The 144,179-nt window shown below is 44.3% G+C and overlaps 1 pseudogene; it reads right to left on the bottom strand.

Annotated features, from left to right (window-relative positions):
• Positions 1-25,332: 25,332 nt before the first annotated feature.
• On the bottom strand, positions 25,333-25,450 carry LOC148519814 (5S ribosomal RNA; annotated as a pseudogene).
• Between the last annotated feature and the right edge of the window lie 118,729 nt (positions 25,451-144,179).

Below are 144,179 nucleotides of genomic sequence, written 5' to 3'. Positions count from 1 at the left end.
CTTGCTTCTCTTCGTTTTTTTATTTTTGTTTTAAAAAACAAACAAAACATATTTGAGTGCGTTACTAAATCTAGTTTCCAATCCATCTCAATGTCCAGGTGATTCAGGATATGGGTGTTAAAGTTGGCTCATGACACCTCTGGGTAGACCACGAGGCACACCACAGCACCAGTTCAACCATGCACACAAGGTCACCCGCAGTGTGATTGAGCGGACGTTTGGGGTATTAAAGAGTCGGTTCTGCTGTTTGGACCGGTCAGCTGGGATCCTGCTTTATGATGCCGGTAAAGTAGGTGACATAGTTAACACCTGCTGCATGTTACATAACATTGCCCTTGGGCAAGGGCATGCTGACCTAGAAGACATTGCAGCAGAGGTGGATGTGCCTGATCCTTTACCATCACAGGATGTGGTTAACTCAGTGGCTGGGAATTAGGTTCGGCAGCCGATAATTCAGCGCTATTTCTCATGTAAGTTTTTTTTGTTTGTTTTTTAAAGAGACAGCTGTGACATTTTTCAATCTGTTTTTTTAAGATAATTTTCAGAGTGAAAAAAAAACATATATTGGCTTGTTTTTTGGTGTTATTTTTATTGGACAATGCACCTATATATATGGTAAGTGTATTTCTTTTCGGTAACACTCAAATTTAATTTTAACCAAGTATTCTCTTTAGAACAAAAATGAGTTAACCACAAACTCAGTCTCCAGGCGCTATTAAATTAATCTGATGATGTTAGATTGTTAATAATATCATAATCTATAGTACGCTGCTCCCCAATAAAGTAGATCTGTTACTACTTATAGGTTAGAGATTATATATATACACAAGAGGAATAGAAAAAACTATTCCACTTGAGGGTGCGCAATATCAAACACTCCTGGCTGGCTCCGGTGTTTAATCTTTTTAGTCCCCCTCTATTACAGACCTTCTGAAGAAACTGCCATTTGAATCAGGCAGAGAAACGCGTCAAGGACATTTATAGGGACATTGTTTGGACCAGTCCTGACCCCTGGCATATCTGAGGATACTTACCGGATGGTATTCGTGGAGACTCGGATGCTGGATTCCCTTAAGTGATTCCCTTTATACACGCTATACGCTAAAAAGATTAAACACCGGAGCCAGCCAGGAGTGTTTGATGCAAGACTGTGAGTACGCCCATTATTATTCCATATGGGGCGATACATGACTTATGAATGATAGTAAATATCCATTACTCCTTGGCAAAATATGGCAGGTGTTGCGCTAACAGCGGTGAAGACTGATGTCGGATTGAAAACGGGATACGGCCAGTGAGAGCTCTATTACATCGGAGTAGTTGATACCATTATACCCAACTGCTTTTTGTTTTTTTCCACAAGAAGAAGCCACTTAAGAGGTTCTATTCCTCATTTGATAAAGGACCTTTCATATTTTCTCCATAAATGAATAAGAGATCATCAATTGATATTGGATAGGATATATGAACAATCCTTGCAGCATTGTAGCATTGCTACCTAGAGTGAGATTGTGAAAGAATATGATCGGCTGCTTGCTCTAGTGGTTTCTAGGCACGTTATTGTTTATCAATAGTTAAGTGGGGATATATCAGGATATTGTTCCATTATAATTATATATATATATGTATTATTGGAATTGTGTGGTGTATGGTTTTATGCAAGCCTAGCCAAGAACTAGGTACTTTTATATTATATTATTAAATATTAATGATTTTTTACATCTGTGTCTTAGTTAATCTATGATATCGCGCACCCTCAAGTGGAATAGTTTTTTCTATTCCTCTTGTATATATATAAGTATTCTATTTGTAGTGTCACACCAATCTGATCCACAATTTTATGTTGACCAAAATTTATCAAATATAAATTAAGTTTTTGCAACATTGAATATAGATTTTACAGTGGTGTTGTTTCTTCTGCAGGTATAAGTGTATACACTGTTGTAGTTTTGCCAAGCTTCATCTGTATGTTCTAATGTGCCTGTTGGTCTTGAACTTGATGGTGTCAGTTCCATGTTTTACATTTTTTGGTGGTCCAATCCATTATATGCACTGTCCTTAATAATGTTATTTTCCAAATCACGCATGCATGTGTTACACATAACCATGGTTCAGAACTTCTTTTTCTTTGTTTGTTGGACCATCATGTGACCTCACCCAACCTATTACATTGTTTATGGGTGTTATTGTGTATTTGAAGTTATGTTTTTTTTCCATGTAACAATTAAATACATAAAAAAATTACCTTTTTATCTCACAGATCAAGTTCCAGTTGGATGCATGGACGTGTCTTCTTTCATGGATCCTGCTTTCAGCAACTTAATGACTTTCAATTGTTTTCCAAGAAATATGTTTCCATTATACTTTTGCCATCCAAAACAACAAACAATTTCATTTTAAATGTTCATTTACATTTGTAAGCAGTACAGTTAAAACCTTACATTTTTATGGGTCGGGTTTATGTTATCCAAAACTAATGTGTCTTACGATTTGGGGTACCATTGTGAGATGTACAAGTATGCCAGGACAAATGTTCAATTTTGATATGTATGTGCGTCTTCAAATGTGTAAGACCCCTATTATTGAGTTATGCTCAATATATATTTCCACTTCCCTTCTGTTCAGGCCTATACCAATGCAAGTTTAAATACACATTTAAAGTTCAAAATTACTCACCATCAACATATGTGTGTTTATTTCTAATTTTGGGTTACAAATTTGACATTACTTGATATTATACACAAAATGGTATGTAATTGGGCTAATTGTAATTTTCAAATATACTTTTCAAACAATTTTTTGGCCAACAAAACATATTTGCCCAATAATCAAATACAACATTTTAGAGATGTTAGGTGCCCAATTGGGTAACTTTGGAAAATATATGAACAATTTAACCGCAAATATTTCTTCATACCCAAAACAAACAAAATTCAAAAATCGGACCCTCCAATGAAATGCTCAATGTCCCAAATAACATAAAAACATTACTTTGAATCAAAAGTACCTTGGCCCCCTCCCTAACCTTTTGGCTGCACCTCCACACACACATGCACTGCATCGAGGTGGAGAGAGTGGGGATGCAGTTTGGGGGCTGGTGGGTTGGGAACTTAGGCTGGAGATTGTTGTCACCTCAACATCTTGCCTTGGAGGTGTCAAGTCCCTTTGTTGGGAAAGGAAGGTCTGTGCCAACTCCCGTAAGGCCATGGTTTGCTCCCATATGGCTTCAAACATTCGTACATTACTGTCACTCGCCATACGGGTGCATGTTCCCTGGGCCACTACGGAGTTTCTATTCAACTTTCTGAGTTTACATTCAATTGTTGAGTGTCACGGACTCTGAGGAGATTTCCCCTGTTAGTGGGGTGAAAGTTGAGGTCCCGGATTGAGGGAGGAACCGGAGGCATGGGGCCTGAATATAAGATCTCCTCATCCATGGATGTCAGACGTTGACAAGACCAGTACAAAGGTGCGGAGTCTAACCAGCCAGGAGGTGTTCACCAGTGACCCCCTCCAAGCGGGATATGGGCTGGTCTCGGTCCTTTGCACTGGTATCCAATACTGTGGGAATAGAGTCAAATAAACAATGGCCCTGTAAATATACTTCAAGAAGAAGTAACAAAGAGGGTTGTACCTAGGTCTGGAATGCTGGAGGCGCAGGTATAATAAAGGATAGGTCCTTGTAAGTGAGTAGGAACCTGACTTGCACACAGGCTGGATGTTAATACACTGTTGCAGAAAGAGGCTGGAACTTGTCTTGCACACAGGCTGGATGTTAATACACTGTTGCAGAAAGAGGCTGGAACTTGATCACCAAGTAAACATGAGAGGACCTGGAACGAGGTAGCAGCAGGAATACACTAGTAGCGACAACATTGCACAGGCAACTTCCTGTGATCCGGAGTCTGGCTTTAGCCCCAGTAGTAGCAGATCATTGGTGGACAGCATCAGCTGACCAGCACCATGCTACCATTGGGTATGGAGTCATCAGGTGATGCAAACTGTCATGGCTGCGTCCATGACGTCAACCGCAGAAACTAGGCACGGAGCAGTCCAAAGCAGTTCACATGGCACTAGGCAGAATACTCAGCATGTACCCACCACTGCAACCGACGTCTGACCCCACGGGAGATCAGTGGAAGCCGGCACAAAGGTGAGTAATGGCCGATCCTGACATTTGAGTTTGCATCCCCATAAATTCCATCTGTGATTCTCGGAAGTTGTGTAGTGAATGGGTCATTTCATCTACATTTGGTAAGGTTGATTCAGTTCTTGCCTGTGTGGGTTGTGGTTGTTGGGCTACAGGACTGGTGGGTGTTGGCTCAATGGAGTGAGTATAATGGTGGTGTCCTCTGCGTCCTCCACATCCGAGTAATCCACCAGGTCCAAAGGTCTTGCTGGGACATCTGATGCTGGTGTTAGTCCAATTGGTTAGTAAAATTATCTTGTGGAAGGTCCTAAATTGTTTGGGTAAAAAAAAAAAAAAAGTGTATGTTAATTTTACATCAACCTCAAACAATGCGTTAACTAGTTTTAGATACCCATAAATTAATTTAGTTCTGTAATCCTGCCTAAAACTAAGGTTCATATGTTAATACAACAATGAAATTAGACCCATAATACCATAAAAAAATTAAAAGTGTAGTAATATTATGGTCTGCATTACACATGTGTATAAGCTGCACTGTGTGTGCACGCCGAATTTGCACTGCTTAACTGACACACAAAGGAAACAAATGCAGGGTGAATGACATGTTTGTAGTATTTGGGGACATTGACAAGGAGGGGTCACTGTAACAGAGGTGTGTGTTGTTTTTAGTCATTACATGGCCGTTAATTACTGAAACACATTACAAACATACACAGGTGTGCATGGTTCAATAGGGCACAAGGCTGAAACATGTCACAGCTGTAGAAATAGCAAGATGACTGCTGGTGTTAAAGCTGGCCACACATCTAAAGATTATCTGTCCAACCAGCCAAGTAGTTTACTGGTTAGAATGAAAAACTGGTAACGTATGGGATGGGGCCAGACAGTGGCGTAACTACTGCCCCCGCAGCCCCCGCGGTGGCTTTGTAGGCACTGGGTAGCTTGGGGGTGATGGGGGCAGTAGTAGTAACTACGGAGGGTGCAGGGGGTGCGGTCGCACCCCCTCCACCCTCCATCTGTCGGGCACCCGCTGAGTGTGTTACCAGCGGGCGCCCGGCTCCTGTTCAAACCCCCGGCGGCAGCCGGAGGACGGAGCTCCCTCCATCTTCCGGGTCCCACAGGGCACTATGGGAGTGACGTAATGACGTCACTCCCATAGTGCCGAGGAGCCGACGCCCAAGACGGAGCTCAGGAGTGAGCTCTGTCTTCCGGGTCCTGCAGAGCACTATGGGAGTGACATAATGACGTCACTCCCATAGTGCCGAGGAGCGGACGCCGGGGTATGGATGGCAGCAGCACTGGAGCGGGGATAAAGGTAAGTGTTTGTGTTTTTTTCTTTTGTGTGTGTGTGTTTGTTTGTGTGCACGCGGAGGGGGGGAGCAACTACAGGCGGCTAACTACAGGGGGCTAACTACAGGCGGCTAACTACTAGAAGGGGCACTACAGGGGGCTAACTACTAGAAGCGGCACTAAAGGGGGCCCTGCATAATGGGCACTACTACAGGGGCACTACTTTAATGGGCACTACTACAGGGGGCCCTGTATAATGGGCACTACTACAGGGGGCATTGCATAAGGGGCACTACTACAGGGGGCATTGCATAATGGGCACTACTACAGGGGGCATTGCATAAGGGGCACTAGTATAGGGGGCATTGCATTTTGGGGCACAACTACAGGGGGCACTGTATAAGGGGCACTAATTTGATACACAGTTTACAGGTTATAAACTATATTCCCAATAATCTGGTTCTACACGGACATAAAAACTGTGCAACCTGTCTTGAGCTGAGGTGACGGACTGGCAGGAGCAGAAAGCAGGGTTAGTGAAGCAGATCTGTCAGGGTGGGATGTAATGGGCATTACTGTTTGGCATAATGTGTATTTGGCATTACTGTGTGCACAATGTGCTATTAGGGGCATTACTGTGTGGCATAATGTGTAAGGGGCATTACTGTGTGGCATAATGTGTTGTATGTGGCATAATCTGTTGTATGTGGCATTACAGTGTGGCATAATGTGAAATAGGGGCATTACAGCATGGCATAAATTTGTTATAAGAGCTTTACTGTATGTCATTATGTGTTATATGTGGCATTATTGTGTGGGATGTGTAAGGGGCATTGCTGTGTGGCATAATGTGTTGTAAGGGGCACTCCAGTGTGGCACACTGTGTTATAAGTGGCATTACTTAGTGTGTCATAATGTGTAAGGCACGTTGCTGTATCATGTAATCACACACCTTAAGCGTAGTCTTTGGGTGTGTTTGATCTTTGGGTGGGGGGGGGGGGCGCCTGAAACTTTTTTGGCATGGGGGAGCAAAATTTATAGTTATGCCACTGGGGCCAGATGTACTAAGCTCTGAAATTTGATAAACTGGAGAGTGGTAAATGACCAGCCACTCAGCTCCCAACTGTCATGTTACAGGCTGTGGTTCAAAAATGACAGTTGAGAGCTGATTGGTTGGTGGTTTATAACTCTGCACTTTATCACTTTTCAGAGCTTAGTACATCTGGCCCTAAATGTTGTTCAGCAATTTTGTCCTAAATGCCTGTAAACAGATGAAAATGGATATTCAGACAAGTTTGTTAAATGTTTGATCTTAACAATTTGTAGCAAAAACAGTCTTTGTCCTTCTTCCGGCATTTGTAAGCAAATTGCAGACTGTCATTTGCTTTCATACCTTAACAGATTTTCATTCCAACCAATCAACTAGTTGGCTGGTTGGACAGATAATCTTTAGATGTGTGGCCAGCTTTAGGCAATGTTTGTCTTATTTTCTCCAGTATGCATTGATGCACACAGGTAAGAAAGAAGCAGTGGATTTGTTGATGCTTGTCTGTATTTAACTTTGTCATATGTTTATAGTAGGTTCACAAGATAACTCACCCGCCTCTTCATCAGACAGTTGAGAGCGTGCCCTTTTAGTGTTTTTTTTCCTCTTCAAAGCTAGTTAGTTAAAGTAACAGGGAATGATTCTTAATTAATTAATAACTAAACTAATACTGATTAAACAGAGGCAACATAATAAATTTACATTCATTTTGTGGTTATGCAATTTGCACATTTTTGTTTTTTGTTTCCCAAAATTAACATGGTTTTTTGTTTTAGATGCAAAAAGTCGTTTTGGGCGAAAAATTTTCGCCTATGACGTCATTTCGCCAGGAGAAAACGTATCCCTGCATTCAAATGCAGACTTTTCGTGTACAGGAAAAATCAATACATTGGAATAGGGAAAAAAGAATCCCCTATGATAAGTGCTGAATTTTGGATTTGGGGTGCAGAAACCACTCTGCACCCTTTGGACAGCCCCCCAAACAATAACAGCGTAAAAAAAAATAAATATAAAGGACCACCCCAAAAAATTAATTAGAATATGCGGTTTAAAAAATACAAAGTGGGGGTACAAACATAAAAACTAGCTATATATACTGTTAGGGGCTCTGCATGTACTGTATGGGGGAGGTTTATTTTCAATTGCAAGTGCTTGCTGTAGGTGCATTTTTTGCATCACTTAAAAATACACTTTTGGGTTTTTAAACCATGCTTGCACCCAGTTTCGTGTACCCCAAATTTGCTGTGACTACTTATTTTAGCCAAAAAAGGGCCAAAGTCAATTAGAATCGAAAAGTCAGTTTCAGCGATACTTTTTCGCCGATGACGTCATTTTCGCCGGTTTCAAATTATCCCCGTAATTGTCCAACTTTTCGCCGGTGCAAAAAGTTTGCACCTTGTAACCAGCAGGAAAAGTTTTGCCAATGGATACCCGCAGAAAAAAGTGCAGAATCAGGGTTTTGGGGTGCAAAATTGCAGAATGCCCCTAAACCCTTTTTACACCCATCTTGACGCTAATTGCATCAAAAAACGCTAAAAAAAACTCCACAAAAGACACCCAAAAAAAGCACTTTGAAAAAGTGGGCAAAAGAAATCAAAGTGGGGGTACAAAATAAAAAAAAAACTAGCAAAATAGCCTTTGGGTGGACATTCATGACTCACCATGACGCCTTGGAGCAGGAGGCCAATCCATATCCTCTATATGTTTGCCTGGGAGTACTTCTGGAGGCAAAACCTGCTTCAACTCCTCCTCAAAGCTTCTATACATTTTCCGGACACGTGGTCCTCCACCGGTTTTGCGCGGTTCACGTATTTCAACTGCCTATTTGCCCTTTACACCCCGCTTAACATAATTATATAATTTTTTGATATTTTTAACATCACGGGGGCAGAAACCAACAGCAGTAACGGCATCCAAAACACTTTGCCACATAGCTTTTTTATGGGCTAATGGGTGTCTTATGTGCATCTTCACCCAGGAGGCGACTATTAAATGGCACTATTTCATGGACTAAGGCACAATTCTCCGCATGCGTAAAATACACATTGCATCCTGTCTACGTTTTGCCAGGGCGTGGACCGGCATCCTCCTCAACATCCTCCTCACTACTCTCCTCCTATGTAGCATCAATACTCGCCTCCTCCTTCTCAGTAAATGTCTGTCTGACTGTGACATCCTCCTCCTCCTCCTGCCTTTCCTCACCCCTTCTGTGTCTGAAAGACATGGTAGTCTAATCACTATTAGCAGCAAAAAAACTTTAAGCTCTAACCTTCACAATCTCTTTCACAAACCTATCAAAGGACAAAATGGATGAACAGGGGTTTATATAGGGTGTGCATTGATCAGCAGTTGTTGGTGTGCCAATTGTTGCCTTTGTTTTAAACTGATTTAGTAAGCTTTTGAAACTCGCGTTTTGGTTGGTCCAAAAATCGTAATTTTTTATGGAGTGTAATCTCGCGGGAACTTGCATGTCACAATCATCAGTGCTTCAAAACTGACAGAAAATACAAATAAGGTACCTGCGCTAATCACTATATAAAAAACATAGGCTGTGAAAATTGTAAATATATTTTTATTTTATTGACCATATGAAAAAATTAACTGCAGTACAACTCTAAAAACATATATAAACATTAAATGAACAAAGAAATTAAAATGTTGCATTAATAATCTGAACACATACTGTTTCCAATATATCATAGGAAAAAAAGATAGATGTTTTATACTCTATGTAGAGCTTTGATTGTAATCAGCATATGTTGCTATTGGCAACCAGAATGATATCAATCTGTAAAGTAGGTATAGTCACTCTGTTGAAACCTGATATAGGGTATATTGACTCCCTAAATACTAGAACCGTGGAGCTAACAAAATCTTGGTATGGTGAATATAATAGCAGGGGGTCTCCAGACCAAAACCCGCAGTTCAGTATCTCACCTGTCCCAGTGGACTCAAAGCTTCAATGATTCCCTAAGAACCTGCGACTCCCAGACAAATAGAAACAAGTAGGTGTGATGTTTGTCCCTGTGACCAGCGTCGCTCCGGAGGATAACTGCGGGACTGTGCATAGCTCCAATGGCTCACAGGCAGGGAAGTCGTGCAGGATGGTGAGCCGTTCGCGCCTCAGCGACTTCCACTCAGGACACAGGTGGTGAAGGCTGGACAGTCTACCTCTGTGGGCAGGGGCGCCGAGAGGGGGGGGGGAGCGGGTGCAGATTACCCGGGCCCGGGCTTTCTGAGGGGCCCTGTGGGGGCCTGGGTCCGGCGCCGCCCCCCCAGCGTGTGCTGAGCTGCAGTTGGGGACTGCTCGTGGCTGCTGAGCAGCAGCCACAGCAGTCTCCTATGCCTGTGCGGGGGAGCGATCACACTGATCGCGCCCCCCCTGGCTTTGCGCCGGGCTGAGGGGGCTCAGAGCGACCCCCCTCCCCAGCGCACATCTGTTTTTTTTTCTATCGGCAAGGGGGCGTGGCCACGTCTCCTGCTATTAGGCCACGCCCCTATTACCGGGGCCCGGTGGAGGCAACAGATAGCAGAAATGATGGTCCGCACAAACAGGCTCAGAAATGTCCATCAGTGTGTCCCAGCAACACTGGTGGGTAATTAATATGCAGGTAGTGCAAATCACCAAACAATGGTTCCACAGATGGAATACAGCAGTGTAGTTGGTCAAGAGTTGGAAAAGCAGTCCAGAGAACACCTTGACATGTTTCTCCCCTCTTGCAGGGTTTTTTTCAAAAGGTAATAAAGTCACATTCCACTATGAGGACAGCCTATTTATCCTGCACCTCATTCATTAATTAAAAAGCATCTGTGTAGCTACCAATTAGCAGTCTGATTAACCCAGCCTTTGGAATGCAATATCATGCACAAAAAAAGAAAACATTTTACATTCAATATATACATTGACACAGCCTTTGAGATACATTATAATGCAAACAGAAAAGGAGACAAGACTAATAAATTAAAACTAAACAATATATCACTAAAAATAAATATATGAATGAATATTAAATAGCATTGATGTTTATATATAAAAAACCACTACAGCTAGATCTTTCTAGCCCACAGGTTCTCAAACTCGGTCCTCAGGACCCCAAACAGTGCATGTTTTGCAGGTCTTCTCACAGAGTCAGTGAAATAATTAGCTCCACCTGTGGATCTTTTATAATGTGTCAGTGAGTAATGAATACACCTGTGCACATTCTGAGTGACCTGGAAAATGTGACCTGTGTGGGGTCCTGAGAACTGAGTTTGAGAACCACTGTTCTAGCCTATAGGAAAGAGTGCAATACACACATAAGAGGAGACAGAGCTAATAAATAAATAATGTACAGATAACACTATAAAGTAGAAATATACCAATAGATAATGTTTATAGGTAAGCTGATCCAGTAGGATCTATGTGGCTAAAAAGGACCAATAAATTAACCCATGCATATATCACAGATATTAACTTTCACTATGAAGACTTAACAAGTTTATAGGTACAACATAAATTCCTGCAGAAAAAAAGAGGGGGGGCAGCCATAAAGGGGGAAGGGGGGAGAGAGGGAGGAGAGAGAAAGGGGAGAAAAGGAATAGGGGAAATGGAATAAAGAAGAACCCCCTTAATCAAAATCCATTTCTATGATCTCATTAAGGCCATTTTTTTATATAGTGATTAGCGCAGACGACTTATTTGTATTTTCTGTTTTTTTTTTAGGGTGATTTGCAGTTATCCCTGGTGCCAGCAGCAAGACTCTATATAAGACAACACCTGAGTGATTAGCGCACCAGTTTTTCTTTCCCTTCAAAACGGACACCCTATTGAATTTGTGAGTTTCAGTACAAACTCGCACCTTTTAAAAGTGTGAGAAAGTGCGAGTTTGTACTGTAACTAAAACAGGCACCCTATTACATTTGGCCCGTAGAGTCTGATTGGTTGCTATGGGAAAGATCTCCACTTCTAAAAACCCACACTTCGTAAATATACCCCTAAATGTCAAATTACTATAGCTGATGTGTTTTCAAGTCAAAATTGGGCCTGTTTTGGTGATACATATGTGAAGATCAGTCATTCCTGCAGGTGTTGTGTAACACAGTTTATATATCCTCAAACTATAATTATTTCTTAAAAAAACACCAAACCCTACCGACTGTAACAATGCGTTATTTTGTAGATACAGACCCCTGTTTCTGTGAGTCAGCCAGTGGAGATGAGATTACATAATCCTTGGAGCCATCCTTGATGTGTGCAGAAAATGTACGATATTTGAAACCTCCTATCTTGGCAAAAATAAGAAAGTGTACACATTGCGGTTCACAGTGGAACAGTCTGTCCTCAGAAGTAATTCATTTGATCAATATACAGCAATTCTGTGTCATAATTCTAAAAATGTTTTGACAGTAGATATTTAGGTCTGCTGGTATTAAGGGGTATATTTACTAAGACTCCACATACCGTTGAGTTAATGCCACTCCTGCTACCTCTGCGAAGCAGGAGCTGGCTACCGCAGGTATTACTAATAACAGATCCGCTGAGGAGGGTGTAAGCAGCTTAGTAAAGAGACATAGGACTCATCATCACCAGGTCTCCGGAGTCCCGTGCAGCAGGAAGCAGAGAGGAGTTTTTTTCCCACAAACTTTATTAACAAACATCCAAACTGACACAGCTCAAGTCCTGTTTCTCCAGTGAGGAGAAGCAGCTACCAGCAGCTAATGGAAGTGTCAGCACTGAAGAAGACACCCGACAGTAAGTGTCCTCTCCCCTTAGTGATACCTGGGACACTTAGTGTTGCCATAGGTGTCTATGGGGTCTATTTTTGTCGAAGCCGGATAATTAGCTGAGACAGAGTCTGTTAACATTAAAATCTTCACAATGCCATTTTGCGAAGGGCAACAAGACGCCATTTTGCGAATGGCCGCCCAACACCATTTTAGCAAATCTTACACAATATCAGGACATACGGCGATGTTATTATTTAGCGTCGTGCGATTCCAATGCAATAGAACAATGTTAAAAGTCCTCATTATATAAATACATACATTTACTAAAACATGTAATATGAACAACCCTGCAAAACATATACCACGGTGTACTTCACAAACACGTAGACGCACAACACTAACTAGCATCTTTTCTTAATATCCCTACACTTACACATTGCACACTTACATAGAAAGGTTCCCTAGCATTAAGGTTAATATTCAAGGTTATATTCATTATTAATTATGTTATGAATTGACTGTATTTAAGATCTAAGGTTTAGTACATGATAAGCAGACTGTGTTTGGTGCTATTCTGAACCACTGTTTATTTGCAGACTTCCGGTTCCATCGGCAAGGAAATCGCAACATGCGTCTGTGAATTATGGATCATAGAGAGATAGGCATTGAAATGTACTCTGTAATGTAATGTTTATTAGCCAGTTTAGACTTGTTCTTCGGCGGGAAAACACACAAAGAGCTGTTGGAGGCTGAACTATTACAATACAAACTCACCTATGAACTGTATAGTAACATAAACCAATGGGATTATGCCAACTTGTTCTATTATATTGCCTATCTCTGTAAGGGTACATAAGCAAGCACTCTGAATCTGATAGTCATCTTTCTTTTCTGTTGACGGAGGTTTCATAGTTGATGCCGGGAAATCTGGATCCAAAAGCGCATGCGTATGTATTCGACTGTACCTAGTGATTGTATAATTTGTTTGCACTAATTGTATTTAGATAACAGCGAGTAACTATATGCTTTTTGGTGAATAATATCTTATTGTGTTTTGGAACCACAATCAAAGTCTGGAAAGCAATTATTTCTTGTGCGTTTTATAACGCTATATATTGATATTTAGGGTGTATAGATCATTAGGTATTCATAGTTGGGGGCTCGTAGAGTGAGATCACGCTACCAATTTACATGGTAACACACAGTTATTGATCTCTCAGCAAAGGGTGGAGGCACCATACGCAGGAAAGAATGCATTGTGCCTTCGAAAACATGCTACCACTTGATGCTGAGAGACCGCTATCTGTTATTGTGTGAATTCAAGGAGCGTTTATTAGAATCCAGGGACAAGGAAGGAAAAAGTTTGTTTTCCTTCATTGATAAAGGTTAGTGTACGCATATTTCCTGTATTGCTGCCACTTGTTCAACGGTCATTGTATGTATAGCGTGATTGCTTGTTAAAACCTCTGAATTATACTTCTATATTAAGGGAAACAGGTTTTTATTTTCTGTACAGAAAAGGAGTGTATAACTGAAACGTGTGATTGCAAAGTGGAGGCTACTGTCTATTAAGCCTAAGTGTAAGTGGAGATTACAGTCTGTTAAACCTCAGTATAAACTCGGTAGGTGCCCGACGGGGCAGCACAAACTACTGGGCCATTGTACAAAGCAGGTACATTGTGGTTTAGGTTATCGAGAAACAAAGGGGTTTCTTGGTCCGGCATCCATTAATCGCAAAGTCCATTGATCAGTTAGGTTCTTTGGGTAATGCGATCGGACCGCATGGTTATATAATTTGTGATTGTGAAGTGGGTGTCGTGGGAGTGAAACTGCTGGGAAGGGTAGGGGTTATTGAAACTTCTAGATGCTACCAGTGGGAGTAAACTCAAAGTAGAAAGCTAGTGGTGAAGCTTGGAGTTAAATTCACTACAAATAAAATAATTCGCTAGGCGGTTACTTTACTCCTCATGTATACACACGGATCATAACGTAGTGGTGAAGTGGGGCATAGCGGGAAGGAGCGAGCGGCTGAAGCTTGGTTTAATATGGCCGCAAGTAGAATAATTTACAATAGGTGGTTAGTCTGCTCCTCATTGTGCAAGCCAACTATAATGCCAGGAGGGTCTGCTGTGTATAACAGGAGGGAGTGAGTGAACATTGCTCTTTGAAAATTGTTCACCAATTGAAATTCTCTAGAAATTGCTAAGTGTTTTCCCAGATGGGTGCAAAGTCATCTCTAGTAATGGTCAATGATGCACTGCAGATGGAAGGGCCATTAGGATCAGCCAAGTATATTATGTGTAAAAAATATGGTGTGTACGCTACAGCGTACTGCGACATATGGGTCAAAATTACCAAGAAATGTAGAACACCTTTTCCTAAGATTGGTAGCTTTGATTCAGAGGTTCTGAACAATCTCAGAGACAGTATATGTTTACTGAAGTTTCTGAAGAAAAGGGTAATGTTTAATGATTGCTTGAAGTTGTGGCAGCATGAGAGGGATATGTGGCTTGGCGGTGTACACGCAATGCAAACTAACGTCTCGGGCATGACGCAAGGGAGCACGCAGGCAAATAGCATTGCGTGCGCACCGCAAAGTAGCGCACATGCACAGCAAGGTAGCATTGCAGAAGGAAATGTCAGTAGTACACGCGCACCACCACCGCCCTATGCAGATGGGGGTGTAGGTACAGTCGATCTAAAAACTCATAAAAAAAACTTGTACCCTCTTCTAAGTAACTATAAGGAACATGTTTATTATACAGATGATGAATTTGTTGTGATGTCCGCTCTTTCCCATGTTGCAAAAATGTTAAATGTACCACCACAGCAAGCACAGGTAGCTTCCCTGTTTGTACCAGAAATGGAGTAGCCCCACCAGTACAGGAAGTATTAACACCCGCTTTAACAGTAGCAGAGATTACTAATACCATACGTAGTAGTAGTAGGCTGAACCCTCAACTAGGTAATCAGGCCAAAGGTAGCATTATGGCAGGCATCCATCCCGTCCGGACAATAACTGTTCCCAATGGGAATCTGGATGCGCATGGTGTAGTGGCCACAAGGGATGTAGCAATGCATTGTCCATGGACAAGAGCAGAACTACATTCTATAATGACAGATTTCCCCAACCCTAGGAAAGAACTAGCAAAGTGCCAGAGATTTGTAAAGGATTTAGGTAATGCTCATGAGCCAACCAATAAAAATTGGCGAGTGGTATTACGGGCATGTCTTCCACACAATACCGATGTGAAAAAGTTTATCACAGCTTGTGTATTGGATGGAGATAGTCCCATAACTGATACAGGTAATCAGGACAATATAACCCACATTGTCAACCAATTGGCTGTATTTTTCCCATTAATTGTTAACTGGAGTAAAATCTTCATGATTAATCAGAAAGAAAGTGAGTCTGCAGCAGATTATTTTACCAGAGCGCTGCAGACTATTACCCAGTACACAGGTACAGAGGATATAAAAGACAACACCCATCACAGGGAAATGACAATTACAATGCTTATGGATGGTCTTAAGGACACTCTAAAAGCCAGGGTTCAGACCTCACTGCCTGGGTGGAGGGGAGTTACAGTAGACACACTCAGGGAATCTACAATTGAACATGATAAAAACATCTTTAGGAAAAGAGAAATGCTGAGCGAGAAACTAATGGCTGTTAGTATCCAAGCTCTGGAAGGAAATCAAATAACACCGCAGCACTCTTACCACACTCAGCCACAATATACCCATCCCATACAACCTCCAAACCCCAATTCACACAACAACAACCTTTTACAACACGTCAACTATGAAGGTGTTATAGATGTAACCAGGAGGGCCACATAAGTAAGTTATGTAAGGCTAAGAAATGGGAAACGTCAAACCATGGAACACCAACATACCCACAGAAGGGGCACCCACCACAGAAAGGACAATTCCAGCCATTATCTGCTCATGTCGCAGCAGTGAATGCTTTGCTGGAAGAAGATAGTCAGCTCTAGGGGTCAGGTCACACCTGTAGTCTACAGTCAGTCAGGTTAACTGGGGATGTTAGAGAAGAACCTGTAATGTTAATCGACGTAGCTGGTACTAAGCAATCTTTTCTTGTAGACACAGGGGCGATCAGATCAGTGATAAAATCTCCATCTAATTTACAGGTGACCAGTGAAACAGTACCAGCAATGGGTGTAACGGGTCAAGTTCAACATTATCCTTTAACCAAATCTGCAGAGATTACTATCGGTCCATTGCATACCAGGCATGCCTTTCTCCTGGCAGCAGCGGCCCCTACTAACCTACTGGGAGGGATTTCTTATGTAAAATGGGATGTGTCATTTATTGTACCCCTGATGGTATATTTCTAGATATCCCAGAGAGAGTTGCGCACGAGGTGAGGGATATACTGGACACTCCCCAAAGGTTAATGTTTCACTCTACTGTTTCAGATAAAAATCCATCTCAAGTAGAACAAATGTTATCTCAGATACCGGGGTCCCTCTGGACCAAAGATGGACAGGACACTGGACTGATGGCAAATGTAGCTCCCGTAATGGTAAATCTAAAAAGCAGTAGGCAAGATCCAAAAATTCCCCAGTACCTGTTAAAACAGGAGGTAGAGATAGTGGTTTATCCCACAATTGAGCGGTTATTACAACAGGGAATTTTAGTCCGTACAGCGAGTGTAGCCAACAGTCCCATCTTTCCTGTGAAAGAGTGGTGGGAGGGGTTATAGGCTGGTACAAGACCTTAGAGGGGTTAATAAGGTAGTAAAAAGACAATTTCCCGTAGTGCCGAATCCAGCAGATCTCACCAAATGCAACCCATTTTACTGTCATTGACCTCTGTTCTGCTTTCTTCTCTGTCCCTCTTCATCCTGACTGTCAGTACCTATTTGCATTTACATACAGGGGGGTACAATACACATGGACACGATTGCCCCAGGGCTTCATAGACAGCCCCAGTATTTTCTCTCAGGCCTTACATGACTGTTTACAATCTTTTCAACCCGCCAATGGATCTGTTCTAATACAATATCTGGATGATTCATTGTTGTGTTCTGATTCATTTATGTCATGTTTAAGTGATACTAAACTTTTATTGCTTCATCTCTCACAAACAGGACACAAGGTTGTTAAGGACAAACTACAGCCATGCCAGTCCAGGGTTAAATACTTGGGACATTGCCTAACCCAGGGGTTATGACATCTGACCACAGACAGAATCCAGGCTATACAGACCATGACACTGCCGCAGAACCAACAGCAAATCCGTACCTTCTTGTAAATGTGTGGATACTGCAGAATGTGGATCCCAGGTTTTTCTATTTTGGCTTTACCATTACAGGACTTAGGACCTCATTCAGAGTCGGTCGTTGCGGCCGCACAGTCGTAAGGGAAAAGGGGCCAGGTATGCAAATGATGCACTAGCAAGTTGTGTCCTTAAGATCGGATCGTTAGCTGGCCAACCATGGGGAGAATGAGGCTGTAAGACAAAAAATACGCCCCCTTCTCGTACGCATTACACGTCATCTCCGGCCATATAAGGATTAATCTAGACCATCGGTAACCATCGGAACTGGTCATAGAGCTTAAGGTTGACCATACCCTCTCTTAAGCACTACGATCAGATCAGTGTACAAACCACCCATGTCACGTGTGCCATGACACTACTTTGTTAATTATGCACTCCCATAAAACACCATTCGCATAATTAGGCATGCCTGCGTTCGGATCTCCACTCCCCCATTTTCAAGCACCTTCCCCTGTTACCACCCACAAATGCCTAATTCTGTCACTCAAACTACTGACCTGGCTGTGTTCAAGGAGAGAGAAATTTCTGATCGTAGCAGCTAGTTTGCGCACATGCATTGCGAACAACTTTACGCATGCGCAGTTTAGCGAACAACGGTGGTGTACGACCGTGCGGCCGCAACGACCGACTCTGAATGAGGTCCTTAGTCTCTTCCTCAAAGCCCAATCGTGTCGTACACACAGAGGAAACAGAGCAGGCCTTCCTTAACCTTAAGGATAGTCTGACAAGAGCACCTGCATTGGGAATACCTAATTATGAAAAACCTTTTGATTTGTATTGTACGGAAGCTGACGGTTGCGCAGCAGGTGTCCTCACACAAAAACATGGTGATGCCAGTAGACCCGTAGCATACTACAGTGCACAATTGGACACTGTGGCAAGATCACTCCCAACATGTTTAAGAATTGTAGCAGCAACTGCTCTATTGGTCAGTAAAAGTGAGGATGTAGTATTAGGCCATGATATCATTGTTTATACACCACATCAGGGTTGGACTGGCCCACAGGGGTACAGGGGAAATCCCCGGTGGGCCTCACTGCCTGAGGGCCCACCCTCCTACTCTAGGTGTCAAATTCCAGACCTCAAATCATACATTCTTACTCAATGATATAGTCAGTTACCTGGTAGAGTAGGACCACTGATCAACATGGGTGCTTGGCTCCTTTCTATAGAAACTACAACCAGATTTGCCTATTGGCGGACTGGCCATACCCTCTCTTGGGTCTGGCCACACCCTTTAAGCGTGGGCCTCTACCACAACATTCCGCCGGGGGCCCTTTATGCCCCAGTCCGACCCTGCACCACATGCTGTATCTGCTTTGCTGAATTCTGCCCAAACCAGACATGTCTCCTTAGCTAGGTTCACAAAATGGGAACTAGCTCTAATAGCACCTGCAAACATCACCATTAAACGGTGCAGTACATTAAACCCAGCAACGTATTTACCATATGTGCCTCAGGATGCACAAAGGGTGGGGAGAGGTGAGTCGCTGGCAGAAGGTGAGTTTTTCAGGTATACTGATGCACATGGTTCTATGGAATATTTAAATCAGACCTTTACTGCAAGACCTGACATACGTGATACACCTTTAGAAAATGTAGATGCGACATATTACACGGATGGGAGTTGTCATAGACAGACTGACACTGGAGAGTTATGTACAGGTTATGCTGTTGTAAATGATGAAGACATCATAGTAGCCGAACCCCTTGGTGAATTAGCAAAAGGCAAATCTGCTAATATCTACACTGACTCTAGGTACGCCTTTGGGGTAGTACATGATTTTGGTGCTCTATGGAGTCTAAGAAATTTTATGCCAGCAGCAGGCACACCAGTCGCACATTCCAGACATATAAAAGGACTACTGACAGTGATCCAATTGCCTAAGGCAGTGGCCATAATTAAGTGTAAAGCCCATACATGTGAGGACGATCCGGTGTCACTGGGCAATAACAGGGCAGACGAAGCTGCCAAATGGGCAGCAGGTTTAAAAGTGAACATGCCAATTAACCAAATGATGTTTCAAACAATTGAAATGCAGAAATTAATTGAGATGCAAAATTTGTGTTCCATTCAGGAAAAGGCAGTCTGGAGGTCCAAGGGATGTGGGAAAGAGTCCTCTGGACTCTGGAGAGATGGACAAGGTAAGCTAGTGGCTCCCAAGGCGTACTACCCAAGCCTGGCTGAGGCAGCGCATGGTCTGACTCACTTGGGAAAACAAGGTATGTGCAAATTGGTGAGAGCATGCTGGTGTGCACCAGGTTTTTCTTCCCAAGCGAAAAAGAGAGCTATGTCCTGTTTGACCTGCTTGAGGAAAAACATTGGGAAAACAGTCCCTACTGAGCCATCCCACATTCCTCCGACCAATGGACCTTTTCAGATAATACAAGTTGATTTAATCCAATTACCACCCTGCAGGAATCTCAAGTATGTATTAGTGTGCACTGATGTGTTTTCTAATTGGGTTGAGGTATACCCAGCTGCCACTAATACTGCAGTGTTTACAGCTAAGAAAATAGTTGAGGAGTTTGTATGCAGATACGGTATCCCTAGAATTATTGAGAGTGATAGGGGTACTCATTTCACAGGTGATGTCTTCCAAAACATGTGTAAGTTGATAGGTATTAATAGTAGACTTCACACCCCCTACCGACCGCAAGCCAGTGCCAAGGTGGAGAGGATGAACGGTACTATTAAAAATAAATTAAGTAAGATCATGGCAGAAACTGGACTGGGGTGGCCAGAAGCACTACCACTTGTCCTTCATAGCATCAGGACAAATCCTAGACCTCCTCTCAATCTATTCCCCTTGAAATACTGTTTGGAAGACAATCTCATTTGATTATAAGTCCGCAGGAAGATTTGAAAGGTAGCAACAAGGTTACTGTAAGGTATCTTATAACAATGAGTAAACAGTTAAAGCAGCAAGAGCAGAAACTGAAATTGTTGTCACATGATATGCCTGAAACAAACTGTCATGATGTTGAACCTGGAGAATTTGTTCAGGTTGTTTGACAGATCAGTGGGAAGATCCATATCAGTTGTTGCTGAGAAGTACAACTTCCTTGAAAGTGGCAGAGAGAGATACCTGGGTCCATTCCACTCACTGTAAGAAGGTCAACCAACCGGTGGAGAGACAAGGCGGAATCGAGGCAGATAACGTGGACCTGTCAATTGCGAGTCTGTTCCAGGAGGGTTAAAGGTTACAGTGAGATACCTGAGCTAAAGAAATTTGTAAATCATTGTTTTCAGCAATGGAGTGGTCTGCTGTGGTTATCTTTGTGTTTTCTCCCAGAGTTCTCATCATCCTGGGTTGTTTCAGGATCTCTGGTTTCGGTGACGGAGGACAGAGGACGCAGAGGAGAGTTGATGGTGATATTGATGGAGTGGAGTTGGGAGAAGGAGCAATACTTTCATAAGGGTGGTATCTGACCAAACCCAGTACAGTAATAGTTAAGAGATCTGTTATTTTGGAAACTCGGAGACAGTGTGAAGGTCTATTGTCTGAGAATTATTGTATGTGTGAGAGATGCATCCAGCGGTGTCAACTGAAGTATAACCAATATTGGGGTGGGTATCCTTTAGAGGATTATCATACCATGGTGGGGAAAATTTTTAACCAAACTGACTGTTGGGTGTGCTCTCACGTGCCTCAAGGACAGCATAATGTAGGGTTAGTGCCATTTCCATTAAATGTCTCTGAGGTTTTAGAATTGCAAAGAGGGGATGCACTGGATGTAAAATTTCTTAAGTTCAAACCACCTCGTTTTAAACTCCACCAGTACCAAGTAGATAGATCACTTTTATGTATGAACCTCAGCAACTTCAATAAACCTGGAATTTGGGAGGTGACTGGGAATAACCAGACGATGACCTTCTCACTAAGAGCTGATAGTGAACTTATAAATTTTGAACTTTTACACACAAATAGAACAGGTGGAAGACACTTCCGGTATAAATATACACTAAGGGGGTTATTCAGACCTGCTCGCGAGTGCAGGACGCTCGCAAGCGGGTCGATGTTACCCCAATGCGCATGCGCACGATGAGGGAGCTCCGTTGTGCACATGCGTGAGACCCGGACAGCGACAGCCAAGCTGTCGCTCCGGGTCTCGCACCAAAGGGGGTGTGCTGTCGATGGTGACTGACAGCACGCCAACCTTTGGTGGGCGTGCCGGGGAACGCCTACCGTCTGGGTCCGGCCCCACTGATATCACTAGTGATGTCAGTGGGAGTGATTTTGGCTCTGATAGAGCCAAAATCACTCCAGGGCTTGCGGTCACTGAGACCCTACCGCAGGGTCTCGTCACAAGCCCGATGGTCGCGATGGTCTTGACCATCACGACCATCTTTTAGGCCGCTCGCATATGCTGTGGGTGGTCACCCACAGCTATGCGAGTGGCCAGGAGGCCGCTCCATTTTTAGGTAGGAGGGCACTGATTCAGAGCGAGCGCTCTCGTCAGAGCGTCCGGCTCTGAATCAGGCCCTAAGTTCCACAAAGGAAATGGTTGGTAGGGTACCAGAAGGGTACTGTGCCAAGGTACTACAACCAGAAACTTGTATGAGTCAAATGGGAGAACCTGAAATAGGATCACTGGCTAGGGAAATGTATTTGACTATAATGATGTTTACTATCCCTTATGTTCTCCCCAAAGATGTATATTTTATATGTGGAAGAAAAGCGTATAAGTGGCTCTCTCCGGGTTCTGAAGGTTTGTGTTACCTGGGAAGAGTAGTTCCAGAAGGTATGACCCTCACACATGGTGAAATGCTTGATATTCATAAAAACACACCATCACCATATCTTCACACACATTATGAACACCGTGACAAGAGAAACATGATACCTGGTGATGTACATAAAGCCACACAATTAATTAGTGAAACAACTGGCTTTCAAGTTTTAGTCGCATTGGATCCCACCAGGATCACTCGGGGTACACTAAATTTCAGATATATTCAAGATCTTGCTAAATTAATAGATAATATCACCAAGATGTATGATGACACATTTAAGTATTCAGGTAGGGAGTTACAAGCTTATAAGAAAGAACTTGTGCAACATAGGCTAGTGTTAAATTATTTAACAGCTGTCACTGGAGGGTATTGTGTAACTTTGGCCACCCAATTTGGTGTAAACTATTGCACATACATCACAAATGATACTAGTGACCCCAAGGAGGTGATAGACTGGAAGATGGACGAAATTCTGCAGTTAAAATGGGAATTTCGGAAGAACCATAATGCTTCAGTGGCTGAAGTAGAGGAGAAGGTAGAGGAATTGGTTTCTTAGTTGAACCCAGTGAAATGGTTCTCCGGTCTAGGAGAGTGGGTCCAGGAAATAGTTGCTAGCATAGGTAAACTCCTGATCCTCATATTGGTTGTCATCATAGTAATTGGCTTATGTGTCAAATGTGTTGCTACTGTGTTGAAATATGGAAACTGTAAAGATAAGGTAAATCAAAGGAATGAAATTATGATGGTGGTCAGTAGTAACAATATGAATACTGAGGTAAATGAAGGACTGCATAACAACCCTGAACTAGAATGTACCATCAGATGATGTATAGATTTAGACATGCATGAAATGTATTATGAAATGTTATTTTAAACATCTTAAATAATGTAAGTCCTAATCCCCTCCAAGACTTCCTTTATAGGTTAGATGCATCCCCACATATCTCCCATGCAGGCTACAATATCACACTGCACCTGGGTCACTTAGCACTTCCATAGACACTTATGGACACTTTTTTAACAAACTAAAAAAAAACCTCCTCTCTCCTTCCTGCTGCACGGGACTCTGGAGACCTGGTGATGGTGAGTCCTGTGTCTCTTTACTAAGCTCCTTACACTGCCGAGGGGGTGACTTAACGTCTGCCCTCCTCAGTGGGTCTATTATTAGTAATACCCCCGGTAGAGGTAGCAGGTGAAGCAGGAGTGACATTAAATCCATGGTATGTGGAGTCTTAGTAAATAGACCCCTATGGCAGCACTGGCGCTGCAGGCAGAGAAAATCCCTTTAGTAGATACTGAGAAGCAGTATGTACAGGGATTTTATCTGTCTATAGCATTTCAAACCCCTTATCTCTCCTTAGTAAATAGGCCCCTAAGAGTGAGGAGTGTGGTATATAAAGTCGGCATCAGAATGTCCCTAACACTAAAATTGGCTGTTGACATTGTATCTGTTGATATTCACAATATCAATAATCCGCTGATGTTGATATTATATCAGTATCGACATTGTGAATGTTGGCATTCTGTCCACGTCGACAGTCAGACCATGTTGAAACTCCGCTGTCAACAGTCTGAATGTCGACTTTATGACTATCTAATAGGTAGTGGTGGAATAGTACATTTCTAGACATCGAAAACAAATTTGAGTAGTGGTCTGGTGATGCTTATCTATGTTCCTGCAGAATCGGTATGTAATGCTGGCTGTTGGGATGCCTCCTGTCAGAATACCGACAGCGGCATCCCGATGGTTGGTATCCTGGCAGGGGTCAGGTAAGTATACTTACCCTCCCCCCTTCTCCCCCTAAGCCTCCCTTTTTGTAGTCTAACTCTAACCCTCCCCACCCCACACCCTAATCCTCTCCCACCTTCATCGGGATTTAGACTGGCGGTCGCATAAGTACATCCCATCCCTGCCCCCCCTGCTTTATATTCAAATGAACAGAGCTGGTTCTAAGCAGAGGGGCCTCTGGGGTAGTGAACCCAGTATAGTTCTGCAACTACTAATAAGCTTTGAAATTAAACCTACAAAATCCCATTTATATACATAAGAAATTACTTTGTTAGAACAATTATACCTAGACATCACTGTAACTTACTGGAGCTTTGTACTTCTGTAGGGAGGTTTTGAAATTAAAACAAGGAATTATGAACATGTGGCTTTTTTATTTCAATTAATGTAAAAGTGTTGTGTAAGTGTCTATCTAAACATAACGTGTAGGTACTGATGGGAATCTCTCACCAGGCATGTAAGCACAACCAAGGAAATATTAAGTTACATGTAATTGACTGATGATAAGTTCTACACGTGGCAATCTCTTACTTATTTGTTTTAGTCAATGTAGCGATGTTGTATAACAGTAGCTCTCAGTAATGGTTACATAAATCCAACATTTTAAATCTGCAATAAGTTTCAGTACCAGTTCCTTAAAATTATTTAATAATGAATTACACATACAGGTTGAGTCTCCCATATCCAAGTATTCTGAAATAAGGAATATTCTGAATACAGATTTTTTTTTAGCGTGAATGAACCTTTGCTTTCTGATGGTTCAATGTACATAAACTTTGTTTAAGGCACAAAATTATTAAAACTATGATATAAAAATTACCTGCAGGCTGTGTGTATAAGGTACAAGAGAGGGAGAGTTGATTCTGCACAGAACCTTTAATTTAATTACATATGTATAAACCAACCATGAGTAATCATTGCTTAGATGATACAATTAAGTAATATTTGTTGGTGATGCTCCTATAGCCCAAAAGAACAATATATATGCAAGAATAAAAAAGTAGGGCTAGTTGCAGGGGCACTCTTTAACGATAAATACAGTTTAAAATTTAACTTTTATTATATATAAATAAGATCTATGGTACCATATGTCCCCGCAAGCTTATTCAAATGCATGTTAACCTTGTTTAAAAGAGAAATCTTGAGGTAATCCTCTGGCGAAATATTTATAAAGTTCCATTACAATGGGAATGCAAAAACATGGATAGCAAAAATTGCAGTATTTATACCATGAATAAGTGTGACAAACAGGAATGTAGTTGTGGTGCTCTGCCAATCATTGCTAAAATCCCAAATGTTCCTCTTTGAACCTACAGCACCTGGTATTCCCTAGAGGTCTCCCATCTAGGTACTAACCAGGCCTATCACCCTTTGGCTTCCAAGATCAGACGAGATTGGGCAATCTAGTGATGTATGGCTGTAGGAATAGTCAGATAGGGAAATATAAGTTACCGTGGCACAGGTCAGAGCAAGAACACAGCCATAAACCATAACTGTAGGACTATCACAATAAATAGTCCATTTTATTATTAAAATATTGTGTTCCAAGAAAGTTGATGCATGAGCATACTTTGGTTGTTGCACATCAGTCGTTGTTGATAATATCAAGTGAGAGTGTACAGATAAATGCATAAATTACAATCCTATGTTGTGTAACCCAAGTAGGAGGGATATGGTAAGTCACACCATAATCCGAAAGTAGTTGATATTATATATCCAATGGTGAATCCTCACCAAGAATTACGTATCAGTATGCTCAAAACAGTATTTATATCACATAAACTTAATAAGTCCTCTCCAATTAGAGGTTAATCTAATCACCATTGGATATATAATATCAACTATTATTATCCCTTTCGGATTATGGTGTGACTTACCATATCCCTCCTACTTGGGTTACACAACATAGGATTGTAATTTATGCATTTATCTGTACACTCTCACTTGGTATTATCAACAACGACTGATGTGTAACAACCAAAGTATGCTCATGAATCAACTTTCTTGGAACACAATATTTTAATAATAAAATGGACTATTTATTGTGATAGTCCTACAGTTATGGTTTATGGCTGTGTTCTTGCTCTGACCTGTGCCACGGTAACTTATATTTCTCTATCTGACTATTCCTACAGCCATACATCACTAGATTGCCCAATCTCGTCTTATCTTGGAAGCCAAAGGGTGATAGGCCTGGTTAGTAGTACCTAGATGGGAGACCTCTAGGGAATACCAGGTTCTGTAGGTTCAAAGAGGAACATTTGGGATTGTAGCAACGATTGGCAGAGCACCACAACTACATTCCTGTTTGTCACATTTATTCATGGTATAAATACTGCAATTTTTGCTATCCATGTTTTTGCATACCCATTGTAATGGAACTTTATAAATACTTCGCCAGAGGATTACCTCAAGATTTCTCTTTTAAATAAGGTTAACATTCATTTGAATAGCCTTGCGGGGACATATGGTACCATACATCTTATTTATATATAATTAAAGTTAAATTTTGAACTGTATTTATCATTAAAGAGTGCCCCAGTAACTAGCCCAACTTTTTTCTTCTTGCATATATGTGTGTATAAGGTGTATATAAAACATAAAAGCATTCTGTGTTTAGATTTGGGTCCCATTCCCAAGATATCTCATTATGGTATGCAAATATTCCAAAATACAGAATATTCCGATATCCAAAATACCCCTGGTCCCAAGCATTTTGCATATGGGAGACTCAACCTGTACTTGAGTATATTATGCTATATAGCTTTTATACTATAGTACTATTCTTGCTGAATAAAACAAGGTCACTATTCCCGTAGGTTGATGTTTTACACTATCGCAACCAGTTGTACAGGTAAGTGCATGATAATTGCATCACGATTTGGCATCTACACAAATTTGCTTCTTGTAATGGGAGGAACTGGGTGATATGGTATGTTCCCTGCTAGATGTAGGCTAGATTCAGGAGTGTACCGGGCCACTGGTACTGTCTTAATTATAAGTGACAACAATAAATATTTGACAAATTTTGGTAATATGGTTGAAGAAATTAACTTTACCACTGAAATAGAGCTGGGAGGATTTAAGTATGTTTATTGCAAACAAAGAAGAAGAAAGGAATCTGTATATGGTGCACAATATTAAAATATAACTTTTAATGTGGTATTTAGAATTATCAAATTATATCAAGACAAAGCAAAATATTTGGTTAAAACTTATAGAAGATCGTGTGTATAGTATAGAAGAAATATGGTAATTAAAATAAAATAAAAATAAATTCTTTTAAATAGTCGAGTGTCTTATTTGCATGTCTTATAATAAAGAGTTAAATCTCTATCTTAATATTGATGTCTGGTTGTATTTATAATTGATACTATATACTGATAATATAATACATAGTTATAGCTACTATTCTCAGTACATAACTAAAGGTGCCCACACATATAGCGACATTTTACACGATCTGGCCGATTTTAACGAATCGTGATGACGAATCGGGTAAAAGAATAAACAAATCGTGAGTTTATACTCACGAGCACGATGCCGATGCGCGTCCCCTCTCGTCGTACATCGCATCTTCTGATCTGCCATGCTGCAGGGCAGATTAGCAAATCTGGGATACAATGCATTGGCTGCAAGATAGATCTTTAGTCAGATTGGACATTTTTAACTCCAAATCGTGATCACGACGGCAAGGGAGCTCCCGTGAAAGTTCATGAGGAAATTGGCCATAAAATCGTATCGTGAGGACATCGTTATGTGTGTGGGCACCTTGGTGCATACACACGGTCAGATTTTTCCTTCAGATATGAACGATAATGATTTAAAAATCGTTCAGTCATTCATATCTGAAGGAAAATCTGACATATCTGACATGCCTGAACGATGGACGATTTACAATGCGCGTTCCCGTTTGTCAGATAACGATATCTGACATCTGATGTGTTTGCAGTCAGACTTGGACGATTCCATTCATTTTAATGCAGTCAAAAATCGTTCAATCGTTCAAATCGTTCAAATCGTTCAATCGTTCATCTGACAAGTCTGACAGATCTGACAAATCTGACCGTGTGTATGCTCCATAAGATTGACTCCAGCTAGTCAAAGATGTTGCAAAAAAATCAGAGTAAACTGTGTATCTTTAATACTGAAGCAGTAGTTCACGGTCTGTGTTGGATACAATTGTAGCTGATCAAAATTGACACATTTACCTCTAGTACAGTTTACTCAATACAAGAGATCCCACTATACAGATTTCACTCCACTCTTAACTCAGTGGGTTATAATAACACAACAAACATAAAATGTTTGTATTAGAAATGTATGTACAAGATGACAATTTATACAATGATCTGCATTAATAGCATATTAATTATATAATATATGATATACACATTGTTCCCACAGAGTTATATGAATGATAACCATCTACAGTAGTGATGTGATCATAAATGATCAAATATCATACCTTAAACATGAGATCACACTTCATAGGATCTCATATACTTGCAGTGCTACTTAAATCGTATGGAGATGATATTATGTTCGATCGTATAATTGTTCAATAGTTTATGTACTTATTAGATAGTTGGTATAGCATGGGTCAGCTTTAAATGCTCGGTATATCATTAGAGAGTTAGTATAATGTAGGTCATGTGTCTTTCACTTTGTTTTGATGAATAGAGTAGGCAGTGAGTATTCTCTTAATAGGTAAATCTCAACTGAGATACTGATGAATTAAATTTAATTATAATAATTCTAGTTATAACGTATCCACTACTCAATATTCACACATAGGGGCATATACAATTGGGCGTGAGGTTTAGCGAGTTAAAAACCCTGCGTACCTCACGCCCAATTCCGGAATACCGTGGGTATGCGCGCTCCCGCTACCCGGGGTATTCAATTAAAAAAATAGTGGTAGCGAGGTTTTCAGCTCTACAAAACCCCACGCCGCGTAAAATAAAACAAACAAACAAACAAAAAACCCCACCTACCTGGCAGGGGGTCTCCGCAGCTCGCAGTGGCTTCCCCTCTCCCTACTTACTGGAGAGGAGGCTGCTGGGAGTCCCGGGGCTGATGGGAGGAGCAAGGGCTGCTGGGAGATGTAGTTCTCCCAACGCCCATTCCGGGAGGCCACACACACCGCACCGGGGGTCACACACACACACACACACACTCATGCACACTTACATACACCACACACACTGACATACTCACCCTGCTGCAGAAGAGCAGGCTCCCGACGCTGGATGCAGAAGAAGATGCAGAAGACAGCGCTGTGGAAGGTGAGTAATTAAGGACTAATTAAGCTAATTGGATACTTCAAATTGCTTAAGTAGTCCTCAGGGTGGGGGTGTGCCGCAGGGGTGTCAGGGCAAGTCCCGGTGATTTATCCTAAATTCATCGATTTTAGGAAAAATCACGCTTGCTCAGGAGGTGCATGAAAAAAACCTCCCGATGCATGTTTTTTAAAAAACCACGCACCTAATAGAATAGCAAAAAACCCGCACCTTCAGGAAAAACCTTGCAGGTGCGGGTTTTTTGCTATTCTCGCACAAAATTGAATATACCCCGTAGTGTTTAAATGTCATAGTTACTCAACAAATATTGTAGTAACACATGCTTCACTGTTAGGTGTTTATTGTGCCGCCGTAGTTATGGAGTAGCTGTGGCTAATACCACTGTGTCCCTGTTATAATATACAATTAGGGACTATATGACACATAGATAGTGATTTAGACTATCTCCAAAACAGAGAGGAGAAAGAATGTAGTCTCATTTATACAAATATTATTATTATTATTATTATCATTTATTTATATGGCGCAACAAGTGTTCCGCAGCGCCTTACAAAGTACAAAAACAAATTGTATACAAGTGACTTACAGAACAATACAATACAGGACATGGCTAATATATATTGCTACATTAGCGACCATATCACCCAGATAAGCAACAGAGCATAAGCAACCAAGTGTTAGGTGCCCTAGTGGGGAGAAAGAAGTAAATGACACTACAGTAAGGAGAAGCACAAGAGGGTAGATGGCCCTGCTCGTGAGAGCTTACATTCAGCACTATCTATACACATACAGTACATGTTAAATCACATAGAAAAGATGATATTATATCAGCTCGTAGATTTGTTGAATAATCTGTATATTTATTGAATGGTTAATGTAGCATAGATCAGCTTGTGCTATTGTTAGATAGTCAGTATATGATTGGATAGTTAGTATAGTATAGATCAAGTGTCTTTCACTAAATTTAAGTGGATAAAGTAAGCAGTAAATATTCTTCTTACTGGCTATATCCCCCGCTCAGGTACTGATGTGTTTTATCGTATCAATAGCTCAGTATTTACACATAATGTTGAACTGCCATTAATATTCCACAGACACTATTGTCAGAATCCCTTCCCTATTGCATGTATATGTGCCGCCGTAGCTATGTGATAGTTGCGGCTGATGCCACTGCATCCCTGTTATAATACACAATTGGGGACTGTGTGACACTTCAATGATAAGTTCAGGCTACATTCGCAGCAGGAAGGGAAAAAAGTGGAGTGATCCTATGTATACTTCATTGACAACCAGACTCTTAAAATTTGTAAGACATGAGAGACATTCGGCTGATAAGCCGATGTACGTTTCGTATAACTTGTTTTAACGAGGCAACCGGAGCCCTAGAATGACAGATCCTTAAAAGTGTCCTGCAGCCAATTGGTTACTGTTTCAGACCATAGAAATAGTTGGATTTGATCCCGCACAGGGTAATTCCTGCCACATTAATTGAACACAAATAAATCCTAGTGTAAACCAACTATTAAATCAATGATCCATAACTGGAAATAATTTTGTATGTTGGTGGTGCTCCCCGAAGTAAGTAAAATGTATACTCCTATTGAAAAAATATCTAGACTAGAGCTAGACCAGAAACTCCTTTGTGGGGGTACACTTATATAAATTCAAAATGATATTGAATGAATAATAGTAATTATTAAAAATTAACCTTTATTTTTTTACGTAAATATAAAATAATCCTAGATATAGTAACACAAAAAGTTTTAAAACATATCCTTGTATGCATACACACTAACATATGCATAAGTGACAATGCACTGGTGAAAATTAATAACAGTGTGTCAGCACTTTGAAAGTAAATGCTTCAATAATCATAATAACAGGCTACCTAGCCTAGTAAGTGCTGTGGCATAGATACCGAAAAAGGGAAATGGAAAGATAAACCGAAAAAATGTCCTATAGAGGGTCTATGTATAATTCCAACAGACTAAATTAAGTTACTTGCCTCAATCTAATGGAGATTTTGCATATATATATATATATATATATATATAAATATATATATATATATATATATATGTACACAATAAACAAAATATTGCACTTCACTACTCAATATATCCAGCTTGATTCATACTGCATACTGTGCCCAAACAAAACAGATGTGCATCACCAGAGCTGCACATGTGCATATTTCATGACCCCTTCCCTACATAGACAGCATATGGGATTTAACAGGGTGAACCTGAGAAAATGGCACTAAGTACACACAATTTTATGTTTATGGACAGTTTGCTTTAAATTAGTCAAATAATGTTTTCAATGCATTTGAATACACATTATATAATATATTACATATGATGTTTAAACAAAACACATAAGCCACAAAAAGCATGAATTTCCCAAAAATAATTAAGTGCATATATTTGTCCTGTGAAAACCTAGATACTATTCTTGTGAAGAGCAATCAACAGGGTAATCCAGAAAAGATGGATCTAAAATGCACAATAATATATTATTTTGCCTATGCATTGAATCATAGTGTACCATTAGTCATTTTCATATTTCAAAAATCATTACAAAAAATCAACAGGATAATCCTGAAAAGATGGTTCTAAGTGCACAGCAATACATTCCTATGCCTTTGAAATCATTAGGTAATATTTATGCATTGAGTCGTAATATACCATTTGTCATTTGCGTATTGAGGATAGCATGAGTAAAGTATAACACCAAGATGTCCCGGTCACCTTCTACTGTCTGTGGTCTTCATTGAGCGGACCGCAGATGAGAGAGGGACCCCGGACAGTGTTAAATAGAAAAAAAGAGATTACTGGGAGGACAGTGACCCGTTTGTGGAGTTAGGTGGCCCTTGTTGCTAATAGCAGCGCAAGGATCAAATTCACCACCTGGAGAAGTCACATCCCATAAGAAGGAGAAATACCTGTTCCATTTGCTGTATAATACTGCCGGTATCAGCCAGACAAAGCTCCGACTGGGTAAGCGCGTTCGGTCCCGGCTCCCTTACCCGGTCGGAGCTTTGGCTGCCTGATACCGGCAGTATTATACTGCACATGGAACAGGTATTTCTCCTTCTTATGGGATGTGACTTCTCCAGGTGGCGAATTTGATCCTTGCACTGCTATTAGCAACAAGGGCCACCTAACACCACAAACGGGTCAGTGTCCTCCCAGTAATCTCTTTTTTTCTATTTAACACTGTCCGGGGTCCCTCTCTCATCTGCGGTCCGCTCAATGAAGACCACAGACAGTAGAAGGTGACCGGAACATCTTGGTGTTATACTTTACTCATGCTATCCTCAATACGCAAATGACTAATGGTATATTACGACTCAATGCATAAATATTACCTAATGATTTCAAAGGCATAGGAATGTATTGCTGTGCACTTAGAACCATCTTTTAGGATTATCCTGTTGATTTTTTCTAATGATTTTTGAAATATGAAAATGACTAATGGTACACTATGATTCAATGCATAGGCAAAATAATATATTATTGTGCATTATAGATCCATCTTTTCAGGATTACCCTGTTGATTGCTCTTCACAAGGATAGTATCTAGGTTCTCACAGTACAAATATATGCACTTAATTATTTTTGGGAAATTCATGCTTTTTGTGGCTTATGTGTTTTGTTTAAACATCATATGCAATATATTATATAATGTGTATTCAAATGCATTGAAAACATTATTTGACTAATTTAAAGCAAACTGTCCATAAACATAAAATTGTGTGCCATTTTCTCAGGTTCACCCTGTTAAATCCCATATGCTGTCTATGTAGGGAAGGGGTCCTGAAATATGCACATGTGCAGCTCTGGTGATGCACATCTGTTTTGTTTGGGCACAGTATGCAGTATGAATCAAGCAGGATATATTGCGTAGTGAAGTGCAATATTTTGTTTATTGTGTACATATATATATATATATATTAGGGATGAGCGGGTTCGGTTCCCTGAGAACCGAACCCACCCGAACTTCGGGGATCCGGGGCGATCCGAGCCCAAGCTCGGATCTCCCTGTCTGCCCCGGATCCCTCTCCCGAGGCAAAACCTCGAGATCTGCTGTCGGATCTCGAGGTTTTGCCTCGAGCGGCCATTTAAAAAAAAATGCCTTTGCCTTTAATGGGCAAAGTGCTGATTGGCTGACAGAGCCGTCTGTCACGGCTCTCAGCCAATCAGCATTATGGTGCTCATTTGCATGTAGCACGGACTCGTGAGATCCGTGCTACATGCATCTGTGTGATTGACAGTGACACAGAGCACAGATGGGTCAGTGAGACCCGTCTGTGCTGCTGTGTATTTCAATGACACAGATGCACGCACGGACCAGGAGATCCGTGCTACTTGCATCTGTGTCATTGACACAGAGCACTAACGGGTCCGTGAGACCCGTCTGTGCTGCTGTGGTAAATAAAAAAAAAAAAACCTGTGTAAAAAGAGAAAAAAATGGCGTGCCCCCCCCCCAAAAAAAGAGCAACCAGCCCCGGGCATTAGTGACCCAGTGCTGGGTGTGCTTAAATACAGGGGACAAACGACATAGGGGTCCCCTGTACTTAAACACAACCAGCACCGGGCTAGTCAGAACCAGAGCTGGTTGCCAAAATACGGGGGACAAACGACGTAGGGGTCCCCCGTATTCTGCGCAACCAGCTCTGGGCTCTGATCCGGTCCTGGTTCTGGAAATACAGGGGAAAAAAATGAGTAGGGTTCCCCTGTATGTTCCAGAACCAGCACTGGACTTTTTCTAGCGGGGGGCTGATGCCACAGCCAGGGGAGCCCTTTCACCGGGCCCCCCAGCCGCAGCATCAGCCCTGACCGCTAGTCAGCCCAGGCCGGGGATCCCTGGAGAGCTGGGGACCCCCCCAATAAAGGGGTCACCCTCTCCAGGGCACCCCAGGCCCAGGCTGATAGCCCGGGGCTATCCCCGCCACCCCTGGTGGCGGTGGGTGGCGGGTTGATTGTGTGGTGTGGTGTAAATAAAGAATATCAAACATTGTCTTTACAAGTAGAACTGCAAGTCCCAGCAAGCCTGCCCCGCATGCTGGTACTTGGAGAACCACAAGTACCAGCATGCAGGGCATTAAGGGCCCACTAGTACCTGTAGTTCACCTGTAAAAAAATGTTTAAAAAAAACACAGGACACACACACCGTGACAGTATAAGTTTATTAAACATACATACACACACACACATGTACACATACTCACCTATGTAACCCTGTAGCATCGGTCCACTTGTCCGGTAAAGTATCCATAGGGGACCTGTGAAAAAAAACATACTCACCATCTCCTATGCGAGGTTCTGTCCTCTTCGTTCCAAAGTAGGCATCCCCGGACTTGGCAAAAAAAAAAAACGAAAACGCGATCCACGAACTTAGTACCGTTCTATAGAACGGTACTTCCCGAATGAGAGCTTAGCGGCGGGGTATCACCATGGAAACCCCGCTGCTAAGCGTTCATTGGCTGAGAGAGGCCATCTCCCGTCTCTCAGCCAATGAACGGCTCCCTCCATTGTAGTCAATGCTGGGAGCCGCAAGGTTATTAAAGTTTACCCTGCGGTTCCCACCATTGACTACAATGGAGGGAGCCGTTCATTGGCTGAGAGACGGGAGATGACCTCTCTCAGCCAATGAACGCTTAGCAGCGGGGTTTCCATGGTGATACCCCGCCGCTAAGCTCTCATTCGGGAAGTACCGTTCTATAGAACGGTACTAAGTTCGTGGATCGCGTTTTCGTTTTTTTTTTTTGCCAAGTCCGGGGATGCCTACTTTGGAACGAAGAGGACAGAACCTCGCATAGGAGATGGTGAGTATGTTTTTTTTCACAGGTCCCCTATGGATACTTTACCGGACAAGTGGACCGATGCTACAGGTTACATAGGTGAGTATGTGTACATGTGTGTGTGTGTATGTATGTTTAATAAACTTATACTGTCACGGTGTGTGTGTCCTGTGTTTTTTTAAACATTTTTTTTACAGGTGAACTACAGGTACTAGTGGGCCCTTAATGCCCTGCATGCTGGTACTTGTGGTTCTCCAAGTACCAGCATGCGGGGCAGGCTAGCTGGGACTTGCAGTTCTACTTGTAAAGACAATGTTTGATATTCTTTATTTACACCACACCACACAATCAACCCGCCACCCACCGCCACCAGGGGTGGCGGGGATAGCCCCGGGCTATCAGCCTGGGCCTGGGGTGCCCTGGAGAGGGTGACCCCTTTATTGGGGGGGTCCCCAGCTCTCCAGGGATCCCCGGCCTGGGCTGACTAGCGGTCAGGGTTGATGCTGCGGCTGGGGGGCCCGGTGAAAGGGCTCCCCTGGCTGTGGCATCAGCCCCCCGCTAGAAAAAGTCCAGTGCTGGTTCTGGAACATACAGGGGAACCCTACTCATTTTTTGTCCCCTATATTTCCAGAACCAGGACCGGATCAGAGCCCAGAGCTGGTTGCGCAGAATACAGGGGACCCCTACGTCGTTTGTCCCCCGTATTTTGGCAACCAGCGCTGGTTCTGACTAGCCCGGTGCTGGTTGTGCTTAAGTACAGGGGACCCCTACGTCGTTTGTCCCCTGTATTTAAGCACACCCAGCACTGGGTTACTAATGCCCGGGGCTGGTTGCTCTTTTTTGGGGGGGTGCACGCCATTTTTTTCTTTTTTTACACAGGTTTTTTTTTTTTTTTTTTACCACAGCAGCACAGACGGGTCTCACGGACCTGTCATTGCTCTGTGCCAATCACACAGATGCATGTAGCACGGATCTCCCGGGTTCGTGCTACATGCAAATGGGCACCATAACGCTGATTGGCTTCCTGTCTGCCACTGCAGTGCCACTCCTAGATGGGCCACGTGTTTGTGCCGCCCCCTTGTGTCGCTTAGCATAGTCATCCAGCTTCCTCGGTACAACCTTTTGGCCTAAAAACAATATTGTGAGGTGTTCAGAATAGAGTGGAAATGAGTGGAAATTAATGTTATTGGGGTTATTAATAGCGTAGGAACAAAAAAAGGCCCATTTATGTGATTTTAGCGTTTTTTTTTTTATTTTTTAAGAAAAAATCCAGATCCAAAACACAAAACCCAGAACCCAAAACACGGAAGGGTGGTTTTGGCAAAACCAATCCAGATCCAAAACACGAAGAAAGATCCAGATCCAAAACCAAAACACAAAACACGAAAAGTGTCCGGTGCACACCCCTAATATATATATATATATATATGCAAAATCTCCATTAGATTGAGGCAAGTAACTTAATTGAGTCTGTTGGAATTATACATAGACCCTCTATAGGACATTTTTTCGGTTTATCTTTCCACTTCCCTTTTTCGGTATCTATGCCACAGCACTTACTAGGCTAGGTAGCCTGTTATTATGACTATTGAAGCATTTACTTTCAAAGTGCTGACACACTGTTATTAATTTTCGCCAGTGCATTGTCACCTATGCATATGTTAGTGTGTATGCATACAAGGATATGTTTTAAAACTTTTTGTGTTACTATATCTATGATTATTTTATATTTACGTGAAAAAATAAAGGTTAATTTTTAATAATTACTATTATTCATTCAATATCATTTTGAATTTATATAAGTGTACCCCCACAAAGGAGTTTCTGGTCTAGCTCTAGTCTAGATATTTTTTCAATACTGTTTCAGACCATTTGAATTAATTTGAATGCAATGTCCGTTAATGTCAGAGTGATTGGCATTCTATTAGCACTCACCTGCTGGTGACTCTAGGATTAATGGATTCCGTCGGGTCATCCGTCTCCAGGAGCCCCCAGGCCCAGGCTTATAGCCCGGAGCTATCCCTGACACCCCTGGCCGGTGGGTGCTGGGTTGATTGTGGATAGTGTGGTGCATTTGTTGATAGTAAAAATATTGTCTTTTACTGTGGAACTGCAGGACCCAGCAAGTCTCCCCCGCATGCTGATACTTGGAGAGCCACAAGTACTAGCATGTGGGGCATTATGGGCCCGCTGGTACCTGTAGTTCCACAGCAAAATAAATATTAAAATAAACACGACACACACACTGTTGAAAGTAAAATTTTATTAAAGCATGCAAGCATACACACATGTACACATACATGCACACACTATCTCACATACTCACCTAGTATCCCTGATCATGTCCTCTTCATTCCATGTAGCATCCCTGGGCTTAGCAAAAAAAAACAAAAAACGCAAATACCCGAACCCACAAACATTAGTACTGTCCTCTAAGGACAGCGGGATTTAACTATAGAAATCCCGATGCAGAGCGCTCATTTACTGAGAGAGGCGAGGCTTCCGCCTCTCAGCCAATGAGTGGTTGCAGGGGAAGTCCTGGATGGGTAGCGCCATCCAGATGAAGATGCCATGGAAGTCCTGGGGGAGGCGGCAGCCATGAAAAAGAGCTTAAAGGCTACCGCCCCCCAGGTGAAGGTGCAGGAAAATAAAATATTAAACAATCGGTGTTCTTGTTTTATTTTAATATTTCTTTTACAGGGGTACTATAGGTACCAGCACCCGCTTGCTGGTATTTGTGGTTCTCCAAATTCAAGCATGCGGGGGAGGCTTGCTGGGACCTGTAGTCCTACTGCAAAAGACAATATTTTAACTTTGATATGCACCACATCAGGATCGGACTGGCCCACAGGAGTGCAGGGGAAATCCCTGGTGGGCCCCACTGCATAAAGGCCCCACCCCCTCCTCTAGGGATCATGTTCCAGACCGTGCATTAAATTGTAGATTGTTACTCTATTAGAGGGTCAGTTACCTTGTGGAGCAGGACCATTGGTTCTTGGTTTGCTTCTATAAAAACTATATTAGTATTTGTCTAATGGGTAGCCAAGCAACTGTGGTGGCTGGCCACACCCCCTATGGTGGCTGGCCACACCCCCTATGGTGGATGACCACACCTCTTAATCATGGGCCCCTGACTGCATTCCCCCAGTGGGCCCTTTATGCCCTGCACCACACTACACTGTCAACCTGGCACCAACCGGCCAGGGGTGCCGGGGATAGCCCCAGGCTCTCAGTCCAGGCCTGTGGTGCCCTGGAGAAAGGGATACTTTTGTGGGGGGTCCCCAACTCCCCAGGGATCCCCGGCCAGGGCTGACTAGCGGTTAGGGGTGATGCTTCGACTCTGGGACCCAGTGAATGGGCTCCCCTGGCTGTGGCATTACCCACCGCTAGAAAAAGTCCGGTGCTGGTTCTGGTTAATACAGGGGGACATTACACATTTTTTCCCCTGTATTTCCAGAACCAGGACCCCTATATCATTTGTCCCCTGTATTTAGCACCACCAGTGCTGGGTCTCCAGAGCCCGGGGCTGGTTTTTCTTTTTTGAGGGGGTCATGCATTTTTTTTTTAAATATACTTTGATTAATTGGTTTTAACACAGAAGAATGGACGGATCTCACTGATCTGTCCATGCATCTGTGTCTTATTGATTTTTTTTTTCAGTTGCAAGACACACGGATTGCACTGATCCGTGCGTGCATCTCTGAATTATTTAATTTACACAGATGCCTGCATCACGGATCTCACTGATCCATATATGCAGTCAGCTATCTTTAGATCTTGCACGATAGCACCATATCGTGTCTTGGAGTGCCGGGGAGAGTTCAAGGAAAAAAGTTAATGATATTGCATCATGAGCACATCATTCCATGTGTATGGGTCTTAAGAAGCAGTTCAGGGCTGGGACTATCAGCACCAGTGAGCCTTTCTGTCCCCAGCTGGTGAACCTGTTCACTGCCACGGTGCTGCCACTGCTCTGCACCCCCACTGCTGCCCCTGCTCTGCACACCCACTGCTGCCCCTGTGTACTACCCCACTGCCATGCCCACCTGCAACCTGCCCCCTCAGCCGTCTCTCCCTCTGAATCCCCGAAACACCTCCTGTGTGCTGTCCTCTCCACCACCAGCACTAGTGTACCATTTTGTTGCCGTTTTCCCCTGCAGGTGGCCTGGTTTGCTGCTCCCATGCGTGATGGTTAATAAATTACAAAAAAGCAATGAAATTCCATAGACAAATAACCTTACTGTTTCACATGTCTCATTAAGGTTTCTTAGACATGATCTGATATTTCACAAAACCTATTGAATTTCTGCCATTCAAACTTAAAAAAGCAATGAAATTCCGATCATTAAGGCTGATGCCTTAATGGACGTGTTCCTTGCGCAATACAGATATGGTATGCCATCACACCCTGTGGTTAACTGCAGATTCAGCACTCTCACAGAGTGAAATTGCTGTCACACATAATGGTGGAGCTACTAATTCACAGAATTGTGTGATCATTAGAATACACACATGCAGTCTAGGCAACTGAAGTTTGACCAGAAGATAGAGCTGCACAGATGGGATAAGATTGGTGTGGATGGAGAGGTGACAGAGTGGTGTGGATGGTTTAGACAGAAAGGCGTGTAGAGGAAGGAAGATTACGCAGTACAAAGGGGGGAAGCCAAAGTGATGTAGATAGGTGGAAAACAGTAGTGCGGATAGGGGGGAGGAACAAAGTGATGCAGATGGGTGGAAAACAGTGCTGTGGATGGGGGAAACAGAGTGGCATGGTTTGGGGGGACATAGTGACATGGATGGGGGGTACAGAGTGATGTGAACATGGGAAGACAGAGCAGTGCAGATGGGTAAAGACAGATTGGTGCAGATGAGGGAATACAGACTAGCACAAATGGGAGAACATACAACAGTAGGGATTGGGGAAGACAGATTGGTGCAGATGGGGATAAATACAGAGTTGTGCGGGTGGGATGGAGACAGAGTTGTATGGTTGGGGGGGACAGAGTGGTGCAGATGGAGGAAGAAAGAGTGCCACAGATGAGAGGAAGACAGAGAAGCGTGGCCGGGGGGAAGGCAGTGGTGCAGAAGGAAACAGAGTGGTACGGATGCATGGCGGTGCAGCTAGAGAAAGAAAGATTGGTGTGGATGAGGGAACACAGACTAGCACAGTTGAGAGACCACACAGCAGTAGGGATTTGGGAAGATATAGCAGCATAGAGGCATATAGGGGAAGAAAGTGTACATGCATAGACAGAGTATGATAGTTTTAGCAATTAGGGAGCTTAATGTGTATTTTGAATAAGATGGATGAATGGGGTGAGAAGGATGTTGGAATCCAGTGAGATTGGTGTGGTGATTGAATGGGAGGATTATGGGCACAGAGTGGGATGTGGGAGCCACATAACTGCTCAGAACTCAGTTGCATAAACTGCATGTGTGTATTCCAATGAGCACACAATTCTGTGAATTAGCAGCTCCACCATTTTGTGAGTGAAGCAATCTCACTCTGTGAGAGTGCTGAATCAGCATTTAACCACAGGGTGTGATGGCACACCATATCTGTATTGCACAAGGAACATGTCCATTAAAGTGTCAGCCTTAAAGATCAGAATTCCATTGCTTTTTTAAGTTTGAGTGGCAGAAATTCAATAGGTTTTGTGACATTTCAGATCATAACTAAGATGCCTTAATGGGACATGTGAAATTGTAAGGTTTTTTGGCTATGGAATATATATATATATATAGATATATATATAGAGAGAGAGAGAGAGAGAGAGAGAGAGAGAGAGAAATTCAGCACATTCACATAGCATAAGCAAAAATATTTATCCCCCGATGAAAAATATCACATCCATTTAAAGTACATATCCAAAGAGTAACAGTAGTCAAGGCTCAGAGGGGCTAGGTAAACATCAAAAACACAATATGTAGCAGCAACATGGCATTATCAAAAATGGATACTCATCACAAGCCTCCCTCATGTGCACAGCGCCCGACAGCTGTTTCGGCGTTAGAATAACACCTTCATTATGAGCAAGAAGCACAATGCCAGACACATCGTTATAAACCCACACATCAATTAGCATGAACACACTGACCTGTATAATTACCCACAGCTGCAGTCAGTGGGTATCATGGTGAAAACTGTCAAGTTTGACGTACTGGAATCCCCTAGTGAGGGGTTGTGATGGTGGAGTTGGAAGAATTCAGGGAACTGGCCTGGATATCAGGACTCCTCATCCACAGGTCTTGGATGTTGACGAGACCTGGTCAAAGGTGCGGAGTCTAACTTGCAGGGAGGTGTTCGCCAGTGACCCCTCCAAGCGGGATATGGGCTTAGCTGCACCCTGCAGGCAGGTCGCTATCCTTTGACCAGGTATCCAAGCCCTGTGGGAATAGAGACTCAAATATCAGTGGCCCAAGGGAAGTGCCTAATAAAGGCACTATTACACCGGGAGATCCACCAGGAGATGATACTTGTGGAGTACTTGTAATTAGCACTTGAGGTACACTGGAGTTGACACTCAAGGGAGACACAGGTAACGGTGCACAGACGCACCTTTGCACCACAGGGTAGCACTCGAGTGAGACACAGGTGATGACTTCAAGACGCCCTTTTACACAACGAGGTAGCACTCGAGGGAGACACAGGTAATGGCGTGTGGACGCACTTTTGCACAATGAGATGGCATGGGTAAACTCACAGGGGATACACAGGAAGATGGCGTGCTGACGCACTCTAGCGCTGTAGGGTAGCGCACAAGAGATACACTGGTATGTGATGTGCTGACGCACGTTTGCACCACGGGGTGCGACTTGAAAGAGACTCTGGTATTTGATGTGCTGACGCACTTTTGCACCATGGGGTGCACTGGAACAAATACACTGGCAGAGATGTAACTTGCACTGTAGCTCACAGGAGACACTGGTAACTAGGCACACAGGCAGAGATGTAATCAGCACTGCTGCTCACAGGGAACACTTGTAGCTAGTAAACGAGGAGATAATTGCACCATAGTGCAGCTGTGAGACACACAGGATAATCTTGCAGCTTGCAGACACAGTAATAGCATGCACAGGCAAGGATGTAGTAGCATTGTCACTGGGAATAAAGCACTCAGGCAAAGGTGTACTTAGCACTGCTGCTCCAGGAGACACAGGTAGTAGTACACAGGCAGGGATGTTAAAGCATTGCAACTCACAGGAATAACAGTGGAGACTTAACCTGGGTACACACTACACGATATGCTCCCTGAGCGATATCGTCTAGTGTTGTCCCCGGCAGACTGTGCTCAATGTCATTCATGACATTGAGCACAGCTGCTGAACGATATCATTAATGATATCGTTCAGCGCCGGGCTCTCTCCCCCATTCCCTGTCATGCAGCAACCTGACGAGATCGTCAGGTTGGCCTGCATGTCAGCCCGATGAACGATGATGATGAACGACCCGCGGGAACGCGCGTCGTCGTCATCGTTCATCTTTTTGGGGTTAAAAATGGACGATAAAGTGGACGACTGAACGATAACGATATTGTTATCGTTCAGTTGTCCACTTTATCGCCCAGTGTGTACGCACCATTAGGCACACAGGCAGAGATGTTAGGTTGCACTGCTGCTCACTAGGAAACACAAGGAACTAGACGTGGAAGCCAAGGGAACCTGGAACAGACTCAAGTAGCACACTAGGAGTGACAACTGTTGATCAGGCAACTTCCTGGAGTTCTGGGGGCGGATTTATACCCAGGGGTAGCAGATTATTGGAGCACAGCGTCAACTGACTGAGATCATGCTACCATTGGTTAGGAGGGCTGTCACATGTGAAGAACTGTCATGGCGGCGCCCATGATGGGAACTCTGATCCCCAACATACACAGCCGACCATGGAAGTCCGCAGAAAGCACCTAAGGCAGAATACTCAGCATCTCGCCCATCACTGCACCAGATGTCTGACCACAAGGAAGTCAGGGGAAGCTGGCACGGAGGAAAGAGATAGCCAATCCTAGGCTGAACCCTGACAAAACCTCAAACCATGGACAGACCTAACAGAAAGTGATGTTCCAGGACTGGAACAAATCACTGGTAACCGTGGATACCTAATAACAACACAACAGTGCTCTGGAATGTGGCTACACATAACTGGATACGGAGCACCCAATATGGAAGCTGTGACAGGTAACCATAGTACCTAATAAACAAAATAAAGACACATGTCCTGCAGTGCCACTCACTGCCGTCAAAATAATCATGGTGTATGAAAACGCAGCAAATGTAACAGGCAACTCCAACCACCAATACTACTATATATCTTCTAACAGCTCAAGGTGTTCAAGCCAAGATGTGTGGATACTAATGAAACAAAACAAATTATAAAAAAAATATAAATTCAAAACAGAAAATAAGAAAAAGCAGTGTGGAAGGCAGGTATAATTGTGTAAAAACTTAAGTGAAACCGCCATTAGTTATATCATAGGAAACAACTCAATGACAATCCCTCATTTAACCCATGTGTGCCAATTCCTTTTAACTGGCACACAGTTTGTCAATCCAAGTACTAACATCAAATATGACATCAGGTATCATCTGAACTGTGATAGCCGTTACGTTATATATCTTATAAAGTGCCCATATAATTTGCTATATGTGGGTAAAACCATCAGGTTATTAAAAGAGAGGATTGCCTTACATTGTTTGTCTATCAAAAAGGCTTTACGGGCAGTTCATTGCAATACACCACATGTCGCGAGACATTTCATAGCACCGGGACACATGATGAGAGACTTTCAATTTCTTCTGATTGATCATATTGCCCCACTCAGGAGGGGAGGGGGATCATAATAAGTTGTTATTACAAAGATAGTGCGTTTGGCTCAATCGCCTCAATATGATCACCCCCCATGAGTTAAATGAGGGATTGTCATTGAGTTGTTTGCTATGATAGAACTAATGGTGGTTTCACTTGAGTTTTTATACTATTATACCTGCCTTCCAGACTGCTTTTTCTTATTTTCTGTTTTGGATTTATATTTTTTGGATAATTTGTTTTGTTTTGTTAGTATCCACCAGGGGCGTTTCTAGAGAGGAGGGGGCCCCTGTGCAGTCTCCGACACGGGTCCCCTCCTCTCTGCCCGGCGGCCGGCAGTGCACTGAGCTGTGCATGGGCAGCGCCGGAGTTATAGACCCTGGGCACTAGAGTGTGCCCAGAGTCTATAGTGTATGCACAGGTAACCGGGAAAATGGCCACGACGGCCATTTTCCCTGTACTGCGCATGCGCAAACGACGGAAAAATGGCCTCCGTGGCCATTTTCCAGTACTTTAACAGCACCGACATTGGACTCCGGAGAGGTAGGTATTATTATGGGTGTAGGGTGTGCGGTGCGGGGCCCTCCTTGACCCAGGGGCCCGTGTTCCCCGCACACCCTGCACCCATTATAGATACGCCCCTGGTATCCACACATCTTGGCTTGAACACCTTGACCTGTTAGAAGATATATAGTAATATTGGTGGCTGGAGTTGCCTGTTACATTTGCTGTGTTTTCATACACTATGATTATTTTGGCGGCAGTGAGTGGCACTGAAGGACATATGTCTTTATTTTGTTTATTAGGTACTATGGTTACCTGTCACAGCTTCCGTCTTGGGTGCTCCGTATCCGGCTATGTGTAGCCGCATTATTCCTGAGCACTGTTGTGTTGTTATTAGGTATCCACGGTTACTAGTGATTGGTTCTGGTCCTGGAACATCACTTCCTGTTAGGTCTGTCCGTGGTTTGAGGTTTCACCATGATACCCGCTGACTGCAGCTGTGGGTAATTATACAGGTCAATGTGTTCACACTAATTGATGTGTGGGTTTATAATGATGTGTCTGGCATTGTACTTCTTGCTCATGATGAAGGTGTTATTCTAATGCCGAAACAGCTGTCGGGCGCTGTGCACATGAGGGAGCCTTGTGATGAGCATCTATTTTTGATGATGCCATGTTGCTGCTATATATTGTGTTTTTGATGTTAACCAAGCCCCTCTGAGCCTAGACTACTTTTACTCTTTGGATATGTACTTTAAATAGATGTGATATTTTTCATTGGTGGATAAATATTTTTACTTATGCTATGTGGATGTGCTGACTCTCTTTTCTCTATACTAGTAACATGTTATGTGTTATGCACTCCTATTCCTTTTGCCTGTAAGTGTCTGCTGCTAGTCTCATGTGCCTATATATATATATATATATATATATATATATATATATATACACAGTCAGGTGCATAAATATTGGGACATTGATGGAATTTTCATATTTTGGCCTCTATTCACCACCACAATGGCTTTGAAATGAAACAAACAAGATGTGCTTTAACTGCAGACTTTCAGATTTAATTTGAGGGTAATTACATCCAAATCAGGTGAGCGGTGTAGGAATTACAACTGTTTCTATATGTGTCTCCCACTTTTTAAGGGGCCAAAAGTAATGGGACAAACTAAACAATCCTAAATCTAATTTTCACTTTTTAATACTTTGTTGCAAATACTTTGCAGGCAATTACAGCCTGAAGTCTGGAACGCATAGACATCACCAGACGCTGGGTTTCATCCCTGGTGATGCTCTGCCAGGCCTCTTCTGCAAATATTTTCAGTTCCTGCTTGTTCTTGGGGCATTTTCCCTTCAGTTTTGTCTTCATCAAGTGAAATGCATGCTCAATCGGATTCAGGTCAGGGGATTGACTTGGCCATTGCATAACATTCCACTTTTTAGACTTGAAAAACTCTTTGGTTGCTTTTTGCAATATGCTTCTGGTCATTGTCCATCTGCACTGTGAAGCACCGTCCAATGAGTTCTGAAGCATTTGACTGAATATGAGCATATAATATTGCCCGAAACACTTCAGAATTCATTCTGCTGCTTTTGTCAGCAGTCACATCATCAATAAATACAAGGGAACCAGTTCCACTGGCAGCCATGCATGCCCACGCCATGACACTACCACCACCATGCTTCACTGATGAGGTGGTATGTTTTGGATCATGAGCAGTTCCTTTCCTTCTCCATACTCTTCTCTTCCCATCACTATGGTACAAGTTGATCTTTGTCTCATCTTTCCATAGGATGTTGTTCCAAAACTGTAATGGCTTTTTTAGATGTTGTTTGGCAAACTCTAATCTGGTCTTCCTGTTTTTGTGGCTCACCAATGGTTTACATCTTGTGGTGAACCCTCTATATTCACTCTTGTGAAGTCTTCTCTTGATTGTTGACACATATACACTTACCTCCTGGAGACTGTTCTTGATTTGGCCAACTGTTGTGAAGGGATTTTTCTTCACCAGGAAAATAATTCTGTCATCCACCACAGTTGTTTTCCGTGGTCTTCCGGGTCTTTTGGTGTTGCTGAGCTCTCCGGTGCATTCTTTCTTTAAGAATTTTCCAAACAGTTGATTTGGCCACACCTAATGTTTTTGCTATCTCTCTGATGGGTTTGTTTTGATTTTTCAGCCTAATGATGGCTTGCTTCACTGATAGTGGCAGCTCTTTGGATCTCATATTGAGAGTCAACAGCAACTGATTCCAAATGCAACTGATTCGCACCTAGAATCAACTCCAGACCTTCTACCTACTTAATTGATAATGAAATAACGAGGGAATAGCCCACACCTGTCCATGAAATAGCTTTTGAGTTGATAGTCCCATTACCTTTGGCCCCTTAAAAAGTGGGAGGCACATATAGAAACCGTTGTAATTCCTACACCGTTCACCTGATTTGGATGTAATTACCCTCAAATTAAATCTGAAAGTCTGCAGTTAAAGCACATCTAGTTTGTTTAATTTCAAAGCCATTGTGGTGGTGAATAGAGGCCAAAATATGAAAATTCTGTGAATGTCCCAATATTTATGCACCTGACGGTATATATGTATATATATATATATATATATATATATATATATGAACTGTATGTTCCCGACACCCGCTGTATCCAAGTAAAACAAAAATGGTTGCTGTAATTTTATCGCAAATATTAAATCCGATGAACCACAGTGGCGCTTTCTTCTTTAAATATCCATAAGTCCAAAAAAAATGGTCCTTACTTTTAAACAGATTTGGTGGGATATATATGTGTATGAACTAGGGGTGAGCGGGTTCGGATTTCTGAAATCCAAACCCCCCCAAGCCCCCCCGATCCGAGTCTGATCCGAGTCAGGCTCGACTTTTCCCGCCTGACTCGGATCTGAAATCGAGGCAAAACGTCATCATCCCGCCTTCCGAGTCTCACGGGTTTTGGATCCTATATAAGGTACCCGCGTCGGCGCCATTTTCTCACTCGGCTGTGGACAGTGAAGAGGGAGGGTGGGAGTTAGGGCTGTGTAGTGTAGTGTAGTGTAGTGCTGCTGTTGTCCACTACTTCAAAGTCCATAGGGGCTGGCTGTGTTGTGCTGTGCTGCTGTTGTTAATAGGGGCTGTGTCCACTACTTCAAAGTCCATAGGGGCTGGCTGGACTGTGTTGTGCAGTCAGTTCTCCATAGCGGCTGTGTCCACTCCAAAGTCCTGTGCAGTGTCCCAGTCCTAAAGGGGTGCTGTAGTGTTGTCCGGGGGGTGCTCTGTCCATCAGGGGTGCTCCCCCCAAGTGCTAAAAAAATTATATATTTTCTGTGTTTGTGAATTGTGTGCGCAGTAGCCGCACGTGCATCAACAAAGTAGTGCCAAGCGTGCGCCTGTGTCATAAGTAAAGGGCCGGCTGGCTTGACCGTTAAGGGTGCTGTAACCCCCGAAAGTACACTCCAGTCCAAACCAAAAAAAAAATTATTTTCTGTGTTTGTGAATTGTGTGCGCAGTAGCCGCACGTGCATCAACAAAGTAGTGCCAAGCGTGCGCCTGTGTCATAAGTAAAGGGCCGGCAGGCTTGACCGTTAAGGGTGCTGTAACCCCCGAAAGTACACTCCAGTCCAAACCAAAAAAAAAATTATTTTCTGTGTTTGTGAATTGTGTGCGCAGTAGCCGCACGTGCATCAACAAAGTAGTGCCAAGCGTGCGCCTGTGTCATAAGTAAAGGGCCGGCCGGCTTGACCGTTAAAGGGTGCTGTAACCCCCGAAAGTACACTCCAGTCCAAACCAAAAAAAAAATTATTTTCTGTGTTTGTGAATTGTGTGCGCAGTAGCCGCACGTGCATCAACAAAGTAGTGCCAAGCGTGCGCCTGTGTCATAAGTAAAGGGCCGGCTGGCTTGACCGTTAAAGGGTGCTGTAACCCCTGAAAGTACACTCCAGTCCAAACCAAAAAAAAATAATTTTCTGTGTTTGTGAATTGTGTGCGCAGTAGCCGCACGTGCATCAACAAAGTAGTGCCAAGCGTGCGCCTGTGTCATAAGTAAAGGGCCGGCTGGCTTGACCGTTAAAGGGTGCTGTAACCCCCGAAAGTACACTCCTGTCCAAACCAAAAAAAAAATTATTTTCTGTGTTTGTGAATTGTGTGCGCAGTAGCCGCACGTGCATCAACAAAGTAGCGCCAAGCGTGCGCCTGTGTCATAAGTAAAGGGCCGGCTGGCTTGACCGTTAAAGGGTGCTGTAACCCCCGAAAGTACACTCCAGTCCAAACCAGAAAAAAAATTATTTTCTGTGTTTGTGAATTGTGTGCGCAGTAGCCGCACGTGCATCAACAAAGTAGTGCCAAGCGTGCGCCTGTGTCATAAGTAATGGGCCGGCTGGCTTGACCGTTAAGGGTGCTGTAACCCCCGAAAGTACACTCCAGTCCAAACCCCCCAAAAAATTATTTTCTGTGTTTGTGAATTGTGTGCGCAGTAGCCGCACGTGCATCAACAAATTAGTGCCAAGCGTGCGCCTGTGTCATAAGTAAAGGGCCGGCTGGCTTGACCATTAAGGGTGCTGTAACCCCCGAAAGTACACTCCAGTCCAAACCCCCAAAAAAATAATTTTCTGTGTTTGTGAATTGCGTGCGCAGTAGCCGCACGTGCATCAACAAAGTAGTGCCAAGCGTGCGCCTGTGTCATAAGTAAAGGGCCGGCTGGCTTGACCGTTAAAGGGTGCTGTAACCCCCAAAAGTACACTCCAGTCCAAACCAAAAAAAAATTATTTTCTGTGTTTGTGAATTGTGTGCGCAGTAGCCGCACGTGCTTCAACAAAGTAGTGCCAAGCGTGCGCCTGTGTCATAAGTTAAGGGCCGGCTGGCTTGACCATTAAAGGGTGCTGTAACCCCCAAAGTACACTCCAGTCCAAACCAAAAAAAAAATAATTTTCTGTGTTTGTGAATGGTGTGCGCAGTAGCCGCACGTGCATCAACAAAGTAGTGCCAAGCGTGTGCCTGTGTCATAAGTAAAGGGCCGGCTGGCTTGACCGTTAAGGGTGCTGTAACCCCCGAAAGTACACTCCAGTCCAAACCAAAATAAAAATTATTTTCTGTGTTTGTGAATTGTGTGCGCAGTAGCCGCACGTGCATCAACAAAGTAGTGCCAAGCGTGCGCCTGTGTCATAAGTAAAGTGCCGGCTGGCTTGACCGTTAAAGGGTGCTGTAACCCCCAAAGTACTCTCCAGTCCAAACCAAAAAAAAATTATTTTCTGTGTTTGTGAATTGTGTGCGCAGTAGCCGCACGTGCATCAACAAAGTAGTGCCAAGCGTGCGCCTGTGTCATAAGTAAAGGGCCGGCTGGCTTGACCGTTAAAGGGTGCTGTAACCCCCAAAGTACACTCCAGTCCAAACCAAAAAAAAAATAATTTTCTGTGTTTGTGAATTGTGTGCGCAGTAGCCGCACGTGCATCAACAAAGTAGTGCCAAGCGTGCGCCTGTGTCATAAGTAAAGGGCCGGCTGGCTTGACCGTTAAGGGTGCTGTAACCCCCAAAAGTACACTCCAGTCCAAACCAAAAAAAAATTATTTTCTGTGTTTGTGAATTGTGTGCACAGTAGCCGCACGTGCATCAACAAAGTAGTGCCAAGCGTGCGCCTGTGTCATAAGTAAAGGGCCGGCTGGCTTGACCGTTAAGGGTGCTGTAAACCCCGAAAGTACACTCCAGTCCAAACCAAAAAAAAAATTATTTTCTGTGTTTGTGAATTGTGTGCGCAGTAGCCGCACGTGCATCAACAAAGTAGTGCCAAGCGTGCGCCTGTGTCATAAGTAAAGGGCCAGCTGGCTTGACCGTTAAAGGGTGCAGTATCCCCCGAAAGTACACTCCAGTCCAAACCGGAAAAAAAAATATTTTCTGTGTTTGTGAATTGTGTGCGCAGTAGCCGCACGTGCATCAACAAAGTAGTGCCAAGCGTGTGCCTGTGTCATAAGTAAAGGGCCGGCTGGCTTGACCGTTAAGGGTGCTGTAACCCCCGAAAGTACACTCCAGTCCAAACCAAAAAAAAAATTATTTTCTGTGTTTGTGAATTGTGTGCGCAGTAGCCGCACGTGCATCAACAAAGTAGTGCCAAGCGTGCGCCTGTGTCATAAGTAAAGGGCCGGCTGGCTTGACCGTTAAAGGGTGCTGTAACCCCCAAAGTACTCTCCAGTCCAAACCAAAAAAAAATTATTTTCTGTGTTTGTGAATTGTGTGCGCAGTAGCCGCACGTGCATCAACAAAGTAGTGCCAAGCGTGCGCCTGTGTCATAAGTAAAGGGCCGGCTGGCTTGACCGTTAAAGGGTGCTGTAACCCCCAAAGTACACTCCAGTCCAAACCAAAAAAAAATAATTTTCTGTGTTTGTGAATTGTGTGCGCAGTAGCCGCACGTGCATCAACAAAGTAGTGCCAAGCGTGCGCCTGTGTCATAAGTAAAGGGCCGGCTGGCTTGACCGTTAAGGGTGCTGTAACCCCCAAAAGTACACTCCAGTCCAAACCAAAAAAAAAATTATTTTCTGTGTTTGTGAATTGTGTGCACAGTAGCCGCACGTGCATCAACAAAGTAGTGCCAAGCGTGCGCCTGTGTCATAAGTAAAGGGCCGGCTGGCTTGACCGTTAAGGGTGCTGTAACCCCCGAAAGTACACTCCAGTCCAAACCAAAAAAAAAATTATTTTCTGTGTTTGTGAATTGTGTGCGCAGTAGCCGCACGTGCATCAACAAAGTAGTGCCAAGCGTGCGCCTGTGTCATAAGTAAAGGGCCAGCTGGCTTGACCGTTAAAGGGTGCAGTAACCCCCGAAAGTACACTCCAGTCCAAACCGAAAAAAAAAATATTTTCTGTGTTTGTGAATTGTGTGCGCAGTAGCCGCACGTGCATCAACAAAGTAGTGCCAAGCGTGCGCCTGTGTCATAAGTAAAGGGCCGGCTGGCTTGACCGTTAAGGGTGCTGTAACCCCCGAAAGTACACTCCAGTCCAAACCAAAAAAAAAATTATTTTCTGTGTTTGTGAATTGTGTGCGCAGTAGCCGCACGTGCATCAACAAAGTAGTGCCAAGCGTGCGCCTGTGTCATAAGTAAAGGGCCGGCAGGCTTGACCGTTAAAGGGTGCTGTAACCCCCAAAGTACTCTCCAGTCCAAACCAAAAAAAAATTATTTTCTGTGTTTGTGAATTGTGTGCGCAGTAGCCGCACGTGCATCAACAAAGTAGTGCCAAGCGTGCGCCTGTGTCATAAGTAAAGGGCCGGCTGGCTTGACCGTTAAAGGGTGCTGTAACCCCCAAAGTACACTCCAGTCCAAACCAAAAAAAAAATAATTTTCTGTGTTTGTGAATTGTGTGCGCAGTAGCCGCACGTGCATCAACAAAGTAGTGCCAAGCGTGCGCCTGTGTCATAAGTAAAGGGCCGGCTGGCTTGACCGTTAAGGGTGCTGTAACCCCCGAAAGTACACTCCAGTCCAAACCAAAAAAAAAATTATTTTCTGTGTTTGTGAATTGTGTGCACAGTAGCCGCACGTGCATCAACAAAGTAGTGCCAAGCGTGCGCCTGTGTCATAAGTAAAGGGCCGGCTGGCTTGACCGTTAAGGGTGCTGTAAACCCCGAAAGTACACTCCAGTCCAAACCAAAAAAAAAATTATTTTCTGTGTTTGTGAATTGTGTGCGCAGTAGCCGCACGTGCATCAACAAAGTAGTGCCAAGCGTGCGCCTGTGTCATAAGTAAAGGGCCAGCTGGCTTGACCGTTAAAGGGTGCAGTAACCCCCGAAAGTACACTCCAGTCCAAACCGAAAAAAAAAATATTTTCTGTGGTTGTGAATTGTGTGCGCAGTAGCCGCACGTGCATCAACAAAGTAGTGCCAAGCGTGCGCCTGTGTCATAAGTAAAGGGCCGGCTGGCTTGACCGTTAAGGGTGCTGTAAACCCCGAAAGTACACTCCAGTCCAAACCAAAAAAAAAATTATTTTCTGTGTTTGTGAATTGTGTGCGCAGTAGCCGCACGTGCATCAACAAAGTAGTGCCAAGCGTGCGCCTGTGTCATAAGTAAAGGGCCAGCTGGCTTGACCGTTAAAGGGTGCAGTAACCCCTGAAAGTACACTCCAGTCCAAACCGAAAAAAAAAATATTTTCTGTGTTTGTGAATTGTGTGCACAGTAGCCGCACGTGCATCAACAAAGTAGTGCCAAGCGTGCGCCTGTGTCATAAGTAAAGGGCCGGCTGGCTTGACCATTAAGGGTGCTGTAACCCCCGAAAGTACACTCCAGTCCAAACCAAAAAAAAAATTATTTTCTGTGTTTGTGAATTGTGTGCGCAGTAGCCGCACGTGCATCAACAAAGTAGTGCCAAGCGTGCGCCTGTGTCATAAGTAAAGGGCCGGCAGGCTTGACCGTTAAAGGGTGCTGTAACCCCCAAAGTACTCTCCAGTCCAAACCAAAAAAAAATTATTTTCTGTGTTTGTGAATTGTGTGCGCAGTAGCCGCACGTGCATCAACAAAGTAGTGCCAAGCGTGCGCCTGTGTCATAAGTAAAGGGCCGGCTGGCTTGACCGTTAAAGGGTGCTGTAACCCCCAAAGTACACTCCAGTCCAAACCAAAAAAAAAATAGTTTTCTGTGTTTGTGAATTGTGTGCGCAGTAGCCGCACGTGCATCAACAAAGTAGTGCCAAGCGTGCGCCTGTGTCATAAGTAAAGGGCCGGCTGGCTTGACCGTTAAGGGTGCTGTAACCCCCGAAAGTACACTCCAGTCCAAACCAAAAAAAAAATTATTTTCTGTGTTTGTGAATTGTGTGCACAGTAGCCGCACGTGCATCAACAAAGTAGTGCCAAGCGTGCGCCTGTGTCATAAGTAAAGGGCCGGCTGGCTTGACCGTTAAGGGTGCTGTAAACCCCGAAAGTACACTCCAGTCCAAACCAAAAAAAAAATTATTTTCTGTGTTTGTGAATTGTGTGCGCAGTAGCCGCACGTGCATCAACAAAGTAGTGCCAAGCGTGCGCCTGTGTCATAAGTAAAGGGCCAGCTGGCTTGACCGTTAAAGGGTGCAGTAACCCCCGAAAGTACACTCCAGTCCAAACCAAAAAAAAAAATATTTTCTGTGGTTGTGAATTGTGTGCGCAGTAGCCGCACGTGCATCAACAAAGTAGTGCCAAGCGTGCGCCTGTGTCATAAGTAAAGGGCCGGCTGGCTTGACCATTAAGGGTGCTGTAAACCCCGAAAGTACACTCCAGTCCAAACCAAAAAAAAAATTATTTTCTGTGTTTGTGAATTGTGTGCGCAGTAGCCGCACGTGCATCAACAAAGTAGTGCCAAGCGTGCGCCTGTGTCATAAGTAAAGGGCCAGCTGGCTTGACCGTTAAAGGGTGCAGTAACCCCCGAAAGTACACTCCAGTCCAAACCGAAAAAAAAAATATTTTCTGTGTTTGTGAATTGTGTGCGCAGTAGCCGCACGTGCATCAACAAAGTAGTGCCAAGCGTGCGCCTGTGTCATAAGTAAAGGGCCGGCTGGCTTGACCGTTAAGGGTGCTGTAACCCCCGAAAGTACACTCCAGTCCAAACCAAAAAAAAAATTATTTTCTGTGTTTGTGAATTGTGTGCGCAGTAGCCGCACGTGCATCAACAAAGTAGTGCCAAGCGTGCGCCTGTGTCATAAGTAAAGGGCCGGCTGGCTTGACCGTTAAAGGGTGCTGTAACCCCCGAAAGTACACTCCAGTCCAAACCAAAAAAAAAATTATTTTCTGTGTTTGTGAATTGTGTGCGCAGTAGCCGCACGTGCATCAACAAAGTAGTGCCAAGCGTGCGCCTGTGTCATAAGTAAAGGGCCGGCTGGCTTGACCGTTAAAGGGTGCTGTAACCCCCGAAAGTACACTCCAGTCCAAACCAAAAAAAAATTATTTTCTGTGTTTGTGAATTGTGTGCGCAGTAGCCGCACGTGCATCAACAAAGTAGTGCCAAGCGTGCGCCTGTGTCATAAGTAAAGGGCCGGCTGGCTTGACCATTAAAGGGTGCTGTAACCCCCGAAAGTACACTATAGTCCAAACCAAAAAAAAAATTATTTTCTGTGTTTGTGAATTGTGTGCGCAGTAGCCGCACGTGCATCAACAAAGTAGTGCCAAGCGTGCGCCTGTGTCATAAGTAAAGGGCCGGCTGGCTTGACCGTTAAAGGGTGCTGTAACCCCCGAAAGTACACTCCAGTCCAAACCAAAAAAAAAATTATTTTCTGTGTTTGTGAATTGTGTGCGCAGTAGCCGCACGTGCATCAACAAAGTAGTGCCAAGCGTGCGCCTGTGTCATAAGTAAAGGGCCGGCTGGCTTGACCGTTAAAGGGTGCTGTAACCCCCAAAAGTACACTCCAGTCCAAACCAAAAAAAAAAATATTTTCTGTGTTTGTGAATTGTGTGCGCAGTAGCCGCACGTGCTTCAACAAAGTAGTGCCAAGCGTGCGCCTGTGTCATAAGTTAAGGGCCGGCTGGTTTGACCGTTAAAGGGTGCAGTAACCCCCAAAGTACACTCCAGTCCAAACCAAAAAAAAAATAATTTTCTGTGTTTGTGAATTGTGTGCGCAGTAGCCGCACGTGCATCAACAAAGTAGTGCCAAGCGTGCGCCTGTGTCATAAGTAAAGGGCCGGCTGGCTTGACCGTTAAGGGTGCTGTAACCCCCGAAAGTACACTCCAGTCCAAACCAAAAAAAAAATTATTTTCTGTGTTTGAGAATTGTGTGCGCAGTAGCCGCACGTGCATCAACAAAGTAGTGCCAAGCGTGCGCCTGTGTCATAAGTAAAGGGCCGGCTGGCTTGACCGTTAAAGGGTGCTGTAACAAGCAAAGTACTCTCCAGTCCAAAACAAAAAAAAATTATTTTCTGTGTTTGTGAATTGTGTGCGCAGTAGCCGCACGTGCATCAACAAAGTAGTGCCAAGCGTGCGCCTGTGTCATAAGTAAAGGGCCGGCTGGCTTGACCATTAAGGGTGCTGTAACCCCCGAAAGTACACTCCAGTCCAAACCGAAAAAAAAAATATTTTCTGTGTTTGTGAATTGTGTGCGCAGTAGCCGCACGTGCATCAACAAAGTAGTGCCAAGCATGCGCCTGTGTCAAAAGTAAAGGGCCAGCTGGCTTGACCGTTAAAGGGTGCTGTAACCCCCAAAAGTACACTCCAGTCCAAACCAAAAAAAAAATTATTTTCTGTGTTTGTGAATTGTGTGCGCAGTAGCCGCACGTGCATCAACAAAGTAGTGCCAAGCGTGCGCCTGTGTCATAAGTTAAGGGCCGGCTGGCTTGACCGTTAAAGGGTGCTGTAACCCTCAAAGTACACTCCAGTCCAAACCAAAAAAAAAATAATTTTCTGTGTTTGTGAATTGTGTGCGCAGTAGCCGCACGTGCATCAACAAAGTAGTGCCAAGCGTGCGCCTGTGTCATAAGTAAAGGGCCGGCTGGCTTGACCGTTAAGGGTGCTGTAACCCCCGAAAGTACACTCCAGTCCAAACCAAAAAAAAAATTATTTTCTGTGTTTGAGAATTGTGTGCGCAGTAGCCGCACGTGCATCAACAAAGTAGTGCCAAGCGTGCGCCTGTGTCATAAGTAAAGGGCCAGCTGGCTTGACTGTTAAAGGGTGCTGTAACCCCCAAAGTACTCTCCAGTCCAAACCAAAAAAAAATTATTTTCTGTGTTTGTGAATAGTGTGCGCAGTAGCCGCACGTGCATCAACAAAGTAGTGCCAAGCGTGCGCCTGTGTCATAAGTAAAGGGCCGGCTGGCTTGACCATTAAGGGTGCTGTAACCCCCGAAAGTACACTCCAGTCCAAACCAAAAATAAAAATATTTTCTGTGTTTGTGAATTGTGTGCGCAGTAGCCGCACGTGCATCAACAAAGTAGTGCCAAGCGTGCGCCTGTGTCATAAGTAAAGGGCCGGCTGGCTTGACCGTTAAAGGGTGCTGTAACCCTTGAAAGTACACTCCAGTCCAAACCAAAAAAAAAAATATTTTCTGTGTTTGTGAATTGTGTGCGCAGTAGCCGCACGTGCTTCAACAAAGTAGTGCCAAGCGTGCGCCTGTGTCATAAGTTAAGGGCCGGCTGGCTTGACCGTTAAAGGGTGCTGTAACCCCCAAAGTACACTCCAGTCCAAACCAAAAAAAAAATAATTTTCTGTGTTTGTGAATTGTGTGCGCAGTAGCCGCACGTGCATCAACAAAGTAGTGCCAAGCGTGCGCCTGTGTCATAAGTAAAGGGCCGGCTGGCTTGACCGTTAAGGGTGCTGTAACACCAGAAAGTACACTCCAGTCCAAACCAAAAAAAAATTATTTTCTGTGTTTGTGAATTGTGTGCACAGTAGCCGCACGTGCATCAACAAAGTAGTGCCAAGCGTGCGCCTGTGTCATAAGTAAAGGGCCGGCTGGCTTGACCGTTAAAGGGTGCTGTAACCCCCAAAGTACTCTCCAGTCCAAACCAAAAAAAAATTATTTTCTGTGTTTGTGAATTGTGTGCGCAGTAGCCGCACGTGCATCAACAAAGTAGTGCCAAGCGTGCACCTGTGTCATAAGTAAAGGGCCGGCTGGCTTGACCGTTAAGGGTGCTGTAAATCCTGAAAGTACACTCCAGTCCAAACCAAAAAAAAAATTATTTTCTGTGTTTGTGAATTGTGTGCGCAGTAGCCGCACGTGCATCAACAAAGTAGTGCCAAGCGTGCGCCTGTGTCATAAGTAAAGGGCCGGCTGGCTTGACCGTTAAAGGGTGCAGTAACCCCCGAAAGTACACTCCTGTCCAAACCGAAAAAAAAAATATTTTCTGTGTTTGTGAATTGTGTGCGCAGTAGCCGCACGTGCATCAACAAAGTAGTGCCAAGCGTGCGCCTGTGTCATAAGTAAAGGGCCGGCTGGCTTGACCGTTAAGGGTGCTGTAACCCCCGAAAGTACACCCCAGTCCAAACCAAAAAAAAAATTATTTTCTGTGTTTGAGAATTGTGTGCGCAGTAGCCGCACGTGCATCAACAAAGTAGTGCCAAGCGTGCGCCTCTGTCATAAGTAAAGGGCTGGCTGGCTTGACTGTTAAAAAGTGCTGTAACCCCCAAAGTACTCTTCAGTCCAAACCAAAAAAAAATTATTTTCTGTGTTTGTGAATTGTGTGCGCAGTAGCCGCACGTGCATCAACAAAGTAGTGCCAAGCGTGCGCCTGTGTCATAAGTAAAGGGCCGGCTGGTTTGACCATTAAGGGTGCTGTAACCCCCAAAAGTACACTCCAGTCCAAACCGAAAAAAAAAATATTTTCTGTGTTTGTGAATTGTGTGCGCAGTAGCCGCATGTGCATCAACAAAGTAGTGCCAAGAGTGCGCCTGTGTCATAAGTAAAGGGCCGGCTGGCTTGACCGTTAAGGGTGCTGTAACCCCCGAAAGTACACTCCAGTCCAAACCAAAAAAAAAAATATTTTCTGTGTTTGAGAATTGTGTGCGCAGTAGCCGCACGTGCATCAACAAAGTTGTGCCAAGCATGCGCCTGTGTCATAAGTAAAGGGCCGGCTGGCTTGACCGTTAAAGGGTGCTGTAACCCCCAAAGTACTCTCCAGTCCAAACCCAAAAAAAATTATTTTCTGTGTTTGTGAATTGTGTGCGCAGTAGCCGCACGTGCATCAACAAAGTAGTGCCAAGCGTGCGCCTGTGTCATAAGTAAAGGGCCGGCTGGCTTGACCGTTAAAGGGTGCTGTAACCCCCAAAGTACACTCCAGTCCAAACCAAAAAAAAAAAAATTTTCTGTGTTTGTGAATTGTGTGCGCAGTAGCCGCACGTGCATCAACAAAGTAGTGCCAAGCATGCGCCTGTGTCATAAGTAAAGGGCCGGCTGGCTTGACCGTTAAGGGTGCTGTAACCCCCGAAAGTACACTCCAGTCCAAACCAAAAAAAAAATTATTTTCTGTGTTTGTGAATTGTGTGCACAGTAGCCGCACGTGCATCAACAAAGTAGTGCCAAGCGTGCGCCTGTGTCATAAGTAAAGGGCCGGCTGGCTTGACCGTTAAGGGTGCTGTAAACCCCGAAAGTACACTCCAGTCCATACCAAAAAAAAAATTATTTTCTGTGTTTGTGAATTGTGTGCGCAGTAGCCGCACGTGCATCAACAAAGTAGTGCCAAGCGTGCGCCTGTGTCATAAGTAAAGGGCCAGCTGGCTTGACCGTTAAAGGGTGCAGTAACCCCCGAAAGTACACTCCAGTCCAAACCGAAAAAAAAAATATTTTCTGTGTTTGTGAATTGTGTGCGCAGTAGCCGCACGTGCATCAACAAAGTAGTGCCAAGCGTGCGCCTGTGTCATAAGTAAAGGGCCGGCTGGCTTGACCATTAAGGGTGCTGTAAACCCCGAAAGTACACTCCAGTCCAAACCAAAAAAAAAATTATTTTCTGTGTTTGTGAATTGTGTGCGCAGTAGCCGCACGTGCATCAACAAAGTAGTGCCAAGCGTGCGCCTGTGTCATAAGTAAAGGGCCAGCTGGCTTGACCGTTAAAGGGTGCAGTAACCCCCGAAAGTACACTCCAGTCCAAACCGAAAAAAAAAATATTTTCTGTGTTTGTGAATTGTGTGCGCAGTAGCCGCACGTGCATCAACAAAGTAGTGCCAAGCGTGCGCCTGTGTCATAAGTAAAGGGCCGGCTGGCTTGACCGTTAAGGGTGCTGTAACCCCCGAAAGTACACTCCAGTCCAAACCAAAAAAAAAATTATTTTCTGTGTTTGTGAATTGTGTGCGCAGTAGCCGCACGTGCATCAACAAAGTAGTGCCAAGCGTGCGCCTGTGTCATAAGTAAAGGGCCGGCAGGCTTGACCGTTAAGGGTGCTGTAATCCCCGAAAGTACACTCCAGTCCAAACCAAAAAAAAAATTATTTTCTGTGTTTGTGAATTGTGTGCGCAGTAGCCGCACGTGCATCAACAAAGTAGTGCCAAGCGTGCGCCTGTGTCATAAGTAAAGGGCCGGCTGGCTTGACCGTTAAAGGGTGCTGTAACCCCCGAAAGTACACTCCAGTCCAAACCAAAAAAAAAATTATTTTCTGTGTTTGTGAATTGTGTGCGCAGTAGCCGCACGTGCATCAACAAAGTAGTGCCAAGCGTGCGCCTGTGTCATAAGTAAAGGGCCGGCTGGCTTGACCGTTAAAGGGTGCTGTAACCCCCGAAAGTACACTCCAGTCCAAACCAAAAAAAAATTATTTTCTGTGTTTGTGAATTGTGTGCGCAGTAGCCGCACGTGCATCAACAAAGTAGTGCCAAGCGTGCGCCTGTGTCATAAGTAAAGGGCCGGCTGGCTTGACCATTAAAGGGTGCTGTAACCCCCGAAAGTACACTATAGTCCAAACCAAAAAAAAAATTATTTTCTGTGTTTGTGAATTGTGTGCGCAGTAGCCGCACGTGCATCAACAAAGTAGTGCCAAGCGTGCGCCTGTGTCATAAGTAAAGGGCCGGCTGGCTTGACCGTTAAAGGGTGCTGTAACCCCCGAAAGTACACTCCAGTCCAAACCAAAAAAAAAATTATTTTCTGTGTTTGTGAATTGTGTGCGCAGTAGCCGCACGTGCATCAACAAAGTAGTGCCAAGCGTGCGCCTGTGTCATAAGTAAAAGGCCGGCTGGCTTGACCATTAAGGGTGCTGTAACCCCCGAAAGTACACTCCAGTCCAAACCAAAAAAAAATTATTTTCTGTGTTTGTGAATTGTGTGCGCAGTAGCCGCACGTGCATCAACAAAGTGGTGCCAAGCGTGCGCCTGTGTCATAAGTAAAGGGCCGGCTGGCTTGACCGTTAAAGGGTGCTGTAACCCCCAAAAGTACACTCCAGTCCAAACCAAAAAAAAAATTATTTTCTGTGTTTGTGAATTGTGTGCGCAGTAGCCGCATGTGCTTCAACAAAGTAGTGCCAAGCGTGCGCCTGTGTCATAAGTTAAGGGCCGGCTGGTTTGACCGTTAAAGGGTGCTGTAACCCCCAAAGTACACTCCAGTCCAAACCAAATAAAAAATAATTTTCTGTGTTTGTGAATTGTGTGCGCAGTAGCCGCACGTGCATCAACAAAGTAGTGCCAAGCGTGCGCCTGTGTCATAAGTAAAGGGCCGGCTGGCTTGACTGTTAAAGGGTGCTGTAACCCCCAAAGTACTCTCCAGTCCAAACCAAAAAAAAATTATTTTCTGTGTTTGTGAATAGTGTGCGCAGTAGCCGCACGTGCATCAACAAAGTAGTGCCAAGCGTGCGCCTGTGTCATAAGTAAAGGGCCGGCTGGCTTGACCATTAAGGGTGCTGTAACCCCCGAAAGTACACTCCAGTCCAAACCAAAAAAAAAAATATTTTCTGTGTTTGTGAATTTTGTGCGCAGTAGCCGCACGTGCATCAACAAAGTAGTGCCAAGCGTGCGCCTGTGTCATAAGTAAAGGGCCGGCTGGCTTGACCGTTAAAGGGTGCTGTAACCCTTGAAAGTACACTCCAGTCCAAACCAAAAAAAAAATTATTTTCTGTGTTTGTGAATTGTGTGCGCAGTAGCCGCACGTGCTTCAACAAAGTAGTGCCAAGCGTGCGCCTATGTCATAAGTTAAGGGCCGGCTGGCTTGACCGTTAAAGGGTGCTGTAACCCCCAAAGTACACTCCAGTCCAAACCAAAAAAAAAATAATTTTCTGTGTTTGTGAATTGTGTGCGCAGTAGCCGCACGTGCATCAACAAAGTAGTGCCAAGCGTGCGCCTGTGTCATAAGTAAAGGGCCGGCTGGCTTGACCGTTAAGGGTGCTGTAACACCCGAAAGTACACTCCAGTCCAAACCAAAAAAAAATTATTTTCTGTGTTTGTGAATTGTGTGCACAGTAGCCGCACGTGCATCAACAAAGTAGTGCCAAGCGTGCGCCTGTGTCATAAGTAAAGGGCCGGCTGGCTTGACCGTTAAAGGGTGCTGTAACCCCCAAAGTACTCTCCAGTCCAAACCAAAAAAAAATTATTTTCTGTGTTTGTGAATTGTGTGCGCAGTAGCCGCACGTGCATCAACAAAGTAGTGCCAAGCGTGCACCTGTGTCATAAGTAAAGGGCCGGCTGGCTTGACCGTTAAGAGTGCTGTAAATCCCGAAAGTACACTCCAGTCCAAACCAAAAAAAAAATTATTTTCTGTGTTTGTGAATTGTGTGCGCAGTAGCCGCACGTGTATCAACAAAGTAGTGCCAAGCGTGCGCCTGTGTCATAAGTAAAGGGCCGGCTGGCTTGACCGTTATGGGTGCTGTAACCCCCGAAAGTACACTCCAGTCCAAACCAAAAAAAAAATTATTTTCTGTGTTTGAGAATTGTGTGCGCAGTAGCCGCACGTGCATCAACAAAGTAGTGCCAAGCGTGCGCCTCTGTCATAAGTAAAGGGCTGGCTGGCTTGACTGTTAAAGGGTGCTGTAACCCCCAAAGTACTCTCCAGTCCAAACCAAAAAAAAATTATTTTCTGTGTTTGTGAATTGTGTGCGCAGTAGCCGCACGTGCATCAACAAAGTAGTGCCAAGCGTGCGCCTGTGTCATAAGTAAAGGGCCGGCTGGCTTGACCATTAAGGGTGCTGTAACCCCCGAAAGTACACTCCAGTCCAAACCGAAAAAAAAAATATTTTCTGTGTTTGTGAATTGTGTGCGCAGTAGCCGCACGTGCATCAACAAAGTAGTGCCAAGCGTGCGCCTGTGTCATAAGTAAAGGGCCGGCTGGCTTGACCATTAAGGGTGCTGTAACCCCCGAAAGTACACTCCAGTCCAAACCAAAAAAAAATTATTTTCTGTGTTTGTGAATTGTGTGCGCAGTAGCCGCAAGTGCATCAACAAAGTAGTGCCAAGCATGCGCCTGTGTCATAAGTAAAGGGCCGGCTGGCTTGACCGTTAAAGGGTGCTGTAACCCCCAAAAGTACACTCCAGTCCAAACCAAAAAAAAAATTATTTTCTGTGTTTGTGAATTGTGTGCGCAGTAGAAGCACGTGCATCAACAAAGTAGTGCCAAGCATGCGCCTGTGTCATAAGTAAAGGGCCGGCTGGCTTGACCGTTAAAGGGTGCAGTAACCCCCGAAAGTACACTCCAGTCCAAACCGAAAAAAAAAATATTTTCTGTGTTTGTGAATTGTGTGCGCAGTAGCCGCACGTGCATCAACAAAGTAGTGCCAAGCGTGCGCCTGTGTCATAAGTAAAGGGCCGGCTGGCTTGACCATTAAGGGTGCTGTAACCCCCGAAAGTACACTCCAGTCCAAACCAAAAATAAAAATATTTTCTGTGTTTGTGAATTGTGTGCGCAGTAGCCGCACGTGCATCAACAAAGTAGTGCCAAGCGTGCGCCTGTGTCATAAGTAAAGGGCCGGCTGGCTTGACCGTTAAAGGGTGCTGTAACCCTTGAAAGTACACTCCAGTCCAAACCAAAAAAAAAATTATTTTCTGTGTTTGTGAATTGTGTGCGCAGTAGCCGCACGTGCTTCAACAAAGTAGTGCCAAGCGTGCGCCTGTGTCATAAGTTAAGGGCCGGCTGGCTTGACCGTTAAAGGGTGCTGTAACCCCCAAAGTACACTCCAGTCCAAACCAAAAAAAAAATAATTTTCTGTGTTTGTGAATTGTGTGCGCAGTAGCCGCACGTGCATCAACAAAGTAGTGCCAAGCGTGCGCCTGTGTCATAAGTAAAGGGCCGGCTGGCTTGACCGTTAAGGGTGCTGTAACACCAGAAAGTACACTCCAGTCCAAACCAAAAAAAAATTATTTTCTGTGTTTGTGAATTGTGTGCACAGTAGCCGCACGTGCATCAACAAAGTAGTGCCAAGCGTGCGCCTGTGTCATAAGTAAAGGGCCGGCTGGCTTGACCGTTAAAGGGTGCTGTAACCCCCAAAGTACTCTCCAGTCCAAACCAAAAAAAAATTATTTTCTGTGTTTGTGAATTGTGTGCGCAGTAGCCGCACGTGCATCAACAAAGTAGTGCCAAGTGTGCACCTGTGTCATAAGTAAAGGGCCGGCTGGCTTGACCGTTAAGGGTGCTGTAAATCCCGAAAGTACACTCCAGTCCAAACCAAAAAAAAAATTATTTTCTGTTTGTGAATTGTGTGCGCAGTAGCCGCACGTGCATCAACAAAGTAGTGCCAAGCGTGCGCCTGTGTCATAAGTAAAGGGCCGGCTGGCTTGACCGTTAAGGGTGCTGTAACCCCCGAAAGTACACTCCAGTCCAAACCAAAAAAAAAATTATTTTCTGTGTTTGAGAATTGTGTGCGCAGTAGCCGCACGTGCATCAACAAAGTAGTGCCAAGCGTGCGCCTCTGTCATAAGTAAAGGGCTGGCTGGCTTGACTGTTAAAGGGTGCTGTAACCCCCAAAGTACTCTTCAGTCCAAACCAAAAAAAAATTATTTTCTGTGTTTGTGAATTGTGTGCGCAGTAGCCGCACGTGCATCAACAAAGTAGTGCCAAGCGTGCGCCTGTGTCATAAGTAAAGGGCCGGCTGGTTTGACCATTAAGGGTGCTGTAACCCCCAAAAGTACACTCCAGTCCAAACCGAAAAAAAAAATATTTTCTGTGTTTGTGAATTGTGTGCGCAGTAGCCGCACGTGCATCAACAAAGTAGTGCCAAGAGTGCGCCTGTGTCATAAGTAAAGGGCCGGCTGGCTTGACCGTTAAGGGTGCTGTAACCCCCGAAAGTACACTCCAGTCCAAACCAAAAAAAAAAATATTTTCTGTGTTTGAGAATTGTGTGCGCAGTAGCCGCACGTGCATCAACAAAGTAGTGCCAAGCATGCGCCTGTGTCATAAGTAAAGGGCCGGCTGGCTTGACCGTTAAAGGGTGCTGTAACCCCCAAAGTACTCTCCAGTCCAAACCAAAAAAAAATTATTTTCTGTGTTTGTGAATTGTGTGCGCAGTAGCCGCACGTGCATCAACAAAGTAGTGCCAAGCGTGCGCCTGTGTCATAAGTAAAGGGCCGGCTGGCTTGACCGTTAAAGGGTGCTGTAACCCCCAAAGTACACTCCAGTCCAAACCAAAAAAAAAATAATTTTCTGTGTTTGTGAATTGTGTGCGCAGTAGCCGCACGTGCATCAACAAAGTAGTGCCAAGCATGCGCCTGTGTCATAAGTAAAGGGCCGGCTGGCTTGACCGTTAAGGGTGCTGTAACCCCCGAAAGTACACTCCAGTCCAAACCAAAAAAAAAATTATTTTCTGTGTTTGTGAATTGTGTGCACAGTAGCCGCACGTGCATCAACAAAGTAGTGCCAAGCGTGCGCCTGTGTCATAAGTAAAGGGCCGGCTGGCTTGACCGTTAAGGGTGCTGTAAACCCCGAAAGTACACTCCAGTCCAAACCAAAAAAAAAATTATTTTCTGTGTTTGTGAATTGTGTGCGCAGTAGCCGCACGTGCATCAACAAAGTAGTGCCAAGCGTGCGCCTGTGTCATAAGTAAAGGGCCAGCTGGCTTGACCGTTAAAGGGTGCAGTAACCCCCGAAAGTACACTCCAGTCCAAACCGAAAAAAAAATTATTTTCTGTTTGTGAATTGTGTGCGCAGTAGCCGCACGTGCATCAACAAAGTAGTGCCAAGCGTGCGCCTGTGTCATAAGTAAAGGTCCGGCTGGCTTGACCATTAAGGGTGCTGTAAACCCCGAAAGTACACTCCAGTCCAAACCAAAAAAAAAATTATTTTCTGTGTTTGTGAATTGTGTGCGCAGTAGCCGCACGTGCATCAACAAAGTAGTGCCAAGCGTGCGCCTGTGTCATAAGTAAAGGGCCAGCTGGCTTGACCGTTAAAGGGTGCAGTAACCCCCGAAAGTACACTCCAGTCCAAACCAAAAAAAAAAATATTTTCTGTGTTTGTGAATTGTGTGCGCAGTAGCCGCACGTGCATCAACAAAGTAGTGCCAAGCGTGCGCCTGTGTCATAAGTAAAGGGCCGGCTGGCTTGACCGTTAAGGGTGCTGTAACCCCCGAAAGTACACTCCAGTCCAAACCAAAAAAAAAATTATTTTCTGTGTTTGTGAATTGTGTGCGCAGTAGCCGCACGTGCATCAACAAAGTAGTGCCAAGCGTGCGCCTGTGTCATAAGTAAAGGGCCGGCAGGCTTGACCGTTAAGGGTGCTGTAATCCCCGAAAGTACACTCCAGTCCAAACCAAAAAAAAAATTATTTTCTGTGTTTGTGAATTGTGTGCGCAGTAGCCGCACGTGCATCAACAAAGTAGTGCCAAGCGTGCGCCTGTGTCATAAGTAAAGGGCCGGCTGGCTTGACCGTTAAAGGGTGCTGTAACCCCCGAAAGTACACTCCAGTCCAAACCAAAAAAAAAATTATTTTCTGTGTTTGTGAATTGTGTGCGCAGTAGCCGCACGTGCATCAACAAAGTAGTGCCAAGCGTGCGCCTGTGTCATAAGTAAAGGGCCGGCTGGCTTGACCGTTAAAGGGTGCTGTAACCCCCGAAAGTACACTCCAGTCCAAACCAAAAAAAAATTATTTTCTGTGTTTGTGAATTGTGTGCGCAGTAGCCGCACGTGCATCAACAAAGTAGTGCCAAGCGTGCGCCTGTGTCATAAGTAAAGGGCCGGCTGGCTTGACCATTAAAGGGTGCTGTAACCCCCGAAAGTACACTATAGTCCAAACCAAAAAAAAAATTATTTTCTGTGTTTGTGAATTGTGTGCGCAGTAGCCGCACGTGCATCAACAAAGTAGTGCCAAGCGTGCGCCTGTGTCATAAGTAAAGGGCCGGCTGGCTTGACTGTTAAAGGGTGCTGTAACCCCCGAAAGTACACTCCAGTCCAAACCAAAAAAAAAATTATTTTCTGTGTTTGTGAATTGTGTGCGCAGTAGCCGCACGTGCATCAACAAAGTAGTGCCAAGCGTGCGCCTGTGTCATAAGTAAAGGGCCGGCTGGCTTGACCATTAAGGGTGCTGTAACCCCCGAAAGTACACTCCAGTCCAAACCAAAAAAAAAATTATTTTCTGTGTTTGAGAATTGTGTGCGCAGTAGCCGCACGTGCATCAACAAAGTAGTGCCAAGCGTGCGCCTCTGTCATAAGTAAAGGGCTGGCTGGCTTGACTGTTAAAGGGTGCTGTAACCCCCAAAGTACTCTCCAGTCCAAACCAAAAAAAAATTATTTTCTGTGTTTGTGAATTGTGTGCGCAGTAGCCGCACGTGCATCAACAAAGTAGTGCCAAGCGTGCGCCTGTGTCATAAGTAAAGGGCCGGCTGGCTTGACCATTAAGGGTGCTGTAACCCCCGAAAGTACACTCCAGTCCAAACCGAAAAAAAAAATATTTTCTGTGTTTGTGAATTGTGTGCGCAGTAGCCGCACGTGCATCAACAAAGTAGTGCCAAGCGTGCGCCTGTGTCATAAGTAAAGGGCCGACTGGCTTGACCATTAAGGGTGCTGTAACCCCCGAAAGTACACTCCAGTCCAAACCAAAAAAAAATTATTTTCTGTGTTTGTGAATTGTGTGCGCAGTAGCCGCAAGTGCATCAACAAAGTAGTGCCAAGCATGCGCCTGTGTCATAAGTAAAGGGCCGACTGGCTTGACCATTAAGGGTGCTGTAACCCCCGAAAGTACACTCCAGTCCAAACCAAAAAAAAATTATTTTCTGTGTTTGTGAATTGTGTGCGCAGTAGCCGCACGTGCATCAACAAAGTAGTGCCAAGCATGCGCCTGTGTCATAAGTAAAGGGCCGGCTGGCTTGACCGTTAAGGGTGCTGTAACCCCCGAAAGTACACTCCAGTCCAAACCAAAAAAAAAATTATTTTCTGTGTTTGTGAATTGTGTGCACAGTAGCCGCACGTGCATCAACAAAGTAGTGCCAAGCGTGCGCCTGTGTCATAAGTAAAGGGCCGGCTGGCTTGACCGTTAAGGGTGCTGTAAACCCCGAAAGTACACTCCAGTCCAAACCAAAAAAAAAATTATTTTCTGTGTTTGTGAATTGTGTGCGCAGTAGCCGCACGTGCATCAACAAAGTAGTGCCAAGCGTGCGCCTGTGTCATAAGTAAAGGGCCAGCTGGCTTGACCGTTAAAGGGTGCAGTAACCCCCGAAAGTACACTCCAGTCCAAACCGAAAAAAAAATTATTTTCTGTTTGTGAATTGTGTGCGCAGTAGCCGCACGTGCATCAACAAAGTAGTGCCAAGCGTGCGCCTGTGTCATAAGTAAAGGTCCGGCTGGCTTGACCATTAAGGGTGCTGTAAACCCCGAAAGTACACTCCAGTCCAAACCAAAAAAAAAATTATTTTCTGTGTTTGTGAATTGTGTGCGCAGTAGCCGCACGTGCATCAACAAAGTAGTGCCAAGCGTGCGCCTGTGTCATAAGTAAAGGGCCAGCTGGCTTGACCGTTAAAGGGTGCAGTAACCCCCGAAAGTACACTCCAGTCCAAACCGAAAAAAAAAATATTTTCTGTGTTTGTGAATTGTGTGCGCAGTAGCCGCACGTGCATCAACAAAGTAGTGCCAAGCGTGCGCCTGTGTCATAAGTAAAGGGCCGGCTGGCTTGACCGTTAAGGGTGCTGTAACCCCCGAAAGTACACTCCAGTCCAAACCAAAAAAAAAATTATTTTCTGTGTTTGTGAATTGTGTGCGCAGTAGCCGCACGTGCATCAACAAAGTAGTGCCAAGCGTGCGCCTGTGTCATAAGTAAAGGGCCGGCAGGCTTGACCGTTAAGGGTGCTGTAATCCCCGAAAGTACACTCCAGTCCAAACCAAAAAAAAAATTATTTTCTGTGTTTGTGAATTGTGTGCGCAGTAGCCGCACGTGCATCAACAAAGTAGTGCCAAGCGTGCGCCTGTGTCATAAGTAAAGGGCCGGCTGGCTTGACCGTTAAAGGGTGCTGTAACCCCCGAAAGTACACTCCAGTCCAAACCAAAAAAAAAATTATTTTCTGTGTTTGTGAATTGTGTGCGCAGTAGCCGCACGTGCATCAACAAAGTAGTGCCAAGCGTGCGCCTGTGTCATAAGTAAAGGGCCGGCTGGCTTGACCGTTAAAGGGTGCTGTAACCCCCGAAAGTACACTCCAGTCCAAACCAAAAAAAAATTATTTTCTGTGTTTGTGAATTGTGTGCGCAGTAGCCGCACGTGCATCAACAAAGTAGTGCCAAGCGTGCGCCTGTGTCATAAGTAAAGGGCCGGCTGGCTTGACCATTAAAGGGTGCTGTAACCCCCGAAAGTACACTATAGTCCAAACCAAAAAAAAAATTATTTTCTGTGTTTGTGAATTGTGTGCGCAGTAGCCGCACGTGCATCAACAAAGTAGTGCCAAGCGTGCGCCTGTGTCATAAGTAAAGGGCCGGCTGGCTTGACTGTTAAAGGGTGCTGTAACCCCCGAAAGTACACTCCAGTCCAAACCAAAAAAAAAATTATTTTCTGTGTTTGTGAATTGTGTGCGCAGTAGCCGCACGTGCATCAACAAAGTAGTGCCAAGCGTGCGCCTGTGTCATAAGTAAAGGGCTGGCTGGCTTGACTATTAAGGGTGCTGTAACCCCCGAAAGTACACTCCAGTCCAAACCAAAAAAAAAATTATTTTCTGTGTTTGAGAATTGTGTGCGCAGTAGCCGCACGTGCATCAACAAAGTAGTGCCAAGCGTGCGCCTCTGTCATAAGTAAAGGGCTGGCTGGCTTGACTGTTAAAGGGTGCTGTAACCCCCAAAGTACTCTCCAGTCCAAACCAAAAAAAAATTATTTTCTGTGTTTGTGAATTGTGTGCGCAGTAGCCGCACGTGCATCAACAAAGTAGTGCCAAGCGTGCGCCTGTGTCATAAGTAAAGGGCCGGCTGGCTTGACCATTAAGGGTGCTGTAACCCCCGAAAGTACACTCCAGTCCAAACCGAAAAAAAAAATATTTTCTGTGTTTGTGAATTGTGTGCGCAGTAGCCGCACGTGCATCAACAAAGTAGTGCCAAGCGTGCGCCTGTGTCATAAGTAAAGGGCTGACTGGCTTGACCATTAAGGGTGCTGTAACCCCCGAAAGTACACTCCAGTCCAAACCAAAAAAAAATTATTTTCTGTGTTTGTGAATTGTGTGCGCAGTAGCCGCAAGTGCATCAACAAAGTAGTGCCAAGCATGCGCCTGTGTCATAAGTAAAGGGCCGGCTGGCTTGACCGTTAAAGGGTGCTGTAACCCCCAAAAGTACACTCCAGTCCAAACCAAAAAAAAAATTATTTTCTGTGTTTGTGAATTGTGTGCGCAGTAGAAGCACGTGCATCAACAAAGTAGTGCCAAGCATGCGCCTGTGTCATAAGTTAAGGGCCGGCTGGCTTGTCCGTTAAAGGGTGCTGTAACCCTCAAAGTACACTCCAGTCCAAACCAAAAAAAAAATAATTTTCTGTGTTTGTGAATTGTGTGCGCAGTAGCCGCATGTGCATCAACAAAGTAGTGCCAAGCGTGCGCCTGTGTCATAAGTAAAGGGCTGGCTGGCTTGACCGTTAAGGGTGCTGTAACCCCCGAAAGTACACTCCAGTCCAAACCAAAAAAAAAATTATTTTCTGTGTTTGTGAATTGTGTGCGCAGTAGCCGCACGTGCATCAACAAATTAGTGCCAAGCGTGCGCCTGTGTCATAAGTAAAGGGCCGGCTGGCTTGACCGTTAAAGGGTGCAGTAACCCCCGAAAGTACACTCCTGTCCAAACCGAAAAAAAAAATATTTTCTGTGTTTGTGAATTGTGTGCGCAGTAGCCGCACGTGCATCAACAAAGTAGTGCCAAGCGTGCGCCTGTGTCATAAGTAAAGGGCCGGCTGGCTTGACCGTTAAGGGTGCTGTAAATCCCGAAAGTACACTCCAGTCCAAACCAAAAAAAAAATTATTTTCTGTGTTTGAGAATTGTGTGCGCAGTAGCCGCACGTGCATCAACAAAGTAGTGCCAAGCGTGCGCCTCTGTCATAAGTAAAGGGCTGGCTGGCTTGACTGTTAAAGGGTGCTGTAACCCCCAAAGTACTCTCCAGTCCAAACCAAAAAAAAATTATTTTCTGTGTTTGTGAATTGTGTGCGCAGTAGCCGCACGTGCATCAACAAAGTAGTGCCAAGCGTGCGCCTGTGTCATAAGTAAAGGGCCGGCTGGCTTGACCATTAAGGGTGCTGTAACCCCCGAAAGTACACTCCAGTCCAAACCGAAAAAAAAAATATTTTCTGTGTTTGTGAATTGTGTGCGCAGTAGCCGCACGTGCATCAACAAAGTAGTGCCAAGCGTGCGCCTGTGTCATAAGTAAAGGGCCGACTGGCTTGACCATTAAGGGTGCTGTAACCCCCGAAAGTACACTCCAGTCCAAACCAAAAAAAAATTATTTTCTGTGTTTGTGAATTGTGTGCGCAGTAGCCGCAAGTGCATCAACAAAGTAGTGCCAAGCATGCGCCTGTGTCATAAGTAAAGGGCCGGCTGGCTTGACCGTTAAAGGGTGCTGTAACCCCCAAAAGTACACTCCAGTCCAAACCAAAAAAAAAATTATTTTCTGTGTTTGTGAATTGTGTGCGCAGTAGAAGCACGTGCATCAACAAAGTAGTGCCAAGCATGCGCCTGTGTCATAAGTAAAGGGCCGGCTGGCTTGACCGTTAAAGGGTGCAGTAACCCCCGAAAGTACACTCCAGTCCAAACCGAAAAAAAAAATATTTTCTGTGTTTGTGAATTGTGTGCGCAGTAGCCGCACGTGCATCAACAAAGTAGTGCCAAGCGTGCGCCTGTGTCATAAGTAAAGGGCCGGCTGGCTTGACCATTAAGGGTGCTGTAACCCCCGAAAGTACACTCCAGTCCAAACCAAAAATAAAAATATTTTCTGTGTTTGTGAATTGTGTGCGCAGTAGCCGCACGTGCATCAACAAAGTAGTGCCAAGCATGCGCCTGTGTCATAAGTAAAGGGCCGGCTGGCTTGACCGTTAAGGGTGCTGTAACCCCCGAAAGTACACTCCAGTCCAAACCAAAAAAAAAATTATTTTCTGTGTTTGTGAATTGTGTGCACAGTAGCCGCACGTGCATCAACAAAGTAGTGCCAAGCGTGCGCCTGTGTCATAAGTAAAGGGCCGGCTGGCTTGACCGTTAAGGGTGCTGTAAACCCCGAAAGTACACTCCAGTCCAAACCAAAAAAAAAATTATTTTCTGTGTTTGTGAATTGTGTGCGCAGTAGCCGCACGTGCATCAACAAAGTAGTGCCAAGCGTGCGCCTGTGTCATAAGTAAAGGGCCAGCTGGCTTGACCGTTAAAGGGTGCAGTAACCCCCGAAAGTACACTCCAGTCCAAACCGAAAAAAAAATTATTTTCTGTTTGTGAATTGTGTGCGCAGTAGCCGCACGTGCATCAACAAAGTAGTGCCAAGCGTGCGCCTGTGTCATAAGTAAAGGTCCGGCTGGCTTGACCATTAAGGGTGCTGTAAACCCCGAAAGTACACTCCAGTCCAAACCAAAAAAAAAATTATTTTCTGTGTTTGTGAATTGTGTGCGCAGTAGCCGCACGTGCATCAACAAAGTAGTGCCAAGCGTGCGCCTGTGTCATAAGTAAAGGGCCAGCTGGCTTGACCGTTAAAGGGTGCAGTAACCCCCGAAAGTACACTCCAGTCCAAACCGAAAAAAAAAATATTTTCTGTGTTTGTGAATTGTGTGCGCAGTAGCCGCACGTGCATCAACAAAGTAGTGCCAAGCGTGCGCCTGTGTCATAAGTAAAGGGCCGGCTGGCTTGACCGTTAAGGGTGCTGTAACCCCCGAAAGTACACTCCAGTCCAAACCAAAAAAAAAATTATTTTCTGTGTTTGTGAATTGTGTGCGCAGTAGCCGCACGTGCATCAACAAAGTAGTGCCAAGCGTGCGCCTGTGTCATAAGTAAAGGGCCGGCAGGCTTGACCGTTAAGGGTGCTGTAATCCCCGAAAGTACACTCCAGTCCAAACCAAAAAAAAAATTATTTTCTGTGTTTGTGAATTGTGTGCGCAGTAGCCGCACGTGCATCAACAAAGTAGTGCCAAGCGTGCGCCTGTGTCATAAGTAAAGGGCCGGCTGGCTTGACCGTTAAAGGGTGCTGTAACCCCCGAAAGTACACTCCAGTCCAAACCAAAAAAAAAATTATTTTCTGTGTTTGTGAATTGTGTGCGCAGTAGCCGCACGTGCATCAACAAAGTAGTGCCAAGCGTGCGCCTGTGTCATAAGTAAAGGGCCGGCTGGCTTGACCGTTAAAGGGTGCTGTAACCCCCGAAAGTACACTCCAGTCCAAACCAAAAAAAAATTATTTTCTGTGTTTGTGAATTGTGTGCGCAGTAGCCGCACGTGCATCAACAAAGTAGTGCCAAGCGTGCGCCTGTGTCATAAGTAAAGGGCCGGCTGGCTTGACCATTAAAGGGTGCTGTAACCCCCGAAAGTACACTATAGTCCAAACCAAAAAAAAAATTATTTTCTGTGTTTGTGAATTGTGTGCGCAGTAGCCGCACGTGCATCAACAAAGTAGTGCCAAGCGTGCGCCTGTGTCATAAGTAAAGGGCCGGCTGGCTTGACTGTTAAAGGGTGCTGTAACCCCCGAAAGTACACTCCAGTCCAAACCAAAAAAAAAATTATTTTCTGTGTTTGTGAATTGTGTGCGCAGTAGCCGCATGTGCATCAACAAAGTAGTGCCAAGCGTGCGCCTGTGTCATAAGTAAAGGGCTGGCTGGCTTGACTATTAAGGGTGCTGTAACCCCCGAAAGTACACTCCAGTCCAAACCAAAAAAAAAATTATTTTCTGTGTTTGAGAATTGTGTGCGCAGTAGCCGCACGTGCATCAACAAAGTAGTGCCAAGCGTGCGCCTCTGTCATAAGTAAAGGGCTGGCTGGCTTGACTGTTAAAGGGTGCTGTAACCCCCAAAGTACTCTCCAGTCCAAACCAAAAAAAAATTATTTTCTGTGTTTGTGAATTGTGTGCGCAGTAGCCGCACGTGCATCAACAAAGTAGTGCCAAGCGTGCGCCTGTGTCATAAGTAAAGGGCCGGCTGGCTTGACCATTAAGGGTGCTGTAACCCCCGAAAGTACACTCCAGTCCAAACCGAAAAAAAAAATATTTTCTGTGTTTGTGAATTGTGTGCGCAGTAGCCGCACGTGCATCAACAAAGTAGTGCCAAGCGTGCGCCTGTGTCATAAGTAAAGGGCCGACTGGCTTGACCATTAAGGGTGCTGTAACCCCCGAAAGTACACTCCAGTCCAAACCAAAAAAAAATTATTTTCTGTGTTTGTGAATTGTGTGCGCAGTAGCCGCAAGTGCATCAACAAAGTAGTGCCAAGCATGCGCCTGTGTCATAAGTAAAGGGCCGGCTGGCTTGACCGTTAAAGGGTGCTGTAACCCCCAAAAGTACACTCCAGTCCAAACCAAAAAAAAAATTATTTTCTGTGTTTGTGAATTGTGTGCGCAGTAGAAGCACGTGCATCAACAAAGTAGTGCCAAGCATGCGCCTGTGTCATAAGTTAAGGGCCGGCTGGCTTGTCCGTTAAAGGGTGCTGTAACCCTCAAAGTACACTCCAGTCCAAACCAAAAAAAAAATAATTTTCTGTGTTTGTGAATTGTGTGCGCAGTAGCCGCATGTGCATCAACAAAGTAGTGCCAAGCGTGCGCCTGTGTCATAAGTAAAGGGCTGGCTGGCTTGACCGTTAAGGGTGCTGTAACCCCCGAAAGTACACTCCAGTCCAAACCAAAAAAAAAATTATTTTCTGTGTTTGTGAATTGTGTGCGCAGTAGCCGCACGTGCATCAACAAATTAGTGCCAAGCGTGCGCCTGTGTCATAAGTAAAGGGCCGGCTGGCTTGACCGTTAAAGGGTGCAGTAACCCCCGAAAGTACACTCCTGTCCAAACCGAAAAAAAAAATATTTTCTGTGTTTGTGAATTGTGTGCGCAGTAGCCGCACGTGCATCAACAAAGTAGTGCCAAGCGTGCGCCTGTGTCATAAGTAAAGGGCCGGCTGGCTTGACCGTTAAGGGTGCTGTAAATCCCGAAAGTACACTCCAGTCCAAACCAAAAAAAAAATTATTTTCTGTGTTTGAGAATTGTGTGCGCAGTAGCCGCACGTGCATCAACAAAGTAGTGCCAAGCGTGCGCCTCTGTCATAAGTAAAGGGCTGGCTGGCTTGACTGTTAAAGGGTGCTGTAACCCCCAAAGTACTCTCTAGTCCAAACCAAAAAAAAATTATTTTCTGTGTTTGTGAATTGTGTGCGCAGTAGCCGCACGTGCATCAACAAAGTAGTGCCAAGCGTGCGCCTGTGTCATAAGTAAAGGGCCGGCTGGCTTGACCATTAAGGGTGCTGTAACCCCCGAAAGTACACTCCAGTCCAAACCGAAAAAAAAAATATTTTCTGTGTTTGTGAATTGTGTGCGCAGTAGCCGCACGTGCATCAACAAAGTAGTGCCAAGCGTGCGCCTGTGTCATAAGTAAAGGGCCGACTGGCTTGACCATTAAGGGTGCTGTAACCCCCGAAAGTACACTCCAGTCCAAACCAAAAAAAAATTATTTTCTGTGTTTGTGAATTGTGTGCGCAGTAGCCGCAAGTGCATCAACAAAGTAGTGCCAAGCATGCGCCTGTGTCATAAGTAAAGGGCCGGCTGGCTTGACCGTTAAAGGGTGCTGTAACCCCCAAAAGTACACTCCAGTCCAAACCAAAAAAAAAATTATTTTCTGTGTTTGTGAATTGTGTGCGCAGTAGAAGCACGTGCATCAACAAAGTAGTGCCAAGCATGCGCCTGTGTCATAAGTAAAGGGCCGGCTGGCTTGACCGTTAAAGGGTGCAGTAACCCCCGAAAGTACACTCCAGTCCAAACCGAAAAAAAAAATATTTTCTGTGTTTGTGAATTGTGTGCGCAGTAGCCGCACGTGCATCAACAAAGTAGTGCCAAGCGTGCGCCTGTGTCATAAGTAAAGGGCCGGCTGGCTTGACCATTAAGGGTGCTGTAACCCCCGAAAGTACACTCCAGTCCAAACCAAAAATAAAAATATTTTCTGTGTTTGTGAATTGTGTGCGCAGTAGCCGCACGTGCATCAACAAAGTAGTGCCAAGCGTGCGCCTGTGTCATAAGTAAAGGGCCGGCTGGCTTGACCGTTAAAGGGTGCTGTAACCCTTGAAAGTACACTCCAGTCCAAACCAAAAAAAAAATTATTTTCTGTGTTTGTGAATTGTGTGCGCAGTAGCCGCACGTGCTTCAACAAAGTAGTGCCAAGCGTGCGCCTGTGTCATAAGTTAAGGGCCGGCTGGCTTGACCGTTAAAGGGTGCTGTAACCCCCAAAGTACACTCCAGTCCAAACCAAAAAAAAAATAATTTTCTGTGTTTGTGAATTGTGTGCGCAGTAGCCGCACGTGCATCAACAAAGTAGTGCCAAGCGTGCGCCTGTGTCATAAGTAAAGGGCCGGCTGGCTTGACCGTTAAGGGTGCTGTAACACCAGAAAGTACACTCCAGTCCAAACCAAAAAAAAATTATTTTCTGTGTTTGTGAATTGTGTGCACAGTAGCCGCACGTGCATCAACAAAGTAGTGCCAAGCGTGCGCCTGTGTCATAAGTAAAGGGCCGGCTGGCTTGACCGTTAAAGGGTGCTGTAACCCCCAAAGTACTCTCCAGTCCAAACCAAAAAAAAATTATTTTCTGTGTTTGTGAATTGTGTGCGCAGTAGCCGCATGTGCATCAACAAAGTAGTGCCAAGTGTGCACCTGTGTCATAAGTAAAGGGCCGGCTGGCTTGACCGTTAAGGGTGCTGTAAATCCCGAAAGTACACTCCAGTCCAAACCAAAAAAAAAATTATTTTCTGTGTTTGTGAATTGTGTGCGCAGTAGCCGCACGTGCATCAACAAAGTAGTGCCAAGCGTGCGCCTGTGTCATAAGTAAAGGGCCGGCTGGCTTGACCGTTAAAGGGTGCAGTAACCCCCGAAAGTACACTCCTGTCCAAACCGAAAAAAAAAATATTTTCTGTGTTTGTGAATTGTGTGCGCAGTAGCCGCACGTGCATCAACAAAGTAGTGCCAAGCGTGCGCCTGTGTCATAAGTAAAGGGCCGGCTGGCTTGACCGTTAAGGGTGCTGTAACCCCCGAAAGTACACTCCAGTCCAAACCAAAAAAAAAATTATTTTCTGTGTTTGAGAATTGTGTGCGCAGTAGCCGCACGTGCATCAACAAAGTAGTGCCAAGCGTGCGCCTCTGTCATAAGTAAAGGGCTGGCTGGCTTGACTGTTAAAGGGTGCTGTAACCCCCAAAGTACTCTTCAGTCCAAACCAAAAAAAAATTATTTTCTGTGTTTGTGAATTGTGTGCGCAGTAGCCGCACGTGCATCAACAAAGTAGTGCCAAGCGTGCGCCTGTGTCATAAGTAAAGGGCCGGCTGGTTTGACCATTAAGGGTGCTGTAACCCCCAAAAGTACACTCCAGTCCAAACCGAAAAAAAAAATATTTTCTGTGTTTGTGAATTGTGTGCGCAGTAGCCGCACGTGCATCAACAAAGTAGTGCCAAGAGTGCGCCTGTGTCATAAGTAAAGGGCCGGCTGGCTTGACCGTTAAGGGTGCTGTAACCCCCGAAAGTACACTCCAGTCCAAACCAAAAAAAAAAATATTTTCTGTGTTTGAGAATTGTGTGCGCAGTAGCCGCACGTGCATCAACAAAGTAGTGCCAAGCATGCGCCTGTGTCATAAGTAAAGGGCCGGCTGGCTTGACCGTTAAAGGGTGCTGTAACCCCCAAAGTACTCTCCAGTCCAAACCAAAAAAAAATTATTTTCTGTGTTTGTGAATTGTGTGCGCAGTAGCCGCACGTGCTTCAACAAAGTAGTGCCAAGCGTGCGCCTGTGTCATAAGTAAAGGGCCGGCTGGCTTGACCGTTAAAGGGTGCTGTAACCCCCAAAGTACACTCCAGTCCAAACCAAAAAAAAAATAATTTTCTGTGTTTGTGAATTGTGTGCGCAGTAGCCGCACGTGCATCAACAAAGTAGTGCCAAGCATGCGCCTGTGTCATAAGTAAAGGGCCGGCTGGCTTGACCGTTAAGGGTGCTGTAACCCCCGAAAGTACACTCCAGTCCAAACCAAAAAAAAAATTATTTTCTGTGTTTGTGAATTGTGTGCACAGTAGCCGCACGTGCATCAACAAAGTAGTGCCAAGCGTGCGCCTGTGTCATAAGTAAAGGGCCGGCTGGCTTGACCGTTAAGGGTGCTGTAAACCCCGAAAGTACACTCCAGTCCAAACCAAAAAAAAAATTATTTTCTGTGTTTGTGAATTGTGTGCGCAGTAGCCGCACGTGCATCAACAAAGTAGTGCCAAGCGTGCGCCTGTGTCATAAGTAAAGGGCCAGCTGGCTTGACCGTTAAAGGGTGCAGTAACCCCCGAAAGTACACTCCAGTCCAAACCGAAAAAAAAATTATTTTCTGTGTTTGTGAATTGTGTGCGCAGTAGCCGCACGTGCATCAACAAAGTAGTGCCAAGCGTGCGCCTGTGTCATAAGTAAAGGTCCGGCTGGCTTGACCATTAAGGGTGCTGTAAACCCCGAAAGTACACTCCAGTCCAAACCAAAAAAAAAATTATTTTCTGTGTTTGTGAATTGTGTGCGCAGTAGCCGCACGTGCATCAACAAAGTAGTGCCAAGCGTGCGCCTGTGTCATAAGTAAAGGGCCAGCTGGCTTGACCGTTAAAGGGTGCAGTAACCCCCGAAAGTACACTCCAGTCCAAACCGAAAAAAAAAATATTTTCTGTGTTTGTGAATTGTGAGCGCAGTAGCCGCACGTGCATCAACAAAGTAGTGCCAAGCGTGCGCCTGTGTCATAAGTAAAGGGCCGGCTGGCTTGACCGTTAAGGGTGCTGTAACCCCCGAAAGTACACTCCAGTCCAAACCAAAAAAAAAATTATTTTCTGTGTTTGTGAATTGTGTGCGCAGTAGCCGCACGTGCATCAACAAAGTAGTGCCAAGCGTGCGCCTGTGTCATAAGTAAAGGGCCGGCAGGCTTGACCGTTAAGGGTGCTGTAATCCCCGAAAGTACACTCCAGTCCAAACCAAAAAAAAAATTATTTTCTGTGTTTGTGAATTGTGTGCGCAGTAGCCGCACGTGCATCAACAAAGTAGTGCCAAGCGTGCGCCTGTGTCATAAGTAAAGGGCCGGCTGGCTTGACCGTTAAAGGGTGCTGTAACCCCCGAAAGTACACTCCAGTCCAAACCAAAAAAAAAATTATTTTCTGTGTTTGTGAATTGTGTGCGCAGTAGCCGCACGTGCATCAACAAAGTAGTGCCAAGCGTGCGCCTGTGTCATAAGTAAAGGGCCCGCTGGCTTGACCGTTAAAGGGTGCTGTAACCCCCGAAAGTACACTCCAGTCCAAACCAAAAAAAAATTATTTTCTGTGTTTGTGAATTGTGTGCGCAGTAGCCGCACGTGCATCAACAAAGTAGTGCCAAGCGTGCGCCTGTGTCATAAGTAAAGGGCCGGCTGGCTTGACCATTAAAGGGTGCTGTAACCCCCGAAAGTACACTATAGTCCAAACCAAAAAAAAAATTATTTTCTGTGTTTGTGAATTGTGTGCGCAGTAGCCGCACGTGCATCAACAAAGTAGTGCCAAGCGTGCGCCTGTGTCATAAGTAAAGGGCCGGCTGGCTTGACTGTTAAAGGGTGCTGTAACCCCCGAAAGTACACTCCAGTCCAAACCAAAAAAAAAATTATTTTCTGTGTTTGTGAATTGTGTGCGCAGTAGCCGCACGTGCATCAACAAAGTAGTGCCAAGCGTGCGCCTGTGTCATAAGTAAAGGGCCGGCTGGCTTGACCATTAAGGGTGCTGTAACCCCCGAAAGTACACTCCAGTCCAAACCAAAAAAAAATTATTTTCTGTGTTTGTGAATTGTGTGCGCAGTAGCCGCACGTGCATCAACAAAGTGGTGCCAAGCGTGCGCCTGTGTCATAAGTAAAGGGCCGGCTGGCTTGACCGTTAAAGGGTGCTGTAACCCCCAAAAGTACACTCCAGTCCAAACCAAAAAAAAAATTATTTTCTGTGTTTGTGAATTGTGTGCGCAGTAGCCGCATGTACTTCAACAAAGTAGTGCCAAGCGTGCGCCTGTGTCATAAGTTAAGGGCCGGCTGGTTTGACCGTTAAAGGGTGCTGTAACCCCCAAAGTACACTCCAGTCCAAACCAAAAAAAAAATAATTTTCTGTGTTTGTGAATTGTGTGCGCAGTAGCCGCACGTGCATCAACAAAGTAGTGCCAAGCGTGCGCCTGTGTCATAAGTAAAGGGCCGGCTGGCTTGACTGTTAAAGGGTGCTGTAACCCCCAAAGTACTCTCCAGTCCAAACCAAAAAAAAATTATTTTCTGTGTTTGTGAATAGTGTGCGCAGTAGCCGCACGTGCATCAACAAAGTAGTGCCAAGCGTGCGCCTGTGTCATAAGTAAAGGGCTGGCTGGCTTGACCATTAAGGGTGCTGTAACCCCCGAAAGTACACTCCAGTCCAAACCAAAAAAAAAAATATTTTCTGTGTTTGTGAATTTTGTGCGCAGTAGCCGCACGTGCATCAACAAAGTAGTGCCAAGCGTGCGCCTGTGTCATAAGTAAAGGGCCGGCTGGCTTGACCGTTAAAGGGTGCTGTAACCCTTGAAAGTACACTCCAGTCCAAACCAAAAAAAAAATTATTTTCTGTGTTTGTGAATTGTGTGCGCAGTAGCCGCACGTGCTTCAACAAAGTAGTGCCAAGCGTGCGCCTATGTCATAAGTTAAGGGCCGGCTGGCTTGACCGTTAAAGGGTGCTGTAACCCCCAAAGTACACTCCAGTCCAAACCAAAAAAAAAATAATTTTCTGTGTTTGTGAATTGTGTGCGCAGTAGCCGCACATGCATCAACAAAGTAGTGCCAAGCGTGCGCCTGTGTCATAAGTAAAGGGCCGGCTGGCTTGACCGTTAAGGGTGCTGTAATCCCCGAAAGTACACTCCAGTCCAAACCAAAAAAAAAATTATTTTCTGTGTTTGTGAATTGTGTGCGCAGTAGCCGCACGTGCATCAACAAAGTAGTGCCAAGCGTGCGCCTGTGTCATAAGTAAAGGGCCGGCTGGCTTGACCGTTAAAGGGTGCTGTAACCCCCGAAAGTACACTCCAGTCCAAACCAAAAAAAAAATTATTTTCTGTGTTTGTGAATTGTGTGCGCAGTAGCCGCACGTGCATCAACAAAGTAGTGCCAAGCGTGCGCCTGTGTCATAAGTAAAGGGCCGGCTTGACCGTTAAAGGGTGCTGTAACCCCCGAAAGTACACTCCAGTCCAAACCAAAAAAAAATTATTTTCTGTGTTTGTGAATTGTGTGCGCAGTAGCCGCACGTGCATCAACAAAGTAGTGCCAAGCGTGCGCCTGTGTCATAAGTAAAAGGCCGCTGGCTTGACCATTAAAGGGTGCTGTAACCCCCGAAAGTACACTATAGTCCAAACCAAAAAAAATATTATTTTCTGTGTTTGTGAATTGTGTGCGCAGTAGCCGCACGTGCATCAACAAAGTAGTGCCAAGCGTGCGCCTGTGTCATAAGTAAAGAGCCGGCTGGCTTGACCATTAAGGGTGCTGTAACCCCCGAAAGTACACTCCAGTCCAAACCAAAAAAAAATTATTTTCTGTGTTTGTGAATTGTGTGCGCAGTAGCCGCACGTGCATCAACAAAGTGGTGCCAAGCGTGCGCCTGTGTCATAAGTAAAGGGCCGGCTGGCTTGACCGTTAAAGGGTGCTGTAACCCCCAAAAGTACACTCCAGTCCAAACCAAAAAAAAAATTATTTTCTGTGTTTGTGAATTGTGTGCGCAGTAGCCGCACGTGCTTCAACAAAGTAGTGCCAAGCGTGCGCCTGTGTCATAAGTTAAGGGCCGGCTGGTTTGACCGTTAAAGGGTGCTGTAACCCCCAAAGTACACTCCAGTCCAAACCAAAAAAAAAATAATTTTCTGTGTTTGTGAATTGTGTGCGCAGTAGCCGCACGTGCATCAACAAAGTAGTGCCAAGCGTGCGCCTGTGTCATAAGTAAAGGGCCGGCTGGCTTGACCGTTAAGGGTGCTGTAACCCCCAAAAGTACACTCCAGTCCAAACCAAAAAAAAAATTATTTTCTGTGTTTGAGAATTGTGTGCGCAGTAGCCGCACGTGCATCAACAGAGTAGTGCCAAGCGTGCGCCTGTGTCATAAGTAAAGGGCCGGCTGGCTTGACCGTTAAAGGGTGCTGTAACCCGCAAAGTACTCTCCAGTCCAAACCAAAAAAAAATAATTTTCTGTGTTTGTGAATTGTGTGCGCAGTAGCCGCACGTGCATCAACAAAGTAGTGCCAAGCGTGCGCCTGTGTCATAAGTAAAGGGCCGGCTGGCTTGACCATTAAGGGTGCTGTAACCCCCGAAAGTACACTCCAGTCCAAACCGAAAAAAAAATATTTTCTGTGTTTGTGAATTGTGTGCGCAGTAGCCGCACGTGCATCAACAAAGTAGTGCCAAGCGTGCGCCTGTGTCATAAGTAAAGGGCCGGCTGGCTTGACCATTAAGGGTGCTGTAACCCCCGAAAGTACACTCCAGTCCAAACCAAAAAAAAATTATTTTCTGTGTTTGTGAATTGTGTGCGCAGTAGCCGCAAGTGCATCAACAAAGTAGTGCCAAGCATGCGCCTGTGTCATAAGTAAAGGGCCGGCTGGCTTGACCGTTAAAGGGTGCTGTAACCCCCAAAAGTACACTCCAGTCCAAACCAAAAAAAAAATTATTTTCTGTGTTTGTGAATTGTGTGCGCAGTAGCCGCACGTGCATCAACAAAGTAGTGCCAAGCGTGCGCCTGTGTCATAAGTTAAGGGCCGGCTGGCTTGACCGTTAAAGGGTGCTGTAACCCTCAAAGTACACTCCAGTCCAAACCAAAAAAAAAATAATTTTGTGTGTTTGTGAATTGTGTGCGCAGTAGCCGCACGTGCATCAACAAAGTAGTGCCAAGCGTGCGCCTGTGTCATAAGTAAAGGGCCGGCTGGCTTGACCGTTAAGGGTGCTGTAACCCCCGAAAGTACACTCCAGTCCAAACCAAAAAAAATATTATTTTCTGTGTTTGAGAATTGTGTGCGCAGTAGCCGCACGTGCATCAACAAAGTAGTGCCAAGCGTGCGCCTGTGTCATAAGTAAAGGGCCGGCTGGCTTGACTGTTAAAGGGTGCTGTAACCCCCAAAGTACTCTCCAGTCCAAACCAAAAAAAAATAATTTTCTGTGTTTGTGAATAGTGTGCGCAGTAGCCGCACGTGCATCAACAAAGTAGTGCCAAGCGTGCGCCTGTGTCATAAGTAAAGGGCCGGCTGGCTTGACCATTAAGGGTGCTGTAACCCCCGAAAGTACACTCCAGTCCAAAGCAAAAAAAAATATATTTTCTGTGTTTGTGAATTGTGTGCGCAGTAGCCGCACGTGCATCAACAAAGTAGTGCCAAGCGTGCGCCTGTGTCATAAGTAAAGGGCCGGCTGGCTTGACCGTTAAAGGGTGCTGTAACCCCCGAAAGTACACTCCAGTCCAAACCAAAAAAAAAATTATTTTCTGTGTTTGTGAATTGTGTGCACAGTAGCCGCACGTGCATCAACAAAGTAGTGCCAAGCGTGCGCCTGTGTCATAAGTAAAGGGCCGGCTGGCTTGACCGTTAAGGGTGCTGTAAACCCCGAAAGTACACTCCAGTCCAAACCAAAAAAAAAATTATTTTCTGTGTTTGTGAATTGTGTGCGCAGTAGCCGCATGTGCATCAACAAAGTAGTGCCAAGCGTGCGCCTGTGTCATAAGTAAAGGGCCAGCTGGCTTGACCGTTAAAGGGTGCAGTAACCCCCGAAAGTACACTCCAGTCCAAACCGAAAAAAAAAATATTTTCTGTGTTTGTGAATTGTGTGCGCAGTAGCCGCACGTGCATCAACAAAGTAGTGCCAAGCGTGCGCCTGTGTCATAAGTAAAGGGCCGGCTGGCTTGACCATTAAGGGTGCTGTAAACCCCGAAAGTACACTCCAGTCCAAACCAAAAAAAAAATTATTTTCTGTGTTTGTGAATTGTGTGCGCAGTAGCCGCACGTGCATCAACAAAGTAGTGCCAAGCGTGCGCCTGTGTCATAAGTAAGGCTTGACCGTTAAGGGTGCTGTAATCCCCGAAAGTACACTCCAGTCCAAACCAAAAAAAAAATTATTTTCTGTGTTTGTGAATTGTGTGCGCAGTAGCCGCACGTGCATCAACAAAGTAGTGCCAAGCGTGCGCCTGTGTCATAAGTAAAGGGCTGGCTGGCTTGACCGTTAAAGGGTGCTGTAACCCCCGAAAGTACACTCCAGTCCAAACCAAAAAAAAAATTATTTTCTGTGTTTGTGAATTGTGTGCGCAGTAGCCGCACGTGCATCAACAAAGTAGTGCCAAGCGTGCGCCTGTGTCATAAGTAAAGGGCCGGCTGGCTTGACCGTTAAAGGGTGCTGTAACCCCCGAAAGTACACTCCAGTCCAAACCAAAAAAAAATTATTTTCTGTGTTTGTGAATTGTGTGCGCAGTAGCCGCACGTGCATCAACAAAGTAGTGCCAAGCGTGCGCCTGTGTCATAAGTAAAGGTCCGGCTGGCTTGACCATTAAAGGGTGCTGTAACCCCCGAAAGTACACTATAGTCCAAACCAAAAAAAAAATTATTTTCTGTGTTTGTGAATTGTGTGCGCAGTAGCCGCACGTGCATCAACAAAGTAGTGCCAAGCGTGCGCCTGTGTCATAAGTAAAGGGCCGGCTGGCTTGACTGTTAAAGGGTGCTGTAACCCCCAAAGTACTCTCCAGTCCAAACCAAAAAAAAATTATTTTCTGTGTTTGTGAATAGTGTGCGCAGTAGCCGCACGTGCATCAACAAAGTAGTGCCAAGCGTGCGCCTGTGTCATAAGTAAAGGGCTGGCTGGCTTGACCATTAAGGGTGCTGTAACCCCCGAAAGTACACTCCAGTCCAAACCAAAAAAAAAAAAAATTTCTGTGTTTGTGAATTTTGTGCGCAGTAGCCGCACGTGCATCAACAAAGTAGTGCCAAGCGTGCGCCTGTGTCATAAGTAAAGGGCCGGCTGGCTTGACCGTTAAAGGGTGCTGTAACCCTTGAAAGTACACTCCAGTCCAAACCAAAAAAAAAATTATTTTCTGTGTTTGTGAATTGTGTGCGCAGTAGCCGCACGTGCTTCAACAAAGTAGTGCCAAGCGTGCGCCTATGTCATAAGTTAAGGGCCGGCTGGCTTGACCGTTAAAGGGTGCTGTAACCCCCAAAGTACACTCCAGTCCAAACCAAAAAAAAAATAATTTTCTGTGTTTGTGAATTGTGTGCGCAGTAGCCGCACGTGCATCAACAAAGTAGTGCCAAGCGTGCGCCTGTGTCATAAGTAAAGGGCCGGCTGGCTTGACCGTTAAGGGTGCTGTAATCCCCGAAAGTACACTCCAGTCCAAACCAAAAAAAAAATAATTTTCTGTGTTTGTGAATTGTGTGCGCAGTAGCCGCACGTGCATCAACAAAGTAGTGCCAAGCGTGCGCCTGTGTCATAAGTAAAGGGCCGGCTGGCTTGACCGTTAAAGGGTGCTGTAACCCCCGAAAGTACACTCCAGTCCAAACCAAAAAAAAAATTATTTTCTGTGTTTGTGAATTGTGTGCGCAGTAGCCGCACGTGCATCAACAAAGTAGTGCCAAGCGTGCGCCTGTGTCATAAGTAAAGGGCCGGCTGGCTTGACCGTTAAAGGGTGCTGTAACCCCCGAAAGTACACTCCAGTCCAAACCAAAAAAAAATTAGTTTCTGTGTTTGTGAATTGTGTGCGCAGTAGCCGCACGTGCATCAACAAAGTAGTGCCAAGCGTGCGCCTGTGTCATAAGTAAAGGGCCGGCTGGCTTGACCATTAAAGGGTGCTGTAACCCCCGAAAGTACACTATAGTCCAAACCAAAAAAAATATTATTTTCTGTGTTTGTGAATTGTGTGCGCAGTAGCCGCACGTGCATCAACAAAGTAGTGCCAAGCGTGCGCCTGTGTCATAAGTAAAGGGCCGGCTGGCTTGACCGTTAAAGGGTGCTGTAACCCCCGAAAGTACACTCCAGTCCAAACCAAAAAAAAAATTATTTTCTGTGTTTGTGAATTGTGTGCGCAGTAGCCGCACGTGCATCAACAAAGTAGTGCCAAACGTGCGCCTGTGTCATAAGTAAAGAGCCGGCTGGCTTGACCATTAAGGGTGCTGTAACCCCCGAAAGTACACTCCAGTCCAAACCAAAAAAAAATTATTTTCTGTGTTTGTGAATTGTGTGCGCAGTAGCCGCACGTGCATCAACAAAGTGGTGCCAGGCGTGCGCCTGTGTCATAAGTAAAGGGCCGGCTGGCTTGACCGTTAAAGGGTGCTGTAACCCCCAAAAGTACACTCCAGTCCAAACCAAAAAAAAAATTATTTTCTGTGTTTGTGAATTGTGTGCGCAGTAGCCGCACGTGCTTCAACAAAGTAGTGCCAAGCGTGCGCCTGTGTCATAAGTTAAGGGCCGGCTGGTTTGACCGTTAAAGGGTGCTGTAACCCCCAAAGTACACTCCAGTCCAAACCAAAAAAAAAATAATTTTCTGTGTTTGTGAATTGTGTGCGCAGTAGCCGCACGTGCATCAACAAAGTAGTGCCAAGCGTGCGCCTGTGTCATAAGTAAAGGGCCGGCTGGCTTGACCGTTAAGGGTGCTGTAACCCCCGAAAGTACACTCCAGTCCAAACCAAAAAAAAAATTATTTTCTGTGTTTGAGAATTGTGTGCGCAGTAGCCGCACGTGCATCAACAGAGTAGTGCCAAGCGTGCGCCTGTGTCATAAGTAAAGGGCCGGCTGGCTTGACCGTTAAAGGGTGCTGTAACCCGCAAAGTACTCTCCAGTCCAAACCAAAAAAAAATTATTTTCTGTGTTTGTGAATTGTGTGCGCAGTAGCCGGAAGTGCATCAACAAAGTAGTGCCAAGCGTGCGCCTGTGTCATAAGTAAAGGGCCGGCTGGCTTGACCATTAAGGGTGCTGTAACCCCCGAAAGTACACTCCAGTCCAAACCGAAAAAAAAATATTTTCTGTGTTTGTGAATTGTGTGCGCAGTAGCCGCACGTGCATCAACAAAGTAGTGCCAAGCGTGCGCCTGTGTCATAAGTAAAGGGCCGGCTGGCTTGACCATTAAGGGTGCTGTAACCCCCGAAAGTACACTCCAGTCCAAACCAAAAAAAAATTATTTTCTGTGTTTGTGAATTGTGTGCGCAGTAGCCGCAAGTGCATCAACAAAGTAGTGCCAAGCATGCGCCTGTGTCATAAGTAAAGGGCCGGCTGGCTTGACCGTTAAAGGGTGCTGTAACCCCCAAAAGTACACTCCAGTCCAAACCAAAAAAAAAATTATTTTCTGTGTTTGTGAATTGTGTGCGCAGTAGCCGCACGTGCATCAACAAAGTAGTGCCAAGCGTGCGCCTGTGTCATAAGTTAAGGGCCGGCTGGCTTGACCGTTAAAGGGTGCTGTAACCCTCAAAGTACACTCCAGTCCAAACCAAAAAAAAAATAATTTTCTGTGTTTGTGAATTGTGTGCGCAGTAGCCGCACGTGCATCAACAAAGTAGTGCCAAGCGTGCGCCTGTGTCATAAGTAAAGGGCCGGCTGGCTTGACCGTTAAGGGTGCTGTAACCCCCGAAAGTACACTCCAGTCCAAACCAAAAAAAAAATTATTTTCTGTGTTTGAGAATTGTGTGCGCAGTAGCCGCACGTGCATCAACAAAGTAGTGCCAAGCGTGCGCCTGTGTCATAAGTAAAGGGCCGGCTGGCTTGACTGTTAAAGGGTGCTGTAACCCCCAAAGTACTCTCCAGTCCAAACCAAAAAAAAATAATTTTCTGTGTTTGTGAATAGTGTGCGCAGTAGCCGCACGTGCATCAACAAAGTAGTGCCAAGCGTGCGCCTGTGTCATAAGTAAAGGGCCGGCTGGCTTGACCATTAAGGGTGCTGTAACCCCCGAAAGTACACTCCAGTCCAAAGCAAAAAAATATATATTTTCTGTGTTTGTGAATTGTGTGCGCAGTAGCCGCACGTGCATCAACAAAGTAGTGCCAAGCGTGCGCCTGTGTCATAAGTAAAGGGCCGGCTGGCTTGACCGTTAAAGGGTGCTGTAACCCCCGAAAGTACACTCCAGTCCAAACCAAAAAAAAAATTATTTTCTGTGTTTGTGAATTGTGTGCACAGTAGCCGCACGTGCATCAACAAAGTAGTGCCAAGCGTGCGCCTGTGTCATAAGTAAAGGGCCGGCTGGCTTGACCGTTAAGGGTGCTGTAAACCCCGAAAGTACACTCCAGTCCAAACCAAAAAAAAAATTATTTTCTGTGTTTGTGAATTGTGTGCGCAGTAGCCGCACGTGCATCAACAAAGTAGTGCCAAGCGTGCGCCTGTGTCATAAGTAAAGGGCCAGCTGGCTTGACCGTTAAAGGGTGCAGTAACCCCCGAAAGTACACTCCAGTCCAAACCGAAAAAAAAAATATTTTCTGTGTTTGTGAATTGTGTGCGCAGTAGCCGCACGTGCATCAACAAAGTAGTGCCAAGCGTGCGCCTGTGTCATAAGTAAAGGGCCGGCTGGCTTGACCATTAAGGGTGCTGTAAACCCCGAAAGTACACTCCAGTCCAAACCAAAAAAAAAATTATTTTCTGTGTTTGTGAATTGTGTGCGCAGTAGCCGCACGTGCATCAACAAAGTAGTGCCAAGCGTGCGCCTGTGTCATAAGTAAAGGGCCAGCTGGCTTGACCGTTAAAGGGTGCAGTAACCCCCGAAAGTACACTCCAGTCCAAACCGAAAAAAAAATTATTTTCTGTGTTTGTGAATTGTGTGCGCAGTAGCCGCACGTGCATCAACAAAGTAGTGCCATGCGTGCGCCTGTGTCATAAGTAAAGGGCCGGCTGGCTTGACCGTTAAGGGTGCTGTAACCCCCGAAAGTACACTCCAGTCCAAACCAAAAAAAAAATAATTTTCTGTGTTTGTGAATTGTGTGCGCAGTAGCCGCACGTGCATCAACAAAGTAGTGCCAAGCGTGCGCCTGTGTCATAAGTAATGCTTGACCGTTAAGGGTGCTGTAATCCCCGAAAGTACACTCCAGTCCAAACCAAAAAAAAAATTATTTTCTGTGTTTGTGAATTGTGTGCGCAGTAGCCGCACGTGCATCAACAAAGTAGTGCCAAGCGTGCGCCTGTGTCATAAGTAAAGGGCTGGCTGGCTTGACCGTTAAAGGGTGCTGTAACCCCCGAAAGTACACTCCAGTCCAAACCAAAAAAAAAATTATTTTCTGTGTTTGTGAATTGTGTGCGCAGTAGCCGCACGTGCATCAACAAAGTAGTGCCAAGCGTGCGCCTGTGTCATAAGTAAAGGGCCGGCTGGCTTGACCGTTAAAGGGTGCTGTAACCCCCGAAAGTACACTCCAGTCCAAACCAAAAAAAAATTATTTTCTGTGTTTGTGAATTGTGTGCGCAGTAGCCGCACGTGCATCAACAAAGTAGTGCCAAGCGTGCGCCTGTGTCATAAGTAAAGGTCCGGCTGGCTTGACCATTAAAGGGTGCTGTAACCCCCGAAAGTACACTATAGTCCAAACCAAAAAAAAAATTATTTTCTGTGTTTGTGAATTGTGTGCGCAGTAGCCGCACGTGCATCAACAAAGTAGTGCCAAGCGTGCGCCTGTGTCATAAGTAAAGGGCCGGCTGGCTTGACCGTTAAAGGGTGCTGTAACCCCCGAAAGTACACTCCAGTCCAAACCAAAAAAAAAATTATTTTCTGTGTTTGTGAATTGTGTGCGCAGTAGCCGCACGTGCATCAACAAAGTAGTGCCAAGCGTGCGCCTGTGTCATAAGTAAAGGGCCGGCTGGCTTGACCATTAAGGGTGCTGTAACCCCCGAAATTACACTCCAGTCCAAACCAAAAAAAAATTATTTTCTGTGTTTGTGAATTGTGTGCGCAGTAGCCGCACGTGCATCAACAAAGTGGTGCCAAGCGTGCGCCTGTGTCATAAGTAAAGGGCCGGCTGGCTTGACCGTTAAAGGGTGCTGTAACCCCCAAAAGTACACTCCAGTCCAAACCAAAAAAAAAATTATTTTCTGTGTTTGTGAATTGTGTGCGCAGTAGCCGCACGTGCTTCAACAAAGTAGTGCCAAGCGTGCGCCTGTGTCATAAGTTAAGGGCCGGCTGGTTTGACCGTTAAAGGGTGCTGTAACCCCCAAAGTACACTCCAGTCCAAACCAAAAAAAAAATAATTTTCTGTGTTTGTGAATTGTGTGCGCAGTAGCCGCACGTGCATCAACAAAGTAGTGCCAAGCGTGCGCCTGTGTCATAAGTAAAGGGCCGGCTGGCTTGACCGTTAAGGGTGCTGTAACCCCCAAAAGTACACTCCAGTCCAAACCAAAAAAAAAATTATTTTCTGTGTTTGAGAATTGTGTGCGCAGTAGCCGCACGTGCATCAACAAAGTAGTGCCAAGCGTGCGCCTGTGTCATAAGTAAAGGGCCGGCTGGCTTGACCGTTAAAGGGTGCTGTAACCCGCAAAGTACTCTCCAGTCCAAACCAAAAAAAAATTATTTTCTGTGTTTGTGAATTGTGTGCGCAGTAGCCGCACGTGCATCAACAAAGTAGTGCCAAGCGTGCGCCTGTGTCATAAGTAAAGGGCCGGCTGGCTTGACCATTAAGGGTGCTGTAACCCCCGAAAGTACACTCCAGTCCAAACCGAAAAAAAAAATATTTTCTGTGTTTGTGAATTGTGTGCGCAGTAGCTGCACGTGCATCAACAAAGTAGTGCCAAGCGTGCGCCTGTGTCATAAGTAAAGGGCCGGCTGGCTTGACCATTAAGGGTGCTGTAACCCCCGAAAGTACACTCCAGTCCAAACCAAAAAAAAAATTATTTTCTGTGTTTTTGAATTGTGTGCGCAGTAGCCGCACGTGCATCAACAAAGTAGTGCCAAGCATGCGCCTGTGTCATAAGTTAAGGGCCGGCTGGCTTGACCGTTAAAGGGTGCTGTAACCCTCAAAGTACACTCCAGTCCAAACCAAAAAAAAAATAATTTTCTGTGTTTGTGAATTGTGTGCGCAGTAGCCGCACGTGCATCAACAAAGTAGTGCCAAGCGTGCGCCTGTGTCATAAGTAAAGGGCCGGCTGGCTTGACCGTTAAGGGTGCTGTAACCCCCGAAAGTACACTCCAGTACAAACCAAAAAAAAAATTATTTTCTGTGTTTGAGAATTGTGTGCGCAGTAGCCGCACATGCATCAACAAAGTAGTGCCAAGCGTGCGCCTGTGTCATAAGTAAAGGGCCGGCTGGCTTGACTGTTAAAGGGTGCTGTAACCCCCAAAGTACTCTCCAGTCCAAACCAAAAAAAAATTATTTTCTGTGTTTGTGAATAGTGTGCGCAGTAGCCGCACGTGCATCAACAAAGTAGTGCCAAGCGTGCGCCTGTGTCATAAGTAAAGGGCCAGCTGGCTTGACCGTTAAAGGGTGCAGTAACCCCCGAAAGTACACTCCAGTCCAAACCAAAAAAAAATATATTTTCTGTGTTTGTGAATTGTGTGCGCAGTAGCCGCACGTGCTTCAACAAAGTAGTGCCAAGCGTGCGCCTGTGTCATAAGTTAAGGGCCGGCTGGCTTGACCGTTAAAGGGTGCTGTAACCCCCGAAAGTACACTCCAGTCCAAACCAAAAAAAAATAATTTTCTGTGTTTGTGAATTGTGTGCGCAGTAGCCGCACGTGCATCAACAAAGTAGTGCCAAGCGTGCGCCTGTGTCATAAGTAAAGGGCCGGCTGGCTTGACTATTAAGGGTGCTGTAACACCCGAAAGTACACTCCAGTCCAAACCAAAAAAAAATTATTTTCTGTGTTTGTGAATTGTGTGCACAGTAGCCGCACGTGCATCAACAAAGTAGTGCCAAGCGTGCGCCTGTGTCATAAGTAAAGGGCCGGCTGGCTTGACCGTTAAAGGGTGCTGTAACCCCCAAAGTACTCTCCAGTCCAAACCAAAAAAAAATTATTTTCTGTGTTTGTGAATTGTGTGCGCAGTAGCCGCATGTGCATCAACAAAGTAGTGCCAAGCGTGCACCTGTGTCATAAGTAAAGGGCCGGCTGGCTTAACCGTTAAGGGTGCTGTAAATCCCGAAAGTACACTCCAGTCCAAACCAAAAAAAAAATTATTTTCTGTGTTTGTGAATTGTGTGCGCAGTAGCCGCACGTGCATCAACAAAGTAGTGCCAAGCGTGCGCCTGTGTCATAAGTAAAGAGCCGGCTGGCTTGACCGTTAAAGGGTGCAGTAACCCCCGAAAGTACACTCCAGTCCAAACCGAAAAAAAAATATTTTCTGTGTTTGTGAATTGTGTGCGCAGTAGCCGCACGTGCATCAACAAAGTAGTGCCAAGCGTGCGCCTGTGTCATAAGTAAAGGGCTGGCTGGCTTGACCGTTAAAGGGTGCTGTAACCCCCAAAGTACTCTCCAGTCCAAACCAAAAAAAAATTATTTTCTGTGTTTGTGAATTGTGTGCGCAGTAGCCGCACGTGCATCAACAAAGTAGTGCCAAGCGTGCGCCTGTGTCATAAGTAAATGGCTGGCTGGCTTGACCATTAAGGGTGCTGTAACCCCCGAAAGTACACTCCAGTCCAAACCGAAAAAAAAAATATTTTCTGTGTTTGTGAATTGTGTGCGCAGTAGCCGCACGTGCATCAACAAAGTAGTGCCAAGCGTGCGCCTGTGTCATAAGTAAAGGGCCGACTGGCTTGACCATTAAGGGTGCTGTAACCCCCGAAAGTACACTCCAGTCCAAACCAAAAAAAAATTATTTTCTGTGTTTGTGAATTGTGTGCGCAGTAGCCGCAAGTGCATCAACAAAGTAGTGCCAAGCATGCGCCTGTGTCATAAGTAAAGGGCCGGCTGGCTTGACCGTTAAAGGGTGCTGTAACCCCCAAAAGTACACTCCAGTCCAAACCAAAAAAAAAATTAGTTTCTGTGTTTGTGAATTGTGTGCGCAGTAGAAGCACGTGCATCAACAAAGTAGTGCCAAGCATGCGCCTGTGTCATAAGTTAAGGGCCGGCTGGCTTGTCCGTTAAAGGGTGCTGTAACCCTCAAAGTACACTCCAGTCCAAACCAAAAAAAAAATAATTTTCTGTGTTTGTGAATTGTGTGCGCAGTAGCCGCACGTGCATCAACAAAGTAGTGCCAAGCGTGCGCCTGTGTCATAAGTAAAGGGCCGGCTGGCTTGACCGTTAAGGGTGCTGTAACCCCCGAAAGTACACTCCAGTCCAAACCAAAAAAAAAATTATTTTCTGTGTTTGTGAATTGTGTGCGCAGTAGCCGCACGTGCATCAACAAAGTAGTGCCAAGCGTGCGCCTGTGTCATAAGTAAAGGGCCGGCTGGCTTGACCGTTAAAGGGTGCAGTAACCCCCGAAAGTACACTCCAGTCCAAACCGAAAAAAAAAATATTTTCTGTGTTTGTGAATTGTGTGCGCAGTAGCCGCACGTGCATCAACAAAGTAGTGCCAAGAGTGCGCCTGTGTCATAAGTAAAGGGCCGGCTGGCTTGACCGTTAAGGGTGCTGTAACCCCCGAAAGTACACTCCAGTCCAAACCAAAAAAAAAATTATTTTCTGTGTTTGAGAATTGTGTGCGCAGTAGCCGCACGTGCATCAACAAAGTAGTGCCAAGCGTGCGCCTCTGTCATAAGTAAAGGGCCGGCTGGCTTGACCGTTAAAGGGTGCTGTAACCCCCAAAGTACTCTCCAGTCCAAACCAAAAAAAAATTATTTTCTGTGTTTGTGAATTGTGTGCGCAGTAGCCGCACGTGCATCAACAAAGTAGTGCCAAGCGTGCGCCTGTGTCATAAGTAAAGGGCCGGCTGGCTTGACCATTAAGGGTGCTGTAACCCCCGAAAGTACACTCCAGTCCAAACCGAAAAAAAAAAATATTTTCTGTGTTTGTGAATTGTGTGCGCAGTAGCCGCAAGTGCATCAACAAAGTAGTGCCAAGCATGCGCCTGTGTCATAAGTAAAGGGCCGGCTGGCTTGACCGTTAAAGGGTGCTGTAACCCCCGAAAGTACACTCCAGTCCAAACCAAAAAAAAATTATTTTCTGTGTTTGTGAATTGTGTGCGCAGTAGCCGCACGTGCATCAACAAAGTAGTGCCAAGCGTGCGCCTGTGTCATAAGTTAAGGGCTGGCTGGCTTGACCTTTAAAGGGTGCTGTAACCCTCAAAGTACACTCCAGTCCAAACCAAAAAAAAATAATTTTCTGTGTTTGTGAATTGTGTGCGCAGTAGCCGCACGTGCATCAACAAAGTAGTGCCAAGCGTGCGCCTGTGTCATAAGTAAAGGGCCGGCTGGCTTGACCGTTAAAGGGTGCTGTAACCCCCAAAGAACTCTCCAGTCCAAACCAAAAAAAAAATATTTTCTGTGTTTGTGAATTGTGTGCGCAGTAGCAGCACGTGCATCAACAAAGTAGTGCCAAGCGTGCGCCTGTGTCATAAGTAAAGGGCCGGCTGGCTTGACCATTAAGGGTGCTGTAACCCCCGAAAGTACACTCCAGTCCAAACCAAAAAAAAAATTATTTTCTGTGTTTGTGAATTGTGTGCGCAGTAGCCGCACGTGCATCAACAAAGTAGTGCCAAGCGTGCGCCTGTGTCATAAGTAAAGGGCCGGCTGGCTTGACCGTTAAAGGGTGCTGTAACCCCCGAAAGTACACTCCAGTCCAAACCAAAAAAAAAATTATTTTCTGTGTTTGTGAATTGTGTGCGCAGTAGCCGCACGTGCTTCAACAAAGTAGTGCCAAGCGTGCGCCTGTGTCATAAGTTAAGGGCCGGCTGGCTTGACCGTTAAAGGGTGCTGTAACCCCCAAAGTACACTCCAGTCCAAACCAAAAAAAAAATAATTTTCTGTGTTTGTGAATTGTGTGCGCAGTAGCCGCACGTGCATCAACAAAGTAGTGCCAAGCGTGCGCCTGTGTCATAAGTAAAGGGCCGGCTGGCTTGACCGTTAAGGGTGCTGTAACCCCCGAAAGTACACTCCAGTCCAAACCAAAAAAAAAATTATTTTCTGTGTTTGTGAATTGTGTGCACAGTAGCCGCACGTGCATCAACAAAGTAGTGCCAAGCGTGCGCCTGTGTCATAAGTAAAGGGCCGGCTGGCTTGACCATTAAAGGGTGCTGAAACCCCCAAAGTACTCTCCAGTCCAAACCAAAAAAAAATTATTTTCTGTGTTTGTGAATTGTGTGCGCAGTAGCCGCACGTGCATCAACAAAGTAGTGCCAAGCGTGCGCCTGTGTCATAAGTAAAGGGCCGGCTGGCTTGACCGTTAAGGGTGCTGTAAACCCCGAAAGTACACTCCAGTCCAAACCAAAAAAAAAATTATTTTCTGTGTTTGTGAATTGTTTGCGCAGTAGCCGCACGTGCATCAACAAAGTAGTGCCAAACGTGCGCCTGTGTCATAAGTAAAGGGCCGGCTGGCTTGACCGTTAAAGGGTGCAGTAACCCCCGAAAGTACACTCCAGTCCAAACCGAAAAAAAATATATTTTCTGTGTTTGTGAATTGTGTGCGCAGTAGCCGCACGTGCATCAACAAAGTAGTGCCAAGCGTGCGCCTGTGTCATAAGTAAAGGGCCGGCTGGCTTGACCGTTAAGGGTGCTGTAACCCCCGAAATTACACTCCAGTCCAAACCAAAAAAAAAATTATTTTCTGTGTTTGTGAATTGTGTGCGCAGTAGCCGCACGTGCATCAACAAAGTAGTGCCAAGCGTGCGCCTGTGTCATAAGTAAAGGGCCGGCTGGGTTGACCGTTAAGGGTGCTGTAACCCCCGAAAGTACACTCCAGTCCAAACCAAAAAAAAATATTATTTTCTGTGTTTGTGAATTGTGTGCGCAGTAGCCGCACGTGCATCAACAAAGTAGTGCCAAGCGTGCGCCTGTGTCATAAGTAAAGGGCCAGCTGGCTTGACCGTTAAAGGGTGCTGTAACCCTCAAAGTACACTCCAGTCCAAACCAAAAAAAAAATTATTTTCCGTGTTTGTGAATTGTGTGCGCAGTAGCCGCACGTGCATCAACAAAGTAGTGCCAAGCGTGCGCCTGTGTCATAAGTAAAGGGCCGGCTGGCTTGACCGTTAAAGGGTGCTGTAACCCCAAAGTACACTCCAGTCCAAACCAAACAAAAAATTATTTTCTGTGTTTAGCCGCACGTATATATCAAATCGATATAACATAAATGGAGGACCAAACTTTCTCCGATAAAAATAAAATAGAGAAAGATCAAGAACCACTTCCTCCTAGTGCTGAAGCTACTGCCACTAGTCATGACATAGACGATAACATGCCATCAACGTCGTCTGCCAAGGCCGATGCCCAATGTCATAATAGAGGGCACATACAATCCCAAATGACAAAGTTCAGGAAAATGACATTGAAAAAAACATTTAAATCAGCTGAAGAGAAACGTAAACTTGCCAATATGCCATTTACGACACGGAGTGGCAAGGAACGGCTAAGGTCGATCCCTAGTATGTTCATGACTAGTGGTTCAGCTTCACATGACGATGGAAGCCCTCCTCCCACTAAAAAAATCAAAAGAGTTAAGCTGGCAAAAGCACAGCGAAGAACTGTGCTTTCTAAGAAGATATCACAAATCCCCAAGGAGAGTCCAAGTGTGGTGGTGGTTGCGATGCCTGACCTTCCCAGCACTGGATGGGAAGAGGTGGCTCTTTCCACCATTTGCACGCCGCCTGCAAGTGCTGAAAGGAGCACCCACAGTCCACTTGCTGATATGCAAATTGAAGATGTCACTGTTGAAGTACAACAGGATGAGGATACTGGTGTAGCTGGCGCTGAGGAGGAAGTTGGCGAGGAGGATTCTGATGGTGATGTGGTTTGTTTAAATCAGGCTCCGGGGGAGACAGTTGTTGTCCGTGGGATGAAAAAGCCCATCACGGTCATGCCTGGGCAGAAGACCAAACATTCCACCTCTTTGGTCTGGCAATATTTCTATCCAAATCCGGACAACAACTGTCTTGCCATATGTACCATATGTAAAGGTGAAATAAGTAGGGGTAGGGACGTCAACCACCTAGGAACATCCTCCCTTATACGGCACCTGCAGCGCGTTCATAAAAAGTTACTGTCAAGTTCAGAAACTTTGGCTAAGACCGTAAGCAGTCCAGGGACACCTAAATCCTGTTGTATCCAAGCGCCTGCAAACCACACCGTCAACTCCCTCCTCGTCAATTTCCTCCTTAGTCAGGATTGGAAGTAGTCCTGCAGGCCATGTCACTGGCATGACTGACTCTCCTATCCGGGATTCCTCCGGAGGATCCTGCATTGCTACGCCTACTGCTGCCGCTGCTGCTGTTGCTGCTGCTGGGAGTCTTTCATCATCCCAGAGAGGAAGTAGGAACACCACTACTTTTACTAAACAATTGACCCTCCAACAGTCCTTAGCGAGGAGGATGAAGTACGACAGCAGTCATCCTGAAGCAAAACGTATAACTGAGGCCTTGACTGCTATGTTGGTGTTAGACGTGCATCCGGTATCCGCCATTAGTGCAGTGGGATTTAGACAATTGATGGAGGTAGTGTGTCCCCGGTTCCAAATCCCGTCTAGATTCCACTTCACTAGGCAGGCGATACCGAGACTGTACAGAAACGTCAGAAAAAGTGTCCTCAGTGTCCTGAAAAATGCCGTTGTACACAATGTCCACTTAACCACGGACATGTGGACAAGTGGAACAGGGCAGACTAAGGACTATATGACTGTGACAGCCCACTGGGTAGATGTATCACCTTACGCAGCAACAGCAGCAGCGTCACCAGTAGCAGCATCTCAGAAACGCCAGCTCGTTACAAGGCAGGCTACGCTGTGTATCACCGGTTTCAGTAAGAGGCACACCGCCGACAACCTCTTAGAGAAACTGAGGGAAATCATCGCCCAGTGGCTTACCCCACTTAGACTCTCCTGGGGATTTGTGATATCTGACAACGCCACCAATATTGTGCGGGCATTACATCTGGGCAAATTCCAGCACGTCCCATGTTTTGCTCACACAATAAACTTGGTGGTGCAGAATTTTCTGAAAAGCGACAGGGGCGTGCAGGAAACGCTTTGGGTGGCCCGAAAAATTTCTGGCCACTTTCGCCATACAGCGACTGCGTGCCGAAGACTGGAGCGCCAGCAAACACTCTTGAACCTGCCCCGCCATCACCTGAAGCAAGAGGTTGTGATGCGGTGGAACTCAACCCTCTATATGCTTCAGAGGATGGAGGAGCAGCAAAAGGCCATACAAGCCTATACATCCACCTATGACATAGGCAAAGGAGGGGGTATGCACCTGACTCAAGCGCAGTGGAGAATGATTTCCGTGTTGTGCAAGGTTCTCCAGCCCTTCGAACTTGCCACACGTGAAGTCAGTTCAGACACTGCCAGCTTGAGTCAGGTCATTCCCCTCATCAGGCTTTTGCAGAAGCAGCTAGAGAAAGTGAAGGAGGAGCTAAGACGGAGCGATTCCGCTCGGCATGTGGGACTTGTGGATGAAGCCCTTCATTCGCTTTGCCAGGATTCCAGGGTGGTCAATCTGTTGAAATCAGACCACTACATTTTGGCCACCGTGCTCGATCCTAGGTTTAAAGCCTATGTGGTGTCTCTCTTTCCGGCCGACACAAGCCTGCAGAGGTGCAAAGACCTGCTGGTGAACACACTGTCAGCTGAAGCGGAACGTGACACGTCAACGGCTCCTTCTTCATTTTCTCCCGCAACTGGGGCTGCCAGGGAAAAAATTTAGGTATCCTAAGCAACCCGCTGGCGGTGATGCAGGGCAGGCAGGACCAAGTTTGGACATCTGGTCCGGACTGAAGGACCTGGCAACAATTTCTGACATGTCTACTGTCACTGCATATGATACTGTCACCATTGACAGAATGGTGGAGGATTACATCGGTGACAGCATCCAAGTAGGCATGTCAGACAGTCCATACCTGTACTGGCAGGAAAAAGAGGCAATTTGGAGGCCCCTGTACAAACTGGCTCTATTTTACCTGAGTTGCCCCCCCTCCAGTGTGTACTCCGAAAGAGTGTTTAGTGCAGCCGGGAACCTTGTCAGCGAAAGGCCTAGGAGGTTGCTTCCACAGAATGTGGAGAAGATGATGTTCATCAAAATGAATTATCAGCTCTTCCAGGGAGACCAGCCTCCAGAAGGTACAGAGGGACCTGTGGTGGTGGATTCAAGTGGGGACGAGTTAATACTTTGTGAGGATGAGGATGTACACACTGAAGAGGGTGAGGAATCGGTGGATGAGGAGGATGAGGATGACATCTTGCCTCCGTAGAGCCAGTTTGTGCAGGGACACATTAATTGCCAGCTTGTTTTGTGGGGGCCCAAACGAACCAATCATTTCAGCCACAGTTGTGTGGCAGACCCTGGCGCTGAAATGATTGGTTTGTTAAAGTGTGCATGTCCTGTTTATACAACATAAGGGTGGGTGGGAGGGCCCAAGGACAATTCCATCTTGCACCTCTTTTTTTTCTTTGCATTATGTACAGTTTGGGGCCTAGTTTTTCTAACTGCCATCCTGTCTGCCACTGCAGTGTCACTCCTAGATGGGTCACGTGTTTGTGCCGCCCACTCGTGTCGCTTAGCATAGTCATCCAGCTACCTCGGTGCAACCTTTTGGACATCAAAACACTATTGTGAGGTGTGAAGTGTTCAGAATAGACTGGAAATGAGTGGAAATTAAGGTTATTGAGGTTAATAATAGCATAGGAGCAGAAAAACCTACAAATTCTGTGATTTTAGCTGTTTTTATGCTTTTTTTAAAAAAAATACAGATCCAAAACACAAAACCCAGAACCCAAAACACGGAAGGGTGGTTTTGGCAAAACCAATCCAGATCCAAAACACGAAGAAAAATCCAGATCCAAAACCAAAACACAAAACACGAAAAGTGGCCGGTGCACACCCCTAGTATGAACCTCCTAGCTTTTCCTTAAGAGTTCTGTACACTTTTCTATTCACTCCTTGGAAACTTTGTTTTTTTCTTTTTCAAAACAGAGAGATATGACAACATATATAGGGGTATTCAATATGGGAGCGATAAGTCCGTTTTTGCGTTAATATCGGAGGTATGACGTCATTATCGCAGGTTTTACTTTTACACTGTATTCAATTTCAGAGACTTATCGCAGTTTTGAAAAGTCTTTGATAAAAAACGGGGATAACTTTTCACCACTGAATAGGTGGCGAAAAAAAGTGCAGAATTGGGGTTTAGGGGGTGCAGGTTTAAAAAAAATAGCCTGCACCCTTCAGAATGACCCCTTGAAACGATCGGTGTCAAAAAAAATAAATAAATCAGGACACCCCAAAAAAAGCACTTTGAATTTGGGGGCCAAAAAAAAAATGTTGGGGAACAAAGTTAAAAAATAGCGAACTTGACTCTGGGGGGGTCCCCAAGTATGCCCCAGGTGTTTTTTTCATTGCAGCTCCTTGCGCAAGTGGGTTTTTCACGATTTTTTCAAGTCTCTTTTGCAACTTTAAAATATGCTGACCCCCATTTTCAAGTACCCCAAATTTGCTGGGCATAGTTTTTTTTCGCAAAAAAAAATTCTAAATGCTCTTCTGCACCACTTTCTTCAAAGTCGCATTTATGCACTTGCCACGGCTATTAGAAACCCCGACTTCCTTCAGGAGTTAAAAATGGGGGTACCGATAGTGATCCCCCATGTCTAGACATCATTAGGGGGGTCCCTAGAGTATTTCCCGAAAATTCCCGTTTTTGTTAACCTTTAAAAAAAAAATTGTAAACATTTTAAAAAAAAATGACATAAGGTCCCCCCCAAAAGCCAAACCAGCCCCAGGCTAGCCAGCCAGTGGTGGTTTCTAAAAATACGGGGAACAAAATGTGTAGGGCTCCACCGTATTTTAGAAACCAACACCAGGCTGCAGGAACTAGTGCTGGTTTTAAATATAGGCGGCAAAAACGACGTGGGGTACCCCCTATATTTAAGACCAGCACCAGACCCAACTGACCGGGGTGCAATGCCACAGCCCGGAGACCCAATCACCAGGGCTCCAGGTCCAAAGCATTACACCCCAAGTCGGTCAGTGCAAGCCGGTGATCTCGGGGGAGTCGGGGACCCCCCAAAAAAGGGTTCCCCCTCTCCTGAGCACCACAGGCTTACACTGAAGCCTGGGGCTCATCCCCATACCCCTGGAGCGGTGTGTATGGGGGTAATAGGGGGGCCAAATAATGTAAGACTATTGTACTTTACAGTGGAACTACAAGTGCCAGCATGCCTGCCATTTTGCACTTGTGGAACTACAAGTACCAGCAGACATGCGGCACCTGTAATTTCACTGTAAAATAAATGGTTAAAAAAAGACAAAACACACACACCGTGCCCAGTATAAGTTTATTACATACACCTACCCATTCACACATACTTACCTATACCAGGTGTTCGGTCCCCTTGTCAAGTAAAAATCCATGGTAGCTGGCCCTGCAAGAAAGATTTCATACTCACCTACATCCAGCGCTGGTCTCCGCAGTAATCCATGGGTGTTTTAAAACAAAAAAACGTGTTACCCGATCCACGCTACACAGCTATCTGTAAAAAAAAAATGTCCCCAAAAAAATCGGAATACCATTAAAAAAAAAAAATATTTTTTTGGATTCAAAAAAAAAAAAATAGGTAAAAAAATTACCAAACTAACGAAATTATTTCTGGTGGGGTCCCCAAGTATGGGGCAGGTGTTTTATTCATTGTGCAAAGTAGCGGCAGGTGCATTTTTGCAGAATTTTTAAAAATTACCTTTAGGGACTTAAAAATATGCTAGTACCCCTTTTCATGTACCCCAAATTTGATGGGACCACTTAAAAAAACGAAAAAAATAACCTAAGTGCTCTTCTGCAACACTTCTTCAATGTCGGGAAAAAAACACCTGCTTCGGTTATTTAAATCCCCGACTTTCATTTAAAGGCTAAAATGGGGGTACCCATAGTGATCCCCCATGTTTTTACAACTTCAGGGGGGTCTTACAAATTTTTTATGGAAAAAATCGTAACTTTACGCAAATCCAACTTCGGAGGTTCCCGTTTTCGATAATTTTATATTGAATACGGGGATAAGCGGGAGCGCGCCCGATACTTTAACGCAGGTGAAAACTCAGATATGAAACGTTAACTTCGACAGTGAAGTTAACGTTTCATATTGAATACCCCTCATAGTGTGATATTGTCACATGAAAAAAAGGGGTGAATAAATGTATCTCACTCACATGTGAACGAACAAATTCAAGCACATCACAACCAAGAGGGGGGATGTTGAATTTTCACGTCCCAGAATTACTTCTTTTCATGGGTAGAAGTATCCACTCCTATTTCTTGGCCCTTAGAATCATATGTGGATGGACTGTGTTTTCCCTCATGTAAAAGAGACCAAGAAAATACGTAGTGCAATATTATCAAATGAACAATCACAGAACTTATTACAGCATCTCAGTCACATGTAAACAGATATATAAAAGCATGTCAACCCCCACTGGTGTATTACCGTGATCCCATACAACGCGATTACCCTCCTCGAGATGGTACATGGCTTCACACAAAACTGACTCCTCAGCAGCCATCCTGTGCCCCCTGCACCCCTTATTTAGCATGCTGGCAGTGAGGTGACTTCTCCCGCAGCACAATCATGAAGATCCCAGGCTGGGTAGTGAGAAGAGAAATGCCCTCATAACTGCATGTCGGGGCGGCAGAGGATGACAGGGCTGCAAGCGGAAGAGGCATGTACTTATTGACCAATTAAGCTCATATGAAACTTCCAATTGCCTAATTAGTAATTAGAGGTGGGTGTCCAGGGCTTCTGAAGCAAATCCCGGCAATGGGCCTGACACAATGCAGCTGCGAAAATATGCTAATGTCTGTCACAGCTCAGCCAGCATATGGACAACCACTGCTGCTTTCTGACATCTGTAATACCTTGCAGTCCTGCGTATACATCGGTACCATTGGAGAACATCGACCTGTCATGCACAATTACAGCAGGTCTCACCTGTCTCAGAAATTGCATGTTTTGTCGCACGCAGTGAGTACTCAAGCTGCGTAGACAATCGCAGTGCCTAATTTATGCACACCCATGCAATGGCATTCAAATGGACTGGCACACCTGCGTTTCTGCAACCACTCCCCCGTCACCACCACCAAATGCTCATGGCCTGTTACTCACTCTGCAATGGATGCCTGTGTGTGTGCGATGGCGGGGCATACGCATGCGCAGCATGCAACATTTGGCCAATCTTCTTACTCGGTTGCAATTGTGATCCAAGTAGATCAGGCCCAATGTTTCCTTAAAATAATGATTTTGGGAAAAATTGGACTTGCCTTGAAACTGCGAGAGAAAAGCCACATTAATTTATATAGAAATTACTGCGACTCATTTGCTTGCAGGCAATTAAATAGGAACAACCTTGTGCTGTGGGAAAAACCCAGTGCTGCTGGGTTTTTGAAAATCCCACCTGCAATTGAATATTCCCCAATTTTTGCTAACCTTTTGCAGATTAGTTTGCCTACCAGGGGTGTTCAAGAGAGTAGGGGGCCCATGTGCAGACTCAGTGCGGGCCCCCTCCTCTCTCCGGTGGTCCCGCAGTGCAGCACTGGAAGTAGGTTCTAGCTTAGTGCCAGAATCTACTGCACATGCGGGTCTCTCCGGGAAAATGGCACCAGCTCCATTTTCCCGGGGACAGTGGTATTGTTCATGTGCAAGTCACTGGGAAAATGGCCGCCGCCATTTTCCCAGTGATTTTTGCTGCCCTGCAAAGCAGCACTGCGGACAGGTAAGTATAAAACTCTATGGGTGCAGGGTGTGCGGTGTTGGCCCCCCTGGATCCAGGAGCCTGTGTGCACTGCACACCCTGCACCCATTATAGATATGCCCCTGCTGCTTACACAATATTGCACAATTCCATATGCCCAGGGCAAACACGGGCATCTGCCCTACAGAGCTTTTCTCACTGGGTGGCAGGTGTATCAAATATTGGAGAGAGATAAAGTGGATGGTGATAAAGTACCACCAATCAGCTTCTAACTGTCAATTCAAATACAGCCTGTAAAATGACAGAAGCTGATTTGTTGGTTCTTTATTTCTCTCCACTTTATCTATCTCCAAGCTTTGATACTTCTTCCCTTGTAACTCAATTCTCACCTGTCCCTTTAACAAGTCTGTCAGTTTAATACTACATACACTTGTAAGTTCATTCTGTTAAAAAAGGTATTTAGGTATATTATATTCAATACATATACAGATACAATACAATACATATAAATATATAAATATTTTCATTCATCCTAATAGGTCACATATCTGACATTCTAAAGATACATTTTCAAATGAGACCATCCAGTATTTTACATTTACAAAAAGTAATGCAATCTTTGCTAGAAAATAAGATAATACAAATGTTAAATTACGGTTATTAATAAGACAAAGGCTATTATTTGAAGTCATTCGCAGACTTTCCTCGGGCTGTTACATATGCAGCACCTATACATTAGTGCACAGCTGCCAGTGCTCAGACTGGGAGAGCAACTACATGAAACGCACAGTACATGTAGTGATGGAAAGATAATGCAATACTCTACTCTCCCATTTTGTAATTAATTTACAAAGCTTTTAAACTCACTAGTATTTAGGAAAATGTAATTGATTAAATAGGAGCATCAATTAGGAGTCCTTTAAAGGACGGCTGTTTGAACGCCAAACAAATGTATATATTCTTCATTTGGCCTCTAATGGATCATTTCCTTCTAATCTTACTCCAGTGCAGAACATTTTTCTGTATTAAAATAGTAAGTTCATGGTTATGTTTATGAGTTGGGTAAGTATTGTATATGTGTGTAAAACTAAGCTGGGAATATATGAATACATGACGTAACTAGTGAATCTAATGTTATTAAAAGGCTGCTTTGATACTCTAGAAGCTTTATTTTTGACCTATGTTGTGATGGTCTAGATTTAATATTTTAGATTCTTTAACAACAACAACAACAACAACAACAACAAAGATTGTTAGATAAAGCACAAAAACAAAATAAAGACAATTACATCTAAAACACAGGTTGCTTTATATAACAGATCTACTCACAACATTCATAAATATATATGCAAACGTTGCTGCACCTTGGCAGACATTGCATTGTTTAACATTGTATTCACATTTGCCATGCAGTGCAAACTAAGGTTCTCTGTTATAAATCATTTCACAAATAAGCTGACTGCTGTGTCTTTCAGTGGGATTGCTGCAGAGCCAAAGTGGGCCGCCAGCCTTGATGTACAGGAGCAGGGCAGGAGCGCACTGCAAGCTGTAGAAATTTAAAATGACAGAAAGGGTGGAGCCTGTGCAGGGGGGTGGGGCTACATGGTCTTATACTGTCAGTGGCAGTGCCAACAACTTGGGAGAGCAGGGGTGGAGCATCTGCAGACAGTTTAGTGTAAGGTAAGAGGGAGGGGGGACACTCTATTGTCTGTCTGTATATATGTGTATATGTGTGTGATTGCTTGCAGAGCCGTCATTAGACTTTTTGTGTGTCTATAGATCAAACTGGTATGTGGGTTATAATGTCATTTATTAATACAATACGATATGGACTTTTATGTGTCAAAGAAAGTCACAGTATTACACACAAAATATACAAACATACAAGTGTACCATTCAGAATGTATTCACTTGTATGTTTGTATATTTGTGTGTAATACTGTGACTTTATTCTTTGACACATAAAAGTCCATATCGTATTGTATTAATAAATGACATTATAACCCACATACCAGTGTGATCTATAGACACACAAGCATCAAATACACCGTCCAGGGGTTGAGGGCGGTAACCACTCCCTTCTATCTCTCCTGGACCTATACCACTCTAGGACCATTAAGAGGGCAGGGAAGATCATTGCAGACCCTTCCAACCCCAGTCACCACCTCTTCCAGAGATTGTCATCTGGAAAAAGGATTTAGTTTATCAAGACCAAAACCTCACGCCACATGAACAGTTTCTTCCCCATTGCAGTGGAACTCATCAACAAGTCCCCTGTTTCTCCCTGACTATGGTACTTACTCCTCTACCCCACCTCCACATTTGCCTATACAAGTGCAATTATTATATTTATTGTATTTTTTTTTTTAGCTATGTCTTGTTTATTAACCGACCTCACCAAGTAAATTTTTTGTATGTGTAAATATACTTGGCAATAGAGAGAATTCTGATTATGATGAAGGTGTACCGATCTCATTGTACCACTGTTATCCAGGTGTCACTGCCAAATTTAGTGTGAATCCAATGGCTGCAGTGATGATACACAGAAATTATGCAGCTTAACTCACCAACTCTAGAGGGTATATTTACTAAAATGTGGGTTTTTAGAAGTGGAGATGTTGCCCATAGCAACCAATCAGATTCTACTTAACATTTATCTAGCACCTTCTAGAAGATGATAGCTAGAATCTGATTTGTTGCTATGGGCAACATCACCACATCTAAAAACCCAATCTTTAGTAAATATACCCCCAGATATAGGAGAACACTGGTGAAGCTGCACCTGCAGCAAGATTTGTCAATCAGAACAGTCGTGCACAAGCCTGGAGCTGGCAGTGTAGATCACCAACTGAAGGTATAGAAAGAGTGCTACTTATAGTGTATTTGCAGCAAATATCAGCGGCAGGGAGATCCGTGTATGGTACACTTACCAACAAAGGTACTTGAGTTGTGCTGGTAACACCTGGGTTGAGAATTCTTGGCTGTGTTCAGGGCTGCCAACCAGGAGTGCTGAGAGAGGGGGGCCTAATTACTAATTAACTGGGCCTGGGCTTGCTTAAGGGGCCCGGGTCCATTGCCGATCCCCCCTCATGCTTACTTGTCAGCAGCCCAACAGACGCTGCTGTGTGCTGGGCTACAGTGGAAGACTGGTCGGTGCTGCTGAGCAGTATCAGCAGTTTTCTCTGCCTGTGGGGGTGAGCAATCCCCCTGATCGCGCCCCCCTTCCTGAATTTGCACCGGGCAGAACAGCTCACAGCAGCCCCCTCCCTAGCTTGCAAAGTTTTTTTCCCCCTAAAGAGTGTGCCACACCTCCCGCGATTAGGCCACACTATTTCCCCTGTGCCCAGGTCGGCTCTCTACGGCCCTGCTGCCATCCGAAATTGTGGGGTAGATGGCTCCATGTGTTAGGTGTCTGACTGCCATGTGAGAGATGATAGGTTTAAGTCCCGGGTATGACAGTATTTTGAAATGTGTGTCTTAAATAAAAGAGGATGTGACTGAAGGTGCCTGGGGAGGTGGCCAGATGGAGGGGGAGTTGGTCAGGGAGGAGATGGGGGGGCCAGGTGATGCCGGGGATAAAAGAAAAGAAAGCTACAAGTGAGAATGATTACAAACAGAAAATTGACAGACCCAAGCAGCACCCCCTGCCCTAAGGTGCCCTGTGCCGTGGCACATCGCACCACCCTAGTTACGGTCTTGACTGTATGTATGTATGTGACTGTATGTATATATGTGACAGTATGTCTGTGTGTAGGGCCACCATCAAAGGGGTACAACCAGTACTCCCATACTGGGCCCGGACAGTCGAGGAAGTCTAACCGCTGGTAGTGTTAATTAATGATTAATCAATGGAACATATTGGCAGAAGCTGATGAATAATTAATTAACACTGCTGACCAGCGCCAGTGGCATGCAACCACTGTCATCTGTGCGATCAGAGCTGCTGCTGGATTGATATGAGGGATGGGGTTTGTGTGCGCCGGGCTCACCACGGCCTTTCTCACTGGGAACTTCAGTCCTTCCTTTCTCTGTCCTAAATCTCTACCTCTGTGCCTCTGCCAGATTGATATGTGGCACGGGGTTGCATACATCTTACCTGTCTCTCTCAGGGGGCTTCAGGCACCTCTCTATCTGTCCCTGCCCTCAGATCCCTTCTTCTGTTCTTTTCTGCCGCCTTTTTTCATTGGCTAGGTCATAGAGGCAGACGTTCCAGACTTGTGCCTCTGCCCCATTCCCATCTGTGCATCTACCCCCTACTTCATTATCAGTGCCTCTACACCCTGCATTTTCTGTTTCTCTGCTTCCATCTGCCCCACTCACTTTATGTCTCCTTTCCCCATCTGTTTCTACCTCTTTCCTCATCTGTGCCCAGTGCCAGCTTAATGTCCACATGAGCCTGGAGCTGAAATTTATGAAGGGCCTATTGCGTGCCGCTGCAGCGATAAGCGCTGCGGCAGTGTGACTAGTGATGTGTGGACGTAATCAGTGTTATGTGGGTGTGGCTTGTGCTGTGGGTGTGGCTATTTCTATGGAGGGCATAGCTAGCGCCTACTTTCAACCACTCTATAATGGAGCTATAAGAAAAAAGGGTGAGAATTATCTGTCTATCCTTGACTACTAGAGTAGTTTAGATTAATAAAAATAATTGTGCACATATTTCTATAAGGTTTCCTGCATCCCTGGCCATAGCAGTAAATTAATAAATTAACTGCTTTCAGAGCCCAGTGCCGGTTGCTCAAAGTACGGGGGACCCCTACTTCGTTTGTCACCCGTATTTTGGCAACCAGGACTGGTTCTGACCAGCCCGGTGCTGGTTGTGCTTAAGTAAGAGGGACCCCTACGTCGTTTGGCCCCGTATTTTGCACAACCAGCACTGTCACTAAAGCCCGAGGTTGGTTGCTCTTTTGGGGGAGCGGTTATGCCATTTTTTTTTTAAACAGGTTTTCATTTTTTAAACACAGCAGCACTGTCGGGTCTCACTGATCCCGTCCGTGCATCTGTGTTTATTTTTTTCCAGATAGATGCATGCATCACGGATATCCCTGATCCGTGCAAGCATCTGTCTGCTATCCTGCATGATCTAAAGATCGGCAAATCTTTAGATCGTGTACGATAGATCTTGTAACACATCATGCAACTTTGCTGCACATCGTATCCTGGAGTGCTGGGGAGCTGCCGGGGAGAGTTCAAGGAAAATTGCTCATGATATCACATCATGAGCACATCGCGTAGTGTGTAGGCACCTTCACTAGTGGCTGTGCTCGCATAGTGACACTGCACACTGATGTGTGCTGCGCTATACTCTACAGATTAAAGTGTCGAGACTCACAAGTGGCTGTGTGTACAAAAAAAAAGTTTAAAAAGTAAAAACAACTTTCAAGAAAGTTAAAAGTTTAAAAAGAAAAAAATATATATATTTTTTTTGGTGCCGTACCCCACTGTGTACTGTGTATACAAGCACCGTGACTCAATTGAGCAATAGCCCTCTGTGTGTTTAAGCACCGTGACTCCTTGGGCAATAGTGCCTGATTCAGCTTTGGGAATAGAGTGAGAATTAGCACTTAACTGTGAACCAGGACAAACCATGTTGCAATGCAAGGGGTGTAAATACATATATTTTTTTTGCATGTAGGGTAAATACTGGCTGCTTTTGCATGTAGCCCACAAATACTGCACAGCTTTATTATTACTCTACAATTTAGATGTCAGTTTGGACACCTCCCTCCCAAATCTAAAACTCTCTGCACATTTTAAATCTGCCCAACCTGCAGTACAACATGGTTTCACCAAGATGATCAGTTAAGTGCTAATTATCACTCTATTTCCAAAGCTGAATCAGGCACATAGCCCTCTGCGTATACAAGCACCGTGACTCCTTGGGCCGTAGCCCTCTGCGTATACAAGCACCGTGACTCATTGGGCCTTAGCCCTCTGTGTATACAAGCACCATGATTCCTTGGGCCTTAGTCCTCTGTGTGTCCATAACACACAAGTACTGTTACTTAGTAGTGAGTGGCAGTGAGTAGCAATGTTTCATAGATGTGCTTTAAACTGCGGTATCTGTCGCTTAGTAACCAGCCAGCTCACTGCAGCCTTTGGCCAATAATGGTGAAAACAATATTGAGAGCTGTGAGGTGGTCTAAATTGACTGTAAATGATTGGAAATTAATGTTATTGGGGTTAATAATACTGTACGCAAGGAACAAAAAAAAGGCCAAATTATGTGATTTTAGCTTTTTTTGTAAATTTTTGTAAAAAAAATCCAAATCCAAATCCAAAACCAGTCACGGCAGGTTTGGCAAATCCAAATCCGGATGATGAATTAGAACCAAATCCAAATCCAAATCCAGCAAAAATGGTCCGGCGCACATCTCTAACGTAAACCAACAGGATTATGTACATCTCTGACTCAGGCCCTGTTCTTAAATCACCATATGGTACCTGAATCGCATACAACTAAGAGGAAAACAACCAAGTAGGGAAAAATCGGATGCGCCACTCACCTCTCCTGCTGTATTTGGTCCAGGATCTAGGGTAACAAGGTACTGATATGTCTGCTCTCCTAGATGGCTGTTAGGAGGGTTTTTGCCAGCAAAAAATGTCTGCCTGCACCTATGGCTTGGTATGTCCTGTGTAAGTGTAAGTGCTTTGGATGCCAGCGGGGGTGGAGATTAACATGACCAGGGGCTCACACACTGGTGGCACATTTCCGGGTGACTCGGTGAGGAGCTTAGCGTGACTGGTGATAGACTTTAGGGAGACCAGGGGACTCCCACACTGGGGACACAGCATTGGAAGACTGGGGGTGGAGCTTAACATAACCAAGGGCAAAGTTTACTGCAACCAGGGAAGGGGCTAACACACTGGTGACACAGGTTTGGGCAGCTGGGGGCAGAGCTTAGCGCAAGTAGGGGACGGAGCTTCAGATGGCTTTGGTGGGCAGCATGGGTTGGTAGAATGTAGGGGTATTGATTGGATGATTTGGGATCCAGTGGGCCTATTTTCATGGGAGGCCTGGAACTGTAGCTCCATCCACCCCATTGTTAATCTGGTTAATCTGGCCCTGTCTGTGCCTCTTCACCCCCTCCCCAGCCACCATTTCTGACTCTGTGCCGCCCTACCCATGACTGGTGGCTACCGACTAGAAGAGGTACAGATAAATGGACACAAGTGCATTTCAATGCCGCTTAATTGAACTGTAGTATGTCAGGTAAGCACGTCACCTAGCATTGCCATATGTTCAGTTTTCACTGGACTGCCTGATTTATGTGTACTCCTCTTTCCATTTTACTCACCAAAGTAGTGTCCTTAGCCAATCAGAACTAAGTTGTCTGGGCAGTCAAGGAATAGCAACAGTGAGCAAATACTTTTTATTTGATTTGCTTTGGCATATCATATATTATAAGGCAAAGAGAACTCATGAAAGGATAGTTTGAAATTAGAAATTGTGCACAACAGTTACAATATACAGTTGATGTACAAAATAATCTTGTATTCTATATACGGTAAAATAGTAGTAGTAGAGTTGTATAACAAATCTAATGAACTGTTCTTTGTTTTGAGCATAACTTTGAAAAGCAATTCTATCACTGTCCATTGACCATTTCTTCTAAAAGGCACAAAAAATATTTGCAATCCTTCATATAGTCTCTGGAGGATGGCGTAACTGTCTGCAACATAGTATATGTGTCTAAAAGCCTCCATATGTATATTTGATTCATATATTTAATATAATGGTATGCACTTTGTGTTCTTTATCAGTTTCTTTATATTTGAATGACTTCCAACATGGATGCAGAAAAACTATTAATACAATTATTTTACTATTTACAAAACCAACCTGGTTTTGCCTTTTAAATGACTGCTACTTTAAAAATCTGGCATTCTTGCACACTCACCGATGCCTGCAGTCCGCAGGTTATTACATATACCCCTATGTCTCTATTATCTCACAGTTAATTGCTAAAACCATGAAGGCCACTAATAGGTTAATTTACAACAAACTACATTTGCATAGTTGCACATTTCATTTAGTGCCATTGGTCTTGATTTGCATTTAGTGTAAATTTAGTTTTACACTCTAATTTGCAATGAATTACACACTTCATCTTTAAAAACCTACTGTAGACCACTGAATCCAGTACAGGTTGAGTCTCCCATATCCAAATATTCTGAAATACGGAATGTTCCGAAATACAGATTTTTTTCACATGACTGATATAGTGAAAACTTTGCTTTTTGATGGTGTAATGTACACAAACTTTGTTTAAGGCTCAAAATTATAAAAAATATTGTATAGAATTACCTTCAGGCTTTGTGTATAAGGTGTAAATGAAACATAAATTCATTTCATGTATGTACACAAACTTTGTTTGAGACACAAAATTATTGAAAATATTGTATAAAATTACCTGCAGGCTGTGTGTATAAGGTGTATATAACATATAAATGCATTCTGTGGTTAGATTTGGGTCTCATTCTCAAGATATCTCATTATGGTATGCAAATATTCCAAAATACGGAATATTCTGATATCCAAAATACCGCTGGTCCCAAGCATTTTGGATATGGGAGACTCAACCTGTATAACACTGCTTAAGATGATGAGTTACAGGACATTAAGTCACTCCACACAACAGGGCTGGACTGGGACTAAAAATCGGCCCTGGCATTTACAGCACACAGGCCCATCTCGTGTCAACACCTGGCTCCTGGCACAGACTCCTCCCCTTATTATTCCTGACTCCTCCCACTGCTTAGTCTATAGAAATATAATATTAGAACAACATACAAGTGTGCATCATTAAAATACACACACTACAGAGTTCATCCTGCAGGGGATTCAAACAAGTGTCATAGTCAGACTTTTGGCAGGTTCTGTTAGGTAAAGCTGACACTTCATTGGTCAAGGTCACACACAAAAAAAGGGAAGGCATTTTCCCAATTGACCAAACTCTAGCTTAGCAGTTGTAGAGGATTAGATAGTGTTCACTGCAGGAATTTTTTAGGGCAGGGGTGCTGAACGCCGAGGACTACACATCTGTGCACAACAACACAGAGAAATTACTACACATTTTGGTGCCCTGTGTACATAAAGAGCACTGGTGCCCCCATCCATAACTGAAGCAGGGAGAGCGCACACCGAAAAAACAGGTGTGGTCTCACCGAGAAGGGGCGTGACCACACAATAGTACCTCAAATGCAAATTAAGCCACACAGTAGTAATGCCCCTTAATCACATTACACCATGCAGTAATGCCCCCCAGACGACAACATGCCACACAGTAATGCCATCCAGAAGACATCATGTAATGCCCCCCAGAAGACCATGCCACACAGCAATGCCCCCCAGAAGACATCATGCCAAACATTAATGCCCCCAGAATACATCATGCCACACAGTAATGCCCCCCAGAACATTGCCACACAGTAATGACCCCCCAGAAGACATGATGCCACACAGTAATGCCCCCAGAAGACATCATACCACACCGTAATGCCCCCAGAAGACATCATGTAATGCCCCCTGGAAGACATCATGCCATACAGTAATGTCCCCAGAATACATCATACAACATTGTAATGTCTCCCAGAAGACATTATTCCACACAGTAATGCCCTGCCAGAACATTGCCACACAGAAATGACCATTAGAACACTATGCTCTCCCCCCAAGGGAGGCTGCTTCTGGTCCAGGTTCTGCTGGCTGTCCTACTTCCTATGGTCGCCACTGGTCTCCTCATGACCATGCCTGTCCACGCTGGGAGAGCTATAAGATCTGATGAGACCTCAGCACCAAACACAGTGCCATCTGTGAGGTGGTGCTGCTGGGCAGCCCTGCACACCAGGTCACAGGCAGTGCCAGAACTTGAAGATGCCATCCGGCTGTCCACTCTGATTCTCCCTGCCACTGCACATTTCATACCCAGCTGCCACGGAATTACATTATCATGTGGCCGCGTCATGACATCAATGACGCGGCAGTCTGCACATGAAACTAGCTAAGGCTATTACAGTGCAGTGCCACCTTGGTGGTAGTGCTGCTATGCGTTCCTACGGATATCTGGCCAACGGCCCTTCTGGCACTTGCCAAAAGTGCCAGATGGCCAGTCCGGCCCTGCCACACAGTACTTCATTGCTATGAAAGGGGAAGGGAAATCTGGTGTAACTTTCTGAGCATTAACTGCCTAGAGACACAGAGGGGAAGGTTTCTTCACCTATAGAAGCTTTCATAGATACCTTTATGGTTTTTATCCCATGTTGCTCATGTAAGCATGCATGTGAGTGTCAGCTCTTTTCACCTATACCCTACCCCACAAATGTGTATGGGTCCCCCTATAATTAAAACCAGCACTGGACCCAAAACAACCTGGGGTGTAATGCCACAGCCCGGAGACCCTATTTCCTGGCCTCTTGGGCCAAAGTATTCTCACTCTAAGTCACTCAGGCCAAGCCAGGGATCTCAGGGAAGGAGGGTTCCCTCTCTCCCAAAACCCTAGGCTTTGTCTGAAGCCCGGGGCTCTTCCCTGCACCCCTGGGCTGTGGGTACGAGGGTAATAAAGTGGATAATCAAAGTAAACTATTGTAGTGGAACTACAGGTGCCAGCATGCCTGCCCTTTTGCACTTGTGGAACTACAAGTGCCAGCAGGCGGCCAGCAACCGTACCTCCACTGTAAAATAAATAGTTTAATAAAGACAGTACACATAGACGTATACAGTAAAAGTTTAATACTCCAGGGGGGTCTTTGCAAACAAACAAACTGAGTACCCATTCCATATACTTACCATTAGTGGTGTATGTGTGTGACCACATACACTGCTAGCCGGCTCCCGACTGTTCAGTGAGAACTGTCAGGAACCACCAGCCAATCAGTGCCCGCTAACTGTAGTGCGGCCGCTGATTGGCTCCGGCTCCTGACAGTTCCCACCTGGGCTGTATATGGATCGGGTACTTGTTTTTTTGCAAAGAGCCCACTGGATGCTACGGAGACCAGCGTGAGGATGGAGGTGAGTAGTGGATCTCTTTTGCAGGTCATTCCTCACAGATTTCTTCATGGGAACATCTGGCAGCAGGTAAGTATGTGTGAGTGAGGTATGTGTGTATTAAACTTTTACTGTATATGGTGTGCGTGTACTGTCTTTATTTAACTATTTATTTTACAGTGGAGGTATGGGTGCCAGCCACCTGCTGGCACTTGTAGTTCCACAACTGCAAAAGGGCAGGCATATTGGTATGTGTAGTTCCACTGCAAAATCTCCGGGCTGTGACATTACCCCCCGGTCGTTTTGGGTCCGGTGCTGGTTTTAATGATAGGGGGACCCCTACGCTTTTTTTTCTCCCTATAATTAAAACCAGGACTGGCCCTGCAGCCTGATGCTGGTACCTGAAATATGGTGTAACCCTACTCGTTTTCTTCCCCGTAATTTTAGGTACCTGGACTGGCTGACAAGTCCGGGGCTGGTTAGACTTATGCGGAAGACCCTATGTCATTTTTTAAATATATTTTAACCTGTTTTTTTACAGGTACAACACACAAGCAGCTTACACTTATCTCACTGATATGTGCAGGCTGCTTGTTCAGGTGAGTTTAGCAGAGAGAAAACACTGCAATCTTGGGTGTGTAATCTCATCTAAACTTGCATATAGGGGGAGAAATCTCGATCTGCTTCACAATCTAAAAACTCACTTTCAGCTAAACTCATTTCTGGGTAAATTTGCGAGTTGTTAAAGTGTAAACTCACCCGAGTTTTGGTGAAGCAAGGAGAGTTTAAGAAAATAAAACTCGACCAAACTCGATTCTTAGTAAATTTTTCCCCTCAGACTCTCCTCAGGGATTTGTGAAGTTTGTGAACACACAGTTTGTTCTTCAGCCTTAGCTTTGGTTTGGTGAACTGAATTGCCTGTTTTAAAGGTGACACATGTAGACTTGGTGTGAAAAGGTGTTGCATGTGAGGTTTCAGAAGATGCTTGACTGAGGGTCTCATTCAGACCCGCTCGCGAGCGCAGGACGCTCGCAAGCGGGTCGATGGTACCCAAATTTTCCCTTTATTATTAGAGGTGATGTTTTCTTTAACATTGTAAAATATTGTTTAGATTTCAGGTTCCCTTTCTTAAACTTTATTTCCAATGGATCACCTTAAGTAGATGTTGAAGTACTATCATGACTGCTGGCAGCAGTTGCAGCACTAGTACTGGGTTGCTCTTTTATCAACTGATCCAAATTGACTCACAGCACCCCTAGTATAAGCCGGATGGCACCATAATGATGTTATATTTTTAAATGAACTAGTTTTACATTAAACATTTTAACAGTACCTGAACACACAACAAACTGCCTCACAGCACTCCTAGTATAAGGGTTTTATAAAAAAGTGCTGCAGTAGGTTTTTTAAGTAACACAGTGCTGCAGTAGGTTTTTTAAGTAACACAAAGTCTTATGGCATTTTTTGTGCCTCACAGTGCTGTAGCAGCACACAGTGCCTCTACAGTGCTTTATCACAGTGCTCCTAAACATTTTTTTTTTACAAAAAAGTGCCCCAGTAGGGTTTTTTACTTTATTTTAGTAACAGACACAGTGTTGCAGTCCACTCATGTGGCATTTTTTTGTGCCACACAGTGCTGCAGCCAGCACACAGTCACAGTACCCCTGCCTTAACAGTGCTAATCATTTGTTTTATATATACAAAGTGCACCTATATACTGGAATAAGTTCCATATATAGGCTTTTCCTGTCCACTCCTCTTATTAGTGTTTATTCAGTGCTGCAGCCCAGTTCCCACACCATCTCCTTCCGGTCTCCAGTGTGAAATGGCACCTGATCACAAGGGAGGGACTTTAATGTGCAATCCAACACACATGAGATCTGACCATGTGAAGATGAAGTTTTGTCATGTTTTGAGAACCAAATATGGTGGGAAGACCCGTGCCCCAGCTTGGTTCAACACGTAACCCCTAAGTTCAGGTGTGTTCAGTTACCTTGGAAATCAAACTGCACATCTCTACCCTGGATATTCTTGCTTTGCTATCCCCCCAAGATCCTAACAAATTCTCCAAAATATTGGTTGCACACATATTAGCAGTAGCTAAATCCCTAATAGCCCTAAACTGGACAAACACTTCACCCTGTCCCTATTGGCACTTAAATGCCAGGTCTGGCATGTGGCAGCTAAGGAGGAAATAAACTATTATCTTCACGACAGGGGCCATGTTTTTAACCAAGTTTGTTCTCCTTTGCTCTTTGTGGACCGTAGACCCCAATGTGCCCATGCTCTGCACCCCCAGATGTCCCATGGGTAGTGAACTCTATCTTGTCCCATTTCCTTTATTTTTCATGATTTCTATGATCCTCAATCTGAGGCTTCTTACATGGTCCTATCTCGTGGTACCCCACTCCCATCCTTTTTCCTATCCTCATCCCCCATTTTTACCCACATTTCAAGAAAAATTGGTCACCAACCAATGTCTATCCAAATCATATTTTTACGCTTTTAACAATTGTTTATTCCATTTTTTGACCATGTTATGCAGTGGCATTCTCATTGTATTACATCTGTGCCTTTTTTCCCCATGCCACGTTGCTATTGTTTTCCTTGTGTTGTAATTTTGATTGACCATTCAAAACAGTCACATGCGGTGAGGTCAATGGCCTAGGAGGCACACATGGAGTTGGATCTGAATGCTGGGAGCCTGCCTCACCCCCTACTCACTGTAACTCTTCTCTCACTACACTAAATTTCAGTGTCCATTGATTCTTCTACCTGCATCACTGTGTCTTCTCTTGCTGCTGCTGACTGAGCTCTGATATCAAAACACTGCACTGCACTTCCTGGTCACATGACACATCCAAGGTGTCCTGAGTATGGGGGGGTGCTCAAGGCGGACCCCCCATACTCAGAGGCATGCCTCTATTAGCTCTCTTTCTGTGCAGCTTACTGCCCATGGTGTGGCCCCGCCCCCAGCTCTGTAAGCAGTGTCTGTCTATACAGAATTGTGACTGAGATGTTGCTGCCTCATCTCTCACCCCCCCAGCAATCCCAGGGAGCTCCACAAAGCTGGTGAGTGCTAACTATAAATATTATCACAATAAACAAAGAAAATGTGTATAAGCTATAAATATATTTTTCTGTATTATTCTAATCATTTTTATATCAAATCTTAGGAGTATGACAGGGGAGGCTCTGCCTACCCTGACAGCATGTCCTAGATTCAAAATAGATAATTATATAAAAAACTCAGGGACTAAGAGTAGAGAGTTAAAATTGCACTGCAGCATTTGAGGTTCTTATATTTTTTTGTATACAGGTTGAGTCTCCCATATCCAAAATGCTTGGGACCAGGGGTATTTTGGATAATGGAATATTCCGTATTTTGGAATAATTGCATACCATAATGAAATATCTTGGGAATAGGACCCAAATATACACACAGAATGCATTTATACATTAAATATACACCTTATACACACAGCCTGCAGGTCATTTTATACAATATATTCAATAGTTTTGTGGTTCAAACAAAGTTTGTGTACAGAACTGAAATTCATTTATGTTTCATATACACCTTACACACAGAGCCTGAATGTAATTTTATACAATATTTTTAATAATTTGTGACTTAGACAAAGTTGTGTACATTGAACCATCAAAAATCAAAGGTTTCATTATCTCAGGCATGCCCAAAAAAATCTGTAATTCTGTATTTTAGAATATTTGGATATGGGAGACTCAACCTGTAGTACAAAACCTGACTGCATCAGTTTCCATTTTGGATTTGTGAGTGGGAGGTACAATTTCAAGCTACAATCAGCACCACTTATAGATGATTAGATTAATTGAAATGCTGGGAAAATGTTGCTGTACCAGGGGCTCTGGCTGGGTGAGCAGGCTGAATAGTAAGATATTTTGTTAGGTGGTAATACAGCTTTAAGCAATGTATTCATGTTTCAACCTCAATGTCTGTACCTACTCGTACCCTACTAGAGCTACCCATAAACTGCAGAGGGTACTTCAAGCTCCTATGGTATTACTCAAGTCAGGGGCGTTTCTACAGAGGAGGGGACTCGTGTGCACTCCTGTGTCCGGGCCCCCTCCTCTCTCTGCGGCGGTGGACGTGCTCTGTGCCGCAGACCTTGTAAACTCTGGGCACTAGAGTGAACCCGGAGTCTACAGCGCATGCGCAGGCTGCAATAGGGTTATTTCCCTGGTGCGCATGTGCAGAACACCGGAAAATTTTGCAGGTGTTTTCTCCAGCGAGACAGCCCGGCGCAGGACTTTGGAGGGGTGAGTAGTTAAGATATATGGGTGCAGGGTGTGCAGTGTGGGCCCCCGCCAGACCCAGTGGCCCGTGTGCACCGCACACACTGCACCCATTATAATTACGCCCCTGACTCAAGTAATCTATAGTAAGACAAGAGCTTGAAGACACTTAATACCCATTTTCCACCAAAAAAACAGGTCTGACCTGGGTTTTCAGACATGGTTCCAAACCAGGTCAGACCCAGGTCATACCCTGTTTACACTGCACCTTTTATCCGGTTTAGTCCTGGCTCCATTCACATTGAACCCGGGTCTGCCCTTCTAAACTTGTGAGGACATATAAAGTGGGAGGTGACCGCTCCACAGGCACCAATCAGCTAATTTTAGGCATGTCCCAGGTAGGATAACCCAAGTCATGCCATTTACACTGCACCATTACCCAGGTTCATCCCTCGTCCAATCCCAGTAGCTACCCGGGTTGGATTCCCAGGTCACTTGATTACTGACAGTAGTGCCACAAATAGTGAGATGTCCAGCAAATGATGCAGCCTTTTATGACATGATTAGACTGTACAAAACCTTTATAACTGTGAGCAAACATGAATGCCAGCTGGTTGGTGCTGAAATATTATTTCAAAAATCACCTATAACCTTTGCTATTTATCTCTTTATTTCATTATAACTGCAATAGTGATGTATGCAAATTGGCTGTAATGTCTTATTTTATGCCAGATAGCTATACTGCCTGAGCTCTATAATCTGGAAGTCTTCTTTCCACACATGATGATATTTAACTTGAACAGTCAATCAGTGCAAGGTGATCTCAACATGTCATCAACACCTCTCAGTAGAATCATTCTACATTAGGACTTAGTGGAGTATAATGACCTTCTCCGCTACTATTACATTGCCACTACAGAAACAATTTGTAGTCGGAATCTATTCAAGTAACAATATACTATCCATTTTAGAAACCCCAGATACATTCTCAGTGGAATCCACTTTTGTAAATCATCAACAATGATTCTAGCAGTGCAGACTACCACGTGCAGAAAGCATAGTAGCCATAAACACTAATGCTTCGTACACACTGGACGATATATTGGCCATTCAATTGAATGGCCGATATATCATGGGCGCGTCGACCAGTGTGTACAGACAATATGTCTGTGATCGACGTCATTCACAGACATATTATGCAGCTGTGCAGCACAGCCGATGGCAGATATATCTACAGATATATCTGGTCATCGTGCTGTGTGTATGAGCAGTCAGCCGCCCGCCCGTATACTTGCTGCAGAGGAGTTGCGCCCCTGGCCAGCGGGACCAGCGGCCAGATGATGGTTGTTCAGTGTGTATGAACAACCATCATCTCCAGATATATCTTTTAAGGGCATATTCAATTAGCTGCGGGAGTTCACTCGAGACTAACTGCCGGCCCAAAGTCCTGTGGTGCGGGGAATAGCTATTCAATTAAACAGCTTTTCCCCCGCGTCGTTAAATCTGGACTCGTGCGTGTAAGCACACTGATTCCGTGAAAACTGCGAAATCAGTGTGTTTTTCCCTCCTGTGCGAGGCCGAATAGGCCGTTTTTATATGGATTTTACCTCGCCCTTATACAGTACTCCAGTAGTGCCCCCAGCAGTGAACCCCCCTATGCAGTGCCCCTTATACAGTGCCGCCAGTAGTTGTCCCCCCTGTTCAGTACTCCTTATGCCCCAGGAGTGGTCACCCTTATGCAGTCCTATAGTAGTAGTCCCCCCTAAGCAGAGCCCCTTGTGCCCCAGGAGAGGTCCCCCTTATGCTGGACTCCAGTAGTGCCCCCAGTAGTGATCCCCCCTGTGCAGTGCCCACAGTAGTGGTCCCCCCTGTGCAGTGCCCCTTATATAGTGCCACAAGTATAGTCCCCCATGCAGTGCCCCCAATAGTGGTACCCCTTATGAAGTGCCCTTTAAATAGTGGCCCAAGTTGTAATTCCCCCTATGCAGTACCCTCAGTATTGCCATTAATATAGTGCCCCCAGTAGTGGTCCCCTGTAAGTGTGCCCCCAGTAGTAATGCCCACTCATAAATGTGCCCCCAGTAGTAATGCCCCTGTTAGTGTGCCCCCAGTAGTAATGCCCCCTCCTAAGTGTGCCCCTAGTAGTAATGCCCCGTCAGTATGCCCCCAGTAGTAATGCCCCCTGTTAGTGTGCCCCCAGTTAGTGTGCCCCCAGTAGTAATGCCCCCGTTAGTGTGCCCCCAGTAGTAATGCCCCCGTTAGTGTGCCCCCAGTAGTAATGCCCCTGTTAGTGTGCCCCCAGTAGTAATGCCCCCTGTTAGTGTGCCCCCAGTAGTAATGCCCCTGTTAGTGTGCCCCCAGTAGTAATGCCCCCTGTTAGTGTGCCCCCAGTAGTAATGCCCCCTGTTAGTGTGCCCCCAGTAGTAATGCCCCCGTTAGTGTGCCCCCAGTAGTAATGCCCCCTGTTAGTGTGTCCCCAGTAGTAATGCCGCATTAGTGTGCCCCCAGTAGTAATGCCCCCGTTAGTGTGCCCCAGTAGTAATGCTCTCTGTTAGTGTGCCCCCAGTAGTAATGCCCTGTTAGTGTGCCATGCCCACATACAACCCCCCCACAATACTTACCTTTAGCCCCGATCCTATGTCCGCTGTCATCCACTGCTCCTTGGAACTATGGGAGAGACGTCATGACGTCCCATAGTGCCCGCGGGGGGAGCTGGATGCTGGAGGTCAGGTGTGAGCTCTGGCGCCCGCCGCTCATCGGAACTATGGGAGAAACATCATGATGTCTCTCCCATAGTGCCTGTGGGGGGGGGAGCCAGAGCTCAGGAGTGAGCTCCGGCTGTCACGGCTGGGGGGAGTGTGGTGGTGGTGGTGGCAGTGAAGGGGGGGTGGGGAGAGGAGGAGGAGTGTGGTGGTGGCGGCGGTGCTAGGGTGTGGGAAGGACTGTGGTACTGGGGACTGCCGCCTACAGCTCCCTCTGCTGGCTTGCGCTCTACACAGCAGTGTAGTTTGCTTAATGGGCCGGCCGGCCCTGCCCCTAACCCTCCCTCCCTTACCATGTGCCTGAACCTAACATCCACCCCAGTGCCTAAACTTACCCTCCCCCTCCCCGCACCCTAAATCTAACCCTCCCCCTTAGCTCCTAATCCTCCCCCTAGTGCCTAACCCTAACCCCTAACCCTACACCTAATCCTCCCCTAACTCCCAATACTTACCTTTGGAATGCAGGCTGTCGGTATTCTGGAGTTGGGATCCCGATGCTGTCAGGATTCCAGCGCCGGAATTTAGACCGTCTGCATCCCGTCTGCTGGGTTGCTGACTACATCCTCTACTGTCAGATATCATTAATTACAAGCATAAAGTGATTGTCATTATTGACTGACACCAGCAATGATTCTGACATTATACAAGCTCAAAAATATATACTGTATATAAGTGTTGGAGTTTGCAATCACTGTACATAAATTAGGAATTATATCAGCAACAGCTAAATCAGTAATTTCCAAACTGGGTGCCATGGTTGGTGTTCCAGGACCAAATAGAATTATTTATGGTCCATGTGCAGCCGTTGGCTGTCAACCATAAAATATGTAGACAAACAGAAGCACAGCCCTGTCCACCACCACATAACTGAACCTAAGCACAATTTACCTCATTTAATGATTTTTTCAGAATTTCTCAATAAGAAACTTTTGGCCTAGGGGTGTTGTGAAAAAATGCTTTTACTCCAGGGCAATGTGATTCTAAAAAGTTTGGTAACCTTTGAGTTAAAGGTCTAAAATTTAAATTAGATTTTTAATACAGGCTATGTGGAGTCAGTAGTTAGGCTGCAGACAGGGGAGCAGAGAGGGGGAGAAGCGGATATTAATTACCCAGGCCCAAGATTGTTGGATGGACCCGCTGGGGGCCAAGGTACGCTGCTGAGGGGGACAAATGTCCCTCATTGATGCTGTCCTTGTCCCCCACATCTCCTCTTCCTCACATAGATCGTATCAACCACAGCCAGGGCAACGGTGGAAGAAGTGAAGAAGGAGGAAGGCAGGAGGTAGAAAGAGGAGGCCCCAGCGCTGTTGCTGCTGAGAGGGGAGAGGACAGAGTCTTCGTACAAAGGTCTAAAATTTACGTCATTACGTCACTCCCATAGTGCACTGCGGGACCCAGAAGACGGAGCTCACTCCTGAGCCCCATCCCCGGTGTCCACTCCTTGGCACTATGGGAGTGACATTATGACGTCACTCCCATAGTACACTGCAGGACCCGGAAGACAGAGGGAGCTCCGTCCTCCGGCTGCCGCTGGGGGTTTGAATAGGAGCTGGTATACAAGTGGGTGCAGAGGGTGCGACCGCACCCCCTGCACCCTCCGTAGTTACGCCAATGGAGGTGGAGCGCCGATCAGCAGCGCTCCTCCACACAGCTCCCAGGGACAATGGAGCCAGGTGCCCCCTTCGGGGCTGGCGCCCGGTGGCAGATGACTCCATTGTCTCCGGGAGTTCCGCCACTGGTACACACAGCACACACAGTGCCCGCCGCCGACATTTTACATTATGCAAAGATATTTCATTATATGTAGTTTACATACTTGGTGCACTATAGATATTTTCTGGGAGAATTGGGCACAGCCCTGGCTGCAGATATTTATGTATTATGTCTGGGAAAATTTTTCTGAACAATCTAGATGTATAAACTTATACTTATGTGCATTTAGCTGTACACAAGAGTTGCATATTTGCAGTTCAAAAAGGGATATCACAGAGCTGAATATAAAATACAAGACTTGTTCACCACCTAAAGGGCCTGATTCTGATTCCTTATTGATGTCGGATGCAGTTGAGCCTTTTAATTCTACTGCGCACATGTCTAAGCTGCACTGTGCACGCACCCAGTTGCAGGTGCGATTGAGACACACAAGAAATGTCTTGGAAATGTATTGGGCATTCCTGGTCAGGGAGGTGGCTATGCTGACGCACAGAGTTGCTCCGTCTTGTGGGTCCTAGAGAAGTGGTGGAATTCACCACCCCATCTGGCAGCGGTTGGAAGACGTTGCATCATGCTAACCACTCCTTAGTTCCACAAGTGATACCAGTGACCATCTTGGTGTGCATACACATGGAGTAAAGGCACATTTTGCAGCATTTGCAGGCTTTCTGTTAAGTTTTCTGCACACCCTAATCTACATGGTGTCGGAAGATTAGCTCACATGGCTCAGGGTCTTCGATGCACTGCAACATTGCATATGCTTGGATCAAGTTGCAAAAAGAATGGCAAGTGTAGTGCTGTGCCAAGCCATCTGACAGATCAAAAAAGGTACAGGCTTATACTTTGTTAAACCTAACTGGTGCTGAAGCAGTCAACACTTTGTCTTTTCAGAGGGTGGAGGATTATGAGGATCCTGAAAAGCTATTAAGAAAGTTTGATGACATATGCTTAGCTGTTAAGAATGTTATCGTGGACAGGCATGTTCTCAACACAGCTGTACAAAGCCCCACTGTGAGTATCCAGTCTGCTAAGCTCTAATTGTACATTGAGAAATGTGAAAATGGGGTCATCACAAATGAACTCATGAGAGATAGGATTGTCTGTGACATCTACATTGAGGCAACATACACACAATTAATGAGTGATAATGGGTTATAAACATATGCATTATACAGTGTATTAACAGTCTAATAAGAGTGCCCAAGAATTTAAATGGAAAACTGAAGTATGCAATGGCCAATATCACTTGCGTGCTGCCACCAGCTCACCAGCCACTATATCGGCTTCCCAGCTGTACCAGCAGCTTCCATGCTGCCACCAGCTCACCAGCCACTACAGCCGCACCAGCAGCTTCCGTGCTGACAACTGGCTCACCAGCCACTACATCAGCTTTCTGGTCACACCAGCAGCTTCCATGCTGCCACCATCTCCCAAGCCACTCCATTGGCTTCCCAGCCACACCAGCAGCTTCCGTACTGCCATCGACTCTCAAAGCCGCACTGCAAGTACACAAACTTGTGTAACGGCTCTCAAGCCGCACCGTCGGCTCTCAAAACTAAATCTCAAGTACACCCACTTGTGTACCGGCTCCCTAGTCGCACCATCGACTCTCAAAGCCGCATCACAAGTACTCCAATTTGAGTTCTGGCTCTCAAGCCGCACCTTTGGCTCTCAAAGCCACATCTCAAGTACACCCACTTGTGTACCAGCTCCCTAGTCGCACCATCAGCTCTCAAAGCCACATCACAAGTACTCCAACTTGAGTACCAGCTCTCAAACTGCACCATTGGCTCTCAAAGCCACATATGAAGTATACCCACTTGTGTACCAGCTCCCTAGCCTCACCATCAGCTCTCAAAGCATGGCAAGTGTAGTGCTGTGCCAAGCCATCTGACAGATCAAAAAAAGGTACAGGCTTGTACTTTGTTAAACCTAACTGGTGCTGAAGCAGTCAACATTTTTGTCTTTCAGAGGGTGGAGGATTATGGGGAGCCTGAAAAGCTATTAAGAAAGTTTGATGACATATGCTTAGCTGTTAAGAATGTTATCGTGGACAGGCATGTTTTCAACACAGTTGTACAAAGCCCCACTGTGAGTATCCAGTCTGCTAAGCTCTAACTGTACGTTGAGAAATGTGAAAATGGGGTCATCACAAATGAACTCATGAGAGATAGGATTGTCTGTGACATCTACATTGAGGCAACATGCATGCAATTAATGAGTGATAATGGGTTATAAATACGCATTATACAGTGTATCAACAGTCTAATAAGAGTGGCCAGGAATTTTAATGGAAAACTGAAGTATGCAATGGCCAATATCTCTTGCGTGCTGCCACCAGATCCTCAGCCACTAAATCGGCTTCCCAACTGCACCAGCAGCTTCCATGCTGCCACTGGCTCACCAGCCACTACATCGGCTTCCCAGCTGCACCAGCAGCTTCCATGCTGCCACCGGCTCACCAGCCACTACATCAGCTTTCCCGCCACACCAGCAGCTTCCGTGCTGCCACCGGCTCTCAAAGCCGCACCGCAAGTACACAAACATGTGTACCAACTCTCAAGCCGCACCATTGGCTCTCAAAGCCGAATCTCAAATACATCCACTTGTGTACCGGCTCCCTAGTCGCACCATCGACTCTCAAAGCCGCAATCACTAGTACTCCAATTTGAGTACCGGCTCTCAAGCCGCACCTTCAGCTCTCAAAGCTGCATTTCAAGTACACCCACTTGTGTACCGGCTCCCTAGTCACACCATCAGCTCTCAAAGCTGCATCACAAGTACTCCAACTTGTGTACCAGCTCTCAAACCACACCTTCGGCTCTCAAAGACGCATATGAAGTACACCCACTTGTGTACCAGCTCCCTAGCAGCACCATCGTCTCTCAAAGCCCCATCTAGAGTACACCCACTTGTGTACTGGCTACCCTAGTCGCAGCATCAGCTCTCAAAGCCATATCTCAAATACATCAACTCCTGCTACTGGCTCAAAGCCACACCATCGGCACCTTAGCCGCACTATCAGCTCTCAAAGCCGCACCAACTCACTTACTTCTGCTATTGGCTTCTGCCACACCACCGGTTCCAAAACTGCATCAATGCCTCTCAAAACCACTACACCTGTACACAATTCCTGCTTCCGGCTCTTGCTGTATCATTGACTTCTAAGCCGCATCATTGGCTCTGAAAGCCACACCACTTGTACCCAAATTCTGCTCCCGTCTCTCAGCTGCACCACTGACTCCCAAGTCACTTCACTGGCTCATAAGCCACATCATCGGCTCCCAAGCCGAACCACTGACTGTACCTATTCCTGCTGTTCCTCTCACCATCGGATCCCATAGTACATTCGTGTGAACCGCTACTACCCCGAGTATTAAGACCAGGCGTCCACCCAAGTACCGGTGATTGTTTATAGGTCTAATGGAACAACGGGTGGCTGTTAGTGGTGGAAGACCTCGCTAACCTGGGTTCTAGGGAGTTCACATGGAACAACGTTTGGGATTCTTAACAAAAGCTTGTGTCAAACTTAGCCATTATGCAAGGTGGTGCAAATCCAAGTATAAGAATGAGGATAGGGCAATGCACACAACACAGTCAAGAAGTCTGCAACAGAAAGTGAACACTGTAGAGGCCAGGCCAGACACAGCACCTGTCATTGGGTTTCAATGTGAAAGCAAAGCCACCCACAACGCTACACATTGGTCACTCTTACATGGTGAAAATAGTTGCCTATGGCATTCAGATGATTAGAACCATAGGAGTTGCCACATTTAACTCTACAAATGCACCACTGCCATTTCAATCCATGAACAGTGACATCAAGCAGCTCCTAGGTTTATCAAACAGCATGAAACTAATCATGTTAGGTATTGAAGTAACATGACTTTCCAGAATCCAGAGACTATGCTGACCTCTTTGATTCTAGCACTATTGAGAAATTATCTGTGACGTATCTTATGCACTTGGATGAATCTGCCACTTCTGCAATATTTGCTCCCAAATATATACTACTTGCAACGGAAGAAAAGGTCATAGCAGATCTCAACCATAGTGTGATTGCTCCCATGGAAATATAATCCAGTGGGTATCAGCTATGGCAGTTGCAATAATGAAAAATGTTTCTGTGTGCATTTCATTGACCCTCTCCACCAAAATAAGGCACTCATGAGAACAGAACATCCACTGAAATCCATGGAGCAATGAATTGTAGACATGCCAAATGCTACAGTATTCACCACACTTTATGCCAAATGTAGATTCTGGCAAATTCCTCTTGACAAAGAATCATCAATGCTGACTACTTTCCTGACATCAATGGGTCGATATGCCTTTCTAAGAACATCATATGGTATTGGCATTGATGGTGAAGACTTTCATCTGTGCACAGAACATCTCTTTGAAAGTTAACCATGTGAAATAATTGTGAAAATGTTATACCAGACTTCCTGTGTAATTATGATGTTAATATGGGCTTTTCATTTTATTTGTTCAGTGAATTTGCAGGTACTGTATTTTTGAGGGATAATATATCTTTTTTTAATAAAACCTTATTCCTTCCTATTTCAGTTCTGCTTTGTAAGCTCAGTAATAGTATAGTGAGAAAAAAGAGATATTCATCTGGTTGAGTGCTCCTAAGTAAATAGCAGCCAGCAGTACCCTAGGTTCTATCACCCATACAGAACTGAAAAAGCTATATATGTAAAAAAAACAAATGTGGGTAATGCGTAGGTGCTCACTTCAAAGACCAACCATAAATGTGTATAGAGAAGGTAATTATCACAATTAAGTGGCATATCTCAAACACTAGTCTCAACACAATGAATAAATCATGTAAAAATCTTTATTCTAAAAAGCATTACCCTTGAAACTAGGGAAAAATACACTATACAGGTCTATATAAAAAATACTTCATAAAAATGCAATATCATTAAAGAGGATTAATCAATCAGCAAACATTACCCCTAAAATAAGGGAGACAGTATAAATAATATTTAACATCTAAATCATGAGAAATTACCCTAAACATTTTAGAGACATATAATTAGTGAATAGATAAATATAGGGAGAACACATATCAAGGTGGTATGCACCAGGACCCCTTGACCATCGGACACTGAAGTTTTCGGAAATCAATACAAGCGGGATAACGCTTCTGAAGTTGAAACGCATTGGAAGAGGAGGTGGTCAACAGGAGAAGGACCCAAAGCAGGAGAGGGTAGTTTCATGCATTGGGACCCATTTTTCCTATCCCCCTTTAATCGATTTCTGTAAATCTTCAGGGTATGTGTTCTTCCTACCTTTATCTATTGAATGATTATACTTCCTAAATAATTTTAGGGTAATTTCTCATGATTTGGATTTTAAATCTAAATGCTAGTGGATACTCTTTTTAGTTAGTAAAAAGCTACAGTCCATAACAAACCTTTTTATTTGTTTATATAGACAAAGGTTGACATTATGCTATAAAATTATGGAAGAGTTTTTTGGGTATTGGAATAATGGTATGATAGAGGACTTTTAGCATCACAATGAGGGCAAAATACAACACCTCATAATGAATCAGAGTTTTGGGTAGTTCAGAGATCTGTGCTAGTATAGATATATGATTGCATTCAAAGATATGTTCGGCAGGAGTCCATTAATAATTCAGAGATTAGACTTCCACAAAGTGAGTATGTGCTGCAATACCAGCTACAGACTAGTAGCAGTGCAGCATTGACAATGATAAATGCACATTCCTATTCACTTATTGCAAGCAGCATTTTGTTAAAGAACAAGTCAATTAGAAAGAAAAGACCACACCTGTGTGTAGCCTTTTTAAGACCAGCACTCATACAAATCTAGTGCTTCAAGAGTTTTGTTTTGTTTGCTTGTTCATTGATTTAAGCTTCATCCCTTATCATTCTTTCTTCTCCAATGCATTGACTTCAGCTTTGTCCCTCACAACCCATCATCTCTAGAAAAGTTTTGCTAATTTTTACAGAAGGCAAGCCCAGTGATTTTTGGATCAATTCTTCCTCTAATTTCCTTTTTCCAATTTAAGCTGTACATCATTTCCTGGTGGGCTTGCTCTGCAGGTGCCACGTACGTATACTGAAATACGCATAAGATGGATCTACACTTGGTTCAGAAGATCAGGCCAGTGTCTGTAGAAGCTCTCAATGAATGGCCCATAACATCAGCATTGGTAACCAAAGAGACTATAGAGGTGCTGATATGTGTCAATTCCAATCACTGGTAGCTGATCTTATTCAGTATCACCCATGCATTAAAGAATCCAAGGATTGATTGACGGGCTAAAAGAGTGGGATGCGTTATGCTAGACCAATTCTCTACAACCAGTGAAAGTGTCAATGGTATGCTATCAATCAGAGAAAGAAGACTAATTCTGGACCAGAAGGGCTGTCCTAGAATTACCAAGGTTTCAGTGGGGTCTTTAGAAAAATGCAGGCAGAAATAGTACAGCTAAACAGAGAATAGGACTGCCAAACTGACCTGCTCCATGGCACCATGACACCAAGGAGCAGGAAATAACAGCTGCCTGAGCCTGAGGCAAGGGCGATGATCACCTACATACAGCATAAACTTGAAGGGAGAATTAATTGGGGAGGCCAGGTCTGTAATTTTTGCATGGTTCTTTGTAAAAAAAAAAAAAAAAAGAAGATGGTTTTCTAGGATGCGGCATTGACTACTACCAAGAGTAGGTATTCCTTCCCACTGATCTCTGACCTATACAAGAGGCATCATCAGGCCACTGTCTTCAACAAAACTAACCTATGAAGGGCCTATAATCTGATTCATGACCTGGAGATGATGAATGGAAGTTGGCCTTCAACACAAAGGATGGACACTATGGGCCAAATTCAAATAGCCCTGTTAATTTAATGGGGATGAAAAATGGTGGTAGCCTCAGGCTTTGCTATTCAATTCCAGACCCTCTTTCACCAGAACCCCTTTTTGAAAAAGCCCCATGGAAAGGGGCGAAACGCGTCTGAAGATTCCCCCTTACTACACACCATTTCCTACTTGTGGATGATCTCTAGTGGAACCACCAGCTGGTTTGTTTGAAGCCGCTATCTGTTCTCCGCAGCATCACTGCAGAGAGGCATCAGCATTATTCTTTAGCTGGACAGCACTGCTAAGTGAGCAGAGACGAGGGGAGATCGAGGGACTACTGAGTCCAAATACCCCTGCTCTAACACTCGCTCACTTTAACTGGAGAAACAAGCTCCCATTACACACAGCGGCGCTGCACCGCTTGACCTGTATTAAGTACAGCTGAGGATAACATATCAGCACAGCAGGAGCCAAGGGAAACAGTATGATTGTTTGTGCCTAGCCATACCTGCTATAGCATTAACTTATTTCACTGGAGAAATTGGCATATTTTTTTGCTCACCGCAACGCTCTATTACCTGACATGTACAATGGATAGGTATTACGTCAACACAGCGTTTTTTTAATATTCGGCTGGCAAGTCAGTATATGACATTCAACTGTTGTATGATGGACACATGATCAATATTCTAATGGGACTGCTCCGGGCATTTCACCCTCTGTATTGATCCTAAATATTCATGCCATATTATACACAAGTAACAAAGTGGTTTTTAGTGTAGATATATATGCTCAATAGAGGTTCATTGTCTTGTGTATTGTGTATTTTGAACAAAGTGAGTTATATTTGTCTATAGATTATGTGTATTTTTGATTGTGAACAAATATCAGATTAAAAATCAATATATTAACAAATTAGTACAAATTTCCTATTTTGGAGCCATGACTGATTTATGTATGCATGTGAAGTCTGCTATCTTGCAGTAGATCCCTTTATATTAGCGCAGTCTGATACATATTGTATTCTTGGTTTTTTTATGGGTGTTCACATATCCCATAATTTTAGACTTGCTGCTTTTAAGTAACTGGTTGTTGCATATCTATTTGGTAAAATTTGGATTTCCAGATTAGCGCCGCTATCATTGGTTTGGTGTATGTTAAAGGATGTCAGCAAATAGAATCCATCATAAGTTCATGGACCTATGCGTTAACAGGGTTGTGGCACCCGTTAACATGCTCTTTAATGGGAATTTCTTTTTGGGTCTGAAAAAAATTCCTGTTAAGTGCAGTCTGTGTGCTGCCTTCAGGGCTAATTGAGTAGCCCTGGGAGATCAATTAGCCCGCGGTAAATTACCGGTAAATTACCACGGCTAATTGATTCCCCCATTGAATACCAGTTTATGGCCTTGAAAAAACACTCCAAAATTTTAGATCTTCTGGTTTCACTGACTTTGAGTTTGTCTCTGACTGAGAGGTCCAGTTAGGAGGACCCTCAGAAAGGGGCTGAAGATTTCACTTAATTTTTTGGGTCCATGGACTGCTCCAGACATCTGGAGATCAATACCACATTGGCTTGAACTAGATTCTCTGTAATCAACTTGAGATCTACCAGTTATTTATACACTCTGTGATGCTGTATTAAATGGAATTTAACACCATGCAATTTAGACTAGGATGCTGCAATTACTGCTACAACAAATCCTATCATTGGGCATATCAGTGTCTCATACTGTAACTAGCTACTATATCAGCTTACTGTCATCAATATTTATTATTACTGAATACCATGTTACTTTTAACAAGTGATATACACAACTACCATTTTGACTCATATTGTCGCATGTTGTTAATATAATAATAAACAACTTTTGAATGATACAATTTCTAATTTTTCTTACTTTGCAAACAATTTAATAAAAGTTTCTAATTAACATAATCTTCTTGCATACAATACACTACTTCATTTTAAAAGAAAGTGTGGGCACAGTGATGAAATTGTACTCCAATATATTAGTAGATTTAGTTGGAAATTTCAAAATAAGTTAGAAATTAGGCATTAATTAAGTTGTTTATTTGTGCGTATATAGAAGTAGGGAAGGTGACAGTGTGAATTAGTGCAGTTAAGACCCACAATATGGATATAGTTGGAGTAGGTGACTCTTTGTCAACTATGGCCTGGCAAATATTATTTTTGGCTGGTAATTGCTGGGCTCTTAGGGCTACCGAGAAAAATGTATATTTTAATGATTAAATGGTTATAGTTTGTTTAGATGTCACATCAGGTGAATTAAGAAACTCAGAACAGGAGTGAACTAATTGCTTACTAGCTGAGTCAGTTGGGCTCTCATATTGGGAACCTTAATCTGTTTTGCCATGCCATGCTTCTTGTAGGTTGCAGCCAGAAAGAGCCTCTGAGAGCCCCAGCCCTGAACTGCTGAGTGGCAGTTGGACCTGATGTGCTTCACACAATTGCTTTACTTAAGCCAAATATATGTGGCAGGAGAGCATATTAGGCAATGTCCCATGGGTTATTTGAATGTGCAGCACCAGCCTGAGCACTAATCAAGTGGTGTTTATGCCTGCAAGGCCAGGCAGCAGGTTGGTATAAAATATAATTGGGTGGTACAGTAGGTCACATGATGACACCAATGGTTATCTGAGCCTGAGTCTGGTTGTGTGATCAGCACCATGATATTTATGGTTGAACAAGACTTATTCAGAACTGTTCATGCTTGACGGTCTATTCACTAAGTCTTGGAGAGAGATACAATGGAGAAAGATAGTTCCCAGTCAATCAGCTCCTAACTGTCAGTTTACAGGCTGTGTTTGAAAATGATTGGCTGAGACTTATCTTTATCTATTTTATCTCTATCCAAGGTTTAGTGAATAGACCCCTCAGTCATTTCTTGGGGTCTGTGAAGAATCTTGATCAACAAATAAATTGTGGAGAGGTCTTCTCTCATGAAGGAAACTACTGGAGAACTTTTATGATGTTTTAGGCTGTTAAAATAACACTTTTATATTTGCTTTGTTAGAGCAATGCAAAAGAGCATCTTCCTACTGAGCATCCTTCATCTTCCCTGAACCCCTCTTATCACCATCTTTACTGTGTAAGACTGTCTACCCTGTAATGCTGCTTCCTCCTACAGTTGGACCTTTGCTCCTTATTTGACCCCACAATTATCTATTGGAACTCAGACAGTGCCATTGTAACTTTGGTCCTTTCTTTGCTTGTTCCCTTATCCTAAATTTTAGACACATCCATTGGGACCACACATGACTTTGCAGAGTCCCCTAACCTTGTCAACTGTATATGTATTCTGCTATCCGCTTTCACCAAAACCAACAGTAGCATCATTTTAGTCTCTCTCCCTTGTTTGTTCTCCACTTTTACCCCTTCTCTTCTTCTCCTTCCTTCCATTTGTTTGCCTTTCCAATGTCACCTTGATATCTCCCACTCCCTGCCTTCATTCCCTTTCTACCTATAATATCTTCACGGGGCTTACAGATATTTGGGTGTGAGGACATTGTATTCTGGGGTCACGTTTGTCACAGATTTCAACGCTATTTACTTATTTACAGTAGCTCAACTGGTAATGCTATTTGTCTCCTCATTTTTACTTACCTGTTCAGTGGCCTTGTCTTCCTTGCACAGTGTATTTCTCTTTTATATGTTTGTATATTTTTACTGTGGTATTGTACTAAATGTTCTTTTTTCTTTGTGTGTGAGCTACTTTTTTGAGTCATATACTTGATTCCACTATGATACAGCCTTCTGGGGGTAAATCTACTAAAGTTCGATTTGTGATTCATTTTTATGAATTACTAAAATCTCCTGAGATTGAATTGAACTCGAACAGCAAAATCCCTCAGTAAATCTCAAATTTACTAAGAATGGTTTTCAAATCGAATTCGATCTTGTTTCAGTTTAAGAAGGGATTTGCTGTTTGATTTGGCATCTTCATGTCCAATTCAAACAGCAAATCCCACTTCAAAACGAAGTGAAAATCCCCGACTGAAAGAACTGCTTCATGCTTTCAGCATGAGCATGAGCAGTTCTTTTTCACACAAATACATACAGACATCAGTGAGATGCCTACATGTATCATATTATAACAAGCTTATAAATAGTTAATTTTTTTGTTTAAATGATGTGGGGTTCCCTCCTAAACAGAACCAGCCCCAGACTTTTCATAGCCAGTCCTGGTTGTCTAAGTACAAGGACAAAATTGTGTAGGGTTCCACTGTACTTAGTACAACCAGCACTGGGCTCTGAGAACCAGCGTTGGTTCTGGGATTACAGGGGAAAAACTTGTGTATGGTCCCCCTATAATTATCAGAACCAGCACCGGACCCTTTCTAGTGGGGGGCTGATGCCACAGCCAGGGGGACCCTATCACCGGGCCCCACAGCCGCAGCATCAGCCCTGACCGCTAGTCAGCCCAGGCCATAAAGGGGTCCCCCTCTCCAGGGCACCCCTAGCCTAGGATGATAGCCCGTGGCTCTCCCCACCACCCCTGGGTGGTGGTTGGTGGGTTGATAGTGTAGGTGTAGTGCGTTTCAATTAGTTTAAAATATTTGCCTTTTGCTGTGGAACTGCAGGTCCCAGCAAGTATTCCCTGCATGCTGGTACTTGGAGAACCACAAGTACCAGCATTTGGGGCATTATGGTCCCTCTGGTACCTGTAGTTCCCCTGCAAAAGCAATATTAAAAAATCACAGGACACATACCATACATACTATAATTTTATTAAACATACATGCACTCACACATGTACACACACATGCACACACATGTACTCATACTCACCTATGTATCCCTGTAGCATCGGTCCCCTTCTCCAGTAGATTATCCATAGGGTGCCTGTGGTAAAAAAAACATACTCACCTTCTCCTATGCGTGGATCTGTCCTCTTCGATCCAAAGTAGGCATCCATGGTCTTCTTAAAAAAACAAACAAATAAAACTGAGCCACCCAACTGTTAATAACCAGGATGGTTGTTATCTCCCGAATGAAGAGCTCAGACGCGGCTCTAGCCTTTGTAGACCCGTATCTGAGCATTCTTTGTCTGAGAGAGGTGAGCCCCTGCCTCTCTCAGCCAATGAACGACTTCCTCCATTGAAGTCAATGCTGGGAAACCGCAGAGTAAACTTTAATAACCCTGCGGCTCTCCATTGACTTCAATGTAGGGAGCCGTTCATTGGCTGAGAGGTGGGGGCAGACCTCTCTCAGCCAATGAATGCTCAGACTTCAAAGGAAGAAGCCACGTCTGACTGCTTCAGTTGGGAAGTAACAACCATCCTGGTTGTTACTTAGTGCGTGAGTCCGTTTTTTTTATTTTAAGAAGACCATGGATGCCTACAGGGACAAGGGGACAAGTCCAGGTAATGTAGGTGAGTATTTGTGAGTGTGTATGTATATATTAAAACTGTATTTTCATGGTGTGTGTGTCTTGTGTTTATTTAAGCATTTCTTTACAGGTGAACTACAGGTGCCAGCGGACCCTTAATGCCCCGAATGCTGGTACTTGGTTCTCCAAATACCAGCATGCAGGGGAGGCTTGCTGGGGCCTGCAGTTCTACTATAAAGACAATGTTGATAATTATCTTTTTTTTTACACAACACCTACATTATCAACCCACCACCCACCGCCCAGGGGTGGCGGGGATAGCCCCGGGCTATCAGCCTAGGCTAGGGCTGCCCTGGAGAGGGCTGACTAGTGGTCAGGGCTGATGCTGTGGCTGGGGGGCCCGGTGAAAGGGCTCCCCTGGCTGTGGCATCAGCCCCCCGCTAGAAAGGGTCCGATGCTGTTCCTGGAGATTACAGGGGGACCCTACGCAATTTTTTCCCTGTACTTAGACAACCAGGACTGGCTATGAAAAGTCTGGGGCTGGTTCTGTTTTAAAGAGAGACCCCACATCATCTTTTTTTTAAAATGTAACTCTTTCTAAGCTTTTTACATTAAGATACATGCAGGCATCTCACTGATGTATGCATGTATCCAGGGGCGTATCTACGCATTGGCCAGTATGGCATTCGCCAGGGGCGCCAGCCAAGAAGGGGCGCCGCCCGGCGATGCCATCCAGGGCCAGGGGTACAAAAACATACTAGTTTTTGTACCTCACCTGGTGTCGGTGTGTGCTCCTGGGCAGTGCGTTGCCCGGAGACTCTCACAATAGCAGGCAGAAGCCACTGTTACCAGCACCGGTGTCCGGCATCGCACTACACAGAATGTTACAGTGAAGAAACTGCAAATAAACTGCAGCTCCCAGCAGCCCTTGCTGCCAGGAGCTTCTGGCAGCAAGGACTGTTGGGAGCTGTAGTTTCATTTGACTTTGATATCAGTAGTGCTGTGCGGTGACAGACACTGGCGTCTGTAACAGTGTATGCTCTGCACTGCAACACCACCACTGCCCAGGGATGGCTTTCAGGAGGGTAATAATATTAAATTTATCTTATTCAAGAATGGTGTATATATATATATATATATATATATATATACACACACACACATGTATATACATATAAATATATATATATATATATATGTAATATATGTGTGTATATATATATATATATATATATATATATGTGTGTGTGTGTATATATATATATATGTGTATATATATATATATGTGTGTGTATATGTATATATATGTGTGTGTGTATGTGTACATATATATATATATATATATAAAATGTGTGTTTGGCCACTTCCCTTCTCCACAAGACCACATCTCTTTTTGCCATGTGCACCTTCCCTATTTCAAATATGTCGGGGGTGGGGGGAGCGCCAGTCCCTTACTATGCCAGGGGCACTCAAACGCCTAGATACACCCCTGCATGTATCTGTGTCAAAACGCACTGCTCATGCTGAAAACTATGCATGAAGTTCTTCAATTCATTTGGGGATTTGCTGTTCGAATTTGAGTTCATTTTCCCTTCGATTTGCAAATCGAATGTTAGTAAATGAAGGGATTTTATTGTCCTCTATGTGAAAACATCAATGTTTTTCAGAAATTCGATTTCATTTCAAATTCATCTTTCTGTTCAATTTGACATTCGATTTGGGCTTTAGTAAATCCTTCATAAAAAATATAACCTACATCGAACCGAGATCGAACGCAAAATTGAACAGAAAACAAAATCGAACTTTAGTAAATTTACCCTCTGGTGTCTTTTAAATTTGACTGTATGGTTCATCCTTTACGTAAAGAGATACTTCTAGTCCCTTGGTGGTTGCTCACTATACGTGCATGCTAGTTCATCCATCCCTGCAATGGATAGGGACTCACATGTCACCATTAGGCCCATGTCCTCATTTCTGGCCTTGCCTGATATTACCCAACATCATCGTCCAGCTGTCCGTGGTGGCTCCCTCCTCATTTGCGGAACTGGCAGTAGCAATTGCTGAGATTATTATGTGTCAGCTTGATGAGAAGCTTAATAATTTTGAGACTAAATTAGACACCTTTTTGACTAAGGTGGGATCTAATTATCTCAAACTATCTAATAAGGGGGAGAGCCTGTGTACTGCCTCAAGCACTGTTGACTATCTGCAAACTAATCTGGTTTCTCAAGCCCATATCTTTACCAATCATGTCAGGAAAGCCTGACAATTCGGGGAGTAGGTTTACTTGTCACGTCTTGGGATTTCTTAAATTATTGGACCCGCCTAGGGCACCACAACTGATTACCGTGGTTCAACTTTTTCTGGGGATCTCAGCTTTGCTTCTGCTACTGGATCATATGTAGGCACTGGCCACAACAAAGCCAGTGGTACGCTCTCCCATATCAGACCTGGCTGAGAACGACAATCACCAGATGCATAGTTCTGTTTTAGATCTGGGCAGGGTTAGGACTATTCTTCTACCAGGCCCATTCTCCAAAGGTCAGAATTTGATAAAACCCACGCTTCACTGAATGCAGCTTAAAGGTGACAAAAGATATTCCCTAAAATACCAAAAAACAATAAACTGTAAAAGATAGGATAGTCACCTAAGCTCAATCCAAATTAGGTTGAGTGATTACCGTACATTCAGTCTTAAATCTATACAATATAGAAGAGTTCCAGAAAAAAGAGTACCAAAATGAAATAATTAGTCCAATATATGGTAAACGGTCCTTCTGGAAAGGTAGGATAAAATAATTTATCCATTAATGGGCAGAGTCTGATATAAGAAAAGATGATTTTCCTCTGGTTCCACTAGGTAGGTCTGTCAATCTTCACACTCCCATTAGTCACATCAAACATAAAAAAGAAAGAGAGGGAGAATGACTAACATAGTGTAGTACCTTTTAATAAATGTTAAAACAGGTGTTCAATAAACATCTAAATCCACCATTAAATAAAATCAAGGCGTACCGGATGGTGTGGGTGTAAAGAAATACACCTTAAGTCGCTTAGTATGCACTTCCTGGGAACAGGACTCCGTAGTATATCAGCAAATTCCAGTGTCTCTGAACAATCCGCACCGCCTGATGGTCTGCCTTTTGGAAATAGCACCAACGCGTTTCGACTCCAAGCATGAGTCTTTTTCAAGGTGTAAAACTTGGTGGACTAAGCTCCTTCTTATATCCTCCCTGAGGACCTGACAGGTCCATAACAAACCATGTATACAATCATACATTTATCCATTTGAATAGTATAAAAGCAATTACTTATACTGGGAATTATTCATATATTGATAGCAGTAATTAAAACAAATTCAAACTTGGTTAAAACGTATATATATAAATAACCACATTCCAATGGAATGCAAACAGGTTCTATTTACAGTCGGGTGGTGAGACGCACCGTCACTTCCAGATCTGGAGAGGAAACAATCTTATTCAATGTAGCGGACTTTGCCTCCCAAAGGGGGGAAAAAGAAAATCAAATAGTCAGAATACAGTTGAGGTTCCAAAGGAAAAGGAAAAAGAGAAAGATATTCAGATTTTCAATTTAAGCAAACACATCCTTACTAAGGAAGAAAACTCAGTCCTTACTAAAGGACTAAAATTTGCTCCTACCAATAAATTGAATAAATTCGACACCTACCTAGATCTGCCGAAATTTGTACGGAAGGTGTCACTTAAAAATTTTTTTATGAGTAATAAAACAGAAGGGATGAACAATAGAGAAATTTTTAGACCGAAATCGACTTTTAATCCCATTTTTAATCACGGATGTTTTATTGAAAGTTTTTTAAAAGCAGTTAGTGCAGATTTGGATGAAGTCGAAATTAATAAGAAAGTTCCTCATAAGAACAACCTATCCTTCAAAGAAAGAAAGGCCCTGAAAGATTTAAGCAATAATTTAGAGATTACTATTAAACCTGCAGACAAAGGTGGTGGTATTGTTATTATGGATGCCACCAACTACGACCTAGAAATAATGAGACAGTTGAATGACATCGATACCTACAAGGCTCTTAAAAATAATCCGAGTGAGAACATTGAAAAGAATCTCAAAATTTTATTATCTAAATATCATAAATTGGGAACTCTCTCTGAAAATGAAATGGAATATATGAATAATCCTTCACCCATAATACCAGTCTTCTACATTCTTCCCAAGGTACATAAGGATCTGTGTAAACCACCTGGATGACCAATTGTGGCATGCACTAATTCAATTATGGCCAATCTGTCACATTTTGTAGACCATCATCTACATCCAGAGGTTCTAAAATTAGAATCCTATATTAAAGATACCTCAGACATATTAAATAAAACTAATGGTTTAAAATGGGAAGATGATTTTATCTTAGTTATGGCCGATGTGAAGAGTTTACACACTATTATTGAACACACTAAAGGTCTAGAGGCAGTTAACCATTTCTTACAAGGTGGAGAAATCCTTGAAGAAAAATTAGGTTTCTGGTGGAAGGTATAGAATTTGTTCTTAATAACAACTTTTTTTGGTATTCAGGGAAGTATTATATGCAAATAAGAGGAACGGCTATGGGCACGCATTTTGCACCCTCCTACGCTAATCTGTTCATGGGCCTGTGGGAGATGACATCTATTTGGAAGAATAATCCTTATCAAAAGAATATTATTAATTGGTATCATTTTATTGATGACATTTGGTTTATATGGAAGGGGGAGGAGACCCTATTGGAGGAATTTCAAAAAACCCTTATTAACAATGCATTCAATATAAAATTGACCTGTCACTCCAGTAAAACTGAGGACAATTTTTGGGACCTCACTTTTTATGTAGAAGAAGGAATATTGAAAACACAAAATTTCTGCAAATCTACTGATTATAATGCATACATCAATATTGACAGTAACCACCATCCTACATGTTTGAAAAACATCCCTAAGGGCCAGGTTAGAAGAATCAGGAGAAATTGTTCTGATGTAAAGGTTTTTGAAGAACAAGTAAAAATATATAAAAACCGGATCATATTGAAGGGATATCAAGATAGAGTGATTGATGATCATATACAAGGAATGATCAGTCAAAAGATTTGTTGAAACCTATTCCCTGTCCAAAAAATACTTCTGACTCTTTTTCACTCCCTGTTATTACATCTTTCAATACAAATCACAAAGAAGTTGAGAAAATTGTCAAAAGACATTGGAATTTACTAACTAGAGACCATGTCGTAAAATCCATAATTCCATGTAAACCCAAATTTGTCTATAGGAAGGCACCCAATATGTAGAATAAAATTGTGAGAAGTGCAATTCCTCCAAAAAGGACAGGTAGAATTAGAACTAAGGGTTTCCATCATTGTGAAACCTGCATTGTTTGTATGATGTTTACTAAACAAACCACAAAGGTAGAAAATTTCAAATCATCTAAAACTGGACATTCTTACCCTATATCAGAATTTATTACTTGTAATAGTAAAAACTGTATTTACTTAATAGAATGTTCAGTCAGGTCCATAAATATAGGGACATTGACAGAATTTTCATATTTTGGCCTCTATTCACCACCACAATGGTTTTGAAATGAAACAAACAAGATGTGCTTTAACTGCAGACTTTCAGATTTAATTTGAGGGTAATTACATCCAAATCGGGTGAACGGTGTAGGAATTACAACAGTTTCAATATGTGCCTCCCACTTTTTAAGGGGCCAAAAGTAATGGGACTATCAACTCAAAAGCTATTTCATGGACAGGTGTGGGCTATTCCCTCGTTTTTTCATCATCAATTAAGCAGGTAAGAGGTCTGGAGTTGATTCTAGGTGTGACATTTGCATTTGGAATCAGTTGCTGTCGACTCTCAATATGAGATCCAAAGAGCTGTCACTATCAGTGAAGCAAGCCATCATTAGGCTGAAGAATCAAAACAAACCCATCAGAGAGATAGCAAAAAAATTAGATGTGGCCAAATCAACTGTTTGGAACATTCTTAAAAAGAAAGAATGAACCAGAGAGCTCAGCAACACCAAAAGACCCGGAAGACCATGGAAAACAACTGTGGTGGATGACAAATGAATTATTTACCAGGTGAAGAAAAACCCCTTCACAACAGTTGGCCAAATCAAGAACAGTCTCCAGGAGGTAGATGTATATGTGTCAAAGTCAACAATCAAGAGAAGACTTCACAAGAGTGAATATAGAGGGTTCAGCACAAGATGTAAACCATTGGTGAGCCACAAAAACAGGAAGACCAGATTAGAGTTTGCCAAACAACATCTAAAAAAGCCATTACAGTTCTGGAACAACATCCTATGGACAGATGAGACAAAGATCAACTTGTACCAGAGTGATGGGAAGAGAAGAGTATGGAGAAGGAAAGGAACTGCTCAAGATCCAAAACATACCACCTCATCATTGAAGCATGGTGGTGGTAGTGTCATGGCGTGGGCATGTATGGCTGCCAATGGAACTGGTTCCCTTGTATTTATTGATGATGTGACTGCTGACAAAAGCAGCAGAATGAATTCTGAAGTGTTTCGGGCAATATTATATGCTCATATTCAGTCAAATGCTTCAGAACTCATTGGACGGCGCTTCACAGTGCAGATGGACAATGACCCGAAGCATACTGCAAAAGCAACCAAAGAGTTTTTTAAGACTAAAAGGTGGAATGTTATGCAATGGCCAAGTCAATCCCCTGACCTGAATCCGATTGAGCATGCATTTCACTTGATGAAGACAAAACTGAAGGGAAAATGCCTCAAGAACAAGCAGGAACTGAAGACATTTGCAGTAGAGGCCTGGCAGAGCATCACCAGGGGTGAAACCCAGCATCTGGTGATGTCTATGCGTTCCAGACTTCAGGCTGTAATTGCCTGCAAAGGATTTGCAACAAAGTATTAAAAAGTGAAAGTTAGATTTAGGATTGTTTAGTTTGTCCCATTACTTTTGGCCCCTTAAAAAGTGGGAGGCACATATAGAAACTGTTGTAATTCCTACACCGTTCACCTGATTTGGATGTAATTACCCTCAATTTAAATCGGAAAGTCTGCAGTTAAATCACATCTTGTTTGTTTCATTTCAAAGCCATTGTGGTGGTGAATAGAGGCCAAAATATGAAAACTCTGTCAATGTCCCAATATTAATGGACCTGACTGTACATGTGGTTTACAATATATAGGACGAACCACTAGGTGTCTGAAGGATAGATGGTCGGAACATCTGAGAAATATTAAAAAAGGTTATGAAAAGCACTCCTTACCATGCCATTTTAAAGAGAGCCACCTTAATTCCATCAACGGTATATCACAAATGATTGGAATTAAACAAGTAGGGAGCCATTGGAGGAAGAATAAAGATATTGAAACTAATTTGGCCCAAACTGAAATTAAATTAATTTTCGATCTGAAAACACTTAAACCTAATGGTCTAAATATCGATTTTGAATTAAAGTGTTTTTTATAATTTTAGAGGGTCCATTTTTAGCTTTTAGCACCTGCTCTATTTGTTTTAACTAACCATTTTTAATAAGGGTGGTTTTATTGAACCATTTTACATATTTTGGCTGCTTTTAAATAGATTGGGCTGGTTATTTTACATTAGTTCCTTTTTTAAATATGGCGATTACAACCTCTGTCTGTGTAACGGAAGTGACGCACAATCTCCTCCGTTTTTTATCCCCTTTTGTGTTCTGTTTTATCTTTTTAATATATGGATGTGATCCTATAAATATTATTACACATATCCCAGTGTGAGGAGTTTTATAAGCCATAATATATGTTCTCTTCTTCTGAGTCCGGATATGATGTCTGCGTGTCACCCTCTGGACCGGAAGTTCACTTAAATGCATTCAACCTTAGCAGGGAGGAGGCTGTGGGGCACACTTGGTCCACCCCCTTTGGGAGCAAAGTCTGCTACATTGAATAGGATTGTTTCCTCTCCGGAGCAGGAAGTGACGGTGCGTGTCACCATCGGACCGGAAATAGAACCTGTTTGCGTTCCATTGGAACGTGGTTATTTATTTATATAAGTTTTAACCAAGTTTGAATTTGTTTTAATTACTGCTATCAATATATGATTAATTCCCAGTATAAGTAATTGCTTTTATACTATTCAAATGGATAAATGTATGATTGTATACATGGTTTATTATAGACCAATCAGGTCCTCAGGGAGGGTTTAAGAAGGAGCTTAGTCCACCAAGTTTTACACCTTAAAAAAGACTCATGCTTGGAGTCGAAACGCGTTGGTGCTATTTCCAATAGGCAGACCATCAGGCGGTGCGGATTGTTCAGAGACACTGGAATTTGCTGATATACTATGGAGTCCTGTTCCCAGGAAGTGTATACTAAGCGACGTAAGGTGTATTTCTTTACACCCACACCATCCGGTACGCCTTGATTTTATTTAATGGTGGATTTAGATGTTTATTAAACACCTGTTTTAACATTTATTAAAAGGTACTACACTATGTTAGTCCTTCTCCCTCTCTTTCTTTTTTATGTTTGATGTGACCAGTGGGGTTGTGAAGATTGACAGACTTACCTAGTGGAACCAGAGGAAATTCATCTCTTCTGATATCAGACTCTGCCCATTATTGGATAAATTATTTTATCCTACCTTTCCAGAAGGACCGTTTACCATATATTGAACTAATTATTTCATTTTGGTACTCTTTTTTTCTGGAACTCTTCTATATTGTATAGATTTAAGACTGAATATACGGGAATCACTCAACCTAATTTGGATTGTGCTTAGGTGACTATCCTATCTTTTACCATTCTCCAAAGCTCCCCTCCAACCATTTTCCATTTCCAACCATTTACCATTTCTCTCTTAATCATTTTTCATGTGAACTTTATATTAGCAACCTAATGGTAATTCCCTGTCTACATTTGGTTTCTTACTCATAGAAACTCTTTATGCGTTTGTGTGGTTATCATTAGATCGTGTATTCCTTATGTTCTTTTGTTGATTCTAGTTTCAGCATGTTTATCACTAGCAACAATCTTTTCATTTGTCTTTTATTTGTTTGCTTAGATCATAAGGTTATTATACCTATATAATGTTATATTACTGTTGTTTGCCTCTTCGTTATACAGTATATGGTGTCTTGCCATACTGTATGTTTGTTTTTACTTTCATGCAATAAGATTGGCACCTTTG

The sequence above is a fragment of the Taudactylus pleione genome, unplaced genomic scaffold, assembly GCF_031769625.1.
Source record: "Taudactylus pleione unplaced genomic scaffold, aTauple2 ptg000181l, whole genome shotgun sequence".
Taxonomy (NCBI): domain Eukaryota; kingdom Metazoa; phylum Chordata; class Amphibia; order Anura; family Myobatrachidae; genus Taudactylus; species Taudactylus pleione.
The sequence above is the reverse complement of the archived record's forward strand: the minus strand, read 5'-3'. Positions and strand labels throughout refer to the sequence as shown.